The following is a 140649-nucleotide window of genomic DNA, read 5'->3' as shown; positions in this document are numbered from 1 at the left end:
GCCAAATGCTTTTTCTGCAACTATTGGGATGGTCATATGGCTTTTCTCATTTATTTTATTAAAATTGTGTAATATATTAATTGATCTTTTATATTGAACCAATCTTTGCATTTCTGGGATGAATCCCAGCTAGTTATAGTATATAATTCTATTTATATTCTGCTGGATTTGGTTTGCTAAATTTTGGCAAGGGTTTTTGCATCTACATTCATAAGGAATGTTGGTCTCTATTTTTTTTTCTTTGTGATATCTTTGTCTAGTTTTGGTATTAGGGGAAAATATGAGTTCAGAGGTGTTCCCTCCCCTTCTATTTTCTTTTGGAAGAGTTGGTTCTAATTCTTCTTTAAACATTTGCTAGAACTCTTCAGTGAAACCATCTAGTCCTGTATTTTTCTTTGTGAGAATTTTTTGATTATTAATTCCATCTCCATTCTGGTTATAAATCTATTCAGGTTTTCTATTTCTTCTTGAATCAGTTTTAATAATGTGTATCTTTCTGGGAATTCGTCCATTTCATCTAGGTTATCTGATTTATTGACATATAATTGTTCATAGTATTCCCTTACAGTCCTTTTTATTTCTGTACTGTCAGTAGTAATGTCCCCTTTTTATTCATTACTTTTGTGATTTAAGTCTTCTCTCTTCTTCTTTAGTCTAACTAAAGGTTTGTCAATTTCATTGATCTTTCCAAAGAAATATCTTTTTGTTTTATTGATTTTTTTTCTATTATTTCTCTATCTTCTGTTTCATTTAATCGTTATTTTCTCCCTTCTGTTTTTGGAGGGTTTTATTCAGGTTTAGTTTCCCTTTCCCTTTCCCCTCCTCCTCTTTCTCCTCCAACTCTCCTCCTCCTCCTTCTCTTTCTTCTTCTTCTGTCGACTTTTGAAGTAGAAGTTCAGGTAATTCATTTGGAATCTTTTTTCTTTTTTAATATAGATGTTTATAGTCATAAATTTCCTTCTCAGCACTGTTTTATCTACATACCATAACTTTTGCTACATTGTGGTTTTGTTTTCATTCACACCAAGGTGTTTTCTAATTTCTCCTGTGATTTCTTTTTTGACCAATTAATTTTTTAGGAGTATGCTATTTAATTAGCTCGTACCTGTGAACTTCCCAAATTTCCTTCAATTACTGATTTCTAATTTCATTCCATGGTAGTCAGAGAACATACCTTATATGCCCTCAATCCCTTTAAATTTATTGAAACATGTTTGATGGCCTAATATGTGATCTTTTTTTGAAAAATGTTGCATGTCCACCTGAGAAGAATTTATAAGAAAAACAGTAGATGTTTTTATGCTTTCGGGAATGATCCTGAAGGAAGCAAGAGAAGTGATGTTGTACAAAAGAGAGGAGAGCATTGTCTGTGAAATGGCCTTGGCCAGACACAAGGAGAGGGGGTGGAGTTTACAAATGGAAGTACAGATTTTAGCAGAAGCACAGAAGTTTACCCATGGGAACAGAGGCAGAGAATGTGGGGGCAGATCCTGGTGGATGGGCAGATGGGGCAGGGCAGACTAAGGAAGTTCTTTTCATTATCTCAATAAATGGGCAGCAAGGTCAACAGGTAAAAGTAAGGATGAGAAGAAGTGGAGTTTTCAGGAGAGAGCAGAAGATGCAAACTAGCCATTCCGGAGAAGGGAAAATCAATGGACTAAAGACATGGTGGGTCCTTGCCTGGAAGTATTAAAGTCCCATTGGAAGATCATGGTCATCTTGGTTGTGTGTTTTTCTCCAACTTTGTTTAGCTTCACTGGGACAGGCACAGAACATGTGGAGAGCTGGATTTCATCAAGAAATCAAGTGATTGTTATAAGTGACCATGGAATTATAGCTGGGGAAGAAAGGGAGTGAGGACATTAAAAGACAAGGGGCCACAAAACACTGATAGGAGCACTGGAGGTTCCAATGTCCAGGGATTGTCAGAGTTTGGGTATTAAAGAAAGTAAACTAGAAAGACGGGAAGTGGAAGGTAGAGAGTTGGATGCACAAAGTTGACATTGTGCCTTATTAGTAAAAGCAAAACATGGTTGGAGGACTAAGATACTGTGTTGGGTGGGAGTCAAGATCATAAGAAAAGGGATGGTCAAGGAATTGAGAGTCCCAGTGCTTGGAAGGTTCAGACACAAATGTGTTACAAGCATCACAAATTCAGACTGGATGTAGGGGGGAAAGTAACAGTGATCCAGGAGCCCAGATCACTGGGAAATGAGGGGAATGAGCCAGAAATCAATGAAGACAGAAGAAATTGGTATATGATGACAGTTAAGTCCAAACCTTCCTTTCAGGAAGTGGGGGGAGAAGGGTCTACTTGTGACAGTAAGGATGTAAGAGGACACTTGGCCACCTCCAAACCCCTCAGTACAAGGGTGGTAAGAGGACCAACAGCTTCCACCTGAGAGGGCAGCAGGAGCAGTAGAATCCCAAGGGGGAGCTGGGCTCCTGGTCGTATGTGTGGGCAAAGGGAATGTCCAGGGAAGAAGTCAAGATATGCAAGATATGGAGATATTTTTGTTGATAACCCAATCCCAGAGGGCACAGTGGAAGGTTTTTAGGAGTCAGAGATGAGTGGGAGAAAGGGACTGAATAGGGCATGATAGAGCCTTTTGGAGATCAGTGACCCAAGATGAGGCATGACCTGGGAGTCTGGAGTCCAAGTGACGACTGAGAACGCAATGACGAAGGGGCTCATAAGATCAGTCATGGAGTTCAAAGCAGATCGTGGTGGTGAGGTAGGAGTGCTGGGGTAGGCAGGGCTAGGTGTTAGGGGCTCCTTCTTTACCCTTAAAGGTACATGTTACCCACACACGTGTTGCTGGCAAAGGAGGAATCTAACTGAGCGGCTGGAGCATTGGAGCAAGACCTGGCCCCCTCTCTCCCTGGCTGTCACCTGCTAGTCATGTAGTGCCATCTACCCTCTCTGTAACCTAGTTTCCTCATCCACAGAGTAGAAATAAACTCTATTTCCTAGGTGTGTATGGTGGGGAGTAAGTGACTAAGCCATGACAACATTCAACAAACAGTAGTTCCTATGAGAGCCCCAGGCTAAGGTTCACTTGGAGCCAGATGCCACTGGACTTCCCAGTCACATGAACCAACAAACTCCCTTTCCTCATGGGCTGTGCAAGCTTGAGTTGAATTTTCTGACTCCTATGACTAAAAGATTCCTGGCACAGACACAATTCTCATCTCCATTAAGTAGACGAGGAAGCTAAGAATCAGGTTAACCTGGCTCCTTAAAGTTCCACATCTCCAACTTACACACAACTAATGAATCATTGAACAATCAAAAACTAATGATGTGCTGTATCTTGTCTTATTGACTCTAAATAAAAAATAAATTAAAAATTAAAAAAAATAAATAAACGCAGTTCTGTCTGTCCTGCCAATCTGCTCAAAAATAGCCAGCCCACCATGACTCAAAGCCCAGGTGCCCAGGAGATTCTAATGTGTAGTCAAGTGTCTTCCTCCCAGGAAGACTCTGCAAAGGCCAGGACTGGACACTGTGGAGAAATGAGAGGCTGATTTGGCTGCCTCTTTACCTTGGGCTGATCACTCTGCAGAACAGAGTGTACGGTCACAGACATGCCTGGGAGGACTAATTTTCACATGGCCCAGTGGTCCAGATCCCAGGTCTGTGCTCTCTGGAATGGGGTGAGCCGAGGACAAGTAGAGAGGTGTTCCCAGATGGGCACACATCATCTCCAGGCTCCTGGATCCAGGACAGTGTGAGTTGAAGGAGGCGAGAGCCCATGGGCTTCTTTTCAAGCAAGGAATTCCACGTTACACGCCCACCCTCCCCCCCACTGTATTTACCAAGTTTTCTTCTATTATTCTATCTCCATGTCTCTTCTTCTTTTTGTCTACATCTCCTGTTTGTACAAATTATTTTTTGTACAAATTTAAAAATTACTTTTATTATATATATATATATGTATATAAATGAAATATAAATCCAAAGATGGAACATCAGACCTCAGGACTAAATAAACCATAAACTAGAATAGGAAATGTACCCTAAGGGGATGGGGATGGGCTGCAGCAGCACCACATGCTAAGTAGGATATTTCACCATGGCTAAGGTTGAGCTTCCTGGCGGCCAAAGCAAAAATGGGAAGCTACAATATATAATTTGGAATATTTAAGTAGTGTGGACAGACAATCTGCCCTCAGGTGAAACAAAGGTTTTTCCAGCACTTAGCCCAAAAGGACATTTTTCACGTGTGTGTGTGTGTGTGTGTGTGTATATAGGTGTCACTGAGTGACACCGAGTAGTGTCAGACACAGGTGTCCCTGGCCACATCCCTGAATGTCCATGCAGTAGTGATCTTATAAGCCTATTTGTTAGAGTGCCCTTTGGGGAAAAAAAAAGCCAATAAAATAGTCCCAAGTACAACTCGGTGAGAGTCTTTAGAAAATATGGAGGCAAATGCAATTTTCTGATGACTTAGTTGAATCCAACAGCACTTCCCAAACTGTTTCTCAGTACCCCCAAAGTTTTGCGTGGCAATGAAAAGTACTCTATAGGAAACCGGTTCCACAATCAGAGAAGTTCAAGATAAAATCGGGATTAAACAAAATCAAGCAAGTTTTCTAACAATGGGATTTCAAAGAGCTTTTAACACTCCAGCATCCATGTGTATCTCCAAGTTCAGGTAAAGGATGCATTCTCTCCCATGTTTGTCTCTGGAACCTTCTTCCCCACCCACCCCCATTTTTCCCGGAGTACCTTTTAAGAAGCTCACAGAAAGCTAGAGTTGCATGGACATGGTATGAGAAATTAAGATCTGGAAGAATGGGTGAACTAAACTCCAACTAAAATATCTCTCAGCCAGGCGTTTAGTAGAGTTGGCCCATTGGTAGTCTAAGGCCATGGCATGCAACTGGGACCAGACTTCCGGTGCTCTGTTCTTCTGGTGATGTAATAAGAACACCTCTTCCCCCAGCCCCTCTTTCCCTGGACTCATCTTCTCAATTCACACAACTGGAGGTCACAGGAGAGAGATTGCAGAAGACAAAGACAAGGACCTTTCGGAACCCAGGAGACGCTCCATCTCCACCACGTGAGGACAGACGTGCTCCCCTCAGGGCCCGGGCCATATGCAAAGGGTGGGGTTTCCTTTGCCCATGGCTTAGCTCCATGGAGCTGAGGGAGCAGTTAAGGGGCTGGGGTCTCAGGACTAGATCCCAGGAGGTAGACAGAGGGGATCAAGGAAGAATTCCAAGTTGAAATCTGAACTAGAGCCAGGCAAAGAGATAAGAAGTGGGAGGGACCGGAAAGTAATTTCAGAGGTGGCGTTGGGAAATGGGTCTAGACCCTAGAATCACTGTGAATTCAAAGAAAATGTGGCCTTAGGGTTCGTTACCTGATTTCTGAAACCTCAGGGAGAGAGGCACGGTGATGATTCTGAATTGGTCAAAAGTGGCTTCATCTACAGCCCATCAGCTGACGGCTCCAGCCTTTGGGGCTTAAAGCAGGGCCATCGACAACTCAACATAGATCTGGGTTTGGGACCTGACCCACCAGATGTTCCCCAGCCAAAAAGACTGCTAGAGGGATCATGTACATATGGAAACTTTGAAAGGGCCAGACACAAAAAATACATGTCTGGGGATGTACATCCCAGGATTGCTGATAATGCTGGAAAATGGGAAAGCCTAGACATGGTCCTCATGGGAACTGATTCACAAAAATACGGTACATTCGTGAGACAGAATATCCCACCCCCTTCAGAAATGTTTGAAGTATATGTATTAATATGGAAAGAAATGCATGATAAACTCATAGGTAGGGACGCCTGGGTGGCTCAGTGGGTTAAGCCGCTGCCTTCGGCTCAGGTCATGATCCCAGGGTTCTGGGATCGAGTCCCACATCGGGCTCCTTGCTCGGCAGGGAGCCTGCTTCTCCCTCTGCCTCTGCCTGCCTCTCTGTCTGCCTGTGCTCACTCGCTCTCTCTCCCTCTGTCTCTGACAAATTAAAAAAAAAATCTTTAAAAAAACTCATAGGTAAAAATACAGCTTATCAAATATAAATAGCAGCGTCCCCTTGTAATGGGCAAACCCTTTCTTTGTGTAAGTATGCACAGACAGAAGTCTGAAAGGAGATCTCGAAACTGGTTTTCTGTGGCTTGTAAGACTGCTGATTACTGATATTCTTTTTCTTTTTGTTCATCAGCAATTTCCTTTTCTATAAATAAACATGGATTTTCTTTACGTAATTATTTTTTAAAAACAGTAAAAGAAAGCAAAGCACAGTTCAAACGTCCCGTAGTGGGTGCTTCATCTCTCCCTTTCCTCTGTACTTGATCTTCGTCATCTTGATACTGTGACTTTGTTCCAAATGCTATTCCTCTGTCTCCTCTAGCAGACTGTCCTCAGACCACAGATGCTCGGGGCTGGGGCGGAGAGGGGGGTGTTGGGGGTGCGGGGGAGGTGTAGGGGGCGGGGTCCTCATGTGCACAGAGGCAGGAATTCTAGAATAAGGCTGTAAGCTGAGACACCAGCCAGCTCAAGGCAGAGAGGACCAAAGACGATGGGGCATCTGACTGGGGCACAGTCCTTGGTGGATGCTGGAATGTGGAGTGAGCGTGCGTTGGCCAAGATCAGAGGCCAGGCATGGATCAAACACTTTAACCTCATGACGTTGCTGTTTTCTCACTCCTCCTCTGGTGAACTTGAGAGAGATAGACCTTAAGCTCAGATCAGCAATGTCTTTGCAGGGTGTCAGTCCGTGGTTACCAGCACAACATGGCCAGGGGGTCCATCGGGAGAACTGGCTCTGGCTTCCCCACTGGCAGTGGACTGTGGAAGTCTATCTCCCTCGAGGCTGTACTTCTCAAGATCCATAGAGCCACAGGGTTGGAGGAAGCCACTGGACAGAAGAAAATGCACTTTATTATTTTTTTTATGTATTTATTTGACAGAGGGAGATCACAAGTAGGCAGAGAGGCAGGCAGAGAGAGAGGAGGAAGCAGGCTCCCTGCTGAGCAGAGAGCCCAATGCAGGGCTCGATCCCAGGACCCTGGGATCATGACCTGAGCCGAAGGCAGAGGCTTAACCCGATGCGCCACCCAGGCGTCCCAGAAAATGCACTTTAAAGGGGGGGGGAGACTTTACAAAGAACAAATGAGTTCATATTTGTATAGCAATTAAAAAACAAATGTATTTTGTTTGAAGATGTGGAAGGACTCGAAGGTTTCAAATTTTCATATTACAGCAAACACAAACATAGCAGAGCAGAATTGAGAATCCTAGATGAATTTGCATGTTACGTCTCTGGAGACATTTTGCACTTCCCTTGAGACAGCGCTGATTCAGGCTACGCTCCAGATCCCTGCACATATTCACTCCTCCTTGAGAGGCACCAGCTAACCAGATCACCAAACCGTCTGATCTCCACGTCCCTGGGAGAGATCAATGACATTGAGGTCGGTTACAAAGCAAGGTGCCTACCTTACTGAGTCTTCCCTGAGCAGTCGGTTGGAGGTGAGGGGCTTAAGCACCGTCTCCCACAATTTCCTACAATGTTAATGTCTTCATTTGACCAAATTAAAATCAGAGCCTCAATGAAGCTGAAGTGACTCGCCTAAGGTCACACGGCTAGTCAAGTGACAAGCGCCGGATGTCCAGTTTAAAGCCAGTGCTAATGCTAGATAATTAAGCCAAAGCACCTTGAAGAAACAAAGTATTGGGGCACCTGTGAGGTTCAGTAGGTTAAGCGTCCGACCATTAATCTCAGCTCAGGTCTTGATCTTAGGGTTATGAGTTCAAGCCCTGTGTTGCCCTACTATAAATAAATAAATAAATAAATAAATAATTTCCCAAACTGCCATGGCAGGATGTAAGAAACACGACGGAATGTGCTGTGAAAAGCCATCACTCTCAGGAGCAGTGGTCAAAGGAACTTCCATGTTCTACTTTCTGTTTTCCTGTAATATTTGAGCTGTTACAACCAATATATTTTCCTTTTTTTAAAAACATTATTTATTTATTTGTTTACTTAAGAAAGAGAGAGAGAGATAATAAGCAAGAGACAGCATGAGCAGGGTGAGGGGCAGAGGGAGAAGCAGGCTGTCCGCTGAGCAGGGAGCCACATGTGGGGCTCAATCCAGGGACTCTGGGATCACAACCCAAGCTGAAGGCAGACTCTTAACTGACTGAGCCACCCAGACGCCCGGTAATAAATTTTCTTAATGATGATTGCCCAATGATATCAAAAGTTTCCTCTTTAGACACGACCCATAAATAGTTTCCCTTTGTCTGATAACAAGCTCACCCAGCAAGCAACCTTCTTGATTATTTCGCTTTCCCTAGAGCTGGCTAGCAGAGGTGCAGGGGCAGGGGGGAGTAGCAGCCATGCTGACATCACTGTGTCGTCCACCTGATTTTCTATTTCTCATTATAAATGAATACAGCTCAACAAATTTTTCCTCCTCCATCCCCAACCTTTCCCAGGGTTTAGCAAACACAGAGGAGTAGTATTTGATACGAGTCAAAGCAGCAAAAAGACAGATTCCCTTTGAGCATAGGAACACACAGGCTTTCGTTCACTCTTGGCCATGTACGGGTTGATTGTCTTGTGATGTTTGACCCTGCATCCGACAGCAAGTAAAGGCTTCTTTTCTTCATCTCTTGCTATGTTACTCAGAAGATTTTCTCATGCAAGGGACAGAAATCCAGCTTGAGCTGGCTGAAGAATGAAAAGAGGGGTGGGTTTCATAGATTAATATAACTAAAAAATCTGAAGATAGAGCTCTCGCTGCAGGTATGGCTGGATCCAGGCATTCAAACATTGTCATGAGGGCTGTTTCTGACTCTCTTCTCATCTTCCTTTTCCACTCGCCTTAATCTCAGGCAGGTTCTCTGACCTGGGGGCCCTAGCAGGCCCAGGGGCCCATCCACCAGTTTGGAAACCTAGCAGTAAGGGAAGCTTCTCCTCGGAAGTTCCAGAGTTGAATCTCTTTGGCTTGGTTTAGATCACTTGCCTGGGTGGAAATCAACGGCTGCAGCCAATAGGACAGAATACGCTGATGGGTTTTGCTGAATCTCATCCCCTTCCCCCTTCCTCAGAATGGGAACTACAGTGGTCAGCAATGGTTGCCTCAAAGAAAAACAGGACTGGCCCCTGGAGAAGGCAAGATGGATGCTGGGCATGGGGTAAAAACGGAAGCCCAGAGTCAGATCCAAGGCCCCCTTCAGCTTGACTTGGGGGAAAGCATTAGTGGGAAGAAACAACCGGTCAAGCTGAGGGCCAAGAAGAAACACCTTGGCAGAGGCGGAATTTGGGGAACTGGATTTCCAAGACAGAAGCCCAGTCGGGGGCGGGGCAGGGTGGAACAGGAGGGCAGTGCCTGCCCCTTGGGGTGGAGGAAAGAGCTGGATGGAAAGAGCTGAACCCTGTGTGGACCTCAACAGGTGACATGAGCAAGAAAGGACCATTCGGCACGTCCTCCTGGAGTCGGTGCAGCCGACGTGAGGCATGTTTTGAAGGAATGGACTGTGCCACCCCACCCTCCAATGTTCAAAGCAACGGAGGGGGATCCCGTTTGCTTAACTGCACGCTGTGCACGTCCGTCAGTTCCGCGTGAGTCCTTCCAGGTGTCAGCTGCCTGGAGTCCATGTGAGCTGGTGAGACTGAGTTCCTGGGAACCAGACCTTGGGTTCTGGCAGATTCCACAGGGCCCTGACCCCATGGGAGTCCACCTGGGAGGCTGCCAGCCGGCCTGCCCTGACCACACCCCGTCTTTGCTCCCGGGCCTCACAGCGCCTCACAGCGCCTCACTTACAGGCTGTGCTGGGACCCCAGGAGACCGCCTGGCACAGGGCTTGGCTCCCAGTAACCCCAAATAAAGGGCAGCGGCTCTTACGACCCCCCAAGGACATATGTTCCCCATGGCCCAAAATAACACCTGTTATTGGATAGGTGCAGGCAAAGCAGGCCCCGAGCGTGATGCTCGGGACTCCGTAGCTGTCCATACAGCTGCTGGGACAAGGAAGCACCTGTCTACAGTAGCAGGTACGAGACAGACCCGTGAGCAGTTTGGGTTTGGGTTTTTCTGTGTGGGCCCAGGCTTTCTTCCCACGCCCCACCACCCCTTGCCACCCACTCAGTTGTTTTGTTTTGTTTTGTTTTCCCCTTCATGTCCCTTTTACATGAGGTCACCTGTCAGCAAATGTGCTCAAAGCACAAAACTGTTGTCCACCCATCTTGACCTCTGGAAGGTTTTGTCTGAAATCTGGCTAGGGGTGAGATTTCTCAAAGTGGGTTCTCCCGGCCACCCTCATCAGCATCATGGTCAGAGATGTCTGTTAACTGTGACCAAAGGTTCTTAAATCCCACCTAGACCTGCCAGAGGATTGCAGTCTTTGGGTTTGGGGCCTAGAGATCTGCATTTTTTAAAGGCTCCAGGGGGCAGGAAAGGGTGAGGATCCTAATGCATCTGAGAGCTCATCAGCTACCATCTTGCTGGGGCTCTTGAGACACCTGGTCCCAACCGGAAAGTCCTGACTCACAGTTCGGGCCCTGCCCCCTCCTGCCTTCCTATCAGGCAACTCAAGGTCCCCAGGCTCACGAGTTACTGATTAACCCTAGGTTTCCAGAAAAGAAATAATAATAACTCCGGAGAAGACATAAGCCAAGAGCCAAGCTGAGCAGCCCCAGGAGAAGGGGCCATAGACGGCTGCTGTCACCAGGCGTCTGACGAGGAGGTAAGGGAGGCTGAGACGCCCAGCCCGAGGCCAGACAGCATCCAGGTCCCAGCCGGGCCGGTGGTCACCCTTCATCCACGCCCAGGCCCTGAGTTGCCTGGTCCCGCTGACTCCAAATGGCTTGCACAGCCATCCCGCAGCCGCGGGTCCCAGAGCAGCCCCAGCCCATCTCTGCAAGAGCCACACCCGGCTCCGCCAAGGCCACGGGCCCCACAGGGGGGCACTGGAGCTCCTCGGATGGCGACTTGGAGTGCTTGGTGTGCCGGGATCCCTACAGCTGTACCCGGCCGGCCAAGCTGCTGGGCTGCCAGCACTCCTTCTGTGCCGTCTGCCTCAAGCTCCTGCTGTGCGTCCAGGACAACACCTGGTCCGTCACCTGCCCCTTGTGCCGCCAGGCCACCTCTGTCCCCGGGGGCCTCATCTGCAGCCTGCGCGACCAGGAGGCCGTGGTGGGGCGACTGGGCCGGCCGTGGCCGGAGGTGCGGCTCTGTCCGCAGAGACTGGCAGATTCCGCTCCCTCGGCGGCAGGGCACCCCGGCGTTGCGGGAGAGGATGCGCAGGAGGAGGCGAACGCCAACCGTGTGGCCGCACGGCGCCTGGCCGTGCACTTGCTCCTGCTGGTCTTGCTCATTGTCCTCATTCTGCCCTTTGTCTACCCGGGCGTCATCCGGTGGGTGCTCACCTCGGTGATCGCCTTGGCCCTGCTAATGTCCTCGGTCTTCTGCTGTCACGCCAGCAGCCAGGGCAGCTGCTGTCCCTCCCCCGGGACTGTTTTCTGCCGAAGACGGAAACACAGTGAGATCTCTTCCATCGCCTGAGCGCACCCCAAGAGACGGCACCTGCTGCCTCTTGGGCCCCGTTAGGCTCACAGCGACCAGGTGAAGGGACTCTGAATGAAGGCTGCTTCCCTTGGAGGATGAAATACCCGCTGGACTTGCGAGCCAAAGCCGGGTTGTGTTGGGTCAAGAACTATGTGCCTGGGTGATAGACGTAATGTCTGCCCGAGACACAGCGCATCTAAACCGCGCAGGGTCTTGGAGGGGGCGCAGATTCCCTGACTGCCGCAAGGAGCCTTCTGTTTCCTCCTCACTCTAATGCTCCTGGTTTTTCTTTGTATACGTTGATGAACTTACTGCAGAACAAATAGAACCAAGACTCCTTTTTTTGCAACTTATGGAGGTGGTTTTATTTTCTCGCTTTGTTTTGGTTCTGTCTTTTGTGTTTTGAGGCAGTTTGTTTAGATCTGTGACTCTGACACATTTTTCCTCCTGGGAAGTTGTGGTCCCCGCTCCGGGGAAGCCCTCCTATGCTGCCCAGCTCAACGAAGGTCCTGGTGGTTTGGGTATTCCTGTGAGTCGCCTCCAGGGATGGAGGGGGGGAATTTATGTGGAGGAGTAGCTCTGGGGCTGTTGGGGGTCCCACGTTCATTCAGCAGAGTTGGGGAGGGGTGGAGAGCTTGTAGGGGAGTCTGGGAATTGCTCTAGTACACCCACCAGATTGCCCAGGCCCGTGTCCTTGGGCTCTGGCTTCTCAGAGAATCTCAAGGTTACGAGGACTCCCCCTGCCCCCACCCAACAGCAAGTCCCACCGCTCATCAGATGCGTGGCCTCACGCTCCTTAAGGGTGTTGCTTTTCCTGCGTGATTGCATTTCAACTCCCATTTGAGCTCTTGTCATAAAGATAAAAGGCCCCATAAATGCAATGGTTCTTGACAATAACCCCACCTCTCCCGCCTCACCCTGACAGTCACTGCCTTCTGAAAGGCTGCTCTGGAACATAGAGGAGGCTTCTGCTGGAGGGAATGACTTTCCCTGGTTGCCAGGATCGGGTCTCAGCTACAGGAGGGGCTTAGGGCTCCAGGGGAATGGAGGGTGGGAGATGACGCCTTGTTTCCCTCCAAAGGCCTCTTAATTGGGAAGCAGACTTGAAACCTCAGGAGGCTCACTGGGCACGATCCATTGTCCTTCCCCACTTTGCCTCCTGGGAGGATGACAGGTGCACGTTGGGCGTTTGTTCATGGTTATTGTGCCTCTGGAAGAGAGGGATGACAGAAGTCGGCCACTGGAGCCCAAAGGAAGGACTCTGGCCTCATGGGTATATGTTGTCCAGCAAGATCATTTGCCTCTCTGCATTTCATTGTTCCCTGGAATGAGCTCATTGGACTGGATTATTCCTAAGTCCCCCGAAGCCCAGGAATGGCAGCACAGCTGGGCCCCTGAGCAGTGGACAGGAATCACATCCCCTCTGAACTCACACAGAGAAAACTCAAAACATAAGGATGCATGCAAATAGCTGTTCTTGCAATCTGGGTGCCTTCCTTTGTTTCTTGTAAAGGTATTTCCAGGGCAACTCCGGGATACCCGTGCTATTGTTACTCCTCATGCTGGCAGTGTGTGTGAGTGTGAGTTCTTCAGGTGAGCTTGAAGAACACCCTGTCTTCCCACGATGAGCAAATGATGGAACTTGTTCTGCATTTCCTGAGCCGGCCTCGGGCATGTGCCATTTGGGATGGTAGGATAGAGAAAGAACATTTCCCCCACGCACCGCCACTCACGTTCTATCTGGTTCTCGGGCCCTCCACCAAGAAGAAACCTCCACCAAGGTTTCAAGTTGCCAATGACAACCCCATTTCTACCATCATAATGATGGGCACATATTTGCTGAGTCTTACAATGTGACAAGCACCACACTAACTGCTTCACACGAATTTTCTAGCTGAGTCTTCATAACAACCTGATGAAGTTGAAATCATCTTGCCAATGAAGGGACTAATGGTCAGAGAGGTAAATTCCTCTGCCTAAGGTCACCCAGCCAATCACTTCCAGAGCTCCCCCAGGGAATTAATCCAGAGCTCTTTCTGTTCCATCAAGCTGTCTCCCTTACGTGCTGGTCCAGAATGACTTCTTTCCCCTGACAAAGGGGAAGCTGGTTGCTGCCTGTAGGCTTGCAAGGGATAACAGGAGAAACCTCAGGAGGCTCTGAATTCCAATGGTCAGGTGCCCAGAGAGGCCACAGAATTCTGGAATCTATGGTCTACACTAAAGAGAAAGAAAAGGGGCTCCTGGGTGGCTCAGTCAATGAAGCGTCCAACTCTTGACTTCAGTTCAAGTTGTGATCTCAGGGTCATGAGATCGAGCCCTGTGCCAGGCTTCATACTAAGCATGGAGTCTGCTTGAGAATCTCTCTTTCCCTCTCCCTTGGTCCCTCCTTCCATGTATACACACACACTCTCAATCTTTCAAAATAAATAAATAAAACCTTTTTTTAAAAAAAAAAAAACAGAAGAAAGAAAAAGAGAAGAGAATGATGAAAATAGAATGGGTTTCCTATAGACTTTGACTACCCAGTCCCAACCTCCCCTGCAGGAAGCTGTGTTGGCACATGGTCCCTAACCAGGGGGTCCTCCATCCCCCTGGCAGAAGATGTCTTCAGGCTGCCGTCTACACCCCATTGGAAGCCAGCTGGTCCCAAGCACTTTCTGGCCCCAGCTGATCCCAAGCATTTTCTGACACTTTCTGGCTGTCTGCACATGGAGGGCACTAGAGGCCAGTATTGGTGCTGGCTGTCCTGAAGGGTTGGGGGAGAACAGAAGACACAGGCAGCGCTGTGAAAGGATGCCTGTGAAAGACAGGCAGGCCTAAGCCCAGAGCTAAGTTCTGACCCAATGTGTGACCAGTAGACATTACAGAACTTCTCTGAGCCTCACTTCGCTCACCTATAAAGTGGAAGACGATGCCACACTCCTCCCAGGGCCCCCAGGAGGATTCAGTGCCACTGGATGAGAATCCCAGGTCCTAATAGTCTGCCTTTATCATCAATCAGTGACCTTTGTGAGTGATTGAGTCTCTTGGGGCCTGTTCAGCCTGACAACGGGCAGGGGGCCGGCCTTGATAGTGGGGTGAAGCCAGCCCAGAATGGGAGCATTATCCAAGCCAATCTGGTAGACAGCTTGGTGTTGAGGTCCTAAGGATGAAGAGAAATTGCAGGCAGAAGCCAAATTTCATCCTTATCAGACCATCTCCCCATTCTGGGGCCTTGGAGTCAGACGTGGCTGACTTGATCCCAGTGGGATCACACAAGCCCATCAAGCCCCCTTGATCCACAAGCCTCATCACCTGTCTGAGGCTCATCTACCTTACGCATGAGTACGTGTCTCATGGGGTTGCGGGGAATAGTGAAATAGACCATGGCTAAGCCCTTGGGATCACAAGGAGTTAAAGAAGGGAGGGAGAAGACAGAGAGAAAGAGATGGTTTGAGTTCTAGAAAGCACTAACAGGAATGATGAGGACAGGCTCGTCTTATTCTATTCAGTCGTATGGATAAGGAAGTCTACTAAAGCCTGGGCACAAGAACTCATCTCTTCTGTATTCACCCTCAGCATCAGCAGCGTCTCAACAACAGTTAATAAAGTAATCGGTAACGTGACCTGGATACACCGTACAAAGTGTATTACATATGTTATCACATAGGCCATTAGATAGATACTATTCTTAGCCCCCAAATGACCAACAGGGCTGCTCAGGCACAGAGAGGAGAAATAACTAGCTCAAGGTCACACAGTGAAGCCATGCTGGAGCCAGGAGTGCACCACCGAAGTCCAGCTCCGGAGTCTGGACTTTGAGTCACTTAGCTGTATCTGATGGAGCATTCCTGGCATATCATGAGTGTTCACGGCACGCGGGTGCCCCGGCCTGAAGGGCAAAGAATTAAGAAGAGATGGGTTTCCTCTACTTGGTTATAGCTTTCTGGCTTAGCGGGTGCTTGGGACACAGGGTTGTGGGAACCCACCTGACCCATTACCCGCAGGCACTTTCTCATCTCATCTGATAAGACCCTGTTCACTGTTGGAACCTCTTTTCAAATGCCTGGAGGAAGTTTTTCAGTCCTTGCTAAAGCAATGACTTCTTAGTGGCAGAGGAAAGCATTTCCAGGAATGAAGGACCTGCCTGCCATCTCTCGGGCTGTAGGAACAGCATAGAACACATTCAAAGAGAAATTTTAAAAAGTTTTTTAATCTGCCTTGAGCTGTTCTTAGGAACTTTATACTTTGATCTGAATATACTGAAATCACCCTTTTAAAAGGAGGAGGGAGCTCTTTCCTGGGTCAGTAGAGAACTCTCTGAAGAATTCAGAACACTCTGGAACTTAGGATCCATCCATGCATTTATTCAACAAACATTTATTGGACACCTGCTGTATGCCAGGTATCTAACCTTATTCCATAAGGAAGTTTTCTGAGGAAAGAGAACTACTATGCACTGAGTACCCGGTAGGGGTTGAACTGTGTCTCCCTCTCAGAAAGAAAATATGTTGGAGTCCTAACCCTCGCTACCTCAGAATGTGACCTTCTTTGGAAATAGGGTTTCTAGCTTTTTCCGATAGCTTGGAAACTTGACCAACTCCTGCTGACGTCTTCCTCACTTCACCTCCAGAAAGAAAGAGACCAAGTTTCTTCGTTGGTAAATGGTAACAAATCCCAAGGAAGGACTCTGATTGGTCCTCTTGGGTCACATGTACTCCCCCGTGACCAGCTGGTCTGTGATCGGCAACCCCAACAGAATCTTGTGATGGAGAGGAGAAGGACTTGGAACATTCTGCTGTTTGCCGAAGAATGAGGGGCACTGAGCAGATGGATGGTAGTGGAAGGTCTTGTAGAGAACCTAGGTGTTTGCGCCATTCCCCCACCCTGCCCCCAGCTAATGAGAGGGGACCTTCCACCCTGATGGGCATTCTCTTTGAGGGGCTGGTCTCCTCCCCACCCAAACTCTGTCCAGGTGGGTTCTCATGGTAATAATACCACGTATGTCTTTTGAGGGGACAGTTTGTATTCCAAATCTGCCAATCAAAGCACCGTGTGCCCTGGCCACAGGGTCTGGTTCCAGGCTAAGCCAGGGACGGCTTTACCCAGGAATCTGGGTAACACTCCAGAGGGAGAATTTTCTCCACCAGAGCTGCTAAGCTGGTAGAATGTTTGGGGGCACTTTCTGGTGGCAGTCTTGGCACCCGCAGGGGAGAGATTCTTCTACTGGTAAAGCCAACCCAGAGGGAAGCTGAGCCCAGCTTTCTCTCTAATAGAAGTTCCTAATCATATTATTTGCCTATTATTTGAGTACCCGGACCAGGCATGCCTGAAACCTGATATTCCTCTGGAGTTTTCAATAGTCACATAAGTCAATAAATGCCCTTTCTTTGCTTACACCATTTCGACCGGGCTGTTTCTCTTGTGATCTAAAGAAGCCCTGACTCATTCGCACATGCTTGAGTTACAAGGTCACGTGCAGTGAAAGTTCAGGAGCTGATACGGAGCCAGGTGCATGTGGCAGGTAGAAAGCTGAATGCAAATGACTGACGGAGCTGAAACACACAGAGAGGAAGACAAGAGCGAGGCCTTACGGCCTCTGAGAGGCAGAGAGAGAAGCCTCCTGTCCTGGCTTCCACGATCACTAGCCTTGGTCGGTGGTCGCTGTTTGCCATTCCTCTCCTGCCTGTCCACGAGGCCCTGTCCTACGTGTTCGTATCTCTCTTTGAGTAAGATTGCTACCCAGAGAATTCTGATAACCTCCTCCCTCCCCCAACAGAAGATCTGGGCCTGGTGAGGCCTGTGATGTCTGTTAAATGGAGGAGTGTCTGCAGCAGGACATGGCACATGTGAATTCCCAGGGTAGACCTGAGGAAGGGGGTTGGGGCAGCCAAGGCAAGCCTCAGGAAGCCTATGGGAAGTGGCTGGGCCTTGAAGGTAGAATTTGATTTGAACTGCCACAAAAAACGGGCTGAAGGAGAGCACTGCGGGCAGCATGAAGCTGGTTAGTACACAATATAGCCAAGGGCACAGAGCAGACCTATCTGAGCCAGGGATGTGTCAGGGGAAGGAAGGCGGACCTGACAGCGAGCGGTCCTGTGTGCCAGGCGCAAAGCTCCACACCTGGACGGCGGGGCAGGCTTGGGGTGAGGGCTTGGGGTAAGAACGCTCAGAGCTCCTAGCAGCCCTGAGCCTCTGAAATGGCACCGGCGGACCCTTGCTGGCAGACCCTGGGTGGAAGGCAATGGCCGTGAGCATGAACAAAGTGTGTGCCCTGGAGGTGAGAGCGTGGTGAGGAGCGGGGGTTCAGCACCCTTCGGGGTTTCCCTTCTAAACGCTGGCCTCCAACTGCTTCCATCCTAGGGATACCCACCCACTCATTCACACACTCCATCACCGAGCACCTACCGCATACCATGCATAGAGTTTGGCCCTAGAAAGGCAGGGGTCAGTAAGACTTACGATCACCGAGCTTGCACTGGGGCAGACATGGAGAGGGCTGCCCGCTCAACAGCCCATCCACCTCCTGCCTTAAGAGGAACCTGATTATTTTTCTGAACAGCAAGGTGCCCAGTCCACAGCGGCACGAGTAATCTCTGCTGTGGGCCCCATCTAGTAGAGAGCCGCACTCTGACCCTCCTCCAGCCATGCCCATCCCCATGGACAGAGGAGTCTACAAAACCAAGAGGATAAGCCCACCTAAGTCCACACCCTCTGGACACTCAGTTCCCCAATACTCCCTGTTTGAGCAGCGCCAAGCCCACTTCCAACCTGCAGAAGTGAGCCTCTTCCCTGACCCATTCTCCCAAGGGTGCGGCCAAGTGCCCACATTCTTAGGTTTGAGGAGTGGCCAACCAGTGGTTGTCTGTGGGAGGGGCTGACAGCTCGGATGTGCGGGCTGGAGTGTCCCCACACCTATGTGCGAGACCTCACGTGGTACGGGATGGGACAGGGATGGGAGAGAAAAAAGAAGGCCAGCCAGCACACCAGGAGCTACATGCTGGCATGGAACTCTGATAAGTTGACGGATTCTAACTTTACGCCTGGTATTCCATGTGGTTCTCACGGTGTATCTGCAGGGCTGGAAGGTCAGGACATGTTTTCGTTCTCATTTCATGTTCTTGCCCTGAGCGCCACAAATGTTAGGACTGGCTTGTTTTCACCTCCAGGGAACTGAGCCAGTCTCCTTGCCAGAGCCTTGCTTCCCCAGACTCCCTTGCAGTCAGAGATGGTCATGCAATTCAGACATGTGATCCCAGCAAGGGGGCTTCCGGGAAATCATTTCTACCCTGACCATAGGGGAGAAGCCCATGAGCAAAGGCTCATGGGGAGTGTTCCCCTTTTCCTCTTTTCTGCCTCTGGACATAACTGCTGAAGGATAAGTGCAGGGGAGAGAACTGTGTTTGGACCTCAGGGCAGAGAGATCCAACATGCTGAGGATGATGTATGGTGGAAAGCGTGTAAGTCCTTGTTGACATTGCTGAGCTTCTGGGCCAACCCTAGAACCACCTCTCTCTGGATTTTACGTTCCATGAGTCATCACTGTCATGATTCGGACCACCAAGCTGGTCAGGGTCTGATATTCACATCAGGGGCCGACCATTCCTACAGGAAATGTATGTTCTCAAGACAAGTGAGAGAAACCAGTCTGGCTGGAAGACCACCCATCGGGCTGGTGACCATCATCCCAGCCCACAGCACAGTCGATCCAGAGGAAATGGAGATTTTTTTTCTCCATGTCTGCATATCACTTTTAGTTTTTTTAATAATTCCATTTTTCTTTGCTGAATGTTTTAAAAGGAAAGAGATCACTGTCGTCCATTAAAAAAAAACTATTTGTATTATGAAAAGCAATAAAAAAAGACTTAAAAATGAAATCAAGACTGAAAAAGAGACAAACCAAAAAACAGACTGTTGAATACAGAGAACAAACAGGTAGTTGCCAGAGGGGAGGTAAGTGGGGGGACGGATGGGCATCGATGAAGGAGATAAAGAACACACTTACTGTAGGGGGCGCTGAGTGACGTATAGAATGGCTGAATTCCCACCCAGTACACTTGAAACTAACGTGGTACTCTATGTTAATGACACTTCGGTAAACAAAAAAGACCGAAAATAAAAAATAAATAACACTGAGCACCTGTGGTATCCTGGACCAGATTCTAGAATGGTGAGAGGACATAAGGAGAAAAACCAGCAAGTCAAGTCCATACTTTTGTTAATAGTAATTTACCAATATTGGTGTCTTAGTTGTGACAAATGTAACATGATTATGTAACACACGAACCTAGGGGAAACAGGGCGAAGGATCCACGGTTCTTAGGTAAGAATTCTGTACTACTTGGGTAAGCTTTCTGTCGATCTGAGGTCCTTCCAAATACTAAGTTTATTAAATAAATAAATAACAGAAGAATCCAATCCTAACTCGGTATTTTGGAGATCCAAAGGTTCTGAGCGGAGGCTTATTCCCCCTTTGTTAAAAAGGAAGATGAGCAAATGTTAGAGGACAGTGAATATTGCTTGGACGTAGAAAAGAAGGAAGTCCTCCAATTTATGACCATGTGGATGCACCTGAAGGACGTTGTCGTAAGCGAAACCAGCCGGACGCAGAAAAACAAACAGTGCCTGATCTCACTCATGTGTGGAATCTTAAAGAGTCAAACGGGTGGAAGCAGAGAACAGACTGGTGGTTGTCAGGGCCTGGGGGCAGGGGGAAGGGAGAAATGAGATGTTGATCAAAGGTTAAAGTTTTAGTTAAGCCTGAATGAGCTCTGGAGATCCAATGTACAGCATGGCGACCATGGTAACAATACTGTATTGGAGACTTGAAATTTCCTAAGAGGATAGATCTTGTTTTTTAATTTAAGTTCAATTAATTAGCATATATTGAGCACAATATATGCTAATTAATTGAATTTAGTTTCAATTATTCAAATTATTGTGTTCAATATATGCTAATTAATTGAACTTAAATTCGTTTCAGAGGATAGAGTTCAGTGATTCATCAGTCTTATACAATACGCAGTACTCATCACATTACATGCCTTCTTTAATGTCCATCCCCCAATTACCCTGTCCCCCAAGCCCCTTTCCCTCCAGCAACCCTCAGTTTTTGTTTCCTATGGTTGAGAGTCTTTTATGATTTATCTCCCTCTCTTATTTTGTCATGTTTTATTCTTCCCTCCTTTCCCCCATGATCCTGTTTTGTTCTTAAATTCTACATATGATCGAGATCGTTTGAGAATTGTCTTTTTCCGATTGACTTATTTTGCTTAGCATAATACCCTCTTGTTCCATCCAGGTCATTGCAAATGGAAAGATTTCACTTCTTTTGATGGCTGCATAGTATTCCATTGTATATACATACCACATCTTCTTTATCCATTTATCTGTTGATGGACATCTGGGCCCTTTCCTCAGTTTGGCTATTGTGGACATCGCTGCTACCAACATTGGCGTACAGGTGCCCCTTCAGATCACTACATTTGTGTCTTTGGGGTAAATACCCAGTAGTGTGATTGCTGGGTCATAAGGTAGCTCTACTACCCTACTCTTCCTCAGCTTTGGTTTAGAGGACAGATCTTAAAGTAAATTTTCTCAACACACACACACACACACACACACCATCAATGGTACTTATGTAAAGGTTAAGTTATTTAACTTGATCGAGGTGAACTTTTCACAAGGTATATATACATCAAAATATCAAATTGTACTCCTTAAATGTATATAATTTTACACACTAAAGATATATCAATACATTTCTAAAAAGAAGGAAAAGTATACATATATATGTATAGATATCTTTTCTGTTAGTGAACCTGTAAGTCACAAAGAAAAATGGTTTAAATAGGAGTTTAATTAATGGCCTTGATTAGTAGTTTACAGGAAACAAAAATTGTACCTCAAAAAAAAAAAGATTCAATGTCATTAAACTGTGTTCTCAATGGATAAGGCTCAAAGGTAATAACTTTCTCGTGTATGATCCAGGGAGAGTTAATGCAGGGTCACATACCAGCTAAATTATCTCACATATCACTAATGCTGTGGGTCTCATCCACTAGAAAATATGAGGGCAGGGGAAAGCGCAAAGCATTCTTAGATGAGAAGCAGACAGAGGTCATCCCTACCCAAGCCTCTGTGTAAGAGATAAGGCAGAGAACTATGAAATTATAACCTAATGCACAAGTAGAATCAGGGGAAAATATTAACCCACGTGGCTTTGACCCCAAACCCCAGCTGCCTAGCTTCTCCAATTCCAATTAATGGGGCCAGTTGATGGTCCAATTGACAGAAAGATGTTCAGTTCCCCGGGTCAATGATGCCTTGGAAACACAAACAGGAGATTTTTCAGCAATATAACAATATCCATGGTAGCCACAAACCGTCTGCAGTGCCCTCCACCTTAGGCCTCCTCTGAAGGTGTCTCCTGTCCTTCCCCATGGCAGCTAGGAGAGTAGGGACCATAAACAATCTCCTGGGTCCTTCAGTCTCAAAGTCACCATGAGGACATCATAAGGATACTCTACAGGAAAGAATGGGGGGCTGCCTCCAGTGACATCACCCCCATAATTGAGTTCCATTCAACGAACACCAAGGCCAGACCAGCCCCACCTACATCCTGGAAGGACAGACATCTACGGGACATAATGAAGAAGCCTTTCCCACTGGGGATTCTTGATCTGAAACTCATCTAAACATCTCTGAACCTGTGTTGATACTGAAGCCTGTGGAAGGGCAGGACGGCAGAATCGTCCAAATCGAATTTAGTCTTTGATCAAATCCTGGCTCTGCCATCTAGTCTCTCAGTGACATTGGCCAAGGTATTTAACCGCTCTGAGTCTCAGTTCCTTCTTTTTCGAAATGGGGCTAATCATAGTATCCACTGCATAGGACTGAATGACATAAAGTAAATACAGAAAGCATGTAGAGCCAGCCACCTGCTATTTCAGTTAATATCCCCGAAACAGTATTCATGGTTACTTCTATAGTTTCTGGGAGAATCCAATCCAACCATTTAGTTGTTCCAAATAAGATCACCAGGGCAACTTGTTAAAAATATAGTTTTGGGCTGCCACACCCCTGAAAAATTCAACCTTTGGGTAGGTCTGGGGCTGGGATCCAGATTCTATGCCCTCCATTATATACTTTCCTCATGCCTAGCCCGTAGCAGCCACGCAACAAATACAAGTCCCTTCCCTGGGCTGAACATTGCAACAGCTTCCTAACAGGTTGTCTATGCCTGTTTTTATCCCTCTGTCCTTGCAAGGAGCCAGTGGGATCCTTTTAAAAGGTCAGATCATGTCACACCACTGCCCAGGACCTTCTACAACTTTCCAACGCATGCAGAATAAAATCCATAGACAAAGCCCGACAACAGTGGTTCCTGAAGCTATGCACCCATTGGAAATACCTGGTGAGTTTGTGGACAATGTTATGCCTGGCCAGACCCCAGACCAACAGAATCAGAAGCTCTGGGGTTGGGGCTCCAGTAGGATTGCCAGGTAAATACATGGGACACCGAGTAACGTTTGAATTTCAGATACACAATGAATAATTTTTCATTCATAAAATTCTAAACACCAAGTGCGCAGCACAGTTGCTGGGGCTGGGCACACAGCAGAGGACAAGGCAGCCGAGATCCCTACACTCAGAGTTTTAAAATTCTAGTGGGATGGCAGACAATAAACTGTAAACAGTTTATTTAAGCCTTGAAGATACAGATGACACCCCGAGTGGAGATGGTAACGGAAAGCTGGAAACAGATGCAGAAAAAGGAATGTCTCTAGGCAGAGTGCCAGGCAAGGGAACCTCAAACACGAAGGCCCCCAGATTGGTCCAAACTAGCTCTAGACACATTAAAACAAGAATCAGAGCAAGGGGGTGCCTGGGTGGCTCAATCCAATATTGAGCGTCTGCCTTCCGCTCAGATCATGATCCCAGGGTCCTGATATCGAGCCCCGCATCGGGCTCCCTGCCTGTGTTCCTTCTCTCGCTGTGTCTCCCTCTGTCCTGTATATACAGGCAGGAGGGTTGTTTCTGTGGCTGGTTCCTTGATTTTACACACTTTACTTTTGGAAGTTTCCATCTAAGTCGCTTGCTGGCCCTCCACTCTGGGACCAACCCCCAGGCTAGCAGAATCCCCCAGTGAGCCTTGCAGGGTCCTCTCTGGCTCTGAGGTCCTGCTGCTTCCTGGAAGGCAACCAGACCCACACACCGCGTCTCGCGCCCCAGCTGGCCCGTCACTTCCTGATGCCGGCTCCCCTGTCGCGGGGTGGCAACGAGCAGAGCCGTGTTGGGACACGCAGTGCGTGAGACCGGGGCCGGAAGGCCGGCCCACGCGCCCGGTACAGTGTGCGCAAGAGGCGGGACCAGCCGGGCAGGGGGGGCGGGGCCTGCCGGGCAGGAGGGGCGGGGTGGCCGGGAGATCCCGGAGATACAGGCTGCGGAATCGGCCGGGAGAGACCGAGGGGGCGGGGAGGGGGCGGGGCGGGGCGGGGGCGGGGCCGAGGCCGAGGAGGCTAGCGGGGCGGGAGGAGTCCTTGCCTTTGCCGCCGCCGCTGCCGCCGCCGCCAGGTAAGAAATACGGGTTGCGCCGGGCCGCGGGCGGAGTTCGCCCACGCCAGGGCCACTCCCCACCTCTGGCCTCACCAGGGTTACTCCTTCAAGGCCCAACCAGGCCCTGCGGGCCTTTGCCCCCCACCCCGCCCTCTGCCCCTCGTGGGCGCCAGGCCTCCCGAGGAGTGGCCACGAGGTGCTCCAGGCGCTGCCTGCTTGGGGTTCAAGGCTGCGTGGTTGTTGCTTGGTTGCTTTTAGAGCCGAAAGCGCCTTTAGGAATTATACAGAGTGGCGGATGGGGAAACTGAGGCCGGGCGGTGCACTCAGGCACCTTCTGCCTCCCAGCTCAGGGCTCTGAGCCAGTAAAGGTTGCTCAGTACCTCCCTTGATAAGTGAGATCCAGGGAGAGGAAGGAACTTGCCCAAGGTTACACAGGGTCACTGGGCTTTCCCTTGTCCCAGAGTCCCCTCCACGGACTAGTGGGAAGGCCTCCGGCATCCCCTCACCCCCCTCTCTCCTTGCCCTTATAGCCCTATGATTTCATAGCACATATTCAGACTGAGAATTCAGGCGAGGGCTGGAAAAAAAGCCCAGGCCCCCAATTACAGATGGGCTATACTTCTCACCCTGCCACCTGTTGGTGTAGCAGGAAAGAGGAACTGCTACTAACTTTTGGGGGGACCAGATAGAGAGGTAAACAGGCTCAGAGAGAAGAATTCCCCCAAGACAGCACCCCTAGGAAGGAGAACATTTTAAGAACCTGGGTTACCTGACTCCAGAGCCTGACCCAGTCAGTGCCTGGCACAGAGACGAAGCAGGCTTTCACCGTGTCCTTTCTCTGCTCTGCTCCAGAGTCAGAGTTAAGAGCACAGCGGGCCTAGACTCTAGGTCTTGGCCTAGAGACCGCTGCCTGACACAAAGTAGGAGTTAACGTGTTAGTTCTCTTTTCCCTGACTCAGTGTTCATTTCACTGCAGAAAATGTGAAACCCCTTTACATTTTAGGGGCATCCATTCATTTATTAGACACATATTGAGCACCTACTGTGTGCCCCAGTGTGTGCACTGTTTAGGCACTGAAAATACAGCCGTGAACAAGAGAAGTGTTGCCCTTGAGGACTACCCTAGGAAGAGTGGAATAAAACACTGTTGTCCATTTGGAGGGTGGAGGGGTGGGAAGGGCTGGGCTGAGAGGACAGACCCCTGGAATGTTACCAGCTGTGAAGTATGTGACGAGAGCAGAGAAAGATTGAACCTCCTCGCGTCAATTGAACCTCCTATCTCGTGGGCCTCGTTCAAGATGCCCAGACAGCCTGAGCTTTCTCCGGACTCCCCAGGGATTTGGTGGGGAGGAGCTAGGTGGGTAGAGGGTGATCCAAAGGAACTCTGTGGGCCTCTGTTTCATTATCATCCAACAGGGGTGGTAAAAGTGCCTGGCGTGGATGGTACCATGTCAGAATGCTGCTTTTTTTTTTTTTTTTTAAAGATTTTATTTATTTATTTGACAGAGAGAGATCACAAGTAGACGGAGAGGCAGGCAGAGAGAGAGAGAGATAGAGGGAAGCAGGCTCCCTGCTAAGCAGGGAGCCCGATGTGGGACTCGATCCCAGGACCCTGAGATCATGACCTGAGCCGAAGGCAGCGGCTTAACCCACTGAGCCACCCAGGCGCCCCCAGAATGCTTCTTGAATGGTAAAGGACGGTCTAAAATGTGGCCTCTGGCCGAGGCCCTGCCACATCAGGAGTGAGCGAGGGTGTATTTACTTAGAGCGTATTTATTTAGAGGCTCCAGTGACCCTGTGGGTACTCTGTTACCGCTCTCGGCAGAGAGATGTAAGAGGCAGAGGTGGGGGTGGTTGGCTGAGTTCCAGGCAAGGAGGCTGAGACTCCCTCTCGAGGTCAGAAACAGACTGTTTGCCCCACAGCATTTCACCTTCTAACAGTGCTTGCTGTCGCGGGCTAGTGGTAGCGGACAGATGTGGGCTCAGGTCCCTAGGGGCTTAGTGGCCTCCTGAGTCATCTTGATCAGCCACATGACCACCCTGTGCCTCAGTTTCCTCATTTGTAAAATGCTGCCTCTAAGGTTGTCATAAAGAGGAAAGTAGCTGAAACCACAAAGGGCCTGGGGCTGGTGCTCTGGGAGCCTTTTTGCTTTTTCTGCCAAAGGCCCAGGAGCAATTGGATGGGCGCCGAGTAGGTTGGCCAAGTAGGTTGCCATAGCTTAGCGTTGAGAGTTCGTGAAGGTTGAAGCCTACAGAATTTCTCCTGAGCCTGCACAGGTGCTCCAGGCTGGTGCTCTAGGCCTCAAAGGCAGGACCAGCTACCTGGGCCCGCACAGGGGAGACCTGAGAAATGTCATCTGGTCCTTTATGGCCTGTGTGTGTTGCAAACACTGCTGTACATGTTAAACTGGTGCTGCAGATGAGATGGGGGGGGCTTGCTGCCTTGAGTGTGCACTAGTGGTCAGAAGGGAATCGAAGGGGGGACCCCAGTCCACTTTCTACTTAGCCGCCCTCCACTTGGGCATTCGGGCCAATTCACTTGCACCACCCTCGGCTTAAAATTCTGCTGTAGTTTCCTGTTCATTTTAGGGCAAACAACAAGACCATTAACCTGGACCATAAGGCCCTGTACCGTTTAGCCTACACCTCCAGCCCCATCTCAGGCCACTTCATCAGTAGCCCTCTGTGCTTGCGGCATGCTGCCTCCTCCCTCCTCAGGGCCTTTGCACATGCTCCACTAGACCACCATTCCTCCTGTATCTCCCTTTCCCCAGGTTAACATCACCTTATCCTTCTGATCTGAGCCCAACCCCAGGCCACGAGATATCCCCAGTAGTGCGGGAGGTTTAATTCAGGAGGGAGTTGCATACTCATCTCGGGGTAATTTCCGCCTATCCCCTGTTACCACCCCAGCTGTGCCCTCCTGACTTCCAGGACTGGACCAGGTTTGCTGAGAGGTGCTCAGGAATGAAATCTACATTTGGGAGTACCATTTGAGCAAATATGGGAACCTCACTTTATATAAAACCATATAGTCCTTCTTTAAAAATGAAAGGCTGAGGGGTGCGCCTAGGTGGTTCAGTGGGTTAAAGCCTCTGCCTTTGGCTCAGGTCATGATCCCAGGGTCCTAGGATCGAGCCCTGCATCAGGCTCTCTGCTTGGCGGGGAGCCTGCTTCCCCCTCTCTCTCTGCTTGCCTCTCTGCCTACTTGTGATCTCTGTTTGTCAAATAAATAAATAAAATAAAGTAATATAAATAAATAAATTTTTTAAAATGTAAGGCTGAGAGGCACCTGGGTGGCTCAGTTGGTTATGCATCTGCCTTCGGCTCAGGTCATGATCTCGGGGTCCTGGGATTGAGCCCTGTGTGGGGCTCTGAGCTCAGCAGGGAGTGTGCTTCTCCCTCTCCCCCTGCACCCCCACCACTGACACATGTGTGTGCATGTGCTCTCTCTCAAATAAATAAATACATTCATAAATTATACACACACACACACACACACACACGTATGTGTGTATATATACATATATTTATATGTATATAATATATATTCATATTATATATATAAATACATATATTCGTTTCTTTTGGAGGGATAGTACCCTGGATTATTTACTGCTATAATTTGAAGACGAGGCATTAAGGGTCCCCACTGTATCTCCTCTTGCCCACCAGAGTAAGGCCCTGGGGCCCTGTGGGGCGATTTGAAAACCAACAGATCAAGTGAACATCACACATTTTGCCATTCCCCGCCCCACCTCCGTCCTCAGCAGATGTGCCTCTCATTATGTTTTAGTGATTCCCAAGTAGAAACCACCGTTCATTCAGCAGATGTCTGTAAGTGCCTGCTGTGCTTGCATAAGGGCAGAAAGGGACAGACAATAAGTAATAGGTGTAAACAAGTGAATGATCCAGTATGGCAGACAGAGATTCGTGCTGGGGACCAAGCAGGGGAGCCAGGGAAAAGGGATTGGGATGGAAAGCAGGGGCTGAGTGGTCTCACTGAGCTGCGAGATTTGAAAAGAGACAGGGAGGAGGTGAAGGGAGTCGGCCATGTGGTTGTTGGCGGGAAGAGCATTCCGGGCCCCAGAAGCAGCAAGGAGGATGTACGGTGGAGCGGAGCGAGTGAAGGGCAGAAGGGGAGGTAGGTGGAGAGACCAGGGGCCAGGTTGCATATGGCGCAGGCGCCGCTGGAAGAGCTGTGACTCTGGAAAGCGGTTAGCAGAGGTTTGGAGCAGAGAAGGACATGATCTGACTTCAGGTGGAGACAGAGCTCCTGGCTGCAGCGTGGTGGACGGCTAGCAGGGAGAACAGATGGAGCGGGAGACTGGTGGGGCGGCTTCTGCCGGGATCCACCGGAGATGATGTTGCCTTGTTCCAGGGCGGTAGCAGGGGAGGAATGGAGCAACCATGATGTGGACAGAACATCATACAACCTGAGTGTCTATCCCAATGGCACGCTGTTCCCCCCACTCTACCACCTGCCCATCCTCCAGGCTGCTGAAGTTAGATGGGATAGGAACTCTCCCTCCGTGCCAACATCCTTCTCTTCTTCTGGTCTGTAGCGGGATTCTCTGAAACCCTCTGGATTCTTCTGTGTCGGAACTGTTGCCATGGAGACCTCCTGAAATGCTACCTGGAACAGTGGCTTCCAATTTAACTTCCAGAGAGAGGTATAGAATGAATGGGTTTCTCTTCTAAAATGCTGGAGGGGGGCGAGGTGGGGGGTAGTGAATGGGGACTGCCTTGAATCCTCCCTTCTAGAACCATCTCAAGGTTGTGTGTGTGTGGGTATGGGTATGTGTTTGTATGAACTTTGAACTACTGTCTTCAGAGTTTCTGGCCTAAGAATAATGCTGTAGCTCTATTTGTTGTGAAGGGTTTCTTCAACTGAGTCCTTTTCTTTCTCTTTGGCTCCAGAACAGTTAGTCCCTGGCCCTCTCGTAATATTATTGTTATCCCACTAGTGATGCTTCTGTTACTGTACCACGAGCTCAACTGTAGGGGTGCCTGGGTGGCTCAGTGGGTCAAGCCTCTGCCTTCGGCTCAGGTCATGATCCCAGGGTCCTGGGATCGAGCCTCATATCAGGCCCCCCGCTCTGCAGGGAGCCTGCTTCCTCCTCTCTCTCTCTGCCTGCCACTCTGCCTACTTGTGATCTCTGTCTGTCAGATAAATAAATAAGATCTTAAAAAAAAAAAAAAAACTCAACCGTAGGGGTGCCTGGGTGGCTTAGTCAGCTAAGTGTCCAACTTGATTTCAGCTCAGGTCATGATCTCAGGGTTATGAGATCGAGCCCCACCATCAGGCTATGCATGGGGCGTGGAATCTGCTTGATTCTCCCTCTCCTTCTTCCCCTCCCTCCATCCCCCTCTCTAAAAAGAAGAAAGAAAGAAAGACCTCCATTATAACCAGTTCACCAGAAAAGGAAGGAAAGAGGAAAAGAACATCTCTCCCCACCCACTCCATATACACACATTCACATCAAATTTGACCTTGGCCTCCACTGACCGCTCTAAGGGGTTAAAAAGGCCATAATGGGCTGCCATGTAAGGAACACAGAAGAAGTTCAGGGGCGCCTGGGTGGCTCAGTCAGTTCAGCCTCTGCCTTTGGCTCGGGTCATGATCGCAGGGTTGTGGGATCGAGCCCCACATTGGGCTCCCTGCTCCGTGGGGGCTCTGCTTCTCCCTCTCTGTCTGCCCCTCCCCACGGCTCATGTGCACTCTCTCTTTCTCTCAAATAAATAAAAAAAATCTGCATTTAAAAAAATAAGAAACACAAGAGAAATTAATTCTTGCATGTGATCTCCTAAAGGCTCAGGTCATGGTGTTTTAAGGATGATTTAAAGGATGTTTCAGGACGATACTGATCATACTTATTGTCTCTGCGCCGCTGACTCGGGGGGTTTTCATTCCCCGCCCCCCAGGAAGAAATCCCGCTGGGTTTATGTGGCCTTCCTCAGCAAATATGAGTGGGGCACCTACTGTGGGTGCTCGCAGAGCTGAGGACAGCTGTGTGGAATGGCTCTCTACCATCACTATTGACCCTAAGAGCTCAGCCAGCATTTTCTGGCATAGGTAATGTCGCAGGCTAGATAAAGCTCATAATCAGAGACCATCAGGCCACCGCCCACACTGGCGTAACGCCCGTCCGTCCTGGGCCTGGCCTTTGCAGTCCAGCCGTGGGTGACCGTTCGGCCCTGCTGGTTCTCAGTGTGTGTATGTCCTCTCCCTGCCAGCGGGTGCTCTTTCTTCTGAGTCAAGTGCACACCTTTCTCAGAGTCCCTTGGTGTCTTCGCAGCACCTGGACCGGGACAGATCCCCAGGAGACCCTTGATGTCCAGAAGTTACTCCATCTGTCATTGACCTCCTAGGCCCTGGGTGCTGCTGGACCAGCTCCCTGCACTCTAGGCGGCCCCAGGAGTCACCATGAGCCCTGACCACGGGTCTTCTCACCGCGAGAAGCCGGCACTCCCTCTGAAAACGGCTTTAGCTTCTCAGACATTCTCGAGAATCTCAGTTCCCCTTGGACCAGACCCTGTTCCCAAATCAGACCAAGCAAGGGGTAGAGTCCTCTGAGGACCAGTGTAGACCGTTCAGGTGACAGATCTCCGCGCCCCACAGCTGCCAGCACACTCTGTCAGCTGGGAGAGTTTGGGGGCCCAGCCCATCCCGGCGAAGAATCCGCAGGGTCGGAAACAGGGGCTCCTCCTCCACACCAGCATGGGGCTTGCCTCAGCCTGTCACGCTGCCCCTCGCCCATTCTGTTGGTTACAAGACCTGGTTGTTGGTCAGTGGATTGGGACTTAACTGTGACCTCAGGCCGATGGGCCACCCAGGCCCAAGGCTGTCTGAGATAAAGCACTCCTCTTCTGAGGATCAAGAGCAAAATTGTTTTTAATTAAACAAAATTTTTTTGCATTATAAAAGTACTAATGCACTCAGGATGGAAAACGTGAAAAATACAGAAAATTGGGGCTCCTGGGTGACTCAGTTGGTTAAGCATCTGCCTTCGGCTCAGGTCAAGATCCCGGGGTCCTGGGATGGAGCCCGGTGTGGGGCTCCATGCTCAGCGGGGAGTCTGCTTCTCCCTCTCCCTACCTGCCCCTTCCTCCCCACCCTCAACGCCTGCTCTACTTGCTCTCTCTCTCTCTCTCTCTCATGTTCTCTCTCTCTCAAATAAATAAAATCTTGTTAAAAAAAAAAAAGTACACAAAAATAGGAAGAACAAAACCCAATTACATCTAGTCCCACAGCCCCGCCACCAAGAGACAGTGGTCATTAACACTTGGATAGATTTGCTTGTGCTCTTTTTGGTCTGTGAAACATTTTATAAAAACCTACCTGGAATCATATTGTATATCCAGTGATGTGCTGTTAACCAGCTCTCTGGAAAATAGAACCCATCCTGCGTAGCATCTCCCACTTTCTGTGGTGTCATTCCTTCGGCTGTGGTCCATCTCAGGCTGCCGGAGTCAGGCAGAATCAGTTCTCCCCAGCGAGAATGAGCCGGCCTCCGCATACCACATTATCATTTAAAATCATGACTTTTTTTTTTTCTGATCTTAAAATCAATATATACTCATTACCAAAAATTCATAGAACATAATCAATAAAGAGAAACAATCACAATCCAGAATCCAAGACCCTCCTGCTGAAAGGTGGAGACAGTCTCTGCGGGTCTCCACATATACTAACTTTCTTTAGAGTTCGGAAGCAACGCATATTGATGGCAGGAAACAGAAAATCCTGAAAAGTCTCTGGTATCTCACTTTTCATAGAGAGTTCGGGAGAATATCCTTCCAGCCGTTTTGTCTTCTCTGTGTCTTTTTTTTTTTTTTTTAAGATTTTATTTATTTGACAGAGAGAGAGATCAGAAGTAGGCAGAGAGGCAGTCAGAAAGAGAAGGGGAAGCAGGCTCCTTGCTAAGCAAAGAGCCCGATGTGGGGCTCGATCCCAGGACCCTGATATCAATGACCTGAGCCGAAGGCAGAGGCTTAACCCGCTGAGTCATCCAGGCACCCCTTTTCTGTGTCTTTTTAACATGGTTGGGCTTGAATTTCGTCGTTTGTAGGAATGGTGTGGGCACATTCTCATGCCCCACGGGAAGGGGCTATTCAGGAACAGGGCCTTATCCCTGATAATAACTTTCAAAAGGATTAAAGAGGCGGAAAATAATATTCTGGCTCTTTGGCATGGAAAATGGCCATTAGGAGGAAACTCAGATTATTTGAAGTTTTGGGGAACCCTGGGTCCTTCCAGGTGCTTGGTCCCTGCCCCATCTCCCTTCCTCATCTGATGTTCGATTTAAGAACAGGAGTGTCGGGACGCCTGGGTGGCTCAGTTGGTTAAGCAGCTGCCTTCGGCTCAGGTCATGGTCCCAGGGTCCTGGGATCGAGTCCCACATCGGGCTCCTTGCTCAGCAGGGAGCCTGCTTCCCTCTCTGCCTCTGCCTGACATTCTGTCTGCCTGTGCTCGCTCTCTCTCCCTCTCTCTCTCTGATAAATAAATAAAATCTTTAAAAAAAGAAAGAAAAAAAAAAAAGAACAGGAGTGTCTTTGGGAAGAGAATTAGCAGGAAAATCTAGCTCTTGCTTAAGCAGGAAAATCTAGCTCTTCCTTCATTTGTTCCTGTAAGACATCTTTGGAGGGAGAAGCAGGCTCCCCACTGAGCAGGAAGCCCCATGCAGGGCTCGATCCCACGACCCTGGGATCATGACCTGAGCTGAAGGCAAATGCTTAACTGAGCCACCCAGGTGCCCCTGTAACAGACGTCTTCTGAGCATCCGCTCTGGCAAGGGGACTGCTTAGGGCACCAGTGACAGATAGGAAGGAGACCCTGTGCCGGTCTTCCTGCGGCTGCCGGGCGCTATAACCACATCCCGGGTTATGAGGAGCTAGAAAGGGGATATTAAATGAGAAGACGCATGCCAGGGGCCCAGGCTGTGCTCAGTGAGTGGCCGTGACTGCCAGCCTCCCGAGAAAAGCATCCCAGGGAGAGGAACGTGCTGGGGCCAAGGCCCAGAGGAGAATATAAGTAGCATCGAGTCTCCCCTGAACCCCAGAGCTAACCAGTCTCTCCTCCTCCAGATCCCACACCCTATGGACCCACCGGCCGGTTTTTCCGGTTTGCTCCCCCCAGGGCAATTTGCATATTTCTCCAAGAACCTTCAAGAAGCTGAACAGCCTGTTTTCAGACTTAGAGAAGGGAGGCCCGCAACTGTCCTGAAATCTGGGTGAGTGTTCTTTAAGGTTTCTTGTTCTTTACATCCTCGCCATTATTTAAGGCTGTCTCATCTTAAACATTACGAGTTTGCATATCGTCTGTCTCCTTTGCTGGAACATCCTCCAGGTTGGAGCGCTGCTGTCTGTCTTCGTCTCCGCTGTGCCACGGCACGTGGGGTGACACCTGGTGCCTATGGGTGCATGTATATATTTATTAAATGAACTAGTTCATTTGGGGTAAAGTGGACTTTTATTTTTCATTTGCTTAGAACTTAAGAAAAGGTCTTTAAAAATCTGTAGAGGCATCCTGCTGCTTTTTAAAAAGCTTTCTGTTGGGGGCGCCTGGGTAGCTCAGTGAGTTAAAGCCTCTGTCTTCAGCTCAGGTCATGATCCCAGGGTCCTGGGATCGAGCCCCGCATCGGGGGCTCTGCTCAGCTGGGAGCCTGCATCCCCCTCTCTCTCTCTGCCTGCCTCTCTGCCTACTTGTGACCTCTGTCTGTCAAATAAATAAATAAAATCTTTAAAAATAAATAAAATAAAATAAAAAGCTTTCTGTTGGAAAATAATTATAGTCTCGCAGGCACTTGCAAAATTAGTCAAACCCTTACTCAGCATCCCCGTGGTTGCTGCCTTCATGATGTAATCTGACTCGTGAGCTGGGAGGATGTGGTCCCACATGGTGTGGCCCCCAGCAACTCCTCCACCCGCTCGTTTCTTCCGCCACAAACTCCGTCTCATGCCCCCAAACCCGGCTTGCTCACTATGCTATAGCCACACTGGCTGTCACTGCACTTTCGAATACACAAGCTGGTCCGTCCTCTAGGCCTTCATCCCTGCTGTTTCCTCTGCCTGGGACACTCCTCCTCTGACCTTCACATCATTCTGCCTCCGCCTAAATGCCACCTCCTCTGAGAAGCCCTCCCTGACCTCCCAGGCTATAAAGTACTTCTACTCCTCTATCCCAACACTCTGCTGTATTTTCATAATACTTATTTTTTTTTTAAAGATTTTATTTATTTATTTGACAGAGAGAGATCACAAGTAGGCAAAGAGGCAGGCAGAGAGAGAGGAGGAAGAAGCAGGCTCCCTGCTGAGCTGAGAGCCCGATGTGGGACTCGATCCCAGGTCCCTGAGATCATGACCTGAGCCGAAGGCAGTGGCTTAACCCACTGAGCCACCCAGGCGCCCCTCATAATACTTATTTTTATCTTAAATAATATATAGATAGATAGATAGATACAGATATATTTTAAAGACTTTATTTCTTTGTTTATTTGTTAGAGAGAGAGAAAGAGAGTACACATGATCACAAGTAGGGGGAGTGGCAGGCAGAGAGAGAGGGGAAAGCAGGCTCCCCACGGAGCAGGGAGCCTGACGTGGGACTTGATCCCAGAACCCTGGGATCATGACCTGAGCCGAAGGCAGACGCTTAACCGACTGTGCCACCCAGGCGCCCCTTAAATAATATGTATTTAAAGTATTTGTTTACCTGTATTACCAATAGAATATAAGGTATATATTCTATACCTTCTATATAAGGTGTGTGTGTGTGTGTGTGTGTATATATATATATATATATATATAGTTTTGTTTCCTGCTACGCCCCTAGCTCTCTGAACAGGCCTTGGAATACTGCAGACATTCAGTAAGTGTGTGCTGGATGCATGAAGAAGGGAAAATGATATGTGACTCCCTGGTCTGGGTCTTAGGGCAGAGCAGGTGACCAAATGGCAAATACTCTGCTTGCCTTTTGCGGGGAGACAGGGGGCACTGGCGGGGGGGCTTGGTCAGTGAAGGTGTCCAACTCTTGATTTTGGCTCAGGTCAAGATCTCAGGGTCGTGTGACCTACATGGAGAAAACAAATCGTAAGCCTACAGCTTGGTGAATTTTTAAGTATATTTACATCCATGTAATCACAGTGGGTGATATAGATACAGAACATTTCCATCATCCAGAAGCCTCACTGTGCCCCATCCGAGCCAGTACTCACTGCCTGCCATGGGCAACCTCTCTTCTATCTTCTTTCACCCTAGATTGGTTCGACCTGTTTTTCATTCATACAAACACGATTCCGCAGATAAGTTTGTCTGCTTATCATTGTGCCTGTAGGTTCACTCATGTTGTTGCGGTTAGCCAGACTTACCCTTTTTCATTGCTTTGTGATATTCTGTGGTCTGAATATGGTGCAGTTTTTCCATTCCACTGCAGACAAACATGGAGCTTGCTTCTGGTTTGGGACTATTGTGAATGGAGCTTCTATGAGCATTCATGTACGTGCCCTCTGGTGGACATTAGTCCTTGTTTCTCAGGAGTAGAATTTCTGGGGCATAGAAAAGACATACATTTAACTTTAGTGAAAAATGTCCAACCATTTTCCAAAAGGTTGTACCGCAAATACTCCCCCCAGTAATGTGTGGAAGTCTTATGTATCCCTTTCCTCGCCAACACTTAGTATTGTCAGACTTTCAATTTTAGCCATTCTGATGAATAGATAGCACTGTCTCATTGGAGCTTTGCTTTATTTCTCTGATGACTAACAACATTGAACTTTATGTGTTCGTTGGTCATTGGGTATCTTTTATGAGGTGCCTGTTCAGGTGTTTTGCCTATTTTAAATTTTGCCTTATTTCTTTTTCTTCATGACTTTATAGGGGTTGTTTATATACTATGGGTACAAATTCTTTGTTGATATCCATTGAAAATATCTGTCCCAAGTCCCTGGTGTGTATTTTCAGTCTCTGGGTGATGATGAATAGCAGTTCTTACCTTGAATGAAGGTTCAAATTATCAGCCTTTTCTTTCATGATTGGTAGTCATTGTGTGCCATTTACATAAATTTTACCTACCCCCGGTTGCATTTTTCACTGAGATTTTTTTTTTCCTGCAGGGTTGGAAATGGCCACACGGGAAAGATCGAGCCAGAGGCTGCCTCTAGTACCCGAGCCAGCTGTGGAGGGGGAGTCGCCTCTGCCCACGGGCCGCGAGCTGGCCGAGGCCAACCGCTTTGCCTATGCCGCCCTCTGTGGCGTCTCCCTGTCCCAGCTCTTTCCAGAACCTGAGCAAAGGTGAGTGCTGTTGTCTCACAGAGGGAGTGTCAAGCTTTCTCAGGGAACCAGTTTGTTTTTTTTTTTAAGATTTTATTTATTTATTTGACAGAGAGAGAGATCACAAGCAGCAGATAGGCAGGCAGAGAGGCAGGGGGTGGGGAACAGGCTCCCTACTGAGCAGAGAGCCCAATGTGGGCCTCGATCCTAGGACCCTGAGATCATGACCTGAGCTGAAGGCAGAGACCCAACCCACTGAGTCACCCAGGCACCTCAGGGAACCAATTATTGACAGCCAGGCTCCCTACCGGATGGTACTGGCAAAGAGGAGAAAGTCATTGTCCTTACCTTTAAGGAGTTCGCGATCTGGGGCATAAGACATACCTCATTCAGTACTCAGTCATTTACCCACACCAAGCATTTTCTGAGTACCTCCTGTGTGCCAGGTGTGATATAGAGGACATGGAAGCTACCCCCTGAAAGAGATGAATCACTGCCCTCAAACAGGACACAGTCTGATGGGAGGAAAGATATTTATTCACGCATACAACAAACATTTATTGAGCACCTACTCTATGCTAGGTGTAGTGCTAGGAGAAAAATGGGGCCTGGCTCCTGCCCTCTCGGGGCTTACCGTCTGGTTAGGGCACCCGAATAACTGACTGCCATTATACTAGACAGACGAGGTTAAGTGTCTGGATGGGTTTCATCCAGGTGTCATAGAACAAAAGGTGGACATTGAACGACACCAGGAGATGGAGGGGTGCACAGGTGAGACAGACTTTCCTCAGGGAGACAGGTCGGTTGCTGTGGATGGAGCAGAGGGAGGAGCTTGCTGTGGCCCCAAACCTCCAGGTGGTGGGTGGAACTGGAAGGACAGAAATACCATTACTGAGACAGGAAACAACAGATGGGGGCAGGAAATGACAGGAAGTTTTGGGGTTGGCGGCATTTTCAAGACTTACCCCCAAAACGTCCCCTGTGAGTAAACTTCCCCATGCCTTAGGTCTTAGCTGGGTATTTGTTTGGTGTTTTTTGGGTTTGAGGTTTTTTTTTTTTTGGTCTTTTATCTTCATCTCCCCTGCCAGACCGAATACTCAGGCATATTCATCTCCTTGGGCGTCACCTCCAGGAAGCCTTCCCAGACCTCCCCAAACCCCAGACCAGGGTGTTTCTCCAGCCATATGTCCAGCAGCCCAGCCCTGCAGCCACCGTGCTGCCCTGCAGCTCTTCCCACACTGGCCCCCCCTCCAGTTGGGGCTCCCAGAGGGCAGGAGTGAGTGTGAGTCCCAGAGCCTCCCCTATAGCTGGGTGTACCCGACAAGCCAGTACATGGGGAGCAGGTGGGGGATGATCTCTGTGTACTTTGTTCCCATAAACAGATGTTCATGAGCCTGCTTTGTGTGCCAGGCCTGTGCTGGGCACATCCTGGGAGGGCACATAGAAGAGCAAGTTATTGTCCTGTGCGCCTCCCGCCCTGCAAACACACACACATCCGGGTACCCCTGTAAACGTGGCTGCTTCTGCCCAGCCAGAGGCATGTGCCCTGGGGTGTCCTTCCTCAAAGCTTCCCTTTCAGAAGGTCAGTTCCGTCCACAAGCTCCATGTTCTTTAGGCCCGAAACACATTTTGAAAGTAATTTCGATCATGCTACAACCCAGAAACACCATCGGTTTCAGTAATCTTTACAGGGTACCCTGGGGATGTGTGCTGTCCACAGGGGACATAAAAGTAAGTCTTTTTTATGTATTTTGTATCTGAGCCAGAAACATCACAGATGCCACTCCCTAGAATTAACTCTGTTTATTCACCATGGAGAAATTATGGGGTGGAGCAGGGGACGGCACACGTGTTCTGTGAAGGGCCCAGGATCTCCGGCTCGCAGCCCGTGCAGCTTCTGTGGTCCTCACTCGACGTTGCCGTCCTAGCCTGAAAGCAGCAGGAGGCAGTACACAGAGGATGCGTGTGGCTGTGTTCCAATAAAACTTTATTTATAAAAGCAGGTGCAGGCCCGCTCCGGCCCACTTGGGTAGTTTGCCAGCTCCTGGCAAATAGGAGGAACTTTGGACTCGGGATGAGAAACCCTGGATTTGGGGTGAGGTTTTGCCCCTTCCCAGGGGTGAGAACCTTGATTTAACCTCTGCAGCAAGGCTCTCCATCAGCAAGTGGGGGCCAGGACTAAGGGAATGTTCGGTGCTCCTGGGTGAGCACCCAGTCACCTAATCACTGGGGAGGGGCAGTGTCCCGGTGGGTAAGCAAGGCCTCTGGTGTCGTGAAGATAGACAGGGGTTTGAACCCTAGAGTTATCACTTCACCTCTCTGGGGCTGCATTTCCTTATCTCTAGGCTGGGGGTAAGAAGAACACCTCCCTCCCTGGGGGGGTGTGGTGAGAAGTAAGGGACTCAGTGTGAATAAAGCACTTCTGTGGCCCAGGGGCTGACAGACCGTTGCTCTGTGGTTATGATTTGGTATCATTGTTGCGGCTGATTCTGACCCATTCTGGCCAAGCTGACAAGCACATCAGAAGCCATTCTCAAAGTCCTGCCGATCTGCAACGCTGTTTGTTTTTTGTAATCCACTGCTGTATTGCTACTTTATGTGTGTACTCATTAATTCATATTTTTTAAGATTTTATTTATTTATTTGACAGTGAGAGAGTGGGAGCGAGTGCACACAAGTAGGGGGAGCTGCAGAGGGAGAAGGAGATGCAGACACCCCACTGAGCAGGGAGCCCAATGCAGAGCTCAATCCCAGGACCCTGAGATCTTGACCTGAGCCGAAGGCAGATGCTTAACCAACTGAGCCACCCAGGCGCCCCTCATTTCTTTATTGTAAGAAACATATATAGTGCTTTATATGGGCCAGATTTTGTTCTAAGCCCAAGGAGAAATGTTAACTTCCAGTGACCCGATGAAATGGGTTTCTTCATTATCACCATCATTTTATAGATAAAGAAACTGAGGCACAGAGAGGTTGAGTAACTTGTCCAAGATCACACAGCTAGTGACAGTGCTGAGATTGGAAGCAGAGTCTGTGCTCTTGACCCGTCCTCCCTTATGATGAGATGCTTCTTAACATCCAAGACCTCCTTCTTGGACACAGGGCCAGGCCACGCTTCGTTGACCTGTAAGTAATGTTCAGCTCACTCGGTCATTCCGTGCCTCCATGCACACCCACGCAACCGCCCCGGGATTATCCCGGTAGATTGCAATGGTGCAAATGACAATAATTGTAAGAGCAGTAGCCAACATTTATTGAGGGTTATCAGGTGCCGGGCCCTATTAAGATGTCACTTAATCTTTCTGTCCAATCTGCGAGGCATATCCTGTTATCTTCCACATTTTATAGCACAGGAAAACCAGGCTAAGAGAAGAGAAGTGTGGGCATGAAGCCAGTCACCGAGGGAGCCAGGACTCCCCTTGTGCCCTGGACGTCAGAGTCCGACTCTGAAACCCCTTCTCCACTGCCTCCCTTGGTCACCTTTTATATCTATATAGAAATAAAAGTCGTCCCCTGGGGCAAATAATACATTATATGTTAATTTAAAAAAAAAAAAAAAGAAGTAAAAGTCGTGAGGCCAGCTGACATTCCTTGGGCATCTCCTATGCGCGAGGCTCTGCCGCCAGCTCATTGAATCCTCAAACAACCTAATGAGGTTGGTCTCTTAAACCCATTTGCAGATAGGGAAACTGAGGCAGGGGGAGGCCATTTACTTGGCACCGTGCTGCATTGCTCAGATGTCCCCTTGGCAATGGCCTCCTCCCGCTGCTGCGGAGAGGGCTGCCTTGGCTGAAGGGAGCCACTTTGCCCACGCCTCCACCCTCCTCCCCCGGCAGCCTTTGCTGGATGATTGCCTGAGCAAGGAGGGGTATAAAGGGCCCACTGGGCTCACCCGTCTACAGAACTCCCTGCAGGGCTGGCTGAGCCTCCTCTTGAGGCTACATTGCAACTCAACTGTACCCCCTACCCAGTCCCGCTTCCTCCTTACTCCCCCTCACAGGGACCTCTAATAATCTCCATTTCAGAGCTGCTTCCTGGGAACCCGAACCCATGACACTGATGGGACAGGATTGTAGGTGGCCCACAGTGACCTCTTTACTGGGCCTCGGCACTGGAGGCTCTAGGGAGGAGGTGGGCAGGCTGCCTGGTGTCCACGGGGTCCTCCCGAGGTTGCCCGCACTGCCAGGGAGCTCTGATTGATTCTGGGAGGCCCTGATTCCACCCAGGTACAGAAGCCAGTGCAGGGAGTGCCAGGACAGCCCGGTCGAGGCAGGTTGGGATGATGGTTTGCATATAGACTTGGTCTCTAGGCCTCAGCCTTTTTTCTGGACTGGTGTCATCACCTCCTAACGGACCCCCGTGCTCTACATCCCCACCCCACCCCCCACCTCATGGGTTTACCACGGTCACTGCCAAGAATGGCGGCTTTGAAGCATAGCCTGATGTGGTCTCCGCCCCTGTTGCCCAAATCCCGCGTGCTTCCCACAGTTCCCGGATTCGGTTCCCGGGTTCCGTCTCCCCATCAGCACCCGACCATCCCCTGTCCGGGGACTCCTGTGTTCACTGAAGTAAACAGCATCCTTGGACACTGTGGTGGGCACAGTCCCTTCCTGTGCACTAAGCTGTTTCAGCAGCGGCCCACTTGTTTCCCCGGAAAAGAGAGTATCCTCTCTGATTTCCGACGGCGCAAATCACCTTCCGTAGGATGCCTTTTCCAGCAGCCACCCCTCCCCTCCCTGGGTGGGTCAGGGCGCTGCCTCTGGGCTCACTGGGCCTCCATCCCTGCCTCCATCCTGGTGTGTCGCATGGCACGAGGGTGTGTGAGTCCCGTGCCTGTCCCCAACCCTGCCGGGAGCCTCTTTCCAGACGTGGCGTCTTGCACCACTAGCTCCCTGTCTCTCGGGTGTTGGGGACCCCGTCTTCTTCCACGGACCGCAGTCCCCGTGGATTTCGTATGCGGATTTGCACCCGTGTGACCATGTGTGACCTAAACTTCCCAGTGGGCTTGTGCGGCCTGTTCTGGAAGCCTTGGGGGATCCGAGCCACGCCTGTCTTTCAGGTCCTTCTGTGCAGAGTTCGTGGCGGGCCTCGTGAAGTGGCTGGAGTTGCCCGAAGCCGTCTTGCCAACCATGACTGCTTTCGCCAACGGCCTGGGAGGCGAAGGCGCAGACATGTTTGCTCCGATTTTATTGAAGGACCCCATCTTGAAGGATGACCCACTGGTGATCGTTCAGGTACGCCCACTGCCAGGGGTCAGCTGCTGGGGAAAGGAGAACTAAGTATTTCCTTCCAAAGTCAGTCTGCTTCTCTTGGGGTGATGTAGTTGAAAGAAAATATTTTGGGGACCTGGGTGGCTCAGTCGGTTGAGCGTCCAACTCTTGGTTTGGGCTCTAGTCATGATCTCAGGGTCCTGAGATCGGGCCCCGCGTCATGCTCTGCGCTCAGTGCGATGTCTGCTTGTCCCTGTCCCTCCCCCTTTGCTCCTCCAACCCCTCTCCCACTCATGCTCTCCGTCTTTCTCTCTCTCTCTCAAATAAATAAACTTTTTAAATAAGAAAGATAGGGGCGCCTGGGTGGCTCAGTGGGTTAAAGCCTCTGCCTTCGGCTCAGGTCATGATCCCAGGGTCCTGGGATCGAGCCCCGCATCGGGCTCTCTGCTCAGTGGGGAGCCTGCTTCCCCCTCTCTCTCTGCCTGCCTCTTTGCCTACTTGTGATCTCTGTCTGTCAAAATAAATTTAAAAAATCTTTTGAAATAAATAAATAAGAAAGATAAAATATTTCATCATAATATCATAGAATGATGATCACAGCTAACAGTAAATTATTATTAAATATTTACCATTGATTTAAATTCATATTTACATCGTGTTTATTATGGACCTGACAAATACTAACTCATTTAATTCTCCAAGCAACTTTATAAAGTAGGTAGTACGGTCCTCTCCTCGTTATAAGTAAGGAAACGGAGCCACAGAGAGGCGAAGTGACATGTTCGGGGTTGTGTGGCCGACAAATGGCTCAGCTAGGAGATAATGACCCGCCAACATATTGCTGATTCCTGTTATTTTTTTTTCCCCAGGACCTTCTGAGCTTCTCACTCAAGGATGGTGAGTTAATTTTCTCAGTTCTATATGTTTTCGTAGAATTCAGTAAGTTTGGGGTGACCCTCTTCATGCTTGGCCAGCAAAGCCACAGGTGGTGTCGCTACCTGTGGGTCCGTCCCCCGTGGGCTTTTTGGTGCAGGGAAGGACCTTGTAGCTGGGGAGCCAGTGAGCTCCTCATTGGTGCCAAACACCGTGGGAGCTTGACACCAATGAGGGGGAGTAATGGGGGGGCCATTACTTCATCTCTCCTCACAAGGCCCCACGGTTTTACCTGCTAAGTCGCCCACCACTCCAGTCTGAGCCATCATGACCCCCTCCTGGACGACAGCAGGGGTGTCCTCACTGGTCTTCCTGGGGAGGGGGGGGCCAGCCCCGCCTCATCTCTCAACACACCCCTTCCTGCTCTCCTCGCCAGCCTCCCTCCCCAAGAGCCTGTGCTTCCGGCACCATGGACTTCGCGGGTGCCCTTCCCCTGCCCAGAGAGTGTCCTACTCCTCTTGCCCTCCTCCCTCTGCTCAGGGAGCACTTCCCTGGGGAGGCCCCTGGGCTCCCGTCTGCGATGTTCCCTCCAGCACCATGTGGGCAAGGCTTCTCCTCTAGACCGGAGCTCCAGGAGGGCAGGGCCACAACTGGCTTCCTTCACCACGTGTTTCTAGTCCCTAACCCAGCACCTGGAACCTAGCACATACTCAGTAGATACCTGGTGAATGAACTAAGGAGACAGATCTTACTGCCCCGTTTTGTGGATGAAAAAGTTGGCTCAGAGAGGTTAAGCGATTTGCCCGAGGCTGCGCAGTAAGTGGCAGTGTGGGATTCGACCCGCGTTCTCTCCTAGGGCTGTCAGGACAAATTACCGAACTTGGGGAAGCTTGAAGCTGCAGAAATGTATTCCGTCACAGCTCAGGAGGCCCAGATCCAGAAAGCAAGGCGTCAGCAGGGTCTCGCTCCCTCTGAAGGCTGTAGGGGAGAACGTGTTTTGCCTCTTGTAGCTTCTGCTACCTCCAGGCATTACCCCAGCCTACAGCAGTGTCTGTCCCTTCTCTGCCTTCATCAGCCCGGGGCCTGCTCCTCCCTTTCCTCTCCTCTCTGTGCCTCCTGCAAGGACCTTGGACAGGGCGGCCTCAACCAGAACTCTTTAATTATACCGGCAAAGACCCTTTTCCCAAATAAGATCACCTTCCCAGGTTCTAGGATGTGGCTGTATCGTTTCGGGGGTCAACATTGCAACCCGCTGCAGCGCCCAGGGTGTCCCGTACCAGACCGCTACAGGGCTCCCCGGACCCCGTGGCTCCGCATCCATTTCTTCCACCTCCTCTCTGCCCGGGCGCCCCATCATTGTGTGTGTGGCTTCTTCTGTTCCCTGCGCTAATGAGAGATTTGGGCGCAAAGACCCCCGATGTTTATTCTGACGGCGAGCAGGGAGGAGAAGCACCGAACTGCAAGTGAACTCCCAGCAGCCTGCAAACCATCACGTGGGAAGTACGTTACACCTTTATGAAAGATTATGTAGGGAAAGTCACACCAGCCACCCCACCCCCCGCCCCGCTGGAACCCCAGCTCTTCCAGCTCTGGGGGAGTGGAGGGGCGGGAGGGGGAGGAGGACCGGGATTATGAGAACAGGAAAAGCAAGTGCAGAAACACAGGCAGGGCTTCGGGCCATCACGGTGGCCTTGGGCAGCTGAGCCTGGGAAGGGAGCAGGATGTACTTGACCTGGGCAGACTCTAGGAGGCGTCCCCATCCATCTGGTGTGAGGAAACATGGCCTCCGCGAGGGCAGTAGAGATCCTGGGGGTGAAAGGCTGACCCCGGAGTCGTTCTGTCAGAAGAGACGGCAGGATCCCTGACGGACCAGATGGAGGGAGCGCGGGAGAGGAAGCGGGAGTGATGTCTCAGCTCTGGAAGTCTAGTGACTTTCAGGGTGCAGGGTGTTGGGACCCAGCTGGGGAACCCTGGTTGGTCTTGAGTGCCCCATGCAAAGTGGTGGTTCAGGGACCCTGAGAGAAGGGCTCTGGGACCTCCTCCAGCCCCACACAAGAGGTCATGGGACCTGTCCCCTCACACATGCCTGCTTCGTACAGCTGTGCTCAGCGCAGTCAGTGTCCACGAGGGCGGGAGGGCGCACAGGACACTGAACCTTGGGGCTCCTTCTTGGGAGGCTAATGCATTTTCTTTTTTATTTTTTAAAAAGAAAGAACCTTAAGTCCTTGCTCTTCACAGTACGGTCTGTGGATGGGCAGCACCGGCGTCTGGGAGTTTGTTAGAAATCCGGACTCCCGGGCCTCACCCACACCTCTGACTCGGACTCTGCTCCCTAACCAGATCCCAGGCGGCCCCTTGCTAGTCGGAGAAGTGCGGCTTCGGGCTCCAAGCCCGCTGTGTATTTCTTTCCGTGCTCTAGGCAAACAAAGAATCTTCACTGCCCGTCTCACAGCTGCATGGGACCGCAAGGATGATTCGCTGAGCCCCTGTGCTCAGGCAGGCGCGGCATTTAGTAATTTAGTCATACTCCCGTTGGCTGATGAGGGGCTTGCTCCAGGACGTGGCAGAGATGGTCTGAGAATTGTATCACTTTTTTCTTTTTTTAATCAGAAGTAAGGGAGGAACCATCATGTCTGATGTTCCTGGACCCTCGTAGAGTCAGGAGTTGAGTCCGTACAGAGGGCTGAGATGCCAGGAGAGAGCACAGACATGCTCATGTTATAATGCCTGTAACAACACCACCATCCGCTGCTGAGCGCTCGCTGTGGGCCTGTCCCGTGGCTGAGGGCCCTTGAGGGGCAGTTGAGGGTATAGGCCTGAGCCTGTGGTCTCAAGGGCATCCTGGATGAGCCTGCCAGTTTTCCAGGTGGAGAGATGAAGGCCCAGAGATGGGAACGGGGTTTCCCCGAGACACACAGTGCTAGAAGCAGACTGGGAGTTAGAACTGGGTCTCTGCCCTCTGGGGCCAGCACTTTGCCCCATTGCCTTATCACCGGGTAGGAGGAGCAGCTGTCCCAGTGCTCCTGCCTCTGCCTCAGTTTCTCCCTTTCCTTACCTAGAGACTCATATTCATCTTACCTTTCTTCCTGCCCCCAACCCGCAAACCACAAATCCTCCTGAGCCCCCTTTGAGGAACTAGGACACAACCTAGCCCGCTCTGCTCTGGGTGACCTTGGCCTGGGTCTCACAGAACAACTGGAGTGGGTTTAAAATGGTGTGTCTCATGTCACCACCTGGTACTTCATGCCCTCCCAGGGGCATTCTCTGAGCGGCATCGAAACCATTATTATCTGATAGCCTCCCCAGGTCTCTGCAGCTCTGACAGCGCACAGCACATGGGGACCCCAAAGGGGCAGGGACTAGGGCTCCGAAGGTCTACAGAAGTCAGGGCTGGACGGATCCGCAAGCCATCTAGCCCATCCTCTCAGTGTGTAGATGGGAAAGTGAGGCCCAGAGGTGGGCCTGGCTGGCCAGTCCTTGTTGTAGCCAACTCTTTATCCATATTCATGAATAAAGAAGTGGGGGCATTTGCGGAGTTAGCCTGTTTGAGTGTTAAAATTCAAGCTCCACTTTGGCAAGTTATGAATGGTTCTGTGCCTCAGTTCCTCACCTGTCAAAAGGGAATAACAGTAATCTTTACCTTAGAGGGCAGTGGTGGGGATTAAATGAGGTGTACCATGCAGAGTGCCCCAGACCCAGCCGGCCGTGAGTGCTGCTCACAGGGGTTGATGGTTAGAGGTAAAGTGACAAAGCCCTGGGAGTCAGGAAACCTGGATACTGGTCCTATCTCTGAGACGCTCTCGTGGTGTGACCTTGATCAAGTCACTTAACCTCTCTGAACTGCAGCATCATAAGCAAATAAGGGCACAGACAGATACTCCTTAAAAAAAAAAAAAAGAAAAGAAAAGAAACTGACTTTGGTTTTTTTTTTTTTTTTAAAGATTTTATTTATTTATTTGACAGACTGAGATCACAAGTAGGCAAAGAGGCAGAGAGAGAGGAGGAAGCAGGCTCCCTGCTGAGAAGAGAGCCCGATGCAGGGCTGGATCCCATGACCTGAGCTGAAGGCAGAGGCTTTAACCCATTGAGCTACCCAGGTGCCCCCCCGACTTTGGTTCTAAGAGCATGGTTAAGAATCTTATAAGGAGAAGGTCAGTGTCATAGTTGGCCCATTTGTTCAGGTGCTTCCCCCATAAACTCCATGAGGGCAGGGCCCTGGTCTGGCCTGTTCACCATTGCACCCCAACATCTACCACATGATAGGCACATGGTGGGCATTTAGTAATTATTGGATGGCAAAATGGGAGAATGGATGGATAGAGAGATAGAGGGATGGATGGATGAACGGGTGGGTGAATAGATGGGTTGAAGGAAGGAAGAATGGATGGAAGGATGGATGGATGGATGGATGGATGGATGGATGGATGGGTGGGTGGATGGGTGGGTGGATGGATGGATGGATGGATAGAAAGAAGGATGGGTGGGTGGATGGAAAGATGGATGCATGAATGGATGGGTAGTTGGATGGATGGATAGATAGAAGAATAGACAGGTAGAATGGATGGATGGATGGATGGATGTGTGGGTGGATGGGTGGATGGATGGATAGAAAGAAGGATGGGTGGGTGGATGGAAAGATGGATGCATGAATGGATGGGTAGTTGGATGGATGGATAGATAGAAGAATAGACAGGTAGAATGGATGGATGGATGGATGGATGGATGGAAGAATGGATCAATGGATGGAAAGATAGACGGATGGCTGTTTTTTAGAGAATGCGTTTGGGTACTAGAAGGGTTAGGTACTTGAGGGTTAAACCATCTTCTACAGAGACTGATAGGGTAGGAGGAGGCCTTCCAGGCAGCTAGGTTTCTCTGTGAGCGTGAGATAGGGTGATTAGTCACAGAATCAGCCCAGGAAATCAATACAAAAGGCTGGATTTCTCAGAACTTCCTGGAAGGTTGAACTTAACCAACACTGTTTGGATCTCAGTCACCAGACGGTGCCATCTCAGCAGCTGGGTGGACTTTTGTGGGTGATAACCATGGTCTCATCCAGTAACAACCACCAAACTCTTTTCCCACACAACCGAGAAAGTAATTCTCTTACTCGCTGAAGGTTAAACGGAATCTAAGCCAGTAATTCTAAACCAGGTTCCTCGAGCTCATCAGTCTTGGCATTTGGACTTGGATCTTTTGGTGTGGTGGGGCCATCTGTGTGTTGTAAGATGTCTAGTGGTATCCTGACCTGGTACTCATCAGTACCACTTCCTCAGCTGTGACAGCCAACAATGTCTCCATAAATGTCATCTGGGGAGCAAAAATGTCCCTGGCCGAGAACCACTGCTCTAGGACCCAACATCTGTCCATGTCATATGGGGCCAGTTTATTTGTAATTGGTAAATTTTGTAAGGTATTCTACTTGCCTTCCTATGTCTTACATGTAGATTGTGAATTGCTGTTTGGTGTATAATCCTCAGGCCAACTGCAAAGGGAGGTAGTTTTACCCCCATGGACGGGGGAGGAAGTCAGGCTCAGGAGGTTAAATAAGTAGCCCAGGGTTTCCTTTCAAAGTAAGTTTCAAAATTCCATTTAAGGCAAAGTGAATGTCACTGTGAGCTCTGCACAGGTGCCCAGGTGCCCCGAATCACGGGGTTCGCCCTCTGGACTCTGAATCCAAAGATAACATTGACTCCAGGCCACGGACCCAAAGGAAGTACCTGCCACCTGGGACAACTGTCTTACCGCAAACTTGACTCTGCTTTGTGACCTGGTCTTTATTACTGAATTGCAAACCCTACCTCCCTGGTGAATCAGAAAAGTTTGAGATATTGGTGTTTCGATATGGTGAAATTGCATACACTGGGTTTTCTGTCAGCATCGCTGAGACTCATAGAGTCTGTTACCAGTATCAGAACTGACTGGTTCATCCATCAGCAAGAACCAAGCACCCACTCTGGGCACCAGATCTTGTCTGGCCCTGGGAGTAATTCTTATCACAGCTGATACTATGGAAGGCCCACTATGGGCAGGCCCTGAGCCAAGCGCTTTATGCTCATTCATTTAACCCCCGCTGTGGCCCTAGTACGCAGATGCCATTACTGTTTCCATTTTACAAAAGAAGAAACTGTAGCACAGAGAGGGAAATGACGTGCCCAAGGTCACACAGCTACAAAGTGATGGACCCAGGATGCAAACACAGGCTTGGTTCCAGAATCTTCTCTTAACTACCCCTAGCTTCTCAAGCGGATAGAAAGTAATAAAAGACCTCCACCTTACAGCTGACTTCAAGGAGATTTGACAAGGTCAGAACAAAGAGTGGGGGGCCCCAGGTGGCAGGAGCGGAGGAGCGAAAAGGTGGAGCTGAAGGAGGGTCTCAGAAGTGACCCCTCTACACCTATGACCACTAGTCCTCAAGGAACCTTGTCACCAGCCTCCTGCCCTTAACCGTCCCCCTCTAATAAGCCATGGGAAGAAACAATCTGAGTTCAGATCCTGCCATGAGGGGGTCCCTCCTCAGAGCCCCATTCCCCGAGTTATGTTCCGCCATGCAAAGTGAGGACGCTAGACAGAAGTAAAAGCTTAAAGCCAATGCTGAGCGCTGGGCGGAGCGGGATGGGATCGGAGTAAGGCGTAGATTCCTTGTATGCAGAAAGGTTCACTGAGAGTGAAAATGGGGAGAGATTTTTTAAATTTTCTTGAAGTGGGTCAGCTGAGGGGTGCTGGTAGAGCAGGCTGGGTAACAGTTGTATCACTACAACCTGAGAAGGGCGTTTGTTCTCACACCCTAGGGGGAGAAGTAAAATCCCTGGCCGGCAGGATACCAGCAGGGTGGTACGAGCAGCCCGCTTCTTAGCCAGGGTCTTAGCGTAAGGATCAAGGAGGTGTCAGAATCCAGGAAAGGAGCAGGACGAGCCACCCTTTACTGAACGGGGAGTGCATCCCGCGGGTTGCCAGGCTCTTTGTGGGCATCCTCCTGTTTCATCTTGTCTCCGTTGTACAGACAAAGAAACTGAGGCTCAGAGAGGTCAAGAAACTTGCCTGAAGTTTTCAGCTAGGCAGCTGAGAATTCAGACCCAATCTGTGTGACAACAAAGGTGAGGCTTCTGCCTCTGGGCTCCCTTTCTTTGGCCTGGAGGGCAGCCCCCAAAGGGAAGGCAGTGACCACGAGCTCTTCCCAAAGGTCTGGGATCCTGCTGCTCTGCAGAAAGTACAAGGTCAGCCCTGGGCCTGCCTTGCCGGTGCTGTACTTAGAGATGGAGCCGTACATACTGAGCCCAGAGGCTTGTTCAGCGCCTTGCAGTGAAGGTCATACCCCCTCCTTCCGGGGACGGGGGTGTGTTTGAAAATGTGGGGAGAGTGGAGTTGTTATCACAACACCTGGGGGGGTGCACATGTCCTCTGATGCATAGGACAGCCCTGGACAGTGAAGTACTGGGAGCCATAGCTTCTCTGTTGGGAGATACTGGTGGGGAGGAGGGCCCAGAAGTGTGGGTTCTGGCCCCCGCTTTGTCGTGAACATACTGGGTGATTTCGGACATGCCCTTGTTCTTCCTAAGCCAGAGGAACGGGTTGGACACCAAGGGCTTCTGCCGCGTGTGGTTGTAGGTCTGGAGTGGGCACCGGGACCACTCTGGTTGTGCGGGGCTGGTGCACTCCTGCCCCCTGGTGGCTGAGCCGAGGAGCTCCCTCGGTTCGCCCATCACCACCACCACCAACAACCACAAAGAGTTTCCTAAGAACAGGGTGACCTGTTATTTGGGCTGGGGCTGGGCCTGGGATTGTGTGTGCACACCACATATCACTGAACACAGAAAAGATGCACTGCTGACCACTTGGGATCATCCTGGAGCCCCCAAACTCACTTGAGAGGATACGATTTGCCTTTGAGAGACAGCTGCACTGGACTGGATAGAGGGATTGGCACCCAGTAATCCTGCTTGTTATCTGAGCTCTGCCTCTCTCTCAGCTCAGTGATTTAGAAGGTCTCTCTGCACCTGTTCTTCCTCTTGCGCAAAGCTGAGCATTGTCATACTAAGCTCCCAAGACCGTGGGGAGGATGAGCATTCGATCACAGGGGCCAGCTCCTCAGGGGGTGCTCGGCACTTAGTAGGAGCGCCATGGACCACGGTTTGGACCACGCCATGGACCAGGTAGCACAGGGGATCTCGATCACGCCCCTGCCTCCAGGCATGAGGGTGCCCAGACCTTCTCAGACCAGGAAGTGCTAACCTGCTCGCCCACCACTGTGTTGCTCAGAGTAGGGACCCCCTGCTTCAGAATCACGTGGGGAGCTTGGGAAAAGTACACATTCCCGAGCCCCGTGCCAGACCTGAGTACGGGGCCTGGGAATCTGAATTTTCACGAGGCGCCCTATGACCTCCATCGTGGGTCTCGACCCCACATGGCATTATCTGGATTCACGTCCTCGGTGACTTGCAGACTCTGGTCTCCTGAGGTTGATGAAAGATAGGGCAGAGGCTGCTGTGGAGCTGTTTCAAGTCCAGCTAACCTTGGACTTTTGAAGTTGCCTCCTGGGAGGTGGGATGGGGAACAGGCACCCTGAGACTGACCCTTAGATCTCTGAGTTGGAAGGGACCTTGGGAGACCAGTTTCCCTGGCCTTGGTCCTTTGGGTGGGTTTCCAGCTGGACTGGGACCTGAGCAGCCCTCAGGAGCAGTGGGGGCTATCTTACCTGCCCACTGCCCACTTCAGGCAAGATCAAGGCCTGATCCAGACTCACGGGGAGGCCAGGAGGGAGGAGCAGAAGCCAAAAGCAATATATGGGCCTGAGAAATGTGTAAAGACAGTGATTTGCTGCCTCCACCATGGTTCCTGTGTCCTGGGCGGGGCCAAGAGCACAGCGTCTGTGGTCAGACCCTCCGCTTTCCCACCCACCAGCTGGGTGACCCAGGACAAGTGACCCAGCTGTCTCTGTCTCCGTGCCTCTTTGGATTAGATGGAGATACTACCGGAGCCGCCTGCTTGGGTGGTTGTGAGAATTCAGGGAATCAGTACGTGCAGAGGGTAGTCCCAAGTCTGGTTTCGAGGAAGCAGTGCATAAAGGAAGCTTCCAGTATTCATGAGTATTAATCATAGGGTGTTTCTGCTGGAAGGAGATACAAATCTTATCCAGCATAATTATTCTCCCCTATTTTGGACCTCTCCCAACAGAGATACATTCATTCATTCATTTCTGCAAATTGCCTATTCTTTGCTCTTACAATGATAATTACACATCTGCTTTGCTTTGGGCACAGGCCTGGATGCTAGGAATGTATGGTGAATTTGGAGCTTCTATTCCAGAGGGGGAAACATCATGTACGTAACAGTACGTAACATCCAGGGCACAGGCCTGGATGCTAGGAATGTATGGTGAACTTGGAGCTTCTATTCCAGAGGGGGAAACATCATAAACAAGTCGGCCAATGTAAAAATCAAGTTTTTTTTTTTAAGATTTTATTTATTTATTTGACAAACAGAGAACACAAGTAGGCAGAGAGGCAGGCAGAGAGAGAGGAGGAAGCAGACTCCCCACTGAGCAGAGAGCCCGATGTGGGGCTCGATCCCAGGACCCTGGGATCGTGAGCTGAGCCGATGGCAGAGGCTTTAACCCACTGAGCCACCCAGGTGCCCTAAAAATTAAGTTTTAAAAGGTGATAAGAAAATACCTTTTGATAAAGGAATAGAAAGCAATGGAGTGGAGTCAGGGAGGACTTCTCAGAGGAGGTGACATTTGAGAAAGGATCTGAGTGATGAGCAGCTCCGAGAGAGTGTTTGAGGCATTGTCAAGACTTTGACATTTAAGAGTAACTCGTCACTGTAAGAGATGATCCTACCCAGAGGAGGAGAGAGGCCTTACCCAGCAAACCCGCTGTCTCTGTTGTCCCCTGGGGATGCAGGGCTCGGAGGGCACTGGAAAGAGAGAAAAAGTCTCAGCTGGAGGCGGGATGCAGAAACAGGTGGGCATATCAGAGAACCCTGCAGACAGAGGAAAGCTTCAGTTAGTTAAAGAGCCAACACATCTTACGAATTGCTGGGCATCGCTCTGGGCACTGGGGGACAACAAGGAACAAAGCAAAAGTTTCTGCCCCTGTGGGACTGACAGTCTGGTGGGAAGAACCAGATAGTCAAGTTATCCACAGATCCAACAGTGGTAGGAACGAGGGACAGGGAAGGTCTGGCCAGCGGTGGGCTGCTTTACTTTAGAGGCTGCTGGCTTCTGTAAGGAGAGAACTTTTTTTTAATTTAATTTGTATGTTTGGGTTTTTTTTAAGATTTTATTTATTTATTTGACAGAGGTCACAAATAGGCAGAGAGACAGGCAGAGAGAGAGGAGGAAGCAGGCTCCATGCCAAGCAGAGAGCCTGATGTGGGGCTTGATCCCAGGACCCTGGGATCATGAGCTGAGCCAAAGGCAGAGGCTTTAACCCACTGAGCCACCCGGGTGCCCCAGGAGAGAATATTTTTGACCTGACTGATGAGAAGGGACCAGCCAGGCAGAGCTCTGGGAGAGGAGCCTTCCCATTAGAATAGCAAGTGCAAAGGCCCTGGGGTGGGAAAAAGAGCTTGGCTTCTTGGTGGGCTAGATACTGGTGCATGAAACAGGGATCAATGGAAAATGATGTGCGAGAGGGTGGTGGGAAGAGGCCAGGTAATGTCCAGCCTTGTGGACCCTGGGAAGAAATGTGGATTTTATTCTGAGTGCCTTGGGAGAGTTTTTAGTTGGGGAAAGAGCACAATCAGCCATATGACTTTGCCCCTCTGGCAAGATAGAGTGCTGGCAAGCATGAAAGATGAGAACCAGAGTAATGGCCAGTGGCTGAAGAGGGAAGGTGGTCCCAGTGGCCATGGTGTCCAGTGGTAGCGGAGTGCCAGGGTCCGACTCAGGATATATTTTGAAGGTGGAGCTGACAGCAGTAGCTGGTGGATGGGATGTCAGGGTAGGGCGACCAGAAAAAACAGGACAATGCCCAGGCTTTTGACCTGAGCTCCACAACAGGAGAGTCAGGTGTTTGAGGAGCGAGTTGGCCAACTGGCAAGTTGGCAGTAGAGCCGGAACCAGAAAACTCCAGTGTCAGGGTCACCTCGGACTCATGCCCCTCCTCCACCAGCTACCGTTTGCCTTACGTGGGACCTCAGCTCCACGTCCACCAGCCTGGCTGCCAGTGACCTTTACACAGGGCTGACATTCCCGAGCCCCATGCCCCAGTATACTCAGGGAGCTAATCACGTGTCCTGCTGGCAACCCATATTCCAGAAGCTAACTCAATCACTGCAGCCTTACGCAGTGTAGTATGAATTCACAGCTAATTATCATTGCCACCAATGAATCACCATGGCAGAGGCTGGCTTACTTTCCACAGCTTAACTATCACCTGGATGCAAGAGTCTGTGATAGTGGGGAGCTCCTTTGTGAAGCTATAAGTGACCCAGGAACCCCAGGACATGACATGCCTATTCCGCAGCACGTAGGCAGTTGTGGTCAAGGACAGTGAGGCAAACGCTGCCAATTCGCGGCTCACGGAATGCCCTAGTGCTAGGAAGGGACTGGTTTATTCTGCAGAAGCTGAAACCTCAGACTCCAGGACTTCGGAGGGCCACGCGTGGTGAAGCTAGCCACTACTACTGTAGTATAATTTAGTAATACTTTAGTATAATATACTTACCCACATCGCGGGCGCCCAGCAGAGGAGTCTAATTCCGTAATGTTCATTAGGGGGCCTCTCGTGGACTGGGAGTCCTCTCCTCAAACCTTTGTGAGGTGACTCACCATTTCCATTTTCCACCCAAGCAAGGATGAGCTGTTTGCTGAGGGTTAGACACACAAATCCCTCCCAGGTCCGTCAAATTATTCATTGAACATTTGTTCTTTGTAGCAAGCGCTGTTCGGAGAACTAAAGATAGAGCAAAGATTACCCTTATAAGGTTGGTTTTACAAAGTTTATATTTCGGGAGGAGAGATGAACAAAAATAAATGAATATATCAGAGATAGTGAGCTCTGTGAGGAGGAAAAAGCCAGGGAAAAGGGATAAAGAGCAATGGGCGGCCGGTCAGGAAGGCCTCTCTGGGCAGGAGGCTTTGAATAGAGACCTGAATGAGGAGGAGAAGGCCCACATGAAGATCTCAGGAATGAGCCTTTTAGGTGGTGGACCGACAAGTGCAAAGGCCCTTGAAGCAGGAATGTTCTAGAAGTCGAGGGCAGGGACTTTGATCAGGGGCCTCGTAGGTCATGGTAGGGGTTGGATGTGGTTCTAATCGTGATGTTTCTACATTATTGCCAAAGAAAGAAGAAAGCAGAGTGCCAGGAGCCCGGGCCTGGAGATGTTTCTGGGCTGCGCGGAAACCAAGGAGGGAAACCGAGAGCCGGGTCAGGAGTGACAGCAGCTCTGTTCCTCCTACACTCAGCCCCCAGAGCAGTGGTCTTCAAACCTGGCTGTCACCTGCAGAGACCGACTTCCAGGGCCCATCCCACACTATGGGACCGGACTGTTTGGGGGTGTCCAGATAACAGGGTCCAAATAACACCCGTCCTGTCCCACCAGAGTTTGGAGCCACGTGAGTGAGGCAGAGGGGAGCCCCAGTGTCAGCGGGTGACTGGAGACGGTGGAGGTTTGGGGGCTTGAGGTGCTGACATGCTGCACCCCGAGGGGCCTCGCCACCCAGCTGTGCCCACCAGATGGCGGGGCGCATGGCTTCTCGACAGAGAACAGGGACCTCCCCCCCAACCCCCGCCGGGACTGGTCCCAGTCGGAGAGGCTGCCCTCCCAGCAGAGGGTTGGGGAGCAGGGACAGGGATGCAAGGGAGATTCCTGCCCTCCCCCAGTAGAGATGTTTTTAGATAAACTAATGGTCTCTTCGGGGACTTCGGGTGTGCGGGGTAAAGGAGGAGGATGGGCGAAGAAAAGAAAATCCAATTTGACGTCTTTCTCTCCCTTTTTCCTCAGCAGTGGGCTTTTTTCCCCCCTTAGTCAGGACCCTATTCCCAAGTAAATCCATCCATTTTAAAAATTTTGTTCTATTACCTAAGCATTTTTCAGATTTACAAACTTCTTAAGAATCTTTTTTTTTTTTTTTTTTAATGGCTTCTTCTCTGTGGGGCGGATGTGCTGTCGTTTATGTAACGGAACCCTGGTGTTAGAAATCTCCAGAATGCTCTCATTTCCACAAGGTCTTTACTTCCTAGTTCCCACATTCAGGATTGTTTTCTCAAGATTAGCATTTCAGAAATGGAATTCCTGGGCCAGCGGGGATGCACATCTTTCCCCCCCTCCTTTGCTCATTGGGGTAAAATACACATAACAAAATATGGCATCTTAGGCATTTTTACGTGTACCGTTCAGCAGCATTAAGCACATCACTGTGTCTGCCACCACCACTGTCCATCTCCAAAGCTCTTTTGTTTTGTTTTTTTTTTTAAGATTTATTTATGTATTTTAGAGAAAGGGCGAGCATGAGCAGGGGGAGGGGCGGAGGGGAGAAAGAGGATCTCAAGCCGACTTCCTGCTGAGTGCGGACCCCCCCACATACAGGGCTCAACCCCCACAACGCCAAGACGGTGACCTGAGCGGAGACCCAGAGTCAGCCGCTCCACCGACTGAGCCCCCCCCAGGCACCCCTACATAGCTCTTTTCATCCTGCAAAACTGAAACTCTGTCCCCCTAAACACTGAATCCCTCCTTACCCCTTCCCCAGCCCTCAGGCACTGTTCTGCTTTGTGACTCTATGATTTGGGGGAGACACAGTGTTCTCAGGTTTTGGTCCATACTATCAAATGGCCCTCCGGGTGATTAAATCAATCTGCACTTCCCACCAGTGGGGTCCTCAAGCACACACCTGTTTTCAACACCTCCTTAAAACCTTTGGGGTTAAAAAAATTGATCTTTGCTAATCTCATGAAAATACCACCTTGTCTCTGATCAGTGGTTTTCAGTGCCACACGGTATCCCATCCAGGAGGCTGGCCCACAGGTTAGCTGACCACCTCAGTGGGGTGGTGCATGGAGGCCGTTTCCAGGCCTGGGGCTGTATCGCTTGCACGGCTCTTTAAAAGCAAAACTGATTCTCTGCCCTTGTTTCTCTCTTCCCAGGGCGCTATGATGCGCGGGCCCGTGTCCTCATTTGCCACATGACCTCCGTCTTCCGAGTGCCCTTGGGGGAGCTGGATCTCCTTGAAGAGACATTCCTTGAGAGCCTGAAGGAAACCAAAGAGGAGGAGTCTGAGTAAGGGAGCCCTGTGACCCCAGCCCTGCCTGCCAGGAATGGAGGATTTCCACTTGAGTGCCCTGTCCCGCTAACACGTGCTCCCCTCTTCCCTCCCCGCCGGTAACAGCTGATGCAGGGAGATGGAAGGAGCACCGGCCAGAGAGTCCCAGTGCAGCCCTGCCTCTCTGTGTGGCCTGGTCTTAGCCAATCCTCGGTTGTACAAAGTGGGGATTGAATGGATTATGGCTGGGGGTCATGAGTCTGTGACTTGAGCAGTCCGTGACCCTGATACCCAGCTCTGTTCTTGTGACTCTTTGTCTGTGGGCCAGAGCGGCCTGGATCAAAATCCTATCTGTGACAACCATCTACTTGTTGACCTTGGACAGGGCCCCCCCCTTCCCTAAACCACAATATTCTTATCTGTTAAATGGGAATAAGGATAATCTTCCCCGGGGGCACTGTGAAAAACGAATGCAGTGGGGTAGAGGGCTGGGCCCGGGGCTGGCCCACAGCAGGTGCACAGAAGATAGGAGTCCCTCCTTTCTCCTACAGGCCCCCATCCCTCCCAGCTGCAGAGCGGCTTTGCTCTCTCTGCAGGGTCAAGTGTGTACAGAGGGAAATTATCCTGGTCACGTGGCTAGAGCCCCAGAACACCTTACACGGGATCTGATACCAGAGCAATCAGTCACTCCCGGTCACAGCCTAATCGCAGGCTCTCCGCACCAGGCACGTCTCCCAGCGTCCTCTTTGTCCTGCCCAATGGCTCTCTCGGAGTAGCCAGTTTGTGCCAGTTCCACCCAGCTGGGAATGTAGCTTTGAAGCCGGCTTCAAACAGGAGCTGCCCTCCCGCCCCGGTTAGCAGGGCAAAGGAAAGGGCTGTTTTCCTGGAGAAAGGAAGCACCTTGATCAGTTGAAATAGCATGAAAACAGGCTTGTGTTGATTCCCAGAGCTATGTCAGTGAAGACACCCCTAGATCCAGGCCCATGACCATAATCAGGAGCTCGGCCCTGAACCTTGTCGCACACAGACACACACACGCATATGTGTATGCTTGGAAATGAAGGACAATCCTAGCTGTTTGTTTGGAAATCTTAGTATCAGAAGAAAAAAATATGTTCTGCTGATACTCAATAATGCCAGATCAGGGAGGATGCAAAAAAAAAGTTCTAGGACAGCCCAGCTCAGCGTGTGACCTTGGGGAAGTTATTTAACCACCCCCCCCCAGGCTTCCATTTTCCTCATCTGCAAAATGGGACAAAAACAGCACCCTCCTCCTAGGGTCCCTGGGAGGGCTCAGATGAGTTCGTACATGTGAAGTGCTTTGAGCAAACCTTGCAGAGTCACTGGCTGAAAAAAACATTACTTTCCGTAGTACAATCATCATTGTTGACCTTCCTACGTATGGGCCCTTTCCTCAGAAAAATATTCCGTATGTGTAATTTTTAGATACCGCTTTAGGGACTCTGGAGACCTCTCGGGTTCTTCCTGTGGCCTCTGGAAGGATCTGAGGACCCAGGGGAGGCCTAGAGACCATTGGGCCAGGAGACCTAATTCTCAGTGTAATTCTGCTACTGAATGTCTGTGTGGCCCTGGACACGTTGCTTTCCCTCCTGGGCAACCGCAGCAGTTTTTTTCACCTACACAAGTAGAGGATTGAATTTCTTTTAGTTCCACGGTTTGTGTTTCTGCAAGGTGAGCTGATCACTCAACACCCTGAGGCGATCCTTTGCAGCTGGGGTTCAGAGGATGACATGTAGGATATATCTGTTCTTGGATCTGCCCCCCGACCCCCACCCCTGAGCCTGGAGGCCGTGCGAGCTTCTCCCGCGTGTTCAGTGATTTCACTTCCCTGTGCCTTCGCTCCTTTACCTCCAACAGCGGGATGATGGTAGTATCTCCAAAACAGGGCTATTGGGAGGATTAAATGAATGGATGCTGGTCGGAAGCTTGGCCCAGCACCTAGCACATAGTAGGTGCCCATAAATGTTAGTGAATGTCCTACTGGCGCTTGACACTGATGATATCAGAATGACACGGTCAACCCGTAGCTGTCCCTTAGCGCTCGGAAGATGCCTTCTCAGACAGTCCCTTCACGGTTCTGCAGAGGAAGAAACAGAAGGTCAGAGGGGTGACGGACCTCGGCCAAGGTCACACCGCTGGCCACTGGCACCACCAGTTTCAACCAACGCACCCATCTGAACATGGCACTCAGTGCCTCCCTCAGGGCACAGTGGACACGCCCTGGTTCCTTCAGTAATTCTGAAGAAAGCAGTAAAGATACTTCTTTTTTTTCTAAGCAACTGCCACGCCCAGTGTTGAGCCCAGCACGGGGCTTGAACTCACGACCCTGAGATCAAGACCTGAGCCGAAATCAAGAATCAGAAGTTTGACTGACTGAGCTATCCTGGTGCCCCAGTAAAGATCATTCTTAATGGGGCTTTCTGCACTTTTATTTAAGAAGTGTGAACTCCCAGAAATATGCTCTCCCTTGATGATGAGGATAAGAAACACCCTCTCATGGGAGATGTGGTGGCAGGGGTAACGTTTATTTGTGGATCCATGACACGGGCAACGTAGGTGTCTTTCTCTTCACTATGTATCCGTGGCTTTGGCCTCAGTCCTTGGAAGGCTGACAGGGAACGCCAACTCAAGGTCATTTCTGGCATCCCAGAGCATGAGTGTGGCCAGGGCTGGATGATGGCAGAGATTGCCGTGGTATCTGACCGGTGCGCGGTCAGTGATGGGAATGGGGCTCCATTTGGTTATAGCATCATGCTCTGAATTCCCACTTCCAAATATGGGAAGAATTATAGCCCTGTCTCCCAGCCAGCCTCTCCTGCGGTGCTTCAGATGTTGAAATTCAGCCAGACAATGGAATTAATCGCAGGAGTAAAATGCTGTGTTAGTTAATGATGATTGGCAAAGCCCTTCGTTTCATGTACAAAACAGTTATTAAGAACGTTTGAGTACTTAAATAAAAGTAAGGCAATCAATTTGGGTTAACACTGAGAGAGGGGTCCTTAGCTAAATAACTTGGCGGGGAGGGGAATATTGTATTCTCTGTGGTTCAGCAAATTTTTATAAACATTTAAATAATAACACTAGCAATTAGAGTATATCACCCATCTAATCTTTGTTACATGGATTCGATACACTAGGATTCATACATTGAAGTAAATAGCTTCAAGAACCATATTTACTAGTTACGTATTTTATTCCCTTAAGGGTATGAGCTCCCCCCTACTCTGCATAAACTCCGCTAAAAGGGAAGATTATCTCCTATCATGGTTGCACAGATGTCGCTGCAGGAAGAATCTCAAAGCAGAAATTTATAAAATTTTACAACATCCCAGACAGGTCCTGGTATCTCAGAAGTTTTACTCTTGGTGTTGATTGGCCCATTCTGTGGCTAAACATTTTATTTAGCCAAAATGCCCCACTGGCTTTACAGATCTGGACAGTGCAAGGGGAAGTAGATACTGTAGAAACATGTCCATGGCCAGTCCTTGTTGGAATGATTAGGTTCTGCTCAAAGAACGTTTTCTGAGCACCGTCCAGGTCCCAAGCCCAGGACAAGCTGCTGAGGGTAGAAAGCAGGAAAGGTCCTGTCTGGGCAGTTGTTCAGCTTAAGAAACAGCAGGGCCCTGGAGGGCTTGCCGTGGGCACAGTTCCCTGACCATCTTGCCCAGAGCTTCTGGCCCAGGAAGCTGTGATTTTAACAGCTACCCTGGGAGCTTGTGATGCAGTTAATACAAAGTCCCCCCCTTTGAAAACCAGTGGTCCAAAATTACATGCTGAGGACAGAAGGTGAAGGGCCCCAGAGTCCCGCATTTAGTTATCCTGGGGCTCACACAGGCTTCCTGGAGGAGGTGACTCTTGAATGATGACGAATGTGTAGCCAGCCCAGAGGAAGGTGAGAAGGTCCTTGACAGCTGAGGTCCAGTGGGAGCACAGAGACCAAGGCCCAGGCAGCGTGCCTGGGGGCAGTGCAGTGTTTCTGAAGGGCAGACTGTGAGTGAGGAAATAATGCCTGGAAAGGAGGCAGGGGCCAGGCCCCCTCCACCGGGGGCCTCAGTGTCATGCTGGAGAGGGGGCGCTATCGTCACTCAGGGCCGAGGGAGGAGACACAGAGGCTGGGAGGGAGGAAAGCCAACGATCAGGGTTACCCTATCTATCACTGTGGTGGGAGCTGACCTCATCCCCCCTTTTCCAGTCCGTACGTGAGAAAATGATACTTCAGGAGCACAGGGTGACACAGGAGATCACGGCGGAGCCGGGCTCGGATGCCTGTGCCCCAAATTCCCACACTGTCTCCCAGCCTGAGTCTGTGAAATGGGACGCCGCTGACTCAGAGTCTGCTGCTTGGTGCAGTGCACATTCCTGTTACACGTCCTCAGCGGCTCAAGTCTTTTCCTCAGACCTTGAACTCTGCCCAGAGAAACTCATTTCCCAACCTCCCTGTTTACCCAGAATGGTGCTAGAGATCAAGGGCCAAAGCTTATCTGCAGCCCGAGTGGGGGGGTTACCGTAGTAAGGAGAGGACCGGTACAGCCACAAACATACTGACTGATCACAGTATGCCGCTCGCGGCGTGTGGATTATCTCATGTGCCCTCACGGCGCCCCCGGGGAGGAAGTGCTATTATTATCCCAACTTGGAGGGTGAGGCAGGTCAGATGGGTCAGATCCTCACTGCTTGGTCACAGCAAGGAGCTCAAGCAACGGGATAGACTGGCTTTTGCAGCAGTGACAGGTGACTTCCAAGTCTCAGTGGTTTACTCGATGAAGGTGCATTTCTTGTTCACAGGATGTGTCCGTTGCAGACTGGCGGTGGCCTTAGTCCCCACTGCACTGTCTTGGTCCCAGGTCCCAGGGGGACAGAGTGACCCCTATCTGGAATGTTGCTCGTTCATGGCAGAGCAGGAGACTCATCAGGCCCCTGCAGTGACGCTTAAAGATTGTTCCAGAAATGACACACACCCCTTCCACTGACCTTTCTTTGGTGACAGTGGGTCATAGGGCCCCTCATTCCCAAGGGCAGGGGTGTGTAAGGCTTGTGCAGGGAGGACTAGTACAGGGAGGGGTAGCCAAACCGGGTGGATAGTGTTCCAGTACCACACAGCAGGGGTCAAGGTCAAGTTCACAGTCCTGATGTCAGAACCCATGCTCTGTCACCATCCTGCCTTCTAGGCTCAATGCACACAGTTCAGCCTCATCCCACGTCCATTAGCATGAATTGTGGCGTGCGTGGGAATGTTGATGTTGGGTTTCCCCTTCCCTTCAGTGAAGGAGCTGTGAAGGGCCATACTCCACGCCCGGGAGGGGGGTTGTGTAGAAAAAGAATTCATAGAAGTAAGCCGGCAGAGAACCAAACGGCATCGCAGCTCCTGAACGCTCTGCTCAAATCCCACTCCTCTTCGATCGATGAGCTACTTCTCGATACAATGTGCGGTTCAGGAGGAATGAGATGGGCAAGAAACAAGTCTTGGTCGAGGACCACATGGTTCTGCTCCCAGATACACGACATACAGAATGACCAGCACGAAGCCCGCCCTCCGTGACAGGCTGTTGGCTGGATGGATGAAGAAAGAATGCGTTTCATCTTCACAACCTGCCACCTGACTTGCTACCTGTTGTTAGTCCCATTTTACAGAAGAAGAAGTTGAGGCTCAGGGAAATCCGCCTAGTCGCGTGATATAACAGCCACCATTTTGGTCACCCCTTGCAGGGTGCAGTGGTGCTAAACGCTTGACGGACATTCTCTTCCTCCACGCCCGCAGCCCTCAGGAGGGGGCTGCTGCAGTCCCTTAACTGGACATTGTGTCATTTGGGCACAATAATAAAACTGCTTCCTGGGTAAGAGAAGCCATGTGAAGTGCAAAGCACCGTGGCTGGCGAGAAGGAATTCCTCAGTAAATATTAACCATTTTCCCTCTTGATCGTCGCTGTCATGCTACACACTGAGTTGTTGTCCAAACTCCGACTTCAGCTCAGAGTTCGCTCTCATGAGGACTGCACCGACCGACCTGCCCTGGCTCCCCCATCCTGCTCCTGATTGCCCCACAGCACTGGGGCTGCCCACCTGACACGGGGGCTGGGCTTGGTGACTCTCTACGTGCTCACGCGGCCATCCCCGCTTCACCTGACCCCGTTCACCCCAAATGCTTCCCTTCTGCTCGATTTTATAGCTTTTAAAGGTCAGGTCTGGCGGATTCCAGTTAGTGCCCCGAAGCCAAGGTCTCCAATGGCGGACATTTCCAGCGGGAGACGGCTCAGAGGGTAGGAAGCAGGGGAGGGAAGGGCAGACAGGGGCGATGGAGTCTGTGGTCGTATTTGTACTTGGTCTGGGTCCATCTGTTCCAAGATATTTTTTGTGCTGCTTTTGCTATTATTACTGTTATTTTTGTCTTTTTATTATTCAAATTGCAACCCTGTTAGGATGGACCCATTAGGTAAGTAGCACATCCCACACACTGGGTTTTCCCAGTTGGGTTTTAGAAACTTTCCAGCCTTTTAAACCATCGATGGGCCCAGGGTGACTTTGGTACCCTGCTCTGCATGGCAGCGTCCCCGGCCTTGATCCTAGTTTGGGGCCTTGGTGAGGCGGGGTGGTCTCAGGGGGTGCCAGGCACCGCTGGCCGTAAAGACCGACCTCTTTCCCCCACAGAACGGCTGAGGCATCCCGGAAGAAGAAAGAAAACCGGAGGAAGTGGAAGCGCTATCTCCTGATTGGCCTGGCAACTGTCGGGGGCGGGACTGTGATCGGTAAGGCCCGCCCAGGTTGGCCAGGGTGTGGGGGCGCGCATGCGCCGGGGCAGTGCAGACTACATGGCAGGCTCGAAGCTAGAGAGGAGAGGGTAGGGGGGTCAGTTGGGAGGTGGCCGCGTCACGCACCAGGTGCAGATGTATGTTCATTCACGTTCTTAGAAACATCCATGGAAGGCGGTGGGCGGCCAATGGGGGAAGAACCGGGTAGGCCGCATCTCTTCCCCTTTACCTACCATGGGCTGCTCTCTTTGCAGGCGTGACCGGGGGTCTGGCTGCCCCCCTCGTGGCCGCTGGCGCTGCCACCATCATTGGCAGTGCTGGGGCAGCGGCTCTGGGCTCGGTGGCAGGCATCGCCGTCATGACCTCGCTGTTCGGGGCGGCTGGAGCTGGCCTGACCGGTAAGGTGACAAAGGAATGTTGGGCCAGTGGGGGATGTTCGGCCAGGGGGGCCTGGCTCTCACAGACAGGCCCAGATTCTCACCCATCATGGCTCTCCGGGGGACAGAGGAGAACACAGCTCTATTTCATGCTGGGTCCCAGCCCTGTGGGAACTGGCTGCAGGCTTCCTGCATTTACCAGTATTATTGGGGAGGGGGGTGATACTGGTAAATGGGGGTGTTTATATCATAGACCAGCAGCCCTCCAGTCCCACACACAGATCCCTGTTCCACTCCCCAAGTGGGATCCATCCCTTCCCCCATGGAGAATTGTGGTCACTTTGACTCACTTTTTTGAGAGGAATGTGTTACTCCCGTGATGTTCATGGGAAGAAAAGATCTAGAACCAATGGAGTCAGGATAAAGCAGTGAGTTACAACCCCAGCTCTGCCCCAGGAGCCGGCTGGCCTTCGGAAGCCTCTTAGCCTTGGCTGTAACTGGGGACAATAATGGCACCTAACTTAAATGACTTTAAAAATGAGACATTTTGTCGAGGGAGAAGGCACACAGTTGGCACTCACTGCGAGTGTGTGAGCGCGGAGAGTCACTCTCACTAACACTCCTGTTGTCCCTGGTCATCTCCACCCTCATTTTTGTGTCTGGGTCTTTAGGATACAAGATGAAGAAGCGTGTCGGGGCCATCGAAGAGTTCACGTTTCTGCCTCTCACGGAAGGCAGGCAGCTGCACATCACCATTGCCATCACAGGATGGCTGGCGTCCGGCAAATACCGTGAGGACCGGGGCAGAGCAGAGATGGGGGGATGGTGGGGCAAGTGTTGACGAAGCTGGGACTGCTGTTGTGGGCCAAACCCTGGCCTAGGCTCTTGCCTATGCGTACCTCTGGAGGGGTGGGGGAGGGGCCCAGTTTTGCAGAGGAGGAAACTGAGGCTCAAGAAGGTGAGATGACTTCATCCCATACCCATCCACCCTTCATCTCTCCATCAGTCTGTCCATGCATCCACTCATCCATCCATCCATCCATCCATCATCCATCCATCCACCTACCCTCCACCTGTCCACCAGTCCATCCCCACACCTGTCATCCATCATCCATCCAAATCCATCTATCCATCCACCCTTCCATCTACCCATCCATCACCATCCACCCACTCGCCTATCCATTCATTGATCTATCCACTCACTCATCTGCAGATCCATCCATCCATTACCTGTCGTCCAACTACCTGTCCATTCAACCACCCACCCATTCACTCATTGATGCATGCTTCCATCTCTGTCTCCACCCAACCATCCATCTACCCTTCCCTCCATTTACCATTCATTCACCCACCCATTTGCCTATTAATTTAGCCACTGAGCAGTGTTTCTGGAGTATCATACACAGCACATGCCAGACATTGAGCCTAGGAATTCAGTGGTGAGAGCACCATCATGACCTCAGCGCCCCTGGGACATGTGGTCCAAGATAGAAGACAGACGATTGAGCAATAATTTCATGGAAGGTTTATGGATGGCACAGTATAGGAACCAACAGAGTGTTTCTGGGGAATAAGGGAACGAGGTTCTACTGGAGAAAGTAACATTTAGGCTAAAGACCAGGAGTTAACTGGGTGAAGAAGGAGTAAGAAGTATAAACCAAGCAAAGAAGCAGCATGTACCAAGGTCCAGGGGTGCAAAAGAAGCACAGGATGGCTGGAATGGGGGGCTGGAAGGGTGTTGACAGGATCAGATCATGCTGGAGCATGTAAGGTGTGACAGGGAGCTTGAATTTATCCTCAGAGAAAGTGGGAGAGACCAGGGGACTTTCAGCATGTGGCTTAAAATTGAAAGGACTTGAAGTAGGTGAGAGATCAGTACATCTTGACAGTGTGACCTCAAGCAAATTACTTAACCTCTCTGTGCCTCAGGTGCTTCATTTGTAAAATAGAACAAATGATAGCTGCCTTTTGAGATGCTTGCAAAGTTTAAATTAAACAAGCTAACACATGGAAAGCACCCAGTTTCTCATGGACATTCCACAAACACACGTCCCCTTTGTGGCTCTCATTTGAACATGAATTTCAAGGCAGTTCTAACTGGGGTGCATCAAGGACTAACACCGTGGTCCACCCACTGCCTGGCTCCCTGTTGCAAGTGCCCAGTGTGAGGCTCAGCAAACAGTTCATCACTGAGAGAGAGAGAGAGAGCAAGCAAGCAGGGTGGGTCAGGGAATCCAGAACACGCCAGCCACACACAAGCTGACAGCCTCCTGAATTTCCGGATCTCTGGGATCTGAGGGTAGAAGGCACAGCTCTTCTAAACAACACAGAAGAAAGCAAGTGAGAAAATGTCCAGGCTTTGTACAGAGGCATGACCAGGTGCCCAAGCCTCATTGGTGTGGGATCACCAGTCCCTGTCCCTACACAGTAGGCCTCTAATGTGGACTGAGCACTTAGTGCATGGCTACCCCGAGTCAGGCATCTTACCCACGCAATGGGGACTCAATATGTGTTGTATCACCCAATCCTCGCATCCACCCCCCCCAGGTGGGGGCTGTTTCTGTCCTGATCTAGCAAAAGAGGAAGCCCAGAGGGGTCGCGGGAGGTCAGGGAGATGGAGGATTCGAACCCGTCTGTCCTGACCCAAAGTTCACGGGTGTCTCTTCACTCCTTTCCGCGCCACCACGCTGCAGGCAGGACCGACACTGGAGGGAAGGAGCAAGAGCGAGCATCTAAGTTGAGGAATTTGCGATTCTGACCACTCTGGAAAGCAAATTCCTTCTCCTTGTTTTACCCCCATTTGCTCTTTCGGCCCCAGGTCAAAGCCCAAAACCCTCTTCAGTGTTCTCCTCCCGCAGGCTGGTGCAGCCTGCTGTTCAGGCAAGCGGGGGCAGGGGAGGTAAAAAACGGAGCAAACTAGATTAAGTTCAGGAGGGAGATACAGCACCTCTTCCTGTCTCTCCTGGGAGAGAAGCCGCTGTGACATCACATACTTGCTCTGCACGATAGGAACAGTTGGATTCTCGGCAGCCCACCCCCCAGTTAAACAGGATTGTGCACAATAATGACAACAGCTTTGTGTTAACCAGGCACTAATCCAAGCATCTCAGGAGCCTTGCTCACTGAGTCCCTCGCTCCAGGCCAGGGAGGTGGGCATCCTGGTCACCCCCATTTTACAGATAAGGAAACTGAGATTCATAAGGGCTTCTCAGGGTCCCCTGGCTAGCCAGGGACTAGGGCAGGACTCACCACCACTCTGTCTGGCTCGATGGCCCCTGTTCAGGGCCTCGGGCAATACACTGCTCTACAGTTTATACAGTGTGGTGCGTGTGATCTCTCACGTGATCCCCACGACACTCCAAAGTCAGATGTTACCGTTCCACTCTTATAGATGTAGGATCCGAGGGGGCATGCCTGGCCGTGAGCCAAGTAACCAGGGAGCTGCCGGGCCAGGACACACCCTCACCCTTACTCTCCCCCCACACCCCAGCCCCTGCTCTCCACCCTGAGTTGTTGCAGAGCTGTGGCCAGGTCCCTGCGGGGGGTGGGGGGTGGCCCCAGGGTGTTGCTTGTGTTGGCCTGACACCCTCCAGTACAGATGGGGCCTTGGAGTTGGCAGGGAGCTGATGTCCAGAACCTGAAGCCTCGGGTGCCACGTGCTCACTCATGATCGTATTTTCGTGAGTGTTTATTACGTCTTCCATACCCAGGCTTCGGGAATCTAGTCCGTGGCAAACAGACCATGTGATTGTGCACTGTGATGCCAGCAGGCAGGAAGGCTCTTGGGGGGGTGAGGAGGGGTGTCCAGACTCGGCGTCCTGCTGTGTCCCCTTGTTGTGCTCGCAGAATAGTGACTGTGATATGTGTACGTCCCTGCCCCTGCCAACAGAGGCCTAGATGCCTCAGTTTTCTCAGCTACGAAGCGGGGCCAGTAGTGTCACCCTGTTTCAGAGGCTATGAGAAGATGCAGTGTGTTTCTGGGTGGGGGCAGAGTATAAGAGAGAAATTGGGATGGGGCTGGGAAGGAGGCGGGGCCAGCTCACTGAGGGCCTTGGTATCGTGCTAGGGACATGACACAGTCGGGGTTAGACTTCTGTCTGACGTGGTCACTGTCGTGATGATGTCTTCATCCCCCATTTCTAGTCCCTAAGTGAGAATGCTGAAGCTCAGGGGCCTTGGGTGACCCAGTGAGATCATGGCAGAGCTGGGCTCTGGTGCCTCTGCCCCAAACTTCCAGACCGTCTCCCAGCCTGAGTTTGTAGAATGACTTCCCACTGATTCCCAGAGCCCGCTCCTTGGTGCAGTGCACATTCCTATCATCCATCCTCAGCACCTGATGCCAGAAGGACTGCAGGGTGAGAAAGAGTAGCACTTCACACACACACAACTTCCAACACTTCATTCCTACGACTGCTGAAAAGGGAGCTCCATGTTCATCTCCCCCCTGCGCAGATAAGCACAGCAAGGCTCAGAGTGGGACAGTGGTGTGCAGGGTCACCCCGCTACTAATGAACGCAAAGCTGGGACCCAAACCCAGCCTGCTGACTGCCAGCATGGCACTCTGCTCCACCCAGTGCTCCGTCTGCTCCACGAACAGCTGCCACTCCCAATCCACCAGGGCACGTGGTCCCCTGTCACTGCCTGTCTGGGAAGCTGGGCTGGGGCACCCTCTGCCGCAGACAGGAGAGACCCCACCTACCTGTGTTCTCCCCTAGGCACCTTCAGCGCCCCGTGGGCGGCCCTGGCCCGCAGCCACGAGCAGTACTGCCTGGCCTGGGAGGCCAAGTACCTGATGGAGCTCGGCAATGCCCTGGAGACCATCCTCAGTGGTCTTGCCAACATGGTGGCCCAGGAGGCCCTGAAGTACACAGTGTTGTCCGGTAAGCACCCCTCCACCCCACCCCACTGCCAGCTGCATGCCCACTGCACAGATCTGAGGCTCCCTGTGAGCCGGGCACTGTGCCGGGCTTTAGGAATACAGAGAAGTCGAGGCTGCACTCCTGTCTGTGAAGTTTGTGGTCTCTGTGGGGAGGGGACAGGCCAACAGCCAACCACATCATCACACAGCGTATCAGGTAGCTATTGCCGCATAACAAGCAACCCCAAAACCCGGTAGCTTACGACAGCACTCATTTCTCACGGTAGCAGAGAAGTCGTGAGGCTTCATTTGACTGATACCGGGACCTGCTCACACGGCTGTGGATCAGCCGACCAACCAGTGACCTGGGCTGGCCTTGTCGGGGGCAACAAGGGCAACTCGGTTCTGCACCATGCGTCTGGCGCCCTCCCCTGGGGTCAGCCGGCTAGCCCACGCCAGCTGTAGGAGTGCACGAGAGGCTGCCCAAAACCATCCCAAGTCTCACATCGACTGAGGTCTCGCTGGCCAAAGCCAGTCCCACGGCAGAGCCTTGTGTGGCTGGCACGGCAGGGGCTGGGCACTGCAGAGCGTAGCACAAAGTGGAAGGACCCAGGGTGGAGGGACCAATCCAGGCCATCTTCAGAATCCCAGTCATGACAGAGGCTTGAACAGAAGGAATCTAGTCCAGGAATCCCGCACAAGCTGCAGTTTGCTTCGTTGCTGCTTAGCAGTTTGGCAGCCCTTAGAAAACTTACAGGTTCCAAGTTCAAGGTTCTGCATGCGTTCACTTGAGCCTCCATTAACCAGCCCATCACTTCCCTGGAAGGGCCTCCCCACACTGCTTTCTTCACTGATATCCCGCCTCCCCAGGCATCGTGGCTGCCCTGACCTGGCCAGCCTCACTCCTCGCTGTGGCCAACGTCATCGACAACCCCTGGGGTGTGTGTCTCCACCGGTCAGCAGAGGTTGGCAAGCACCTGGCCCACATCCTACTCTCCCGGCAGCAGGTACCTGGGACTGGCCATGGGACGTGGGGCAGGGGCAAGAGGGGAGGTGAGCGAACGGACCTGTGCACAGACATCAGCCCTAGAGACAAGCCACTTGGAGATAGTCTAGTGGCTTTGTGGGGGTGGACGGTCTTCACTGCCCCTTAGTTCAAGTCCCAGAAGTATCCCAGGATGAACCAGTGAGAGGAGAATCTGAGATTGTGCATTTCTAGATTCTGAGATTGTGGTTAGGTAAGCACTGAAAAGCGGACATCTGCGGGCATGGACAAGGCCAGGTGCTTCTTCCTGCAAGCATCTGAGCAGATCTTTAGTCAAATACCGTGTACGATGGTCAGAAAGATAAATAACTATCAGACTTTTCAAATTTAGGGACACCTGGGTGGCTCAGTCACTTAAGCGTCCAACTTTCGTCTCAGCTCAGGTCATGATCCCATGGTCCCAGGGTCAGCCCCACGTCAGGCTCTGCGCTCAGCTGGGTGTTTGCTTGAGGACTCTCTCTCCCTCTTCCTCGGCTCCACATCTGCTAATGCTCTAATGTGCGCACGTGTTCTCTCTCTCTCTCTCCTCTCTCTCTCTCAAATAAATAAATAAATCTGAAATTGGAAAACTTTCCGGGCTCCTTGCTTGGCAGGGAGCCTGCTTCTCCCTCTGCCTCTGCCTGCCTGTGCTCACTCTCGCTCCTTTCTCTCTGACAAATAAATAAATAAAATCTTTAAAAAAAAAAATCTGAAATTGGAAAACTTCCAAATCTGAATCCAGTACCTACCAGGGAAATGAAACTGCCCCCTTCAAGATGAATTTGAGTAAATGGAGACCAAAGTTTGGAGAAGCATTTCAGAGATGACTGTGAGATTAGGGTTATTGGAACCACAACGGTGGTTTCCAGCAGGCGGAAGTCTGTTTCTCAAGGAAAAGCTGAGGGAGGCCGTCTTACACGGCAGCGCTTGCCCTGGTGAAGAGACCTACTTGCCTTGTGGTGTGTGCTCTGCTATCCGTCGTCTGGACCTCGTGGTCCCAGATGTCAGCCTCCGCCCCAGCCAGCGGGGGAAAGGAAGGGCCGAAGAAGAAAGAGCAAAGGCCTGGTTGGTAGCATTTCCACTGATGTCTCATCAGCCAGACCCTGGTCCTAGGACCACCCCTGCGGGTGCACAAGCAGGGGAAGGCCGTCTGTCTTCCGTGTGTCCGCGAACCTAGCTGACGTTCAGCTACAAGAAAAGGGGAGGACGGATACTGAGGGACAACGAGCAGTTTCCACCGCAGTGGGTAAACTGAGGAATAGACCCTCCCTGCGATCGCTGTGTCTTTGCCGGAAGAAATGGAGCAGCCCTGCGCCAGGTTTGGCTGTAAGGCAAAGACCAGAGTGGTATTGGCTTCAACAAGGCGGGTGTTCGTCCTCTCCCGTGGAACAGCCGGCTGTCAGCCTCCAGGACGACGCGTGTGTCTTCGTTTCTTCTTGCTGCCGTAACGCATGACCACAGGCTTAGAACAACCCACGTGTATTATCTTACAGCTCCGAGCTCAGGAATCTCCCGTGGGTCTGCAGCGTCGGGTCCCCGACAGCGGCTCCAGGGAGCACCCACAGCCCGGCCTTTTCCAGCTCCCAAAGGCCACCTACCTTCTTTGGCCGGTAGCACCCTGCCTCCAGCTTCCAAGCCCACAGTGCAGCATCTGCAAATCTGCTTCTCTGTCCCTTGCTTCTGCCAGCACGTCACCTGTCTCCCTCTGACCCTCCTGCCTCCCTCTCTGTCCTCTAAGACAGCATTCACGCGGCCCCAGGGTTTGGATGGGGCCATTCTCGGCAGGCTGTTACTCTGCCTCCCACGTAGACGGCCTTGCAGTACAGGAGCCCCAACTCCTTCAGTGTCATGGCCACGTGTCCTCTGCATTCAGTCTCTCTTTTGGTCCGAGACAGATCTGCTGGCCTGACCTCCCCATCCCAGGGAGTCAGAGGCAGGAAAGCGGAGTGAGGGGCGTGGAAGTCACACTGTTGCGTCGCTTCTTGTCCTTGGGCCTCCCTAGCTGTAAAAGAGTTGGAGGGACTTTGTCCCCAGCCGGAGGGCTGTGCACCAGCAAAACTCAAGAGTTCTGTTAGCAGGGACTTTGCAGGGTGAGCAGGTGTTGGGGTGGGGATAAGCAGCCATTGCCATGGTTCCAGCAGAATTGGCTACTATTTGATCAAGGGTTTCCTGTCCTCATAGATGGCGGGGGGTGGGGGCAGGACGGGGGGAAGGTTAATATTCATGTATTGGCACAAAACCAAGGAAAAGGAAGAGACTCTGGGACCAGACCAGACCTTGGGAGCTCCCCTGCTCCTGTCCCCTCCTTCCATGTAGAACTGGCACCAATATCCCCCATAACTTTCTTCCTCTTAGCAGTTGCCTTTCCTACAAGTTCTTTAGTTAGAAAATCCCTCTCTGTGACTACTTACTACCTTCTCTTATGTAAAGCCAATATTTCAGTCCCATGTTCCCCTCTGGAAACAGACCAGTTCTCCCCCACATGTCCCTGCCCGGGTCCCCATCGTCACAGCCTGGGGTACCGCCGCCTCCTCTCCCTGGCATATCCCACTTCACTGTCGTCGTCTGCCACCCAATAGATGTGTCCTGTCCCCTGGGGAAGAAGAGACAGCCAGTGGCTGGGTAATGGTTCAAGATGAAAGGGAATTAACCCAGCCAGAGGCTGCCTGTTAGCCTGGGAGGAAGCAGTTCCAGCAGCAGGTGGATTCTTGCAGGAATGAGGGCCCTGTCTGTCCCGATTAAGACATCAGAGCTCCAGGACCATCGGAGGTGAGGGTAGCAGATGCATGATTCATTAAACGTGAGGCAAGCACTAAGGAGTGTACAAGGGCCATCCTCATCAGGGCCGATGCTGAACTGGCAAGTGTCCCCCCACCCAGACACCTGTGTCCTGTCTCCCGCAGGGCCAGAGACCTGTCACCTTGATTGGCTTTAGCCTGGGAGCCAGGGTCATCTACTTCTGTCTGCAAGAGATGGCTCAGGAGAAAGGTAAGTCTGGCTTACTGTCACAGATGAAAATGCTTCCCAAGTTCATCCTCAGGCAGAAGGTTCCAGGCCAGGGATCACGAGCCTTGGGAGTGTCTTCCCAGTTCTTGGTGATTCTAGTAAGAAATTAAAAGTGGTTGGAAAAATAGACAAAACCATTAAGTCATTTGGAAATTGGCTTTATTTTTTTTTTTTGTACTGTAAATTTAAGGGGCTGGTCCCGTAATAATGGTCCCATATTAATGATTATCTGGTCCTGTGATAATGACGTTGGCCTTGGTGTTGTCACGTGCGTGCTTGAGTGGGAGGAAGAGAGATGAGAAGTCTGAAACTGAGAGGTATCGGCAAGGCCACGTTCCCTCTGATGGTTCTAGGGGACGATCCTTCCTTATCTCTCCCAGCTCCTGGCAGTCCCTGGCCCTCCTTGGTTTGTAGAAGCCTTCCTCCATTCCCTGCTTCTGTCCTGACCTGTCTTCTTCTCCTTCCTGCTTTCTCTTCTCTTGTAAGGACAGTGTCGTTGGGTTTAGCCACCCCCACTCCTCCCCACCAAAGCCAGCATGATCTCATCTCAGGATCCTTAACTTTATAACATTTGCATAACTCAGTTACATCTGAAGATACATTTTCCTAAGAAGTTCTCATCCACAGGTTCCGGGTGGATGTCCCTTCTTGGGGAGCCATCATTCCAGCCACTACACCACCTCTGGTGTGTGTTCATGCTGTCCAATGACACACTTTGAGTGTTGGGACAGTGGGAAGCTTGAGTGCCATTGCTCTGGACCTTGGGTGGGAGGGGTCCCGGGATGAAGGGTCAGTTTCGGGCAGGTCTGTCAGCGGGGGACAGCTCGGGGAGGGAGGGGTAGAGCCCGGGGCTCTTGGAATGGCCCACAGTCTGCGGGACCCAGACTCCCCCCTCTCCTGGTGGAGCACAGCAGCAGCAGGCCCCTGAGGCAAGAGAGGGAGCTCATAATGACCCCGGCCTGGGAGCAGAGGGTGGGCAGCAGAGAGGGGTTCACCCGGCCGTCTCCCTGGGGATTTTCTAGGAACGCCTCTCTGGGCCTTGGCTTCCCCACTCATAAAATGGAGTTATAATACCCGGCCTGCATGCTTGCTTCCAGGGACTCCACACAGAGCATTTCTGCACCTTGTAGAGCCCTCCCTTGTTGACCAAACTGTGCTCTGGGATGTCTGTTGGCAGCTTTTGCTCTCAGAGCCGCTGCCAGCCTGAGGCCATCCCTGAAGATGGCCCCTGGCCACTCCCCCTGAGCATGTGACCCGACTGCCGACCCATTGCCAGCAGGCGAGGGGTGGGGGGGAGGGGAATGTTCGCAGTTGGCTGGATCTGAGGGAGCCAGACCGGCCTGCCTGGTGTTATCTTCATCCTTGGCATCCCCAGAGGGCGTGGGACAGACCCTGGGGCTAAGGGGCCTGCTTCATTCCTGTTCTTTCTGTTTTGCTAAAATGTCTCCCCACCTTGGACTGGGGACCAGAGCTATTTTCCTGGTCACGCAAGTAAGGCGGGTGTGCTTTCCTTGGCATTGACCATGGAATGGTCCATTGACCATGGCCCAAGCCCCTGTGGGTGAGCCCTGCAGAAGAGGCTTCATCTTCTGTCATTTTGGAGGACCCCCCTGCACCATACCCTACTCCCTCGTAGCTTTCAGCAGCCCCCTTGTCACTTGGTTTTGTCTGCATCGCTAAGCAATGGGGAGACGCCTCTGTCCTATTTCCAGTAGCTCTGGGTAACCTGGGACCACCATCCAGAAGGGCCTAGTGAGTCAACTTGGAGCTGTCTGCACCAGGAAAATTCAGGCTGGGGTCAGAGGTCAGGCAGAAACCACCCAGGAAGCAGGGCTGAATCTGGGGCTCTGGTACCGGTGATTTTCCACTTCCAGCTTAGAGAACATCATACATTCTCTGTAAGTTCTTCCCCTAACTAGACATGACCAGAGCAGAGCAAGTCAGAAAGTCATCAATTCCCTGCCTTTGCAGCTCCCCTAGTACAGATAATCCACCTGGGACCTTCTGGCCAGCTGGCAGGAACCCCCTGGAGGCCCATGTGTCTCCCGCCTTCAGCTCTTTGATCCCCTGTGGGAAAGGGCTTTTTTGGAACCACAGCCACACCACTGACGTCCCAAACATCATGTCATGTTCTGCTCCTACGACTTTGTGCAAATGATAACAGGGCTGTCAGAATCTCTTGGGAAAATTAGGGGCTGCCATTTCTCGTGCAGGACACAGGAGTCTTGCTAAAAATGTGTGGGTTAGAGAGAAGCAGGACGGGTGTACCAGTCAGCTTCTGCCGGGGTAATGCTGGGTAACAAGCTAACCCCCAAACTCACAGGGTTACACCACACCCTTGCCATGTTCCAGGATCTACGGTGGTTCGCTTGTTCTAGAACAGGCTCTGTTTCTGGTCATGGGTTGGACAGGCTTGGCCCCAGGCTACGGGCTGCACTCACATCTGCCCCATGTGCGTGTGTCATGGTGGAGCAGAAGGGGCAGCGCCCCCCCCCAGGGCATTTTCCTCTCAGGGCAGAGCACTAGAGGGCTAGGGCCAAAGCAAACCGCACATGCACATTCTAGACCTCTGGCCGTGCCGTCTTTACCACCATTCTGTATCAGCTGTTCATTGCTGCAGAAAACCTCTCCAAACTTAGTGGCTTAAAACGCAAATAACGGGGTATTTCTTATAGTCCTGGGGGTTGACTAGGAAGTTCCTCTCCTCCTCGCGCCTGGGCTCACTGGTGTGGTTGCAGCCAGAGCTGGAATGCTTGCAACATGGGAGCCGACCTCCTTCACTGTCTGGCCGCTGGCTGGGGGTCCCCGGCATGCCTCAGTCCTTCCCAGCGGACCGTGAATCCTCCAGCAGGCTCACCTGATGTCCTCATGGGTTCTCTCTGGGCAGCATTTCAAGAAGGCAGGAGTGAACAGGGCAAGACCTCGGAAGGCCAGGTCCCAGAACGTATCACTTCCGCCACATGCTGTGGGTCAGAACAAGTCACAGGCCAGACCAGATTCAAGGGATCAGAGGGGAAATGCTTTCCCCGAATACAAGGCGTGGCAAAGCGTTTTCGGCAATTTTTAATCTTCCGCACATTCTGTTGGCCAAAGAAAGCGACGGCCAAGCCCTGGATGGTCAGTGTGGGACAGTGTGTTCTACCCACCATCGGGGAGAGAGGAGCAAATTGCCAAAGGGCAATCCAGACTCCATGCCAGGGTAGAGGAAAGCTTGGCTTTGCAGCCCACGGAGACGGGGATCTGAGTCCTGACTCTGCTCAGCTGGGTCGCTGGGGCTGGGGAAGGACACAGCCTCCCTGGATGTCCATATGTCTGCCTGCAGCAAGAGGCTAATGTCGCCTGCGGGCAGTGGCAAAGGCTGGAGAACATGGAGGTCAGGCACCCAGCCCCACGCTGGGTCCTGGTGAACACGTCCTCTAGCATCTCACTCAGACTGCGGGGCCCCCTACCGGTCCAGGGCTGGCTGCAGACTACCCCTCCTTCTCTGAATCTGCTTCTCCCTGGGAGTTCTGGAAGAATTGTCATCCTCTGTGCTGACATCATCTTGCTCGTCCCTGGCCATCTCTCCCTCAACCCAAGCAGCTGACCACCTGCCAGGCTCCTCATTAGCTGGAGGGACATGGTCTTCTATAGGACACATTCTCAGTTCAGAGGAGAAAGGCATGTCTGTGGCCCCAACTAGCATAAGTTACGTGTTAATGTCAGATCAGTAATATAAGCCAAGTCTTCAATTTCCTTGCTGAACAGATTGAATTAATTACCATCGTCCATTTGGCTATGATATTCAGAAGTGAGGTCACCCTGGTGTATGTGCATGTGAGGCAGGGAACTGCCAGGAGGGAGACAAGTGGCCCCTCGGTGACAAGGGGGTGCTGAGACACTGAGATGTCCCTGCACCTCAGCCTTTTGGGGGCTGGTTCCCAAGGCGACTTCCTTCCTGCTCACTGCTCCTTCCCCTGCATCTTCATGGCCTGCCCATAAGAATTGGGGCTTCTGTATTAGGTAGACCTGGATTTGGGTCCTAGCTTCTTTGCTGACCAGCTGTGGGATCTTGGACAAATCACTTAACCTCTCTGAACCCCAGAGTGCTCATGTGAATAGGGGCTTGAAACCTGTTACCTTGAAGGCTACTCAAGAGACAATGAGGTGATGTATGTGGAGGAGGTGCTGTGATCTGGGGACACTCAGAGAATTTCTGCTTCTAAACTCTGATCAGAAGACCTACTCTGCACAGGGAACGTTAGTGAGTGCGGTGTAGATAAAGGAGCTGGTCATTCTGTGTCCCATTTCCCCACCCCCACATGAGACCAGGAACTCCAGGTGGGCAGGGTCTGTCTGAGCCTCCCTCCAACCCCCCACCCTCCCAGCCCCCCAGCCCCATCTGTGCCTAGCTCGCACTGAGTGCTCAGGAAGATGGAGGAACTTGATTTGGGGCAAGGGACTCAAGCACAGGCTGATGGGCTCATGCACCAGGTGCGGACCCACTGTGCACCCTGCCACACAGAAAGCACTTATGTGCAGGATCTCGTTCAGTCTGATAGCGACCCTGGGAGGTAGCATACTCCATGCTTCGCGAACAAGAAAACACAGACCTCCAGGGTAAGCCACGCAAATCCCAAGTGCTGGAGACAAGCTTCCACCCCAGGGCACCTGGCTCCAGAAACCTCACTCTCAACCCTTGTGCTATACTTTGCAGAGGACCTTGACCTTGAACGGTGAGCAGGGGTCATGAGTGAGGCAAGAGAGAAGGGCATTGCAGAGAATCAGGCTGGCATAGCAAAGGAGGGATTCTCAGGGTGCCCAGCATTTTTGTAGCCCTGAAAGGAGACTGCGGGGGGCAGCGGGAGATCGTTAGGACAGGAGCCTGCTATAAGGTCTTGAACGCCGGGCTAAGCAGCTGGAACTGATTGGTTAGATGCTCAGCCTCTGAATCATGGAAGAAATGAGCAGCTGAGCAGGTCCTGTGAAAGGGTCTGTGCCGAGGAGCCTGTGTGTCGCACGTCTTCACCCCGTCATCTCACATAACCCTCCCCAGCAGCCCTATCGGGTTGATGCTGGTGTCGTGCCCATTGTACAGATGAGCAAACTGAAGTATGGACCATAGGTAACTTGCCCAAATCACACGGCTGGCGGGTAGCAGAGCAGGCAGTCCGGCTAAGAGTTGTGTGACCTCTACCCCAGTGCCAGACTGTCTCTCCAAGCCACTGTTCTGCTCTTGCCTGAGCATCTTTTCCAGCTCTGGCGTCACTGTTGAGAACCACCTGTTTACTCGTCAGTCCCACTGGCCCACTAACTGTAACCTCGGAGCGCACAGCAGAGCTACCTGGGCAATTCTTTTCCCAAAACCCATATGCCGGGGCTCCCCACCATGCAGCCCCGGCCAGGAACCGCAACACAGACGGGCGCCGGGGTGCTGCTGCTCTTTCTCGTCCCTGCTCCCTGAGCCTGTCACCTGCCCGCACGTACTAGGTACTCGGTGGACCCGTGAGAGTGAACCAAGTAGAGGAATGAGCCTCACCGCGCATCGGGGCGGGGTCCGCATGTCAGCCTCCCCCACTCTCGAAGCTCCTTGCAGGGGGGAGCCACGTCCTGCTCAGCTTCGTGCCAAGCACAGATGCTTGTAAGTTTTTGCAGGAAAAAGGGAGGCCTTTTTATGTTGGTAGCATAGCTCATTTACATTTATTGAGAAAACCTCTGCATTTTATTTGTGTTTTACTTATTTTAAAGATTTTCTTTATTTGAGACAGAGCATGAAAAAAGAGAACATGAGTTGGGGAGAGGGGAATAGGGACAGAGGGAGAAGGAGAAGCAGACTCCCTGCTGAGCAGGAAGCCCGAGACATGGGGCTCCATCCCAGCACCCCGGCATCAGGACCTGAACCAAAGGCAGACGCTTAGCTGACTGAGCCACCCAGGCACCCCTGAGAAAGTCTTTATTCTTGATTGTTCTGATCTTGTCCCCCCTGTTAGTAATGTCCCATCCCACCCTGTATCTGGACAGGAGGCAAGAGGGCTCTGGTAACCCTCTGCAGCTGTGCCCACCTCAGTGGCCTGGCAGTCTCGGCCAGATGGCCCCTCCCTGGCCCAGGGTGTGTAGCCGCTTCACACCCTTGGCTTTCTCAGTGACTCCACATGGAGGGGCGACCTCTCCAAAGCTGGGCCTCAGAGCCATTTCTAAGCATCCCCCCTCCCCCATTTCCCTTTCTCTTTCGGAAAGTGAGGGAACTCCTGACGGTGCCCAGAAATGGGAAGCGGAAAACGAAACACCCACCTGCCAAGGGGAACTGAAAGGTCCTGAATCCCAAGACTGGGACTCCCTGGCATTTGGGCTTGGGGGCAGGGCAGGCCGAGGGCGCGGGCGGGACTCCAGCAGCACCTTGTGGCCACACTTGTTTAACCCACACTAGACAATAAAACAAATAGAAACACGGACACGCACGTGCTCACAAAAATGCACACCTGCTCACAGCCGTGTGTGTTTACACAGACGCCCTCCAGGGAAGCCCGCAGAGCCCCGCTGCACGCACCCGCTTACCAGCAATACGGCAAGCCACTGGCCCCCGGAGCTCCACAGCTGGCCATCCGGCGTCCCCACCCAGCAGACAGGGCACAGCAGGAAGGAGGGGACAAGACAAGACAGGGCTGCGAAGCCACACGGTGACGGTGATGGGCGGCTCAGCCCTTCCCCCACCGCGAAGTAGGAGCTGTGAGCAGTGGGCTCTGGAGTGAGAGTGTCCACTGGGAGTCCCAGACCCAGCACCCTGCCCATCACTGAGGCGTCTCCACTGCCCTGATGTATCTGAAACATGGGGGGAAATGGGAGTGTCTCAGGGCACGCAGTCAGTGAAGCCTCTGACTTGTCGTTTAGGCACAGGCCGTGATCTTGGGGTTGTGAGATGGAGCCCCACATCAGGCTCCACACTCAGCACGGAGTCTGCATCAGACTCTCTGCCCCTTCCGCAGCTCAGCTCACACCTGCCGAACGGCAGTTCTCTAAATGAAATTCATTCCATCAGCTCCTGCACATTCTGCACCTGGTGTGCTCTGGGCGCTGTGCAGGGCCCTGGGGAGGCCGCAGTGAGGAAGTCAGGATAGCCCCTCTCCCCATGGAGCTTAGAGTCCAATCTTCAGAAGTAACCCACCGTCTGAGACACGACCTGGGGTCTTGCAGGGTCGGCAGTGACGTGCGTCAGTCCTCTGGAAAGCACCTGGCACAGTAGGTGCTCGGTATGGGGTGTTCTTACTGTCCTGTGCTACCAGCTTCTAGGGCAGCCACCTGGTGGGGGCTGACATCCTTAACCTGAGTGTCCTGCCCTTGGGGGAGACCACGGGCTCCCATAAGCACTGGGCTCAGGAAACAGAAGGAAACACAAGAATCCAGCCCCCTCTCCCACCCCCCGACCTGTCCTCCTCCTCCTGGTCCTCTCCCCAGCTGACAGCGGGCACTGCGAAGCGCCAGGCACAGCTAAATACAATGCACACCACATTTTATTCGATCTGCACGATGATCCTGTGAGAGTCTACCTATCCCCATTTTACAGATGAAGGAATGGAGGCTTACAGAGATAAAGCACCTAGCCTAGGCTACAGGGCTGGTAATGATGCAGCGGGAACTCGCGTCCACTGCGGCTGGCCCCTGCTCTGATTCACGACTTTGGCAGCTGATCCTTACGACAACCTAAGGTCAGGATAATTATCTCCCTTTTGCAGCAAAGGCTCCGTGTGAGGCCAAGTGATATTTCCAGGTGCGTCCATTAGAATGTTTTGGCCTTAGATCCCCATCAGCTGTCCTTCCCGCAGAGCTGCCCGTGCCCGAGAAAGAAAACTGCAAGTTCAGGGTAACTCCTCTCTGCTTGGGCAGAGCCTCCTGGGCTGGGTCCTTGTCTTGCTGCCCAGAAGGTTCTCGGCCTTCTCCCAACACCAGGGCCCCCAACCCCATGCGAACTCAGACACAACCTTTTCAGGATGTGGCTCTCAAACCCCCCTTGACAAGTGGTTTAAACACCGTATTGTTCTGAGGAGTTCAACAAATGACTTTTAGTAGTCTTACCCACATGAGATAAAACACTTATATTCTAAGGCAAAGATGTTGCTTGGAGCATGGATGAAAAACAGCATCATTTCAAGATTGTGCGCACAATAGCCTCATGGAAGGAAGTCTCTGGAGCAATTAGAAAGGAAAACATGTTTTGGGGGGCGCCTGGGTGGCTCAGTCGGGTAAGCAACCGACTCTTGATTTCGGCTCAGTCTGTGATCTCAGGGTTGTGGGATCGAGCCCCGCTTTGGGTTCCACACACACAGTGGGAGTCTTCTCGGGATTCTCCCTCTGCCCCTTCCCACCCATGCACTCTCTCTCTCTCTCTCAGATAAATAAACAAATCTTAGAAAAAAAGAAAGTGGGTGTTTCTTGCAGAAAGGTGTAAAGTAGTCAAACTTGAAAAGGCTATGCTTAACACACACACATGTGCACACACACACACATAAACACTTTAGGAACAAGCACTGACGAGGTGACCCTCTTGTTATTGCTTTCTCTCAGAGGACACAGGCATCGCGTGGGCTTTCTTCCGTGTGGGGTGTTGGCCGCGACAGGCTGGGACGTGGGGCTTAGGCCCTCGTGGAGCAGTGTTAATCACCGAGCCTCACGACAGCATCACGAGGCGGGCAGTCCTTGTCCCGTTTTCCAGAAAGGCGGAGAAGGAGGCAGAGACCCAGAGAGCTGAAGGGATTTGCCCAAAGGCAGAGCCAGGGAGGTGGCCAAGCTGGGGTTCCTGCCCACTACCCAGGTCCTCAGTGGGGGCCATTCTGCTTGGACGGCCTGCGGGTCTGCCTCCCCAACCAGAGGGTGGTCAGCCTCACGGAGGACCTGCCTATTGGGTTCAGCTCCTTCCCAGGTCTTGGCCTATAGGAGGTGCCCAATACAGGTTAGTAGTTAATTCATGGAAGCCTGGGAATGCAGCCATGACATTCACCATGAGCGCTGCCTGCAGAGGACAGCACACAGCCCCCCCCCCCCGCAGCCTGGCCCCGCCTCCCAGTGACCTAGGGCACCCGGGTCCCTCTGCTTCCAGACCACCCAGCACGCGCACACCCCACGCCATGATCCTACCCATTCCCAACTGAGACAGAATGTGCACCTGCCAACAAACGTTTGTGCCCTTGGGCAGGAAATGCATAGAGCCAGAATTCCCAGAGACGAACGGGCGCCTTCCGACGGCCCGTCTGCCAGCCGACGGGATGAATGGGCTCGGGGAGTGACGGACCCGCCAACCAAGGGTATTTCTGGCTCCGGCAGGTGGCAGGGGTGGGGGAGCAGAGCCTGGTGCCAGGAAGAGCCACCATCCAAGCACTTGCTGAGAGGCTCTGGGCCCCCGATCGTAACGGATTGCTCATTTCTCCATGTGTTTGCTCTAAAAGCTTTCAAGAATTAAGTAGCTGGAAAGCGAGCCCAGCTCAGGCTGACTCATGATAGCAGGCTGAGCTGGGAAATGGCCGCGTGAACCAAAAAATCGGTTCCGTTTCAGTTCATTGACGCATTTATTCTCCTCTTCGTTCCAAAAGGATCTGAGGGGAATTAATTAGAGGCATTACATATTGTCCCTGCCCCGTGGCCCTGTCCACATAGTCAGCGAGACGTCTGAGATGCGCCAGCCCTCCTGTCGGCGTGTTCCTTCTGCAGATAAAAGGCGGCTGGGCGTGCTGCACTCCGGGCCCCAGGGTGCGTGCATTAAGTGGGTCCTGGCCGCCCCCCAGTCCCTGCTCCATCTGTAAGCTGGTGCCCCTGGATTGCTTTTCCTGGATCTTCAAGATGCAAGGGACTGTGGCCGCCAAGCCAAATGACATCAAGGAGCACTGGATCTGGAGTGTAGAAACCTGAGTTCAAATCCAGGCTCTGCTACTCTGTTAACTCTCTGGGGTCCCGGAAAGCAAGTCACTCCCCCTCTGAGCTTTGGCCTAGTTGGTAAATAGGGATACTGACGCCTCTCCGACTTTTGTTTATCGAACACTTACCACGGACCAGGCGCAGTGCTAAGCACTTTGCTTAACCTACAGACAGTGCTAAGGTCTAGGTATTGACACTCCTGTTCTGTCTGTGAAGAGGTTGAAGGCAGGGACTCCAGCATTCCCTTCTCCCCTGTGTCACCAGCCTCTGGGACGGGACCTGGGACAGGGCAGAGGTGCGATCATGTACGAATGGCGGGCGCGGACTTCAACTCTAGCGCTCTGTTGGCCTTCCCGTGTAGCAGATGTGACAACACAGTCCTTGCCACGCAGAGGACCTCAGTACACAAGAATGCCTTTGTCCCTTCTCCATTCGCTCATCCAGGTGGCTCTCTCCGAGGCTGTAACACACACTGGTTTGAGCTTGCCGTAAGGCAGGATCATCTTCCGACGGCGGCTCCCAGGGCAGGAATGATTCATCAGAACATGGGATCCATTCGCTGTTTTCGTCTAAACTAACAGGGTCTTTCTGCCAGGCTTGGCTGCAGATTAGGCCGCTGACTCCCTTGGAAAGTTGCTTGCGTTCTCTTGGGGATGCAGACACCCTTGACTTTGGCCGTTGCCACCTGCTGAAACGCATTTACTCACACAGAGAACCTGGGTTGTCCCGGTTGTAGGAAGAAGGCAAGGATTGGTGGGCTTGTCTCGCCTGGCCTCTGGGGCTGGCCTCTCTGCTCCACCGTCAGCCCACACCCCTGGCCCCCAGCGCCTACTAGATGAGCCCACTTACCTCTAGAAATCAGCCTCTCCCCCTGGAGTGTCTTTCCTACCACCCTAACCATTTGTAGACATGCTTCTTCCTCCTAACCGTGATGTTAGAGGGTTAACTCTATGAGAAGTTGTAGAAGGACACAGTTCTTAATGCCCCAGGGCTTAAATCATGGGCTCAGGGTCAGAGAGCCCTGGGCTCAAATCCTGGTTCCACTACCAACCTTTCGACCCTGTGCAGGCTACAGAATTTCTTCAAGCCTTCCTCTCGAGTAAAATAGACCTAATGATACCAGGTGTATACCTGAGGGTATACCCTCAGGGGAGATACCATGAGGATAAAGAAACCAGCACATAGTAGGCGCCTTGCACCAGCCTGACATGTAGGAAATGCTTGATCACTGGCTATGATACGGGAGGTGGTTTGCGTGTTGAAAGTATTAGAACACTGGAAGGGCAACTCACCATTCAGTCTAATCAGTTTGGTAATCCAGGAGAATTTCACAGTATCCTTGGGGTCGGTCAGCAAGGGCCTCCGTGCATTCTCCCATCCCATGAACCCCGGGAAGTAGACTCTTCTATCCGGGTTTCAAGGGGTTACTCGGGTTCAGAGCTCCATGCATACAGGACCCCCTTGGCCTCATCCATCAGAGGTGTCTATCAGCCTCTGCTTAATTGCTTCCAGTGACAGGAGGCTTACTACTCAGCCCCAGCATGGTTAGGAATTCAGGAACGAGTCTCTCATCTGAGCATCAATGGCTTGTGGCCTGGGGAACAGCAGGCTCTGTCCAGGGTATCTGCTGAGGCTGCTCACGTACAGACACTATCCAGGGGGACCGCTGGCACAGCAACAGAGCGCCCCAAGCCCTACAGCACCTGAGCAGCCTGCACATCCTCAGGTCTGCTTCTGGGATTTTCAGAAACCTGATTCTGTCTCTTTTGCACCCAGAGCTGATCAGAGTCCCATCAAACAAACTCATAAGACACAGTACTGGGAACTGAATGCTGATTCATTAGGTCACCAATAATCGTCACCCTCTGATGACAGCAGATGGAGCAGATGTCCGTGCTCACTGCCCAGGCTCCTGGGGAGACAGATGATCTGCCAGAATTTCCGTGGTGAGCACAGAGCCAGGGAGGGAATGGTCTCGAGGAGTGTTCCTTTTCCTGGCCGTGGTCAGCCCTGGTAGATGCCCCCCAACCCCCAATCTCATGGACGACAGATCCCACCTCTCATGGCCATTGTCGGTTTCCTTCCCTCCTCGGCCTCCCCTCACTCAGAATTTTATGTAAGTAGATGCTCTGCGTGAGCCCCGGTTGATAGGTGTGGAAGAACCCAGACGGGCTGCAATGAAAGTACACACGCTCCCCTGGGGGTTAGGTGGATTCCAACCAGGGAAGAAAACACCCCAAGTCCCGCTGATTTACATATTAATTAACCATCTCAGTTCACAGCATTCTGAAATGGAAACTGTTGGGGCTTTTCCTTGTAGCTAAGATGCGCGCGATCGTCAGGCCTGCTTAGCCAGCACCGGCACCGTCTTGTAGAACCTGGCCTGGCCTGTTTTGCAGCAGAAGATAAAAACATTCTCCCCTGTGAGTCAGTGTGTCCCATCCTTGACATTTTAATGAAGGGTCTGAGATTTGGGGCCCCTGTCCCTGCCGCCCCAGCACGGGGTGTCCCCTCGTGAACTCTGACCTTTCCAGTCTCTAGAATAGTCTTCATTATTGTTTATTTCTTCTATCTTTTGTTCACACATTTTCTCGAATTCCTATTTATTAAACTTTGCAAAGCCCCATCCCCTTCCTCAAAGGACTTGCAGGACTTCTCAGGGCAGATAGCCTCCAGTGCCGTGTGCAGCATTTATCCAACAACTTACGGATAAATGTAAACATCCGGAGTGGAAAGGACGTTCGTGTGAGTAGAGGCCTGAGCTGGCCGGGAAACTCAGACACAGGGGAGCAGGGCCTGGGGCAGAAGGAGCTTGGAACCCCGCAGCCTGGCCTGGATCCGATTTCCAGCTCTGCCGCTCACTCGCTCTACAAACAGGCCCTTAGTCCCTGTGCCTCAGTCTCCTCGCCTGTGAAATGGGTCTCATAGTACTTTCTTCAGAGGCTAAGCAAAGGGGATAATATACGTAAGCACTCAGCAGAACAGCTGGCACATAGTCGGCATTCGGCAGCCTCGAGGCTGTCCCTCTTATTATACGTCCTCTTTTCCTGTTATTATCCAGTTGCTATAACTGAGCCGGGAATTTCACTATTAGGTTCCCAGCAAAGTCGTGGAAAGCCACGAGTGCGGATTTCTCACTTCCGGGAGGGGGCGTGGAGATGCCACCTCCACGCAGAGCCAGACGCTCCGTTTCCCCCTGACGTACTCTGTCCAAGCGCGCCCTCGCCTTTTAGGAGCTGAGCGCCCTGGAAAGGTCTCAAATGGCTACGAGGACATTGTCGTGGTTGGGAATGATCTTCCCAGGGTGCCTCACTGTTATCAGGAAGGTCTGCGCAGGGGCTTCTTTGGAAAGTCAGAGGGAGAGGATGATCCCTCGAGCCAGGTGTTTGGGAGACTGCTAATTAGGTGACAAGTGTCCAGTTGCATTCCATTTGGGTGATTTTACATTTTGTCATTTAGCGGTTGCTGGAGATTGAGGCTTCAGGGACGGTGGTTGAGCCTGGATCACAGACTCAGACAACCGTGGAAAGCATGGCTTTTAGTTCACCCTGCCTCTCTCTCCTGAAGTTTGACAGAGAACAACAGCTCACCTCCCAAACAAGATACCATCTTTCCAAGGTGGAGTGTGGGGAAGGGAGCTGATCTTCGTGGAGCACCTGCCGTGTGCTCGCCAGAACAGGACCCTTCTCGATCTTGGAAGGTGTGGGCATTATTACACCTGGAAACAGGTGTTGAATTTCCCATGTTTACGGATGGGCCTGAAGCCCAGAGAGGTTAAGCGACTTGTCCAAGGACACACAGCTAGTAATCTGGGATGACACACAGCCCCACCTGGGATACTAACGCGGGCGCGTCTGACTCCAAACCATTTCCTGTGAGCCCTTCTTACGCTGCGTCTCATGACAAGTTTGCTGCCCTCAAGTTGCCTATAATCTAGGGAGGAGAATAGATACCATTAAAAAAAAAAAAAAAAAAAAAAAAAAACCAGTACCAAATGCTACATCGCATGGACCAAATGTTAAGCAGTTCAAAGGAGAGAGGCTTTCCTTCCAGAAGGCAGGTATGGCTTCAGGGCAGAGGCAGGCCTGGAAGAAAAGATGAACCTTGACATGCTGTCCTCGGAGGAAGGCGGGATGCCTCCGAGCCCAGGACTGGTGAGAGCAAAGATCCAGAGGGAGGAAGGTGGACGGTCTAGGGAAGGCAGGCAGCCGGAGCCCAGGTTTCTCCGGGAAGCTGGGAGAAGTCAGGCTGGAGAGGTGAGCAGCGCCCACAACTCAGGAGCCTGACCTGCCAAATGGAATGCAGAGACCCGGATGCAGGCACGCCTCGAGTCTTGGATCTTAGCAGCTCTTTCCCTGCTGTGTTTATTTGTCCATCGGTCAGCAGAGCCCTGCTGAGAAGACCGCCCCTGTGGCAGTAACTGCTCAGGGCTCAGGGCACAGAGGTCGCCAGCACCACCTGCGGGCATCTCGGAGGGGACAGGACCTCCCTGCCAGCCACACTCCCTCCACGTCCCTCGGCAACTCCCCCTGCAGCTGCGCCCACCCGCCCATCAGGGTGTCCCAGCCTCTTTTCCCAATCCGGTTCCCCAGGGCTGGAGCTGGAGCACGAGGACAGCCATCATCAGCCGTCACAGCAGCGGGGGAGGGAGTGCCAGGCCATCCCTGCTGCTCAAGAGAACAGGCTCAGAGAGCCCGGGGAGCTTGTCCACAGTGCCACAGATGCAAGCGAAGACTCCCACAGCCGGCCTCTGTGCCACCCACAGGGTCCCTTGACTTGTCCCTCTCATTAAAGATATTTATTGAGAGAGAGGGAGCATGAATAGGGGCAGGGGCAGAGGGAGAGAATCTTCAGGCGGACTGCCCACTGAGCGCGGAACCCAAGTTGGGGCTCCATGAGATCTTGATCCAACCCCAAACCAGGAGCCGGAGGCCTAACTGATGGAGCCACCCAAGCACCCCTGCCTTTGATTTTTTAGCTGAGCGTTTACCCAACGTGCCCCGAGGGCCCAGGGCCAGATCCCTCTTCTTATAGGGGCTCCTGTCAGGGATCCCCGGGGAAACAGGCGTTCAGCAATGTGGCCAGCCCACCCCCTGGAGGGGCGCCCCCACCCTGTCTAACCTGAATGGCATTCCAGGAAGCCCCTCTGGTAGGACCCCTCCCCACACACCCGTGCTGGAGACAGATGGAGCGTTTGTGGTCGCCATAGCACCACCTTGTGGTGGGAAAGGGTTCCTCCAAGCCCAGCGTGAGCTGGTTTCCAGCAAGGGAAAGACTGCCCTCATTGAGGAGCCCAGCAACTGCTCCTGCTTCCTGAGAAGTTCCTAGGCACCCACCTGTGCCCTCTTTGTTTGGATTTATTAGGCACCAAGATACAGAGAGGGGAAGGAACTGCCCCCCCCCCCACTGCTGTAACAGGGGTTTCCAGACCTCCTCCCTGGAACCTTCCCAGCAGCCCCTCAAGTTAGGGATTCTTGGACCACTTTCCAGACCAGGACACAGAGAGGTTCCCTCTTGTCCCACTCCCCCAGCGAGGCGGCACAGGGCCGGTCTCAGACCCCTGCTTACACGTTCTCTGAGTCAAAGTACTGCCCGTCCAAGCATGACTGCCTGAAGTGTGCTGCCATTTCAGGGACCTCACATTTTTGCAAATGAAAATCAAGAGGAAATGGTCTGATAAAGAATTTCTTATAAGAAAATACAAAGAAAAATTGGATCCCATCAGTGACAAGCCACCTTTTTTTGAAAATGACCAAAACTCGACGAAAGCAGGATGGTGTGGCACGCTTTAAAAATGAAGGGGATCTCAGGTGGGGTTGTCTTTGAGAATTCCACAGCATCCCAAAGGGCACCGGGAGGCCCCTGCCATGGTGAGGGACCCAAGTGGAGAAAGTCATTGGCAGAGAGATGGAAGAGCAATGGCCAAGTTCATGATGTGTCCCCGGTGACCTGAGCATAGGCTCCGAGGTCCACAGAGGCACACTCATGATCACAGGGACACTCAAAGATGCTGGCTGCTGCTGGATCTCGGCTGTCCCACAATCTCAGGGTCTACCATTTGGCAGGGCAGCTCATGCAAAGAGACGGCAGAGTTTGTCCTACAGACTTATTACCAGCAGCAGGTTGGTCCATGCTCTCTGCCCTGGCCATCCCTCACCAGGGATCACTGCGCCATCCATTTCAAGTGGAATACAGTGTTGTAAAGCAGCACTCCCCAAATTAAAGGAAATCATTCCAAGATGAGAAACAAGGAGGAAGCAGAAATTGAGAGCCGTAAGCATGTTCCTTGGCTGGAGGGAGGGGGGAAAATGTCTCATTGACTGAATTGAGGGAATTCAGAGATACAGGACCATGCTTCACTTGGATTTAGGGTCCAACTGTATACCACCTGCAGGATCCAGGAATCCCCAAGTCAAATAATCGACACCAGACTGCTCTGGAGGAAATAGGTCCTCAGTACAAAGAGGACATCTAGCACGTGCCCAGAACCCAGGACCGTGCTTTCTCTCTCTTAGCATTATCTGTTCAGCCACTTGGTTTGGCAGATGTACCAGAGATTACTGAAACAAAAGGTCACATACACCTTGGCCTGGTGCACCCATCAGGAAATTAACCTTTTAACAAATTTTAACTCGCTAATGTGTCTCTTGAATCAGCCACATTGGAAATGTTCGTCTTAGTAGGTTGTGCGCATTCTGTATTTAATACACAATTTTGGAAGATGTCACAGTTATCCATAAACATGGGTTTTGGTTCAAGGTTATATTTGATAGCCAAGGAGAAAGGGATGGAGAATAGGAGAGAACATGTAGGAAAGATGCCATGATGCCACGTACTGTGTGAGCTGGGACAAACTGCTTCGTGTCTCCAAGGCAAGATTTTCCCATCCTAGAATGGGAGTAGTCCGGCTAACCTCCTGGGATCCTTATGCGGGGTAATGAAATAACGTGCGTGAATGTTATTTCTCCCAAAGTAAGTTGTGATGACAGTAGTGATGATAAAGAAATGAAGAAGCGGGATTATGAAATCAAATTCTCGAGTTTTGTTTATGAGAAAAAAAGAAGAAAAACCTTTGCCACGAGATCTCTCCCGTTTCCTTCCCAGCCCCTAAGATGTTGGACCCACACACCCCTGATGTCTGCAAGATAAACCCAAGGCAAAAGAGCTCGTGAATAAATTCACACAGAATCATTTCAGCCTCCTGGCCCTTGAATCGCTAAGCTCCCGCTTGGCTGAAAACTATTTCTGAGCTGTCGCTAGAAGCCAGCTGACTCGCAGAACAGACGGCCGGGTGGTCATCTGGCCCTTTCATGTCCGCGATAGCAGACCTCACGTTTGATGTGATTTATTTCCCTCACGTGGAACCGCACTCACCCGTTCCCTTGTCCTCACACAGACCAGGCTTCCCCCCCACCCCGCCCCATAAAAGCGAGGAGAGGTCAGGCTTGCAGATGAATTTCCAGGGTCCCAGGATGCTGGTGACAGCCTTAAGCCACTGTGCACGACCAAATCAAAGAGACGGGAATCGAGCCGGGGATGGGGTGGGGAGAGGATAAAGGCTCCCTCGTTCCCTAAAGAATTCATCCCAGATTCTTAGAGTCTGTCCAGACAGGCTCCCCAAGGGGATTCTTCCCAATGTGAACGTCATTCCCGGAGGGTGGGGGACAGGCAGACAGTCAGAGCCTCCGTTTCTCCTGCCCGGCCACTTCTGTCCGTGTGTTTAGCATGTGTGTGTGTGTGTGTGTGCGTGTGCGTGCACGCGCACGCACGCATATACCTTTGGCATGGATTTTGTTTGTTTTAGATGCGGTTCGTATCATTTCCTTCAAGGTTTGTTTTCTGGATCCGTGGTCAGGTAGCAATTTCCTCCGTCGTTTCCTGCCTTATCACTCCGTGCACACAGGACCCCCTGCCAGGAGGGAGGAAAATGCTGCTTTTTTTTTTTTTGCTTCTCAAGTTTGAGGTCCTTTGGTCTTTGCAAGCCAGGGGAATCGCGTTACGGACAACGTGACAGGCGTGTGGGAGACTGTCATGTCACCACGCCGGCCGTTTATGAGATTTCTGTGAACTCCTAGAGGGGTTTGTTTGGAAGTACCTGGAAAGTGCTGCCCAGGCCTGCCTCACTGGAAGAAAGCCCACTGTATGGTTAAGACAAAATGACAAAGGGGAAGCTAGGAGGGTCCTTCCCAGGGACACAGGGACCCCCTGTTATACATAAAGATTCTCCACAGGGCTCTTTGGAAGAACAGACCCTACTCGGTATGTTGTAAGAATGGTTAGTTTCACAAAAAAACGTAACTTGTATACAATTTTCAAGACCCGTGTTACAGTGTAAACAGAACTTTGCTGTCATACAGAAGCTGTCTGTTCTCAGCTCTTAATTTTCATTACAACAGGGGGAGGGACGGGGAGGGGGAGGGAGAGAGACAATCTCAAGCAGACTCCTCACCCAGCATGGAGCCCAACGTGGGGCTTGATCTCATGACCCCGAGACCATGACCTGAGCCACAGTCAAGAGTCAGACACTTCGGGGGCACCTGGGGGTGGCTCAGTCATTTAGCATCTGCCTTCAGTTCAGGTCATGATCCCAGGGTCCTGGGCTCCCTGCTCAGCGGGAAGCCTGCTTCTCCCTCTCCTACTCCCCCTGCTTGTGTTCCCTCTTTCACTGTGTCTCTCTGTCAAATAAATAAATTAAATCTTTAAAAAAATTTTAAAAAGAGACACTTCACCAACTGAGCCACCCAGGTGTCCCAGCTCTTGATTTTTTTTCTTGAAAAGCCAAGACCATCTTCATAGGGTCCAGTGGTAAAAGGGTCCTGTCGGGCATACAGTGGGAACTCCAGGAAGTGTAAGAATATGCAAGACAAGACATACCCCCGTTTATCTAGATTCCGCTGGATAGAAGTGAGGGTCCGTGACTCGACGATGGGGGCATTCTCAATTCGACTGAACTGCGACTGAAAAGTGACTGAACGCTTAAAGGTGGTCCGATGGTAAATTGTACATTATGTGCCTTTTACCACAATTTAAAATTCTGTTTAAAGAAAAGTAAGTGGGAAAGTGTTGAACCCCAGTTTAGGGCTGAGAATCCACATTATTGAATAACTGACCTCCGTTCAGAACACAGCAACGTCGGGATTCGATCCCAGGTGTCTCTTGTGCTGCTGGCCGGACCGCTTTCCCTGGACCATGACACCCAGCCTTCTCGAGCACGTGGGCCCTTGCTAATGGCAAATGTCTTCGCAGACCTGCCCGGGGCAGCAGTCCCCTTTGCAGAGTCTCCTGGTTGAGAAGCTAGGTAATGACCCCAAGCGACCTTGACCCGGAATCGTGTGAGTCCCCACGGCACCCTCATGGTCTTGAAATCCTGACACCTGACGTGTGAGTCCTTGGAGGCATCGGGTGGACCGACAGCAACTGGTGCTTATGCAGTTTCTTAGGCCCCCAGAGTCGCTCTGGATCTTTGCCCCCCAGAGACTGGGCACCCCGGAGCAGCACTGTGGATCTCCGGAAGGAGCTGGCAACCCTGAGTCTCCTTAGGTAGGCTGGATGCAAGGGAGTCTAAAAATACAGCCAACATCAGATGCTTCTCGGGAGAGTAAGCCTGAGCCTTTGGATCACGTTCTCTGAGGCCAGGAGAGGAGACGAGGCCAGTGGTAGCCTAGAGGGACCACTCACTCTTCCGCCCATTGCAGACCGCCGTCTTGTGCAGTAGCGTCCATCCCCCGGAACAGAGCACTGGAAGTGAGCAACTGGAGAGCTGAGAACATGGTTGAAGACGCTTCTGTTTACTCTCAGCTGGGGTAGCGCTTTTCTTCTGCTTTTAGCCAGTCTTCGGAGATCCCCAGCTGTAGCCGCTGGGAAGAAGTTGGGCCAGGAGGGAAAAAAAGACAAGAAAAAGAAGAAAGAACCTCTTTCCATGTGTCCTCACCATGAAGGGTTCCTAACCGCTCAGTCACGTTGCTCGCTTTCATTCGTGCCACAACCATTTCATTCATTCGTTCATTCCACATGGCTGGGGAGCTCAGCGTCTGTGCCAGGCGCTGTTCCAGGCACTGGGGAGTCACTGGAGAGCAGCCCCTGGGGAGCCTGCATGCTAGGAGGAGACAGACTATAAATGAGGGTTTTAAAAGCAAGACACGTAGGAAGTCAGGTAGTCTTAAGGGCAATGGAGAAAAATCAAGGAAGGGAGGTGAGGCACGTGGTGGGGTGCATCCATCCACCCTGGGATCCTGGGATCAAGTCCCTAATAGGACTCCCTGCTCAGTGGGGAGTCTTCTCCCTCCACCCGTTCCCCGCCCTCTGCCACTTGTGCTGTCTCTTTCTGACAAATAAATAAATAAAAACCTTTAATTTAAAAAAATAAAGATTTATTTTTATTAGAGAGAGAGCAGGGGGGAGGAGGGCAGAGAGAGAGAGAGTCCCAAGCAGACTCCGCACTCAGCACAGAGCCCAGTGTGGGGCTCGATCTCACAGCCCTGAGATCATGACCTGAGCTGAAACCAGGAGTCAGTCACTTAACTGACTGAGCCACCCAGGCGCCCCACAAAGTAGGATATTAATAACATACAGAGAATTGTTTCAAAAAGTGAGGAATCTGGGGCGCCTGGGTGACTCGGTCAGCTGAGTGTCCAGCACCTGATGGCTCAGGTCCTCATCTCGAGGTTGTGAGATCGAACCCCGTGTGTCAGGCTCCATGCTTTGCACAGAGTCTGCTTAGGTCTCTCTCCCCCTCTCCCTCTGCCTCTCCCCTCACTCACTCGCTCTCTCTAAAGTAAATAAATTCTTCTTTTTTTTTTTTTTAAATGAGACATCCAAGCCTCAAAGGCCATGTTTCCTGACTTGAAGGCGACCGAACCCATGTTGGATCCCTGCCTCCCTTTACATCAGAAGTCTATTTATAAAGCTACAGAACTATCTTCATACCTTAAAAATTTATAAAAAGAGGGGTACCTCAGTGGCTCAGTCTTTTAAGCATCTGACTCTTAATTTTAGCTCAGGTCATGATCTCAGGGTCGTGAAATCAAGCCCCATGTTGGACTCTGCTTAAGATTCTCTCCCTCTCCCTTTGCTCCTCCCCTGCCCCACAGATACACACATTCTCTCTCTTTAAAAAAAAAAAAAAAAAAAAGAATTCACAAGAAGAAAAGTCAAAAGAATTCACAAGAAGAAAAGTCAATGGTAGCAACAGAAGTAAATCCAAATGCAAGCATGTTTCAGCAAACATTCATTGTCCCTGAAGCAGAAAGGCAGCGAGGACACTATTTGACACTAAAGCAGGGCCTGAGTGAGAGTTTTCTCTCTTTTACCCAGAATAATGAAATCTTCAGGTATTACGAGGTTTGGAAACAAACAGTTAAATTTGACATTTTTTCCTTTCCAGCATCTACTACAGCAGCCAGCATCCTCTTCTGACCCCAGATTTCCCTCCTGGACCATTCTATTCCCAGGACTGGGCAGGTGGCCATGAGCTGCAGTAGAGGGTCTACCTTGGGTGGGTCTAAAGTAATTCTCGCCGACTTCCCTCAGCTAACACCTGTGCGTTCCTGGGTGCCTCACACGTGGCTTGTGTCCGGGTTTGCGGCCTCGCAGACAGCAAACCTTCTTTAAGGCACGTGTCTGAGCGTGGCCGACCTTGGCCTGATGACCAAGGGCCAGCCAGGCGTCATTGATGGGTACATGTGTTTCCAGCTCACTGCCCACCCTGGCTTGATTTGGTTGGGTTCTGGACTGTTTTGTGAGGTTCAACTGCTGGTGTCTGTTCAAGGTCACCGGCAACTACCTTTTTTGGCTTTTCCTAACAGCCAGGATCCAACCCATCCAGAATGCTGCGTTACCGCCGCTGGCCACAAGGGGTCCTCGCCCTCCAGAGAAGGCCAGACTCTGTGGGGCCTTGAGCAGGTGCTTTGAGCCACCGACCCAGAGAAAGCTGATGAGCTCAGCTGACTCACAGGGTCAACAGCCGTTTGGCACTCTGGGAACAGTGATGACCCACACGTGACCCCGGTGCTTTGTGTTGTTAGTGCAAACAGCAGAGAGCATGGCCCCAAGGACCCAGCCACTTCCGTCCAAGCAGTCTGGGCTCTGGGCTCAGCTTCATTGCCACTACCTGGGTGACCTTGGACTTCTCCCATCCCCCTCTGAGAACCAGTTTCCCTACCTGCCAAGAGACAGGGTTAGCATAAAACCCCATTCTCCACAGCCCTTCTCTCAAGGGTCCCCTGAGTCTTCTTGCTGTTCAGCACACACTGCCGACTTCCTGAAGTTTCAAGTCCTTCTGCCAGGTTATCGTCTCCCTGGAAGCAAAAGGAGTGAAATCAGAATTCTGTGCCAGGGCTTCTCTCAAGATCAGAGACGGGGATCATTTAGAACATGTGACACGGTAGGGGTTCCTGGACACCTGTTAGCCTGGAACCCTTTACTCAGACCAGCGCTGAGCTGGAATCCCAGACGGAGAACAGTTAGAATCACTCTGGTTGGAAATGGGAGCCCAGAGAGAGGAAGCCACCATGCCTGCGTCCGTCAACAAGAGAAGAGTGGCAGACAGGGCAGAGTGGTCCCTCTTGGGCACATCCCCCAGGAGTGACACTGAGCGTGCCGCTTCCTGGGACATGCAGACACTCAGAAGCATAAGAAAGAGCCACCTTTGGGGAGGCGGGGGTGCAGGGCAGAGGGCGGCCACACTCACTTCCACTGTGCTTCCCCTGTGCTGGGTGGTTCCCACGCTGTGACTTGATTCTCATAAAGACCCTCGAGGCCAGTGTCATCACCCCCTTGTGGACTCAGAGAAGTTCAGCCCCCAACTCAAGTTATTCGAAGCCACGGCTTTACAAAGGCTTTGCAAAGACCATGTACTGGCTTCCCTGAGGGACGGCGCTTGACTTCCTCTTTGTTCATTGATTCAAATCTTTCCTGAGCTCTTGGCACAGGCCAGGCACTGTTCTAGACCCGGCCATAGAGCTGGGATGGAGACGGCTAGAGCACCGCCCTCCCGGCACCTGGTCAGACAGAAACAAGTGGTCAGGACAAGAAGAAAACACAGCCGAGGAGGGGACAGAGAGTGATGGGGAGAGAGGAGGGACGTGTGTGCCCCCCTCCTCCGTCAGGAGCAGGGCTTCTAAAGGTGTGCTCACCCCCCGTCCAATAATTCCTGCATTCTAGTCTGCCATGGGGAGAAGAAATGTGGCTTCCCTCTTTCTGTCTTTACAGGACGAACCATCCCTGGGCCAGCTCTGGTCTGTCGAATCGCACTTTGAGCAGCCCCGCCTAAAATATATCTGAACCATTTGGTCTGTGCAGCTGATGAGTGTACCCCCTGCCCTGGAACCTGGGCACCCCCACCTTCCCTGCCCTCCCACCTTCCCACCACACTGCCCGGGCCCCAGGGAGCTACTGGGCTGGGCGTCTCCCTCCCGGTGTGCACTGGTCCCTTCTAAAGATGTCCCCTCTGAGCCCATGACTGGTCACACACTTCACGGATGCTGAGCATCGATCCGGGTCCCATCTCAGGCTGTGTCACTTCCAAGCCATGTGACCTTGACCATGTCTGTGGTTTTCCTTAACTCTGAATTAGGGATGATGGCACTTTGCAGGAAGAGATCAGTCCCCTGGCCTGTGACTCAGTGTGTGGAAGCCCCCATTACTGTGTGAGCGCGTATGAGCACGTATGTGTGTGTGAGCACATGGGCGTGTGACAGCCATCTCCTCCCCCACTGTTGGAGCGTCCCTTCCAGTACCCGCTGTGGCCAGCGACACTGACCGCCTTTTCTGGGTTCTTTTCCCAGATTGCCAGGGGATCATTGAGGATGTCGTCCTGCTGGGCGCGCCCGTGGAAGGAGAGGCCAAGCACTGGGAGCCTTTCCGGAAGGTGGTGTGTGGAAGGATCATTAACGGCTACAGCAGGTCAGTCCGAGCCTTGCCCCGGGGGGTGACGGTGCTCACTGAGCACTTAGCAGGCAGATGTCCGAGGCCTGGCCCCGGTCTTGGAGGACCCCAGGGACCAGTGGGGCTCTGGCCTATTACGGGCAACGTGTTCTGACTGGGGAGGCCTCTGTCCCCATAGGATGAAGGAAAAGGGGTTCCCTGGGTCAGTCGGAGGCCAGCTTACCAGGTGACAGGAGAGGCCGGGCTGGTCACCATGGCTGGGGGAGGGGATGTGGGTCCCAGGGGGAGTTCTGTGAACGCCGGCTGCGGAGCTCCTGGGGGTGCTACCTGGCAGTGCAGGGAGGGCTGGGTGGGTGTGTAGCCGAGCTCTCAAATCACCCTTTCAGGCGGGGCGACAGAACAGTCAGCCAACGATGGAGGAGTCAGGACCCCGAGTAATGCCCCTCGGCCAGATGGGGGGGGCCTGTGAGGCTAGAAGGGAGGCACCCTTTGTTTGGACTCGGAAAAGGGGGACTCGGAAGCTTTGGCCAAGGCCATGCCCCAGTCTTTGGGGAAGGAAAGAGGAAGCCCACCACTGAGACCACAAGAAGGCAGCCTGGGAAGGGGCTCGGCCCTCAGCTTGCATAGGAGGCCACAGTGGGGTGACCGTGTTGAGAGCAGTGATTAAGAATTGCACAGCCCTGGGTCTGAATTCTGGAACACATTCAGCCTTCTGGATTTTAGATAAGGGACCCATGTTTTATGGTCGCCACACAAAGCACTGGGTATGGACGAGAAGGTGACATTCTAAGCCCAGATCCAAGGAACAGGTTTGGAGTTTAGAAAACGGGAGGGTTGGCTGACTGGCTGTGGGCGCCAAGAGCACAACTTAAAATATGACAATTTAGAAAACGAGGAGGTAGGACTCGGGGAAGCAGCAGATCCCCTGGGTCACCAACATGATGCTTCCCCCAACTGACTGGACACAGGGTACTAGAACTCCGAGAAGCCGAAGCTGGAGTGAGGGCCAGTGGGGTCCCCAGCTTCCACTGAAACCAAGGAGCAGAGGAGAGCCCTGGAAAGACAAAGCAGAGAGAACAAGCAAAGTGCTGGCCTCCCAAGTCTAGAGAATATGTTTGGGGTTTGCAAAGAGGAAAAGGCTCCAAGCCAAGGTTGGGTGTGACATGGGTTCATCCGGCATTCTGTGCCCAACACCGTAGCTGGGCACGCAAATGTGAAGATGGGCACAATGAGAGACGCTCAAGGCTAGTGGAAAGGGCACATACGGAAATAGACAATTACTAAAAAGTCAAAACTAAAAACACAACTAGGCCCCAATGTGAGGGAAGGGACATGAGGAGTATTAGGCTCTATGGCCTGCCTCTGTCTTTGTGACTATGATCTCCCTTAACCTCCCCTAAACCTTGTGGTCTTAGTACTTCAATCCCCATATACAAATGAGAAAACTGAGGCCAGTTAAATTTAATTTTTACCTAAGCCAAACCAACCTAAGTAGGAACCAAATTAAATGGAACAGTTTTGGAAAGTCTTTATCATTTGATGATTTAGCCCACAGCAATAGCTGTACAGTTCAGAGCTAAAGAAAAAGATGATTTTTAGCCACAAACAGAGGACATTAGCCAGGACACAGGAGTTCTGACCATCAGTTTGGCTCTCTCACTTATACGCTAAGCTGAGTTCTTAATTAGGATATCGTAGGAAGAACAAAGAAACAAAGACAGAGCCATAATATATAAAGAGCCCATGAAAATCAATTTAAAAAATCTAGTAAGAAAATGTTCAAAGGATATCTACACATAAACTCAGAGAATAAATACAGTCAATTAGCTTTTTTAAAGATTTGCTTGGTTTTTTTAGAGGATGGGGGAAGACAGGGAGAGGGAGACTCCCCACTGAGCTTGAAGGCCAGTGCAGGCTCAGTCTCATGGCCCCGAGATCATGACCTGAGCCAAAATCAAGTCAGACACTTAACCAGCTGAGCCACCCAGGTGCCCCACAGTCAGTAAGTTTTTTAAAAGATGCCCAGTCTCATCATGAGTGAAATAAATGCAGATTGAAATCAGATAATATATTTATCGCCCATCAGACTATCAAATATCTGAAATGGGAATAACACTCAGTGTTGGTGAAGATGTGGAGAATTGGGCACTGCCATACGCTATTGGTGACAGCTGAGTTTAGTAACTACTTTCTGGAGAACAAGTGGCCATATCCACCAAAATTGTTAGTGTGCCAGTTTTCTGATGCCACACGTTCTGATTTCTGCGACCCTGCTGGACTAGATACACACGTGCTCAAAGGGAATCACCGCAGCATTGATGTGAAACAGTCCTCAGTTGGGGCGCCTGGGGGGCTCAGTCGGCGAAGCCTCCGACCTTTGGTTTCAGCTCAGGTCTTGATCTCAGGGTCTTGAAGTTGAGCCCCGGGTCAGGCTCCGCACTCAGTAGGGGGTCTGCTTGAGATTCTCTTTCTCCCTCTCCCTCTGCCCCTCCCCATCCCCCCAACCCCCCCTCATGCTCTTACTCTCTCTCCAAAAAAAAAGTCCTCAGTTAAAATCTTGGCTCTGCCTGTCACTTACTGAATAATAGTTCCTCTCGCACAGGGCTTCTGGGGAGATTAAATGATCTTATTTAGGAAAAGGGCAGACACTTAGTAGATGCCCATTAAACTCCAGCACTTTTAATAACTGGGCCCGTTCGCATAGTGCATGATTTTCTGGTGCTTTTCATAAACAGCAAAGGGAAGGAATTAAAATTGCATGGGTGCATATGAAAGCAGCAAAAACTTATTAAACCCATCTGTTCTGCTGCAAACCTGAGGCTAATAAGCTTGGTTTTCAATGATTTTGTGAGATCCTGAGCCATCGAGAGAGAGCAAGAGGAGTGGGGCAGGCAGGGAGAGTAGGGGAAGGAACACAGACCAGCAATAACTCTAGTTTCTTGGTCTAACTAAGCACCAAGCAGGATTTCATCGTCTGGGCCCCCAAAGGTGTTTTACTTGCCTCAAAACTCCTTAAACACGGAGGGTGGGGGATGGGGGGGCTTCAGGCCAAAACTCCCCCAAATTACACATTTATAAATGTATCATATACATGGGGCGCCTGGGTGGCTCAGTGGGTTAAGCCGCTGCCTTCGGCTCAGGTCATGATCTCAGCGTCCTGGGATCGAGTCCCGCATCGGGCTCTCTGCTCAGCAGGGAGCCTGCTTCCTCCTCTCTCTCTCTGCCTGCCTCTCTGCCTACTTGTGATCTCTCTCTGTCAAATAAATAAATAAAATCTTTAAAAAAAAAAAGAAAGAAAAAAAAATGTATCATATACATAAATAAAGCTCTTTGCAAATCCATCTCCTTACTTGGGTTTCCATGAAGCCCCTGGAAGCTAGCCGGGGCAAGTGGTACTGCTCTCTGTCATACTCAGAGAGGGTCAGGGGCCTTGCCAGGGTCACACAGCACAGCCAGGATGGGAACGGAGGCAGGCCCATCTCCCTCCATGGAGAGAGCTTGTCATCGGGAGCCTCCTGGGGCACTCCTGCGATCACTGCTCCAAGTGCCCTGTGAGGAGGGGATGACTCCTGCTTGCCCGTGCCCTCCAGGCCTGTGAGTAACCAAGGCAGCCCTTCCACAGGCCACGTGGTGGCAAATCAAGAGCTCCCTTGCGGCTGGTGCATCTGTAAAGCCTGCGGGCTGTGGGAGCCTGGCTTGCTGGGTCCCCACCAGGGGGCGCTGTTTCAGCTCAGGATACGGGACACGGGCCTGCCTTCGGGAAGTTCTCTGCCTGGAGAAGGAAAAACTCAAGAATGGACACGCAGGGCGCCTGGGTGGCTCAGTGGGTTAAGCAGCTGCCTTCTGCTCGGGTCACGATCCCAGAGTCCTGGGATTGAGTCCCACATCGGGCTCCGGGCTCTGCAGGGAGTCTGCTTCTCCCTCTGACCTCTCCCCTCTCATGCCCTCTCTCTCTCTCTCTCTCTCAAATAAATAAAATCTTAAAAAAAAAAAAGGAATGGACACACAAAGGACATTGGACTCATGTCCCCAAAGGAGCATATACTCCAGGCACATGAGGGACAAAGGATTAATAGTATCAGGTGGAGGGGCTCAGGGACACTCCCCTGGGGGAGGTGGTGTCCAAGCTGAATTTTGAAAGGTTGGATAAGAGCCCATCAGACACGGGAAGACCAGGCCAAGCAAGGGGTTCCAAGAGCGGGAGGCATAATCGGACCAGATGGTTCTTGAGTATTCACGTGCGTGAGCACTGTGTCCATGGTGTGCCACCTGCCTACCCCGGCCGGCAAGATGCAGTGAGGAGACTGAGGCCCAGAGGGGCCAAGCAGCTCGCCCAAGCTCACACAGCTAGTAACTGACGAGGCAGGACTCGAGCCTGGCTCTGTGTGGTCGCGTGCGTGGGATCGTGGCCCACCTCGGGTGAGAGAGACAGAGGCCAGATGGAGAGGGATCTCGAGTGCCAGGAAAGACCCTGTGGTTTACTCAGCACAGTTTAGAGGATATGGAACCTTCTAACATATGTCCTTGTTCTGTCCCTAAATGTACACAAGGAAGTGCAATTAACTTTTTTTTTTTTTAGCAGAAACATTGCAGGCCAGAAGCAATTAACATTTTAAGTAGAGTTTTGTCATGATGAAGACAGAAACAATGTGGAAGGGATGAGGCTGACTTGGCTCGTTTCTAACTGTCTGTATCAGAAATGTGTACGGACCACCCTCGTACCCCGCCTGTGACGCACAGAGGTGACGGTCAGCACAGTAAAACAACACGAGCGAATCTTTCCTCTCCCTTCAGCCATCCGTGTTTAGAGACGGTGCTTCTTGGGCCCTCAGTGTTAAGATAATCCCTGGGACTTGTAAGCATTGCTCTCTGGAGAGAGTAAAGGAATTTTCTAGAAGAGAACGCCTACAGGCAATGGGGAGGCACGGTCAGCCTCTAAGAGAGAAGGGCTGTGATCAGATGGGTGTTTCGGGAAATCAATGGTGGCGTGGGGGAGGTGAGGCCAGGAGCAGGGAGAGCAGGCAGGAGGCCGTTGCACTGGTCTGTGGAGGCTGGATGGTCTGATCTCAGGGCTGGAGCCAGAGTGACCGGTGTGTGCGCCAGTAATAATCACCACTGTGTTGGGCTGGCCGTTGGGGAAAAGGGGGCCTGCCATCACCTCACCGGCGTCTGCCCGGGGGACTGGGCACTCCCCCTGCAGTGGAGGGGGAGTAAGGGCTGGCCAGCAAAGTGTGGGACACACAGGAGGGTCTACAGAGGCCCCTCTACTCTGTGCCCCAGTCTTTCTGGGGGCTTCTGGGGTGTAAGCACTGGAGCACTCTCGTGGTCAGAGACCACCTGCGGGGGGGCCTGGAAAGTGACCCCACACCCCGGGCCCCAGAGAGCAGTCACAGAGACAGGCCGGGGGCCCCAACTCCGAGCCTCTTCTTGGCTCACGTTCTTCCACACGCGTGCGCTGAAGTCATGGTCTCACGTGGCCATGCAAACCAGGGTTGGAATCGGTCTCAATAAAAGACAACCAGATGTGCTAAGTGGGATAGTCCCGGCTGCGGAGGGGAGACGGGGTGTGTCCCCTTGCACAGACCTGCTGAGCAGTGAGGCCAAGTGCACGGCTCTCGGCTGGGTTGGCTTCAGCCAGACAATGTCAAGGGTCTGAGGGGGAAGGCTGTCTCGTGGGCCCCTCCTACCATGTCCTCTGTGGATAGCGCTCACGGTACTAAAGAAACAGGGAGCATAGGATCCAGGGTTATTTTCTCTCGATGCTGTAGGGGTGTGGCTGGCTGGGGAGTTAGGGTGCCGGGAACGGGCTTCACCACACCTGTGTACTTGGAAGGGTGTTCCTCGTCCGGGACCTGCCCTGGGCGGCCAGTCTCTCCACCTCCAAGTTGTCTGGGCTGGACCTGACTCCGAGGGCAAGCTGAGCCCCCCAGCTCACAGGAACCCAGAGCCCCGGGTTCTGTCCCCCAGAGCACAGTAGCTCCCAGCCCCCATGGTCCGCTCACCCCTGGAGGACCTCTGCTGCCTTGCTCTTCCCACGGAGCCCTAGAGCAGTCACCCACCACCCCGGGAACTGGAAACCCCTCCAAAGTCACGTGCTGACTCGTGAGGACGTGGTCCAGGGTCCCCATGCCTGCATCCACCAGGCGCTCTCCGTTGCGCACCAGGCACTGTTCTCAGCTCTGGGGGCCCAACAGGGACAAACGGACAGTCTTCTGGGGCTGCCGTGGCCCAGGCAGCACCCCCAAAGAGGCAGCTGCTTTCCACAGTCCTGCTCCATGGAGCCGCCAGGGCCCTGGCTGCCCGCACACGAGGCCAACCAGGCTTCCCAGCGCCAGGTAGGGCTCCTGGGGCTGACACTGCTCCCTTGTCCGTCCGCAGGGGGGACTGGCTGCTGAGCTTCGTGTACCGCACGTCCTCTGTGAAGCTCCGCGTGGCCGGCCTGCAGCCCGTGCAGCTGCGGGACAGGAGGGTGGAGAACGTGGACCTGTCATCTGTCGTGAGTACCGCCTGTCCGCCCTCGGGCTCTGCATCTGCCAGCTAGGGCTGCTTTGTGACTCCAGCCCAGCCACCCCTGGCCCCAGGGACACTGGCCCGTTTCACCCTGGAGAAGGGAGTTCTTAAGAATTTGCTGGGGTTGCGGGGTGAGGGCGGTGGGGAGGAGTAACTCCTGTCTGTGTCTCTTTGCCGGCGCTTTGTCACCGCATCCTTCACACACATTGTCTCCAATCCTCACCCAGCCCCTGGGGCGGCCGTGATTGTGCCCATTTCACAGACTAGGAGACTGAGGTTTAGGAAAGTTCCTGTCACACACGTGGCCATCAGGAGCCCGAATGTGCACCTCCAGAGCCCCTGCTCTGGGACGTACATTAGTGCCCTCCCCACCCCGTTACTTGTCAGGACGGTCCAGTTCCCCCAGAAGTCCCTAGAGCCCCCAGAGGACACAGGTGGAGGGCGGGGGCCAGACTACAGAAGCCCCTGACGGCCGGGCTGTGACACTGTGGAATGCAGAGCAGGGAAGGTGTTCCAGGAACCCCCACCTTGGAGTCATCTGGGGGTTTAACTGAAATGCAGGATGCCCCCTCTTCCCAGGGACACTGAGAAAAAATAATAATGTAAATAAATAAATGAGTAAAATGCAGACCCCAGGGCCCCACGCACAGACCTTTAGATTGGTCTCTGGGAGCAGCACCTGCCTGCCACCTGCTATGGAACTGGCCCCTGCTATCCCCCAACAGTCCTAGACGCTGAAGACTAGGCTTAGGTCGGGGGTGTACAGAGGGTTCAAAGGAATGCTTGCTGGGGATGGAGTGGGACGCACTGAACTTGAGGTTCTAGAGCCATCTCTCGGGCTCAGCGGACCCTCGTCCTCCTGCCCTCGTCCGTCACAGGGAGCTGAGAGCTTCATGTGGGGCAGTCTCCTTGTCCAGCTCTGCCCTGAGCCTTTGCACGCACCAGCATCCCCATTGTACAGATGAGGACACTGAGGCTCAGAGACGCGAAGGGACTTGCCCAGGTCACATGGCGGGCACACGGCCAAGCAGGACTCAAACCCAGGCCTGAGGCCAGTGGGCATCGCTCCTGCTCGGGGAGATACGGCCGGCAGTGGGAGAGCGGTGAGCCACCCGGAGGGTGAGGGCACTCAGCCGTAGTCGCGTCCCCAGGCAGACTTGGGCCAGTGCAAATGCTTGCAATGCGAGCGGCCCATGAGAGCAAGAACCGTGGGCTTCTAGTTACTACGTTGTTGGCTGCCAGCCAGCGCTCAAGTGCCAAGCCCTTCCCAGCACATCCCCGTTCCCCCAGGTTCTACACAAGGCACCCCCTTGCCTGAGAGCAGACAGACCAGACCCCTCCATGGGTATCTAAAACCCCCCGAGAGAGGGGCATTCCGGAGGACTCAGGCTTCACCACCCCACACACTCCAGGCTCCTAGCAGCCTGCGCCAGTGACCCCCACCCCGGCCCAAGCCCCACACCTTGATGGTGGGTGGAGCTAAGCACCTGGACCCCGCCCCCAGCACAGCCGGCCACCAGGCCCAGGGCTGTGCTGTCCACCTCCCTGCGGGGTGAGGGAAGATGAGTGACCAGACCGCGACACCACAGGACGAGAGCAAGGCCTCACGACCTGTGTCCCAGGGTCTTTGTCCTATTGAATCACAAGTAAAAAGGATTAGAAGAAACGCTCATAAATGAAATTCCCTTTAAACACCACAGAGCCCGGGACAAGACCCACATTCTGCCCTGGGAAGCGCCTGAGTAGGAGGTGGTGGCAAGAGCACGGGCTTTGGCCCCAGAGAGGCCAGGCTCTGCTGCTGGCGTGTTGGCTGTGTGACTTCAGGCCGCGACTTAACCTCTCTGTGCCTCTGTTCTCTCATCTATGAAATGGAGGGAATCACCTTCCAGAGCAGCGCATGTAAGACACAAGGCCCCTAAGAGGCCTTCATTTCAACACTAGTTCCCTCCTCTCCTGCCCCTGCCACCCCCTCTTGCCCCTGAGACCTGTCAGGCTGTGTTGAGGTGGCTTCCCGGCTCTTACCTGATCATAGCCCTTTATCACACCTCAGGAGCGCACAGCACGGAAAGCAGTGCCTTTCTCTTCTGGGTAATTGGAGGTAATTAGCATTGCCTTTGTGCTGCCCTCCTGTTTTTCTTGAGAATTCTTGCTGGAGGAGGGGCCCCTGGCAAGAGAGTTGCCCTCAGTTACTGCTGTGGGAGGCACGCCAGCTGCCCGGAGCTCAGAGCCGAGGCCTGCACAGTCGCCTTCTCCCTGCTGGACCGACACGGGCCGAGCCTTCGTGAACCAGCCCCGCGTCAGCCACCGACCCAGACGTGCTCGGACGTGGTCGCAGACGTGATCTGCAGTGGCTCCTGGCCTCGGACAAGCCTGAGCCGGCAGGGAATGAGGGGCTGGCCCTGTTGTGGCCAGGCGGGGGGCCATCTCCTGAGGGGGTGAATGGAGCAGACGAAGGCTGGGCTACCCACCTGCCTTTCGGCCTCCCCCCGGGCGGGGACAGGGGTGCAGCGGGTGGGGGATGCCGCCACCCTCGGGGCCGACTCATGAGGTTTCTGGAGGGCTGGAGAGCCAGCATGGGGGTCTCCAGACTCCTCATATCCCAAAGGAAATGCCATCTGCTTCTAGAACTTAGCCCAAGGCCAAAGGCCGGGGCTAATGATAACAAAGCCGGCACGTGCCAGGCGCTGCCCCCCCTGCATTAGAGATCTCCTGTCATCAGCCCGCACTGCATCCGGTGAGGGAGGGACAGCGGCGCTGCGGTACCGGTGTGCAAGCCGAGGCGGCCTGTGAGGCCTAGAGCCCAGGGAGCCTACCAGAGCCCAGGCTCGTTGCTACAATGCCCCCGTGTGCCGTCAGTGACCTCCAGCTCCGGGTCACGGAGTCTGCTCCTTGTGTCAGCTCCCTGACTCCTCACCCCCGCACACACAGTGCAGGTGCCTTCACTGGCCCCGTTTTACAGATGGGGACACAGAGGCCCAGGAGAGGGAAAGGGCCCTGAAGGGACCTGACAGGCCTGGAAGGCATTTGGTGGCAGGCGGAGGTGGGGACAGCAGCCCCAGTTTGCACAAGTCCTACAGTGCCTTGCAAGGCAGCCAACAGGTGGCGCTGCTCGGGGCCAGTCGTGGGCAGTCGGAAGTGGCCCTTGCGCTCCCTCGTTTGCATGAGCAGATGAAGACAACGGGGTACGGCAAGCACTGTCACCGGGGAACCCCAGGGATGGTCCCTAGCCAGCATGGGAAGGTCGAGGAGGGCTTCTCAGCACCAGCGGCACCCAGTGTGAATCCAGATGAGTGGCCCATTTCCATCCAGACAGCCGCGGAGATGATCCTGCACCAGCCACACCGGACCTTCCCGCCACCGAGAAGAGATTCTGCTCCCACTCATGAGTTGGCCTCACCTGGGCTCTCCCATCCCTTTGACTAACTGGAAAACTGGAACTCTGCCAACGAGTGGTTCCCCTGCATCTTCTCAGAGTGGCAGGTCAGAGCCTAGGGTTGGCCGAGACATGGGCCAACGTGGAGCCAAGGAAGGCCAGAGCCGTGCATTCTAGAAGAGCTGCCTGGTGGGATCTCCACCTGGAATCAGGTTCATAGCCAGTGCCCACGAATATCTCCCTTCCATCCTGTCTGCCTCCACCCAGCCCAGCACCAGCCCTTTAGCAGTTCTTGTCTGTCCCTGTGGGTCTAGGTTTCTGCTGGCAGGAATTGAGATGTGATGGCTAGAGCTTCAGCAGCCATTTTGGGTTCCCAAATGGATCAGCTCTGCTGAGGCCCTGCCCTTTGTCCCCCATCGCCCCTTCCAAGAACACTGAGGCAAGGGAGCTCAGGTTTGTGCAGCACTGGCAATGCGCCAGGTGCTAGACTTCATGGTTTGTGTGTATTATTTCTTCCCACCCACCCCATGAGGTAGGTATGACTAATTCTAATTGGGTAACTTCCCCGTGAAAGTGTTTGGGGCCACATATGGAGCTTAATAGTTAGAAGTCGCATATGCTGATTCCTACAAAGTGCTGGGCCCTTGAACTCTTGTAGCAGACTTTCAAGGTAGGTGTCCTGATTCTCATTTTACAGAGGGAGAAGCTGGAATTCAGGGCATGGTAAGGACTCATCCAGTTACTAGTAAGAGAAAGCTGAAGCTGGAGCCCCTGTTTCTCTGATGCCAAGCTTAAGTTCTTTCTAGTGCCTCACAGTCAGTAATGTCCACCCTCTGCGGGAAGACACTGCCCCCCTTGACCTCCACCCTGAACCCAGGGATCTAAAAAGTCCCTCGTATGGGTGTGTATGGGTCTGTGTTCACTGAACACTGTTTAAAAGCATTTGTGAAGAAAAGAACGAGGGGCGCCTGGGTGGCACTGTCGGCCGAGTGTCTGACTCTTGGTTTCAGCTCAGGTCAAGGTCTCAGGGTTGTGAGATTGAGCCCTGTGTCAAGCTTAGCACGCGGCATGGAGTCTGCTTGGGATTCTCTCTCTCTCCCTCTTCCTCCTCTGCTCCTCCTGCTTGTGTTGTCTCTTTCTCTCTCTCTCTCAAATAAATAAAATCTTAAAAAAAAAAAAAAAAAAAGGAAGGAAGGAGAAGTCAGCAGGCTCTGGTTATGAGAAAGTAACAAAACCGTACAGGGAATTGTCTTCTTGAAAACTCATTTGAATAGCTCAGTGTGATTTGTGATTCGAATGGAAATGCAGATGTTATCAACGGAGCCTTTGTGTGGTTCCCTAAGTGTCCCCAGTGTTTCCCCTCACCCTTCTTTCTAAACAAAAAGGAATGTTCTGTCTTGCGCTTGCCTCTGGCCCTGAAGCAGACCCTGTGGACTGAGTGTTGGGGTAGTGGGGATGGTGGCGCGTCGGTGGCAGGAGCTCTTGGCTGCATTTAAGGAGCAGATCTGAGCTGAGCAGACTGTCCAGGCATCATCTCACGCCCGAGCCCCATGTGGCTTTGCTCTTCACATGTCGTGTCATTAAGCAAACCGCCATCCCTCTCTGGACATTGCTTTCCTCTTTGGTAAACTGGCAGTGGTTTTCAAAGCTCCCCTCCCCGGCTCATTTCTGTGAAGAGAACAGGCCCAGATTTCAAACCGAACTCTGACCCGTCCTAGCTATATGGCCTCGGGCAGCCTAGCTATATGACCTTGCCTCTCCAAGGTTCAGTTCCTTGAGCTCCAGTCAGCAGCCAATACCTGTTAACGGACTGCATCCAGTAAATTCATCTACAATGTGTTAAGGATGTACTACATGTGGGGCATTGTCCACGATCACCGGGAAGCATCGGGTGTTCTCAGTCTCCCCGACTTTTTACGCATTGACACATCCCAGCACAAAATGGGGTATCTCTACTCTTTGAGGAAGGTTGGCCTTTCTGAGTCCTCAACCTTGTCTTAGTGACGATTCCTGCGCCAAAGGACCCAGATTTTATAGAGAAACATCCTTCACCTTTATTTAATGAACTCTGGAGTGGTCCTGAACCCAGAGGCTTCCCACCCCCCTCGATCTGAGAGTTGCTGAGAGCTGGAGTCCAGGCGTTGGCGACCTGGCGGCTGAGGCTGCTGAGGGGGAGCCTCACGCTCAGCTCAGCTGGGGGCTTTGGGGAAGGCAGGGCTCGGACCACCGCCCCCCGGGCCCTCACTCACTGTCCTCCTGCAGGTCAGCGGCCACTTAGACTATGCCAAGCAGATGGAAGTCATCCTGAAGACTGTGGGCATCCCCACCAAGCCAGGCTGGGATGAAACAGGGCTCCTGCTGGCTCCAGGCAATCTGCCCCAAGGGCAGCATCACCAGGCAGCAGCCGCCTCCTCATCGGACAAGGCCACACCCGGAGACAACCCCAAACTGGCCATATCTACTGACCCTAGCCAAGCCCAGGCGCCAACAGGGATGGACCAGTGTGAAGGACCCTCCCTTCCTGCTGCTGCCAGCCCAGCTGAGAGCGCCAAGATCTGCAGCCACGGCATGGGCCCCAACCCCCTGGGCTGCCCCGATTGTGCCAGCGAGACCCAGGGGCCTTGCCCAGGGCTGGACTGACCATGGAAGGGGACTTGAGCTGCCTTCCCAGGTTCCTCCATGTAGCACTCCCTTAGCCCTCCACCAGCTGCCCCACGTGAGCTTGGAATTTCCATCAGTGCCTTTCCCAAGCTGAAAGCTTTGGGACCGAAAAGAAAGGAACTGGAAGGAGGGGAGTCAAAAATAGACAGCTTCCCCTCCCCAAGGAAGCAAGGCCAGAGCCCTGCAGAGACAACCAGCACAGTTTAGAGCCCTAAGGACCCTATCAGCCTTGGGCTTCCTGTATTTCAGGCCACGGCTGTGGGGGCTGGCTGGCCATCTGGGGGCCCGGGGGGCTCCCCCAGCCCCAGTAAATCCAGGCAGATACCTGCTCCTCCATCCACATGCCAGGGCTGCCCGCCAGCCCACAGGCACCACTGATGTACCTACATAGCGGGTGCAGGTGGGGAGCCAGCAGCTGACTGCTCTGAGGATGTGCAATCAGATGTGCCTGTACAGTCGTGCAGGCTGTGCACTGCAGAACCCCAAGAGCATGTGGATGTATGTGAAGGGTACTCCCAATTGTGCTATGTGGCACCCTGGATGTGTCACAGCATGTTGAATATATGCTGAGTCAGCATGCAGTATGGGTGAGAAATGGGCCCGGTGACAAGGATGAATTACACAGGGGAAGAATTTCCTAAAGCAGGAAGGGGAGATAATGCTTATAATAAATAATAATTGAGAATTTAGAACAGAGTGCTTACATGGACTGTCTCAGCTGACCCTACCAATATCCTAATGAGGCGCTGCTATTATCTTCATGCAACTGAAAGTTCTTAAGACCCAGAGAGGTTAGTTAACCTGCTCAAGATCACACAGCTGGTCAGTCTCAGACTCCAGAGCCCGGCTCTCGGCCACTATATCTGTATCCCTGGGAGCCTCTTCCTGGGTTCCTTCCACTGTCCTTGAATGAGAGGCCAGAGATGGTGGTCTTCCACTGGGCAGATGGGGAAGCCAGGACCCAGGCAGAGGAAGTATTGACAAGCTCTGAGTGGGGCAGGAGAGGCAGTCCAGTGGAGGACTGCAGAAGGAACTAGAATATTAGAGCTGAATTGTGTGTGTGTGTGTGTGTGTGTGTGTGTGTGCTTGTTCATTCAACAAATATTTATAGAACCGCTTCTGCCAGTCCAGACAGCTCATGTTGCCCAGGGTCTCGTCCCACTTCACCAGCTGCTTCTCCAACCCCAGGGCCCCTCAGGCAAATCCAGTCCACACCACAGTCACTGCCTCAGCTAGTGTTTATTAAGAGTCCACACAGGCAGGCCTGGGGCAGAGGGGAAGCCCCAACGAGCACCACGGCCCCTCTGTGGCCAGTGACTGGGGCCAGAGTTGAATCTAATCAGCACCAAGGAGAGCGCCAGGCCACGCGTGGACGGCTCCCTGGGAGTTTGGGGTGATGGATCTGGGGGCACTCGGACTGAAAAGGACCTTATGGCAGGTAAACTGTGGGAACCAAGAGTCCCCCTCAAAAACGACCCAGGACCCTATGCCAGGGTTCACCAACCTGCCTGAGGGCAGCAACCCACACCAACTTCTTGCGCTCCACTCTGCGTTCCTGAGCAGGCTCCAGTCCTGTTTCCCTGGCTGACCTAGGCAATGCCAGAAGGAGGTGGGGCCCTGGGCTGATGTATCCCCATTAGCTGGTTCCCTCCAGGCCCGAGGAAGTCCAGGATGGAGGGAGACCTATTCCTGGTGCTGAGCAAGAAACTACCAGCTCCTGCTTTGCTCTCCAGGAGAGACGGTGCAGCAGCCTGGGAGCAGGGACGGGAGCTCTGCCCAGCATCCAGAGCAAGAAGCTGGGGAGCCACGGGCAGTCAGGTGGTGGGATCTGGGCCAGGCCGAAGAGGAGGAGGGAAACGGGAAAAATGGGGAACAAACAGCCCTTTCTGGCCCACAGCGAGAGGCCACGGGGGCTGGATGCCCGGGAGTTTGACAACGGCAGGTATCACCTACAGCACTCCTTGTGGGTGCTGGGTAGTCTGTACGTGCTCTCCTAATTCTCGTGACACCCTATGGTCAGGCATTGTTACCCCCACTTGTACATGGAACACCAGACTCAGATAGGTTAAGGGACCTGTGCAAGAGCTGGCGAGTACTGGAGCAGAGATTCAAATTTCTGTCTTCCTGACTCCTAGGTCAGGTTCTGTGCGGCTCCACATACAACCCACCCACCCCGCCCCGAGACGCTGTCCCGACTGATCATCCTCACAGTTAAAGATCATCCAAACCTGCACGTCTCAAACTATACTGGGCACAGTTCACCGGGGGCTCTTGCTAACATGCAGGTTCTGACGCAGCAGGTCTTGGGGGGGGGGGAGGTGTCAGGGTGTGCATTTGTAACAAACTCCAAGGAGGTGACACAAATGCTGGTGGTCCGAGGACTACACTTTGAGGAATGAGGGAGCCAGCCCAGCCCTCATCCACCTCTGCAAGCAGAGGCATCCCTCCCCTGCACGCTCATGAAATGTCAAAGATGATTGTCTTCACCCTAAGTTGAACCGAGAAGTCCTTTTCCCCTCTGCCAGAGTCCCCCAGCCACCTCCACACACACACACACACACACACACACACACACACAGGTTTTACTCGGCAGTGGGGCATCCTGGAGAAAACCTTGTGAACCAGCTATTTTCCCTTGGGGGGGAGTAGGGGCTGGCTTAGTGCCCCCGCTGACCCTCTGAGGGCTCCCAGGATACCCGCAGCCTCCCAGCCTTAGCCAAGAGCTGGTCCAAGGCCTTGGGGACTTGGTTCTATCCAGTACAGCTCCCCACCGACCAGCTCCAAGCCCGGGCCAGTTCGTGGGAGCCCCAAGTGGACGGAGCTGCAGCTGGGACTCCACGGGATCGATGTTGAAGAAACTGGCCACCACGGCAGCCCTGACCAAGGCTGGGGGCTCCCGTGGGGGCCTCTCTAGGCAGCAGGGGCTGGGCCGTGCGCTGCAGGCCTGAGGAGCCACCGGAAGCTGAGCCCGAGTCCGAATTGGAGTCAGGTGGCCGGGGCAGGGGCAGCACGTGCTGCAGGCTCAGGCCCGGCCGGGGGCCGCTGTGAGAGGTGCGCATAGAGGGCGAGGCGAGGCTGGCACGGCGCTCCCCAAGGCAGCGGGAACATGGCAGGAACCTGCCCAGGGCCCGCTTGAAGTCCCGCATGAAGAGTGGGTAGATGATGGGGTTCATGGTGCTGTTACAGTAACCCAGCCACGTGAGAACGTCGAAGAGTTCTGGGGAGATGCAGTCGCACACAGCCTGGAGAGATGGCGTACACATGCTTGGTCCCGGAGCAGGGTCACAGACCACCCCAGCCAGCATGGATGGGAGAGGCACCACAAACACCTATGCCCCGAGAGGCAGCCCACCCCCCTCTTATCCTCATGTCTGGGCTGGGGTGCAGGTCGGGGCCTCCCCAGCCAGGCCTGGACCCACCTGCCCCCTGGGGTGGCATTACCTGGGCTATGTTGGCCACAAAGAAGGGCAGCCAGGTCACAAAGAACATGCCCAACAGGATGCCCAGTGTCAGACTGGCCTTCAAGGCCTTCCTGCTGTGCTTGGTGGCCAGACGTCGGCTATCAGCTGACTCCATCGCCGGGCGTGGGGTCCTGGGTACCTGTGGAAGGCAGGCACATCCATAAGTTACATGAGGAAGAGCCCCAGTCTGACCCTGATCCCAGCCACAGACTAAATAAGCCTCAATCCTAATTCTAGACTGAGCCTTAATGCCAGCAATAAACTGAGCCATTCTGATCCTTGACCGAGGCCCAGCTATATAGCCCTAGGTTCCCCAACAGCAGAACTGACCTTGACTCCAGAGCGAACCTTGATCCTGGCTCTAGACCACGCACCGACATAAACAAGAAACCAAGCCCTGCTCAGGGTCCCAGACTAAGCCCGGATAGTTGCCATAGATTGAGACCTATGTAACCAAGGTTTCAAACGGAGCCACGACCCTGAAGAGCACTGATCCCAACCTTAGCCCAGACTGTGGCTTGAGTTCAGCAACAGCCTGAGCCCTGACCCTGGCTGGGCACTGAGCCCTGACCCTGACACGAGGCGCTTTAGGAAGGATAGTAAGACAAAGCCAACACTATCAGTTCAGAGGAGCCCCTGCCCACCTGGCCAAGGACAACACTCAGTACAAGTCAACACATGTGGCCACGAGCCCCAGCACCACACAAAGCCTTTGACCGTTCAACAACTAGTTGCAATTAAACCATACTTGACAAAAGAGGCCGTGCCACTGCCCAGGACCTGGCAATCTCTTCATAGAGAGATTTCCCTCATATTTGGGAGTAATGATAGTAATGATTTTGTCTGCACACTTACCCTTACATCGCACAGAACATGGTGCTTTTCTGAAAACACATGCACGGAGTAAATGTTTTCAATAAATCCATTTTAGACTCCTAGGGGTGCTAGTGACCTCGGCATTGAACAACTCAAATTACACTGTGAACTGACAGACCTCTTCGTTCCCAAACATTGACCTCAAGAGCTAGAGCACGGGGAAGAAAAGAAGGAGAAAGGAGCTTCCCCCAACTGCTGTTGAAGGGGATGCAGGCATGAGGAGGTTAGAATTTGAGTTTGCTGGGGCGCCTGGATGGCTCAGTGGGTTAAAGCCTCTGCCTTCGGCTCAGGTCATGATCCCGTGGTCCTGGGATGGAGCCCCACACTGGGCTCTCTGCTCGGCAGGGAGCCTGCTTTCTCCTCTCTCTCTCTCTCTCTCTCCCTCAATCTCTCTGCCTGCCTTTCTGCCTACTTGTGATCTCTGTTTGTCAAATAAATAAATAAAATCTTTTTTTTAAAAAAGACACTTATAGGGGCGCCTGGGTGGCTCAGTGGGTTAAGCTGCTGCCTTCGGCTCAGGTCAGGATCTCAGGGTCCTGGGATCGAGTCCCGCATCAGGTTCTCTGCTCAGCAGGGAGCCTGCTTCCTCCTCTCTCTCTCTGCCTGCCTCTTTGCCTGACTCTCTGCCTACTCATGATGTCTCTCTGTCAAATAAATAAATAAAATCTTTTTTTTAAAAAAATGACACTTATAAAAGAAAAAAAGAATTTGAGTTTGCAGACTGGTGACCAGCAGTCCCAAAACACTAAAAAGCTTTGAACTAGATGATCCTTCTCACCAGCTCTTACCTCAAATTTTTCAACCTCCTGAGCTCACTGAGAATCCAATGCAATCTACAAAACATTTCCCCAGAAAGCAAAAAGCATATAAATTGTTACACATGCACACACAGAGAAGGAAGAAACATCCCATAATTCCAGTGGATTCAGAGACCACCTTGAGGCCCAGCCACGAAACCCCCAATGCCCACAAAAGCTGGGACATAGAAGCCCCCCTCTAAAGTGCATGTTGTAATCAATTTGGATTTTCATACACTAGTTTTACACAAAGTGAGACCAACTTACATTTATAATTTAAGTAAATACCAGTATGCCAAGGTATGCACAGTTCGTTGAATTATGTAAAGGTCATGTGTGTAGCCTGGAACCCTGCCTGGCCTTTAGAAGCGAGGGATTCCTCTACTCTTTTTCTTTCTTTCTCTTTCCTTCCTTTCTTTTCTTTTCCTTTCTTTCTTATCCTTCCTTCTTTCTTTTCTCTTTCTTTCTTTCTTTCTAAAACTTTTAAGTAAACTTGGGGCATCTGGGTGGCTCAGTGGGTTAAAGCCTCTGCCTTTGGCTCAGGTCATGATCTCATGGTCCTGGGATCAAGCCCCACATCAAGTTCTCTGCTCAGCAGGGAGCCTGCTTTACCCCTCTCTCTCTGCCTGCCTCTCTGCCTACTTATGATCTCTCTCTCCCTCTCTGTCTCTGTCAAATAAATAAGTAAAATCTTTTTTTTTAAGATTTTATTTATTTATTTATTTATTTATTTGACAGACAGAGATCACAAGCAGGCAAAGAGGCAGACAGAGGAGGTGGAGGAAGAAAGCACCCTGCTGAGCAGAGAGCCCTTTGTGGGGCTCCATCCCAGGATCCTGAGATCATGACCTGAGCAGTAGGTAGAGGCTTAAACCACTGAGCCATCCAGGTGCCCCAAATAAGTAAAATCTTAAACAAAAAAGATTTTTAAGTAATCTCTACACCCAACGTGGGGCTCAAACTCACAGCCCCAAACTCACAATTGCAAGTTCTTCCAACTGAGCCAGCCAGGTGTCCCTCCTCCAAAATTTCCTATACTGCAGGAGAGCCCAGCTTAGTTCTTGAGGGAGCCAGAGGTGGGCTGAGTACAGAGTAATTGAAAAAGTCAGAAGGAGGCAGGAAGGGAACCAGATTTCCAGGCAACCTTCGCAGATGGAAAGGGGGTGGAGGAGGCAAAGCCAAGAAGATGTGTTAGTCCCAGGAGCACCAAAGCCAAACCCCCACCCGGCTCCAGAGAGGCCCCCTTTCAGCCTTGCCCATCTCTCCCTGCCTCCCTTTTGGTGTCCTGTCCATGGTGCTGAAAGCCCAGGTAGATGCTATCTATCTTTAAGATCAAGGAGGCTAGAATGGCGGTAGGCAGGAGTGGGGAGATGACGCACACTGTAGCTCCCACCTCTCAGTATGTTTATCCAGGTAAAATCTGGTTATATGAATACCAAGGACAAATTCACAAAGCACAGCCTAAGAGAAGCCTTTGATTTCTCCCCTCCATCTTGGTGGGGCCGCCTTGTGCGGAGGCAAGAGCTGGACTTGTAAGACAAGTGATCTGGCTTCAAGTCATGCCTCTACCACTTACTCGCTCTGTGATCTTGAGACAGTCTCTGTTTCCACATCTGTAAAATGGGAAAAACAATACTCAGCTTGTGGAGTCGTTGCGAGGCTTTGGATAATAAATGCATGCACAGTGCCTGACGCAGAGTTAAGTGCTACATAGCCCTGAGATCGATTCAGTGCTGTGTGTTGGAGGCTGGGGGAATTTTGAGCACCCTCAGGAGCCCAGTCCTTCTGCTAGCAGCTCAGACTCTCCAAAGCAGCACAGATGTCAGGACAAACGCTCTGACTCACCATGCTGTAGCTAGGGAGGGGAAAAGGCTCTGCTCTTCTCTTTCATTGTCTCCTTTTCTCCCTCCCAGGGTAGACTCTGTATGGCTCCTGTGGCCCCACCATGGTCAGCCTGGAGAGCCTCCTGCTTCCCCCAAAGATCTGCCATGCTCTCACATTGCTGCCATCGATGGGGACAGATGATAGGGAAAGAGGGAGCCACCATCTCCAGAGGAGCGACTCATGCCGGTACCCCCCCAACCTCTGGCAACCTGGGCAGGGCAAGAGACAGCCCTGATCTTGTCAGAGCTCTAGGGCACTGGGGAACTGAGACCGTGGAGAGATATCTGGGTAGGAGGCAATCACTGGGAAAGGAGCTCCAGAGAAGGAATTAAAGATGGCCTCAGGTTCCCTCTCTAGGAATCTTCCTGGGAGAAACCTGGGTTTTTCTTTCTCTTCTTCTCCCCCAAAGATTTGACCCAAGAACACAGGCAGAAGGGAAGAGAGAAGGAAACCAAGGCTCAGAGAGGATAGGGGACCTTCCCCAGGTCACACTGTCCCAACACAAGGCCTCAAAGCAAAGCACCCCAAGTGACCCCAATCAGCACTTTGTCATTTAGGGAGCACTACTGTGTGTCAGCATCTGATCTTCCTCGTGCCATTCAGCCTTGATGTGAGGTAGGTATTAGTATCCCCATTTTGCCGGTAAGGTTCAGAGAGGCAAAAGAACTTGCCCGCAGCCACACAGCAGATAAGGGCTGAGTTGGGATTCAAAGTCATTCCTAGCTCCAGAAATTGCATTCCTGCTCCAGAAACTGCATTCCTAGCTCCAGAAATTGCTTGCACATGGGGGGTTACAGAAACCCCAGCACTGTCACAGAGGCCTTCATGGGGAAGAGGCCAGTGGCAGCCGCTGGCCTCACCCTGAGGTCTAGCTCATGCCAGCTGCAACTGCCCACTTCTCTCTGCCCTCACAGCCATGTGCTGTTGTTTGCATGCCCCTACCACTGCCGAGGGCAGCCGCCTGGGTGACAGGCTAGCAGTGCCTCCCCAGGAGGCAGTCGCACAGACAGGTTCCCCGTGGAATAAATATCCAAGCACACCTGTACACTCGGCATACACAGACATGTGTATGGCAACACTATTCCTGGAAAAAACTGGAAAAAGCCAAAATGTGCATGGAAAGATGGCAGTTAAATAAACCATCGTACCTTCCCATTATAGATGACACACAGATGTGTCCAAGAATATAATTGGTCAAATGACAAGATCTCCAAGACATAATACCAATATTAAGTGGTAATGGCAAGTTTCAAAATGGTAGGTCCAACAGGACTCCATTTGCTTTAAAAATTACACAAAACGGGGCACCTGGGTGGCTCAGTTGGTTAAGCATCTGCCTTCGGCTCGGGGCATGATTCCAGAATCATGGGATCAAGTCCCGCCTCAGGCTCCGTGCTCAGCGGGGAGCCTGCTTCTCCCTCTCCCCGGCTTATGTGTGTTCACGCTCTCACTCGCTCTCTCTCAAATAAATAAAATCTTCAAAAAATATTTTTAAGTAAAAAAATAAAAATAAAAAAATACACAAAACAAAGCACTAAGTCTCTTTGGATACATAAACAAACATGGAAACACACACTGGAGTGGAAAGACACATCCTAAATCAGTAAGAATATCCCTAGGAATCGAAGGTGGCTGGGTGGGACTTGGGAGGTTCTTTCACTTTATCTCTATGGCTGGATAGTTTTAAATTTTTTTATCTATTTTTTTTAAGTAGGTTCTACACCCAATGTGGGGCTTGAACTCATAACCCCAAGATCAAGAGCCACATGGTCTATCAACTGAGCCAGACAGGCACCCTCTGGATTTTTATTTTAAAGTGTATTTATGTATTCCCCTGTATAATTCAAAATTTTTATAATCACCTACTTGTAGTGTGAGGGTTCTAAGACAGACTCTGGAGCCGGACGGTCTCGTTTCAAATCCTGGCTCTGTTACTAACTGGCTGTGTGACCCCAGGCAAGGAGTTTCACCTCTCTGTGCCTCAGCTTTCTCATCTGTAAAATGGCCATCACAGGGGCATCCGCCCCACAGGGTTGTAGTAAGGACTAGCGAAGGTAGCACGCACAGAGTCAGCTGATCAGAGCCTGGCACTCAGTAAGCCCCATGGAAGCGTCAGCCAGCATTTCTGTGGTTAGAGTCCAGCTCAGCTCTTTGATTCTGGTGATGATGCTGTTATTGGCAGCAATGGAGGGTTTTTTTTTCCCCCCCTAAAGAGACTCAGAGGGATGACTTCTCCAGAACCACGTATCTCACCACCGAGAGGAAAGAGGAGGAACAAACACATGCTGAGCACCTAGTGTGTGCCAGGCTGACATACGTTGTCTCGCCGATCCTTCAAACAGCCCCAAGTCATAAGTAGCATTGCTCCTGGGGTAGTGGGAGCTGAGTGGCTTGTCCAAAGTCATCAGCAGTGCTGGAAGCAGGATTTGAACCCCTGACCAGCCGGATGCCCAAGCTCCTACAGCCAGCTCTGACTGCCCCGGACCCCCTCGTTCCCATCAGCAGCCCAGTCTGCCATGCTCAGCCTCGCTGCTCTGTCAGCCTCTCCCCAGCTCAGCCCCCTCCTCCCCCTCTGAGATATTTCTGTGATCACAGCCTCCTCCTCTGAGGAGGAAGGACAGCAATGGAAGGGAAGACAGATCGCTAAGACAAAGTGATGCGGAGTTGGGTGAGGGAGGGTGGAAAAGGCTGGCGGAGGAGGCGGTGGGGGGAAAACTGATGGAGAGAAGGGGGGGAGGCAGATGGGAAGATGTAGAAGGCGGAGAAGAAGGCGAGGTGGACCTGGAGAGGAGAAGGGTGGGAAAGGGGGAGGAAGATGATGTGCAGAGGAAGGCGGCGGGTAAAGGGCTCCAAACCAAAGGCACAGGTCCTGACACAGAGACAAAGAGGCTGGGGAGGCAAACACCTGGCAGACCTCCTTCTCCCCTGCTGCTCTCCATCGCTGACCTCCCACACTGGTCCCTCCCGAGGACGAGCAGCATCCCACCCCGGCACAGATCTTTGCATGTCTCTCTCTCCCTCTCTCCGCTACACTGGCAGCATCTCACTCACTCTGAACCCACTCTCCCCATGCCCCGCTCTTCATCCCAGCCCAGCAGAGGCTGCAGCTGGCAGTGAGACCCCTACCTCACAGCCACAGGGCCAGGAAGCCCTGGCTGAGACCGCTGAGCTAACCAGTGGCTTCTGAATTGCCAGTTCACACAACGAGGCCGATGTGGGGGGTGGGAGGAGCGATTAAAATACTCGAGCCTGCTCAGTTACCATGTCCTCAAACCCAGAGGAGCTGGGGCTTCAGAAACCCATGTGCCCCCACACGTCCCCTGCGGAGAAGCTAGCAGCCGGACTGGGGAAGGGAGCTCAGGGCTAAGCAGGGCTGAGGACTGGAGGAAAGGGGTCCAATGCACCCCAAGTTGTGTTCATTTTCATCAGTTCCTTTAGTCCAGGCACTGGAGCTTCCGCTGCCCGGCTGGAAGCCTAGACTCTGGGACAGGCCAGCTTGGGTGGGAGGAAAGGGGTTGTGACCCAGGAAAATGGAGGAGAGGCCGTGTTCCAGGAACAAAATCCCAAAATGCAGGCAGTTGAGCCGACAATAAAGAAAGCAGGCGTACAGGAGGCTGGCTAAGGAGCTGAGTGGTTGGGAAGTGGTGGGGTCAGACTCCTCCCCTCTCTCGGAACCCCAGTCTCCCCCTCTGCCCCATGAGGATGATGGTGGGTGTTTGGGGGACAAGCTTAGCCCAGTGTCAGCACATGGCAGGCACAGAGAAACCGTGGGACTGCGGCGGTCGGCACCCTGGGGCTCCGGGCCACAATCTCAGGTCCAATCCTGGCACCAGAAATTGTGTCACAGGTACCACTGGCACGGAGAATCCAGACCCGTCCCACCCCAACCTCACCAGGAACAGCCACCTCCTCAGATCCTTGGTCACTCGCGCAGAGCTCCCCGAGGCGCAGGAGCATAAGATGACCCGTAAGAGAACTCAATGATGGAGCAAGAACATGAGACTTTTCCAGCTCTCTCCCAGCTCCTTTTCTGGTTGTGTCAAGAGAAAGTGGGTGTTGATGCCGCTCAGTCTTTAACAACCCGCTAGCACCAAAGAGAAAGCGGGCCTGGGGCTGGGCCCCTCGGACCTCCCCTCCGAACTCCAGCAACACAGCTGGGGTTCCTGAAGGGTGCGCGGCAGCTGTCTTTAGGACCACCTTCTGTTTATGGCCAAGGTACCGAGTTTCCATTTCCGGAAGAGATAAGGAGGGTCCTTTCTAAACCAAGGCATGGAAGGAAAAAGCTAAGTGAGGCAGCGGAGAGAAATATGCAAAATGCAGAAAAGAGAGCCGCCTGAGGCGCGTGGGTGGGTGGAGAGAAGGCAGAAAGTCCCACGTGGTTCCAGATGCCTCCAGTTTGGGAAAAGCTCCTTTACAAGAACCCAGGGGGAGAGGGTGCATGGCCCAGGGTGGCCTTTCTACTGTTGGAGAACCAAGTGAGAGTCACAGCCACCTACTGGGATTCAGGAATGTTCTCCAGTGTGCACAGACGGAGGGAGGGAGTAGGACTGCAGCCTTGACCTCGGGTTCACTGAAGGCCTGACCCCCTGGTTGATAGGGTAGCTGCAGCTCCAGGCCGCAGGGCCTGGGGGTGGGGGAGGTGTCAGGCAAGCTGCTCCGAAGGCCTTTCAGGGCCCCCCTCCACACAAACCCCCGGTACCTCCCATCCTGCAGGAGGCTCCTCCCCCTGGGACTACATCGAGACTGGAGAGGACCTCAGGATCTTCCTCGGGGCCTGCCCCCTAATTCTCTGTGCCTCAGGCCTGGTCAAGCTAAAGCCCCATTCTTTGGGGGTTTAGAACTATGGACAGTAAGACTCAGGTGCCATATGGCCCGAGTGACAAGAGCAGACAACCCCACTCCAGTCACCACAGGGCCTTAGCACTCACAAGTCTTTAGCGAGCACCCAGGATGTACCATGAGGATCAAAACCACCCCGGATGTGCCCAGCTTACACTCTCGTGGGGGAGCTAGACAATGACCAAGTCGACACATAAACCTGCGGTTGGAATAGAGAATACCAGGGTGAGGGAGCTTAGACGGTCTGCAGACAGGGTGGTCCGGGACAGACGCTGGGGAGAGGTGACCTGTGAGCTGAAAAGGAGGCAGGCAGGACAGCCCCGGGAGGAAGAGCCGGCCAGCAGCGAGGGAACAGCGAGGCCAAGTCCTGGACACCGACCGCAATCCGGTGTCTTCCAGAAACATCGGAAGGGCTGGTGCAGAGGAAGAGAGGGCAAGGGAAGGAGGTGAAGCTGGAGAGCTTGGCAGAGGCACATTCCCAGGCCGGATCCCGACAGGGGTCTCCGCTTTTATCTTAAGAGAGACAGGACCACTTCTGTTTTGTCAAGTGCTGGCTCCCGGGCAGAGAGTCGACCCGAGTGAGTGTGGAGCGGAAGCAGGGGAAGCCGGCAGGAGACTAGTGACGGCTTCCGGGAAAGAAGCAAAGGTGGGCTGCCAGAGGAGGGTGGCCTTGGAGGTGGGGCGTGTTCGGGAGGACAGCACCAACAGGCCTTGATAATGAACCCCATGAGCATGAGGGAGAGAAATTATTCCTAAGTTTCTGTGGGGTGATGCCCTGATGTGCCACTTGCCATGATGGGAAAGACAGGGGGAGGAGCAGGAGGGGGACACCCAGAATTCCCTTGGCCCATGTTACCTTCCGGAAGCCAACCCCGCATGCTGGCGGAGCTGTCCTGGGGACAGTCAGCACTGAGTCTAGAGCGCAGAAGAGTCGGATGTGTTGGAAATGGCCACTTCGAGGTCACCAGCAAGGGTATATATTAAGTGACGGATGCCCTGTGGGCACCCAGAGGCTGCTCATGGCTCTCCATCCCCCAAGCCCGAGTCTCCCTGCGCGTCCCAGGTACCTGTAGCGTCTCCAAGGCCTGGCCGGCTGCACCGGTCGTGAGCGAAGCCACCTGCACCGCCTGCTTGCGCGCCGCCAGCAGGATCCTGCAGTAAGTGTAGCAGATGGCGCCTGAGGGCAGGAAGAAGGTGAGGCCCGACGCCACGAGGACAAAGGGCAGGCTGGCCAGCAGGCGGCACTGGCCCGGGGCAGGGGCCCGCGCGCGGCCCAGCTGGTGCCAGCCCAGCAGCAGGGGCAGGAAGGAAGCGAGCGCCGCCAGGCTCCAGGCGCCCAGGACGAGCCCCAGGGCGCGCGGCGGCGTCATGCGCAGCTTGTAGCTCAGCGGCGAGAGGATGAGCAGGTAGCGGTCCAGGCTGATGAGGCAGAGGTTGAGGATGGAGGCGCTGCAGCACATCACGTCGAAGGCGGCCCAGAGCAGGCAGAGGCCGCGCGCCAGCACCCAGCGCCCGTACAGCGCGTTCAGCATGGCGGGCGGCATCACCACCAGCCCCACCATCAGGTCCGACGTGAAGAGCGACACCAGGAAGAAGTTGGACGTGTTGCGCAGCGCCGGCTGCGTGCAGATGAGCGCGATGAGCAGCGAGTTGGCCGCCGCCGTCAGCACGATGACCACGCACAGCGCGGCCGCCACCCAGCCGCTGCCCGCGGGCTGCGACGGCGGCCCCGACCCCCAGTCCGGGGTGCTGTGGTTGGCGGGGCCGGGCTCGGGGACCATGGGGGCGGGGGGCGGAGGGCGAGGACGTCAGGCCCGAGGGGCTCCGGAGGACGAGGTGGGATGCGCGGGAGGCCTGAGGGAGGGACCTGAGCAGAGGCTGCGTGGGCGTCGTCGGTGAGAACGGACCGCCACCAGGGGTCTGGGGGGAAGAGACGGACAGGGGCACTAGGTCAAGGGGCAACGAGCCAAGGAAGATGGAGAGGGGTTATATGGTGTGAGGTGGGGACACGGGGCAAACGGTAGGGATTTGGAAGGGGGTACCTGATGAGGTGCAGAGTCCCCGAGAGAGAGCGGGCGGGAAATCAGGGACTGCAGGTGACTAGGAGGTTGAACGGGAGGGGCAGAGCCCCCTAGAGGGGAGGGCGGGAAGGGAGGGGCGGGGACGCGTGCCTGGGGCGGGGACCTGAGGAGCCGGGAGGTGGGACGAACGAGCGCGCTCTGCAGGGGGCAGCCCCTTCCGCGGCAGGTGGCTGTACCCGGGCGCTAGGTCGGGAGCCGCGGTCACTTGGGGTGGCAGGGCGGGGGCCGGTCAGCCACAGCAAAGCCCTCGGTGGAGAAAGCAGGTCTCCGAGCCGACGCAGAGGCAGCCCGGGCTTGGGCGACTACGGCCCCCTGCGGCGTGCGTGAGGATGCCCGGCCAGCCCGCCGGGACAGGAGCAGCAGCAGCGGCCGCGCGGCCACGGGGTTCCCGGCCCCGCTCCCGCCCGCGCTCGGTACCTGGGCGCTCCGCGCTGCTCCGCTGCCTGCGACTGCGGCAGGCCCCGCAGGGCTGGGGAAGGAGGAGGCGGCCGCGGGCCGGGCAGGCGCCCAGGAAGCCCGGGAGGCACCGCTAGGGGCCCGCGCCGCGGAGGAGCGGGTGATGCTTCCAGGAGAGCGCGGTCCCCGAGCCGCGGAGCCTGCGCCCCGCCCCGCCCCGCGGTGGGCGGGGATAACCGAGCCTCCGCCCCTCCCCGCGCGCGGAGTCCTCCCACCTCCGGGTCGCAGCCTCCACCGCCCCTGCGCCCCCGCACACCCCTCTCCCACCTGACGTGGCAGCGGCGCAGGAGGAACTCAGAGGAGGGGCCGTGGCTGCCTTCATCTAGGACTGCTCCCCAGTGGGGGAGCTGCCGGTCCGCAGCCCATCGGGAGCTACCGGGGAGCTCGCTTGACACCCAGATGTGTACACACACACATACATACACATATGTACATGTATCTAATAGTATACACATAGCTTTTTTCGAACCTTTAAACAGCAGGTTACCTCCTCCTCGGGGTCCTTTGAGCAGAAACCTAGCATTCCCCGACAGCACCGGACATGAAGGATGAAGTCTGATGGGTTGGTCCTCCTAGTCTGACACAGAGTGTGAACAGATCTGGGAATCCCTAGACCAGATGGGGTAGAGGCACTGCAGGTAGAGGTGGAGCACCCCCCTGAACGTGCTCTCTCCTCGCCAGCGAAGAAGAGTTTGTACCGGGGGCGCCTGCGTGGCTCACTCATTAAGCATCTGCCTTCCTCTGGGGTCATGATCCCAGGGTCCTGAGATGGGGAGCTCCATATCGGGCTCCCTGCTCAGCAGGAGGCCTGCTTCTCCCTCTCCCACTCCCCCAGCTTGTGTTCCTTCTTTCGCTCTCTCTCTCTGTGTCATAAATAAATAAAATCTTTAAAAAAAAAAAAAAAGGAGTCACTACCAGACGCTTCACAGATCAGTACTGTGGGTTCCATCCATTCATTCAACAAACATTTATTGAGCACCTACTAGATATTGGGCAGTGTTCTGGCCAGTCAGGGCACTACAGTAACCACAACTAAGATTCAGCTTCGTGGAATTTCGTTCTAGTGGAAGGAGACAGACAATAAACAAGAAGCGTAACAGACTTGTAAATCATCCTAAAGGGATCCCAGCTATGGGGGGGGGGGGGAGGAGCACTTGGATGGCTCAGTCACTAGGCGTCTGCCTTCAGCGGAGGTCATGATCCCAGGGTCCTGGGATGGAGCCCCACATGGGGCTCCTTGTTCAGCAGGAAGCCTGCTTCTCCCTCTCCCTCTGCCCCCTGCCTGCGCTCCCTCTCTCGCTGTGTTTCTTTCTGTCAAATAAAATATTTCTTAAAAGAAAGAAAAAAAAAGAAAATGAAAAGCAACATAAAGGGAGTCTGAAGGGGAAGGGGGCCTTTTTCCCTCTGCAGAAAGAGAAAATTCATAGACCCATGTAAAAGATTCCTGCGATGTCCCAAGGGTTTTGTTCTCTTATTCCTACCACTACAATAATGCGGATAGGTAGGTGTTAAACAGGGGCTCAGAGAGTCCAGGGGCCTCACCCAAGGTCCACCAGGAGCAAGAGACCAAGTGGAACTGAAACTCAGGATTGCCTAACACCCAAGACAAAAACCTCACGACCCTGCAGCGCCCCACCCGCCCCCAAGCCACTGTTTGGGGCCCAGAGTCCCAGTCGTAGGGTCTACAGATGGGTCAAGGCCGCAGGAAAGGGAGAACTGTCCTCCCTCCCATGTGACACCCCGGTGACAGTTTCTGCCATGCCCTGAAGGACAGGATACCAGGCACTAGGCTGAGAATCAAAAAGACCAGACTTGGAATCCCACTGCTGTTGCTTACGAGCTCTGCGGACTCAGGAACCTCATTTATTTTTTTTTTAAAGGCCCAAAGAAAACAGGACAGATTTGTTAATATTTGTTCATTCTGGGTGACAGGTTCACAGACGTTTGTTATATTGTGATCTGTGCTTAACTATAATTTTTTAAAAGATTCATTTATTTATTTGAGAGAGAGCGTGCACACGGGTTTGGGAGGGAGGGGCAGAGAGAGAGAGCCTCAAGCAGACTCCCCACTGAGCATGGAGCCCAACAGGGGCTCAGTCTCATGACCCTGAAATCACTACCTGAGCCGAAACCAAGCATGAGATGCTTAACCCACTGGACTACACAGGCGCCCCTTAACTTATCATTTTCTTTTTTTTTTTTAATTTTCTTTTTCAAGATTGGGCCTGGGTGGTGGCGCCACCTTGTGGCCACACCATTATCATGAATTTAAGAACTTTTCAAAAGTTCCACGTGTGTACTCACAAGTTTATTGTTATCTGTTGTGAAATAATAAAGCCCCAGATTTCCTTAACCTTTCAGGGTAGAGAGGGGCCTCCAGGGATCCTCAGCCTTTGCTTGATTACTTCTAGCCACGGGGAGTTCCCTCTCTGGAGGAGAAGGCTGATATCACAGTGGAACAGGTGACTCTTCAGAAGGCCTTTGGCCTGGACCTCCATGCTCACCGAAGCTCCGCATTATGGAGATGGAGAAACCAAGAGCCAGGGAGGCCGTGAAGCCTGCTCAAAGCTGCTCTCACAGATTAACTGCCTAAACTCCATGACGCCGGGGATTTGTCTGTGTTGTTCACTGCTCTATCCTCAGCACATAATGGGCTCCCAATAAACATCTGTTCAATGAATGAATGAGCAAAACTATCAGCCCAGTCACCAGCAGTTGGGACCCAATCTTCGTTCTCAATAACTAGAGGAACAGCCATCATTTTGCCCGTGTGTGTGTGTTTTATTCTGTAATGTAAGCTCCACACCCAGCATGGAGCTTGAACTCAGGACCCTGAGATCAAGAGTCACATGCTCTGTGGACTGAGCCAGCCATATGTCCTTACTACATGCCAGGCACTGTTCCAAACTCCACTTGCTCATTCATTTAGGTAAAGCTCACCATGACCCTGGGAGTTAAAGGAGGTGTGATCATTAGTCCCCGTTTTGCAGATGGGCAAACTGAGCCTGGGGAGTTGACCTGCTCAAGATTACACAGCTAGGAAGTGGCCCAGCCTGAATTTAAACCCAGGCTGACTGGATATTTCCAGAGGCTTGGAGCCCGGGAAGAAAACGAGCTGGGAGCTGTAGGCTCCATGTAGGCACACGAGGAGGGGAAGCTGCTGCTAATTACTTACCCGCCCTTGCCGAGAGGAGCCTGTGCTTTCGGTGTTAATCCCTTGTAAAGATTTTAAGATCTTTCTACCATTGCTGTGGGGCGGGGAGCAGGGGAGGGAGTGAAGGGCAGAGGAGGACCTGAAATGTTTTTTTCTGGGCTCTCTTGGTGGTTCAGCTTGAGGTTGGCAAGGAAAAGAGAAGTCACTATTTCCCATCCCATGCCCAATGGCAGGCGGGCCCAAGCGATGTCAGCATTCAAATCTGGCTCCTCCCATTTGCTGCTCCCGCATCCAATCAGCAGCTCCTCTCCAACCTGGCCCCGCCTCCCCAGGGCCCCACTCAATTCTGGTCTCTGTGGTCTCTGGTCTCCATCTCCTGCCCAGACCACTGCAGTCACCACCATCCGTCTCCACGCTCTGGGAAACCCAGCTCTGTGCAGAGCTCTCCGGGGCTCTTACTGCAAGGAGAATGAAGTCTGAACTCTGGCTAGCATTGCACACCTGCCACCAGCCACGCCAACCCATCTTCCTGCTTTCTTTCCAATGAGCTTCTTAATTTCTTTATATGTCTACCCTGCCTGGTTCCATACATAGGATGGAGGCGGCTCCTGACCCAAGATTCATCCTGCCAGCACGGTGCTTGGTTCTGAGCTCCAGCACCGCGTCCAAGGCCCCAGAAAGCCCTGCATTTGGACGTGCTCTCTGAGTCCTTGGAAGCCCCGCAGCATCTTCTCTGCATCCTTGGGCCAGGCCTCACCTCCAGCCGTACGGAATGGCTGTTAATATGACCAGGGCTTGTCCCTACCAGACTAGGAGTCACTGAGTCTGCATGCAGGAGGTCTACTTCTCTCCAATCCAACTCCACGTCAGGGGTGTAGGGCCCCGGTGGATGGCTACGCCCGCACAACCGCAAGAAACGCCATTCCGGAGCTGGGAAGTACACAACCTGCACAACAGCCCAGAGCAGCCATGCTCTGGGAAGGCAGCGTCCGCTGAGGAAATCGCGCGTGTGGTACAGCACCGTTGTCGCTAGAGGGCGCAAGATTAGACTCTGGGCGCCGCTGCTTACACGCCTGTGCACAGCCCTCCTAGGGCATAAAAGCGCTCAATTCTAAAAAGTGGATTTTCCGTGGATTAGTAGTAATGTATGTGAATTGTCTGGTAAGGGTGAGGAACAAAGGGTCTGGGCCCTCACGCACCCCGCCAGCCCTGCTGTGTCTCAATGATGGAGAACTGGGGGGACCAAATGGCCTGGGGGTAGTGATCCCAAATCCCCCCCGTCCCTGTGAGGTGGTCAGGCACCCACCTGGCACACAGCAGGATACCTACAAATGACAACCGCTGACCTTATGCTGAGAGCAGGATCAGGCCTGGGCTCGAGTCCTGTGGCTGCCGTCTTTCAACCATGCTGCCCCGGACAGATGATGCAATCCCTCCCCACTTTGGCCGCCTCCTCTGTACAGTGCGGGCCAATATCTGCATCACAGGCTGGTGCTGAGGATTAAGCGAGTGACTTTGTATAGAGTACTTAGCACAGCACCCAAACTTGTATATTCCTTTATAACCACTGGCTTTGTCTCTTTCCCCTTCTACCAGGCCAGACTAGACGGGGGTCCAGGAAAGGGCTGATACTGGGTCCCTGGGAGGGGGAACAGATGGCCTGAGCTAAGCCCAAAGGGCCCAGAGGTCAAGATGAAAAGCGCCTGGTCTGGAGGCCCACCCAAGGTATATCCGAGGCCAGACATGGCGCCCAAGGAGAGAGGTGGGAGCCAAGGAGGCAGCAGCCACAGGCCCACTACAAGGCAGCGAAGTGGGAGGGCCACTAGGGGCTCCTCACTGCGCAGCCTGACCCCCTCCCCCAGGCCTTGCTGAGGACCCCTTCGGGGACTCTGGGTCAGCAGAGGCACCCAGTGAGGAAGAGAACACAAGCAGTGAAGGAAATTTATTCATGAGAAAACTCAGGGAAACAATCTGCTGGTTACAAGCTCCAGAAGCCCTTGTCGGAACAGCCGGGAGTGTGGGCCGGGGGTGCCGGGGTGCCGGGGGAGCTGACCATCACCCTGGGGACAGAAGGGCAGACACAGGCGGGTGTGGGTACCGAGGCGGTCTTCACGGCCAGCCCGCTTGCCCTGTCCCCGGGACCTCACTGCCCTCTGGGTTAAAGTGCAGCTGGGAGGGGGGGCGATGGGTAGAACTGGGTGCTGGGGAGCTGTGGGGACACTGGCTGCCATGAGCCCTCCCCCCTCCTCTTCCTGGTTTCTTGAGGCTCAGCCAGAGTCTACCCCACCCAGATCCCTCCTTGGAGCACCCCCCACTCCCCCACCCGCCCCCCCCCATCAGATTTAGAAAGATCTCCCCAGGAGGCGGAAGGCTAGCTCCATCCGTTTTCGCCCAAGACTTGGGGGGGCAGTGGGAGGGTGAGGGAGACTCCAGGGATGGTCCGGGAGTCCTCCCCTCACCCGCCCCCCCAGGTAAGCTCCTCCCTTGCCTTCCTCCACCCCCTGGAAAGCCAAGGAAGCCAGAAAGGCCTCCCGGCTCCAGGGCCGTGAGTCAGCAGGGTCCTGCCCAGACCTGACTCCCAAGCACACCATCGAGGGAGGGCCATTTTGGTGCCAATGGGGAGAAGCTCTCCTGGGGACGAGAGACCTTTGGGGAAACCTATGGGGCTCGAGCTTCTGCCAGTGGTCTTCCTAGCCTGGACCCAGTCCCTTCCTCAAGGCTGCTGCTGGCAAGGCACCGACCCTCAGCCCAGGGTCCCCGCTCCACCATCTGTACCCCAGGGGCCCCGCCCCACCAGGATGGTGAGGACCTCACACCCACCTCAGCAGCTTAGCCAACCTCTTCCTGCTCCCAAAGGCATATCTCTAGGAGGCAGAAAGGAAGAGAACCACCCACCCCCTCCGAAAAAGAACCCTGAAGACCTCTGCTACCTCCCCTCACTCTTGAATATATTAAATTGTGCAGCTTGGCCCCAACCCCTCCCTTCAGATCTCCACGGCAACCGGAAAGCGTTCCAAGTCCAAGTCTGAATCCAAGTCCATCCAGTGCCAAAGGGGGGCTCCGGCCTGTCTCCCCACCGCTCCCCCGAGGTTGAGACCCAACATTCCACAGGGGATGAGAGGGGAGGAGGAGTTGGGGCCTCAGTCCTCAGCCCCCTCTTCCTCCACGTGGGGGGCCCCAGGGGGATCCTCGGGCTCGGGGGTCTGCCCGCCTGGGTGGGGGTGGGGACGGGTGCCCGGCTGGGAGCCCGGCGCGTCCTCGCCCTGCACGTAGACGCTCAGCCCGTGGCTGGGCTCCTTGCCACATGCTTGGCAGCTACAGTGCACGATCTTCTCCACCAGCTTGTCCACCCGGGGCACCTCCTCGTGGCCGGGGCACTCCAAGGTCACCTGCAGAGGACAGCAGAAAAGGGGAGACATGTTTCCAGAGGCCCCACGGGCAACAACACTCCTCATGGGACCGACAGTCCCAGAGACCCCAGAATGCCTGAGCCTGCCTGGGGGGTACCCAGTCAGCTTTGCGGGCCCCTCCACAGGGAGGAGGGCAAGCCGCCGCAGGGGCCACCCGACTTGTCTCCTCACAACCTGTCCTGCCCCCTCCCTACCCATTCCCTCACGGCAGCCTGAGGGGAGAAATCTAACGGGGCCTGCCCCTGTCCACAGTCCACCTCAGTGGACTTGAAGAAAAGTCCAGACTCCTCACCAAGCCCCCCACCCCCAGGACCTTCCGGCGGCCTCTGGCTGACCTCTCCATCCCTGATCTCGTGTCACTCCCACCAAGTCTAAGCTGCCTGATCGGCCCGAGACTTTGCACATGCTGTTCCCTCCACCTGGAAGGTCCTCACCTAACCCACCCCAGACCACCTGCCCCCAAATCACCCACTTGACTTCCACTTAACCTTTGGGGTGGCGTTCCAACGTCACACCTTCAAAGAGCCCCATCTCAAAGCCACAGCCCAGACTAGGTCTGCCCTACTGGACCCTGTAGGGTCTTGCTTTTTACCTAATTCACGCTTTTCCAACAGCTCTCCCTTTTTCCAACTTTCTTCCCCTTTTCTTCCTCCTTCCTTCCACAAAGCACCTACTCCCTGCCAGTGCTGGGGACATAAGGATAGGCATGGTCCCGCAAAGAATTCAGAGTCTAACGAGGGAAGCAGACTTGTCACAATCACCCAAATGCAGATGGAAAACTGTGAGGGGACAGATGTCAAAGCAGACACACACAGTGCTCAGGGGGATAAGAAAGGGCCCTGAAAATGCTGCCGAGCGAAGAGCAGGAGAATGAATAGATGTTAAGTGAGTAAGGAGAAGAGAGGCATTCCAAACAGGGGAAAGAGCACATCCAAAGGCCCTGTGGTCATACCATGCGGAGCAGGATGAGAGATTGAAAGAAAGCACACTGATGTCAAGTGTCAAGCAAGTAAAAAAGATAAGGGAGGCGAGACAAAGCTCAAGAGACTGGGGAGCCAGGCCATGCTGGGCACTGTGGGACACGGCGAGGATTGGGTCTCATCTTAAAAGAGTAAGAAACCACTGAAAGAATTTCATTGTGGGACTGACATCAGAATGGAGCTGCAGGAAGAGCTCTTGTCCAGTACACATTGCTGTCAGACACAGAAGCCATCCCGTGGCAAGGGCCACGTCTGGAGCCCCAGCACAATTCTCGGCCCCTGTACAGGGCAGGGCCTGACCAGTAGGCCCTGCGGCCGAGGCCCAGGCAGACAGGGGCGGGCAGCAGTACTCACAATCTCCCACATGGACTGGGCCGGCATGCAGGAGTCGCAGTGAACCAGGGACTCTGTAGACTGCGGGAAGGTGTTTGGAACGCTGTAACTGAAGCACTGTCCTAGGCACGCCCTGCAGGAGGAGAGGTCACTGTGCGGCGGCAGGGATGGGCTGCCCCGTCTTCTGCCCCTCCCCCCACTGCCCCTGCCCCGCACCTGTTCTGGATGGACTTGGCCTCGCAGCCGCTGTGGCCCACGATCTGGGTGATGTTCTTGGCCTCACACCAGGCGCTCTTGTCCGGGAACAGTGCCAGCTTGTTGATGGGCGGCGGAGCGGCCAGCAGCATTGCGGGGAGGACGGCCCCCACCAGGACCCGGAGCATCCTGCCCGTGGCCTCTAGGGCCCTAGGACTGAGCACAGATGCAGGTGAGGCCGGTGGGGCCCAGAGGCCCCGTGGACAGAGGGGACGGCGGGATGACAAGCACGGGCTCTGCCACCCGACTGCCTGGGTTCAAGCCCTAGCTCTACCGCTTACCAGCAAAGCACAACCTTGGACCCGTTATTTGTCCTTTCTGAACCTCGACAGTGGAGGCACTAACATACGCACGTGCCATGGGCGCCCAGGAGGTTACAAGAGCCCCCAGCGGTGAGACTAGCCCATAATGCACGCTCTGTGGGTGCTGCTCTGCTACCCTACTGTGCAGCTTTGAACAAGTTCCTTTCTATGTCTGTGCCTCGGTTTCTTCATCCAAGAAATGGGGATGGCGAGACGGGATGGCAGAGGACTGTGATGCTTCAGGGCCTCTGGCAAACACACAGGCTTGCCTGGGAAACACAGTGCCTGCCCTCGAGGGGCTGGCCACCCAGCGCATCTCCTGGGCACACCGCCTGCATGTCAGCTACCAGGAAAGCTAACCTCCTCCGTCCAGCACTGTGACTTCTTGGGCCACCTTGGCTGGCTGGGCATCAGGGGAAAAAGCTAACCCCGGACCAGGCTACTTCTTTTTTGGATCCCCCACCAGAGCCGCAAGCCCTGAGTCTATACATACATCTTTATTTAACCCCAGGACCATCCCAAACTCCAAGGCAAGACCAGCGTCTGACGGAATGGAAGGAGACGGTAATACCAGAACTGGCCGGAAGATGGCGCTGCAGGGCAGCGTGTGTCCGAGGGATGACTCTCAGAGGGGGCTCTCCCAGTGTTCCCCGACTTCAGCCTCCCTAGGCTTCTCCCCGACCTCCAAACGTGTGGAAGAGGGAGGCTTCAGAGCGACTTGGAAATGAGGGCCAGGCCTGCAAGGGGGTGCTCTGGGGACAGGACATGGGAAAGGGTGTTGAATGGGGATCCGGGAGTCCGCACCTGCTGTACGACCCTGGACACCCAGGCCTCAGTGTCCCCACCTCTAAAATGAGTGAGGTGCCCTGGACACTGGTTGCCAAAGTCGGCGGATCGTAAGAATCCCGAGTTCCCTAGGGACTTCTGGAGTGAAGTTCTAGGGCCAGGCGGGGCTGCGAATTTTCTAGCAAGCTTCCAAGGTGCCTCCGACTTGGAACCAGGCTTGAGAACTGGTCCAGCTCAGTGAGTCCAGGATTCCATGCCTTGGGACGGTCCCAAGTGGGGTCTGGGCATGGCCGAGTCGGGATCAGGAGCCAGGTGCTGTCCCAAAGACACCCAGCACTAGAGTGGGAACATACCCTTTCTCAACGACCCTACCCTCAGTCAGCCTCCTTGGTGAAGCGTCCAGAAAGGGGGTGGTGTTGGGGGTCTTGCCTGTTACTCCAGGGAGGACTTAGGTGGGCTGGCTCAGCTGGGCTCTAGGAGAGGGCCCGGGCCCCCTGCAGGGCTGGGACCACCTCCACAGCCCCGCGTTCCCTCCACCCAGAAAGTCCTGCTCAGCCCCTTCTCCCTGCAGGAGGTCTCCAGAAGCAGAGCTGAGTCCCATCTCACTGGACCCCAATACCTGGGTGACCCCTGCTCCCAGCCAGCGGGGAGGGGTGAAGCAGGGAGAGCAGTAGGAGGGGAGTCGGGACAGCCTGCCCAGTCCCAACTGCGTCTGTGTCATGACCCTGGCTCTCACCCACATATTTCCGGTCTCACTCACAAGACCGACAGCGAACCCGTGTTTTCAGTACAACCACATCCTAACAAAATAGAACGGACTCGTTCCTAACTGGCAACCCAACTAATTTTTCAACCAGCGGGGCATCCAGAAGTCTCCCTGACCCCACTGGGTCCTCTTCCGTGCCTGGGGAATCAGGCTTGGAGTCGGGGTCTGACCACAGCACACCACAAGGAGCCCCGCAGGGACCCCCACCCCCATCCCCCGAGGCCAGAGCTCCCTCAAAGACCTCAGGCAGGTCTGGGCACTTTGTCCTCTCCCTGACCCTGTGACAATTCCTCAGGAAGATCGGGCCAGGCAGGAGGTGACTGGGAGTTGAGGCTGGGATGGTGTGTTAGTAGCCCTGAGTCCCATGGATCTGCTTTGCAGGTGATTGGGGGTGGGGCGCGGTTTTGGAATGGCAGCCGTGGGCCTGGACCAGGCTAAAGGGGGGCAGAGACAGGGGTAAGGCCAATAACAAGGCTTATTGAGAGACAGGGTAGTGGTGAGGTTTTAGGGGGAGTCACGGGCCTGGAGCACGGGGACTGGTTATTAGGTTCAGGTTATAGTGAAGGGGGAATCTTGCTCTCCAGGGCACAGTCCAGAGCTAATCCAGCAGGGCCCAGAGGGGGAAAGTGGGGGGTCCCTTTAGCCAACCTGCCAGCACCCAGGACCTCAGAGCAAGCTGGAGCCACTGTCTGCTTACCCAGACTGGCGGCCCTGCTCCCACCCCAAGCATGGCCCCCGGAGTCCTCTGGTTCAAGTCTGACCTTCCCTCCTAGGAGCTGTATGACTTCCAGAAATAAAGCTCACCTCTCTGCACCTACTTGCCCCTACCCTAAGATGGGAGCACAGCACCGCTGGGGAGAAGGACTCGGAGAAGGCAGTCAGCGGGCCCCCAGCTCAGCCGGGTCCCCATCCCCTGGGAGAACGCAGGGAAGGCGGGGCAGGCCTCACAAGGCTCACAGGTTTTCTTTATCTTTGGTTTATGCTCAGCTAATTTTTCTAGACAGCAGTGGGACCTTCCTTCCTCAGACAAGAGCCTCACCCACAGATTCTCATCTCTTCTTCCCTCCCTAAAGATCACGCCGCAAGTCATGGGACTCCTAGAATGCCAGGGTGGGCAGAGGGATTCCCCCAGGCCAACAACCCCCTACCCCCTTGCTTTGCAAAGGGGTTATCCCCAAGGTTCCCCAGCAAGTCGGGCCAAGTGGTGCCCTTCCCATGAAGCATGAAGTTCCCCACAGTTTAACACTCAGTCCACTAAGCACTTCCTAGGTGGTGGGGGAGACGGAGGCCAAGGGAGCGCAGGGTAGCTGGGAATCCAGACCCTATGCCCACTCAGAGCTCAGAGGCTAGAGGGGGAGGTTGAAGGAAATGGGGTTTCACGGAAGCAGTTGTTCAGATGGGAAGTCAGAGAAGGCTGGGGTGCAGGGAAGGACAGATTCTTAATTCTGGATTTATTGATTTTAAAGAATTTATTTGAGAGAGAGAGAGAGAGAGTGAGAGAGCACAAGCAGGGGGGAGAGGCAGAGGGAGAGGGAGAAGCAGACTCCCCACTGAGCAGGGAGCCCAAGGCAGGGCTCAATCCCAGGACCCTAAGATCATGACCAGAGCCAAAGGCAGATGCTTAACCAATTGAGCCACCCAGGCACCCCATTAATTCTGGATTTAATTCAGGATTTGCGGTGAGTTACCAATGACCGGGAGAGGAGGAAGCTCCGGGCCGAGGGGACCGCACTCGCAAAAGCAAGGAGAGGGGCTTCATTGCTAAGAGCCCGGCCCATGCCCCGCCTGTCTCAGAGCAAGAGTTGGCGCTAATTGGGCCAGACACTGTTCTGGGTGCTTTTAACGTGTATGCATTTATGCGGTCCTTACAACCACCCATGAGATAGCGACTACTAGCTCCCCCATTCTATAGAGGAGGAAACTGAGGCATGGGGAGGTTAAGAGATTTGCTCAAGCTTACAAGATAAGGACTGACCAACACCAAGACTTGAATATGGACAGCAGCAAGATAAGCACCAGCTACCTTTGCAGACGGGAAGGCTCCCGGAGGATAAATCCAGAAACAGGAAGAGGCGTCCAGGGAAGGGTCCAGAGTTGGCAAGAGGCCTGGGGCTCCCTGCCCCGGCAGGCTGCGTCTCTTATCCTTATTCGCACTACCTGGGAGCAGAGTTCAAGTTCCACTCCTGACTCTATGGCCCATGAGACCACCCCACACACACCCTCACACACACAGACACACACACACACACACACCCCGCCACTGACAACAGTGCAGCCAGGGCCGACCCCTGGGACCTTGGAGCCTCGGGAAAGGTCTGATAAAGGCCTGCCTCCGAGTTGAGTCGTGGCAAGATTTCAGTGGGGGGTGAGTGCCTTCTCACCAGCCCCCCTGTCGCGCCTAGATCCAAACCCACCAGATCCTCAGAGGCCTTATGCAAACACCAGACACATCCTGAGGCTACCAATGACACAGAAAATTCCCTGGGGGGAGAGGAGGGGCCGTGCATGTGGAAACTGAGGCACAGAACAAGGAGGCGAGCATCCAGCTTTCTCATTCCAGAGAAAAGGGCAGTGGACAAACACAGCAGAGCCGGTGGGGGGCTTTCTCGGGATCCTTCATTCAAAAGGTCCCCAGGGAGGGGTGGGGGAGGGGCAGCAAGAACATGCTCCATGGTTGGACCTTCAGGGTCCCCCTTCTCTGTCTCCGCACCGCCCAGAACCCAGCATCTTCCCAGAGATGCTTGCCAAAGCCCACATTCCCCAGGCCCCGGCGCTGCATTTTCTGACCCCACAGGTCTAGGCTGTGGTCCGGGCATCATCAACGACACTCCCACATGATTCTGAGGGCCAGCCAGGTCGGGAGCTATGGCCCCCCAAACTCCCCAGGGCAGGGACCCCCATAACAGCACTGCTGACGGGAGCCACCCACCCTGCTGCCTGGATTCCAGGGCCTGGAACAAAGTGTTCAAGTCACTGGAGGGACCCAGATTTCCAAGGAGCCCTCCAGCCCACCCACCCCCACCGTGAACCCCTTCGCAGAGCCTATATTGTGTAACAAGTGAACAGTCGCTGCCTGTTTCCTCTTTAGGGCAAATCTGAATATTCAGGCCACATATGCCAGGATTTTCTTGCTAGAAAGGTCCACTCCCCACCAGTCACATACACACACAGGCCTCTGGAGTCACCGTTCGCAGCAATGAGCTTGGTGTGGAAGCAGGTGAAGCCAGGGCTGGCAAACCCCTGGTGGCAAGGATCTCCCCGACTTCAACTCCTGCTTCCGTAACCTCTCCTGGGCACCCTTCCCGCCTACAGCCCCACCTGAGTCAGACGGAGGCTCCTGCCTATGGGCCCAGCATCTGGGCGACACGGTGATGGACACACCAAGCCCGTGGTGTGTGTGGTGTGTTGCTCTCAAAGTGATCAGATGACCCCAGCCCACCCCCTCCTGCTTTCCCTGTCCACATACACACAGAGCACGCTCTGGGTCCCCCGCCACGGACGGCCACAGACCCAGGTTCACATCCTACCTTGGCCAACTTAAACTTTCTGTGCCTCCATTTCCTCATCTGTAAGGTGGGCACACGGAGTGCGCAGAAAGGTCTGCAGAGAGCAGCTGCCACAGGATAAAGCCTCAGCAATGTCACCCCTAGGGCTAACCTGGGGTCCCCGAACTTTGCCCCCACCCTCTCCCTGCCTCCCACAGGATGCCCTTCTCCCTCACCTCCTCCCATCAGATCCTGGGCGGGTCCTGAAAATAACCAAATCCGGGGTTGCAGCTGCCCTGATGAGAGTGGATTTGGGGAAACTCAACCATAGAAGATGATGTCTTAGAAAGGGTTTTATAAACTGTTGAGTGCTGCCTCCCACACGGACTGGCCAGGGTGGGAGCCGAGAGGAAGAACTCCTCAGACTCTCACTCTGGGGCCACTGACTGAAGGGACAGGATCTTGGAGAGATCAGCCCCCTCGGACCCACCCAGGAGAAAACAGGCTGGGCCTGGCTGCCAGGCTGTCCCCACGGCGGTGCGGAGGGCGTGGCCTCTGTGGCCGCAGCCCCAGGCTTGGGCTCAGCCAGGGTGGGGCAGTCCCTGCAGGTCTTGGAAGGAGCGCAGGGACTTCCTTGAATGGTGCAGCTGGAAAGGTCGCTCTGGGACTCCGGCCAAGAGGCGTCAGACCCCAGCCCCGCTCCTCTCAGTAGGCTCTCCTGGGCCTGCTCTGGGGTCCAAGGGCAAGTTCAGGCCCAAGCCCATCCACTGACTCACTGTGTCCCCGGGCACGGTCAAGTCTAGGAGTTACAGACAGAGCCCCTGAACATTTGCGTTGCCTCCCCGAGCCCCACATTGGTCCCCTCCAGAAGAGTGAGCATGGCCTGGGAAGGTCCATGTAAGCAGATTCCCTCAAGTGCAGTCTGGCTCCGGCGTGTTGCTTAAGGCCACTGTGATTCCATGACCCCAGTCTCACCGCGGGGTGGCTTCCTTCCTCCCCTCGGCCCTAGGCGCTGGCAGAGCATGAACTAACTGTCCCGGGGGGTGGACGCCCAGAGCCAGGCCCATGCTCCCAAGGCCTGCCCGCCTCTGCCAGGCAGGTCCCGCTTCTGGGCCACAGCAAACCACCCCCCCACTGCCCCCCGTCCCAGGCCAGGGCTCTCCCACCTGCAGACCCTCCTGCCCACAGACCCAAAACTGTCTCAAAACAAATCTATGCTAATGAGCTGCTGCCGGGCCCGCTGCACATCTGCTCAGCAGAAGCCCCGCTGCAGACCTCGCCGGCATCCCTGCCCACTCTGCAGCCTCCGACCCTTGGGGCTGGGGGTGGGGAGAAAGAGCCAAACTCAGTCTGAAATCTCACTTGAAAAGAATGAGGATATACCCGTGGCTAATGCAGACCACCTACTCTCCCCATCCACCCCTCCCAGGCACAGGCCCAGGAGAAAGAGGTCCAGCTTGCAGGAGTTGGGGGGGAGAGGGGCAAGGGTCACCAAGGAAATGCTCTGGTCTTGCCTTTCCTTTGGCCCCAACTGAAGGCAAACCACACCCAAGCAGCCCCAGCATCTGGGGGAGTTTCTGGAGGCTGGGGTTTCCACAGTAACAAAGGGTGAGGGGCTCCTTGTTGACAAATTGCTTCCCCACTCCCCTCCCCAGCCAGCGCCCAGCCTTTGGCCTCCAGCCCTGACCTCTGTTTTCCTGGGGTTCCCGTAGTTACAGGCTAGTGTCCTCCAGCTGGACGAGGGCCTCAGAAAGCCTGCAAATGTGCCCTTCTCCCCTGATGTCTGCCAACCCCCTGCCAAGGCGGGCAGCTGCCCCCTTTACAGCGGCTTGTAAAATATCAGAATCGCCCCGCCCAGGGAGCGGGGCGGGCAGGTGGCCGGCAGCGGGGCCCCGCTGTCCCGGCCGCCTCGAGGGGGGGAATTCTTAAGAAAACTGAGCCCCCTGAGCCCCCGGAAAGGCTGGCTCCCTCTGCCCCAGACTCAATTCCAGGGGGATGACCCAGGCCAGGCCCCGGGGGCAGGCGGAAGGTAGGGGGAGGGTTTACTCGTCTTTTACCGGGTCTAGGAAACTATTCATGAACCCCACTGCGGGGGCTCGTGCTTCTGACACTGGGGGGCTGTCTGAATTTTAGGGTGGGGGGGTCAGGGGGATGCACAGACACAAAGGTACCCCCTCCCAGAGGGGCAGAACGGAGAGACAGAGAACATAAAGGCATAAACCCAGGGAGGCTGAACACGAAGGCAGAAGGGGAGAAGAAACAGAAAGAAAGGGACCGAACAGAGAGGGGGACGGAAACAGAGAGACGAGAGACACGAGCAGTCGGATGGGGAGACAGAAAGGGAGCGAGACAAAAAGGAGGCAGAAACGTACCGCAGCGGAGCGGCTCGCAGCGCGGCGAGGCCCGGGCAGAGCCGGGGAGACGCGCCAGCCCCGCGGCCGAACTCCGGCAGCTGCCCCGGCGCCCGCGCGGCCCGACCCGCCCTCGACCCGCCCGGCGTGCGCTCGCCACGCACCTCCCTCCCTTCCTCTCCCGGCCGCCGAAACTCTCACCAAGCGGTGGAAACCCCCGGCGAGTCCGGGGACGAGCTCGGAGCGCAGCGGTGCCCCCAGCCACCCCGAGCCGCGCCCACGTCCCCAGCCCCGGCGTCCGGAGGCGCCTCCGCACCGTGTCCCGGGGCCGCCGGGCTGGCCGGGGGCGCGGCGCTGCCCCTGCGGCCGAAGCCTCTGGAAGCCGGGCGCCCGCGTGCCGGCCCGGGCGGGACTTACCGCGCGCGGCGGCGGCGGCGGCGGCGGCGGCGAGGAGCGCGGCGCGCCCGCCGGTTCCCGCGGAGCTGTCTGCGGGCCGCGGGGGGCGGCAGGCCCGGCGCCCCCGGGAGGCTCGGGAGGCGGCCGGCAGGGCTGGCGGCGGCCCCGCGAGGCTCGGCTGGGCTGCGCTGCGCGCCGTCTGCGGCCCCGGGCGGGCGCGCGGTGCGGGGGAGCGGTGAGCGGAGCGGCTCCGACGTCAGGGGTGTCTCCGCTCCAAATAGGGAGCGAGGGCGGGGGCAGCGGAGGGAGGGACGCGAAAAAGAAAGAGCGGGCGGGCGCGCACGGCCGCTCCCTCCGGGCTCGCGGGAGGGGGCGCCCCGGCCGCCCGGCCCGGCCCTTCTCCCCGCCTGCGAGCCTCGGGCCGGCCTGCGCGGCGATCCGACGGCGCGGCGGAGCTGCGGGGCGGCCAGGGCCGGCGTCCCCGGGCAGCGGGCAGAGAACCCGGCGCCCCGACCCCTTCTCAAGCGCCCTCCGCCGGCTTTCTCTGCGCGCCCAACTTCCCTGCGCCTAACTTTTCCCGACCCTGGCCAGGCCTCGGGGTGACAAAGATGGAGGTCTTCCTTTTTGCGGGGACCCGGGCGTTGCGGGCTTGCTCCGAGGCTGTGGCGCTCCAGTCCACCGAGTCCCGGCACCGGGCGACCGTCCCGGCTCTGCAGTCCCGTGGGGCGCCCCACCTATCGGCTCTCGGGCAGGTCAGGTCCGGCTCTGCCCCTCACCCTCCGCCCAGCCTCCTCTCAGCTCAGGCACTGGTGTGGGCAACCGGAGAAGGGGGTGAGAGCCCCGGAAGGACTCTACAGAACGAGAGTGCCGACCAACGGACTCGCTTCTCCGGCTCCCGGGAAGGGCAGGACGCAGGCCCGGCGCCCAGCGTCTCCTCGGCGGTCCAACTCATCAGCCCGCACTTGGGTGGGTGGCGGGTGTGCCTCCTCTGATCCGTGTGCTCTCAGGGGAACGAGGAAACAGCTTTGCTCCTGGAAAGTGGCAGCCCAGGACACAATCGGGGGACCCGCA

At 53.3% G+C, this 140649-nt stretch overlaps 4 protein-coding genes across 6 annotated transcripts; 2 read left to right on the top strand and 2 right to left on the bottom strand.

Moving 5' to 3' along the window:
• Positions 1–10826: 10826 nt before the first annotated feature.
• Positions 10827–11528, top strand: RNF186 (ring finger protein 186). Its single transcript, XM_044236746.1, has one exon. The coding sequence runs from the start codon at positions 10827–10829 to the stop codon at positions 11526–11528; it is 702 nt and encodes a 233-aa protein (XP_044092681.1).
• A 12490-nt stretch (positions 11529–24018) lies between these two features.
• TMCO4 (transmembrane and coiled-coil domains 4) lies at positions 24019–109658 on the top strand. Its single transcript, XM_044237309.1, has 16 exons — positions 24019–24086; positions 28634–28741; positions 33156–33301; positions 36179–36356; positions 41395–41569; positions 42415–42442; positions 56509–56641; positions 63291–63388; positions 63646–63789; positions 64440–64559; positions 68484–68648; positions 69497–69633; positions 72554–72638; positions 96323–96440; positions 102801–102918; positions 108568–109658. Exons 4-16 carry the CDS (start codon positions 36187–36189, stop codon positions 108943–108945), a joined length of 1869 nt encoding a protein of 622 aa, XP_044093244.1. The 5' UTR covers positions 24019–24086; positions 28634–28741; positions 33156–33301; positions 36179–36186; the 3' UTR covers positions 108946–109658.
• Positions 109659–111224: 1566 nt separating this feature from the next.
• On the bottom strand, positions 111225–122604 carry HTR6 (5-hydroxytryptamine receptor 6). Its single transcript, XM_044236745.1, is given in 5 exon segments — positions 111225–111268; positions 111742–111868; positions 111870–112208; positions 112408–112566; positions 121891–122604. Coding segments are annotated over 5 exon segments (1383 nt in total).
• Positions 122605–128842: 6238 nt separating this feature from the next.
• NBL1 (NBL1, DAN family BMP antagonist) lies at positions 128843–139740 on the bottom strand. Of its 3 annotated transcripts, none has more exons than XM_044237308.1 (4): positions 139600–139740; positions 131454–131648; positions 131259–131370; positions 128843–129903 (listed from the first exon to the last, which is right to left on the bottom strand). In XM_044237308.1, the coding sequence occupies exons 2-4, from the start codon at positions 131618–131620 to the stop codon at positions 129655–129657; spliced, it is 528 nt and encodes a 175-aa protein (XP_044093243.1). In that variant the 5' UTR covers positions 131621–131648; positions 139600–139740; the 3' UTR covers positions 128843–129654. The 3 variants fall into 3 exon arrangements, with proteins under 3 accessions (XP_044093243.1, XP_044093242.1, XP_044093241.1); XM_044237307.1 differs by lacking the exon at positions 139600–139740 and adding an exon at positions 135370–135673; XM_044237306.1 differs by lacking the exon at positions 139600–139740 and adding an exon at positions 132366–134874.
• Between the last annotated feature and the right edge of the window lie 909 nt (positions 139741–140649).

The sequence above is a fragment of the Neovison vison genome, chromosome 2 (genome assembly GCF_020171115.1).
Source record: "Neovison vison isolate M4711 chromosome 2, ASM_NN_V1, whole genome shotgun sequence".
Taxonomy (NCBI): Eukaryota; Metazoa; Chordata; class Mammalia; order Carnivora; family Mustelidae; genus Neogale; species Neogale vison.
The sequence above is the reverse complement of the archived record's forward strand: the minus strand, read 5'-3'. Positions and strand labels throughout refer to the sequence as shown.

Excerpts from the sequence above, each read along its gene's own strand:
- RNF186 (XM_044236746.1), top strand. The coding sequence starts at position 10,827 with ATGGCTTGCACAGCCATCCCGCAGCCGCGGGTCCCAGAGCAGCCCCAG.
- TMCO4 (XM_044237309.1), top strand. The coding sequence starts at position 36,187 with ATGGCCACACGGGAAAGATCGAGCCAGAGGCTGCCTCTAGTACCCGAG. Across the intron at positions 68,649-69,496 it reads GAAGTACACAGTGTTGTCCG|GCATCGTGGCTGCCCTGACC; the intron begins GTAAGCACCCCT and ends CCGCCTCCCCAG. Across the intron at positions 96,441-102,800 it reads ATCATTAACGGCTACAGCAG|GGGGGACTGGCTGCTGAGCT; the intron begins GTCAGTCCGAGC and ends GTCCGTCCGCAG.
- NBL1 (XM_044237308.1), bottom strand. The coding sequence starts at position 131,620 with ATGCTCCGGGTCCTGGTGGGGGCCGTCCTCCCCGCAATGCTGCTGGCC. Across the intron at positions 131,371-131,453 it reads GCCAAGTCCATCCAGAACAG|GGCGTGCCTAGGACAGTGCT; the intron begins GTGCGGGGCAGG and ends CTCCTCCTGCAG. Across the intron at positions 129,904-131,258 it reads CCCAGTCCATGTGGGAGATT|GTGACCTTGGAGTGCCCCGG; the intron begins GTGAGTACTGCT and ends TGTCCTCTGCAG.